This window comes from Trachemys scripta, chromosome 1 (assembly GCF_013100865.1).
Source record: "Trachemys scripta elegans isolate TJP31775 chromosome 1, CAS_Tse_1.0, whole genome shotgun sequence".
Taxonomy (NCBI): domain Eukaryota; kingdom Metazoa; phylum Chordata; order Testudines; family Emydidae; genus Trachemys; species Trachemys scripta.
The window spans coordinates 128,004,174-128,131,756 of NC_048298.1; the positions used below are offsets into that span (position 1 = coordinate 128,004,174).

General features: G+C 46.8%; 2 protein-coding genes, 1 long non-coding RNA gene and 1 other non-coding gene across 4 annotated transcripts; 3 read left to right on the plus strand and 1 right to left on the minus strand.

Annotated features, from left to right (window-relative positions):
- Nucleotides 1-10,663: 10,663 nt before the first annotated feature.
- On the plus strand, nucleotides 10,664-10,724 carry LOC117871443. The gene has a single exon (XR_004644239.1). It is a non-coding gene; the product is annotated as a U7 small nuclear RNA (small nuclear RNA).
- A 9,426-nt stretch (nucleotides 10,725-20,150) lies between these two features.
- LOC117870816 lies at nucleotides 20,151-23,958 on the minus strand. Its single transcript, XR_004644046.1, has 3 exons — nucleotides 23,671-23,958; nucleotides 22,046-22,103; nucleotides 20,151-21,935 (listed from the first exon to the last, which is right to left on the minus strand). It is a non-coding gene; the product is annotated as an uncharacterized LOC117870816 (long non-coding RNA).
- Nucleotides 23,959-25,598: 1,640 nt separating this feature from the next.
- LOC117884407 (rho guanine nucleotide exchange factor 5-like) lies at nucleotides 25,599-74,043 on the plus strand. Its single transcript, XM_034784785.1, has 15 exons — nucleotides 25,599-25,777; nucleotides 51,320-56,027; nucleotides 58,406-58,457; nucleotides 58,844-58,908; nucleotides 59,219-59,481; nucleotides 60,900-61,060; nucleotides 62,213-62,365; nucleotides 64,609-64,735; nucleotides 65,248-65,325; nucleotides 68,141-68,230; nucleotides 68,721-68,875; nucleotides 69,653-69,814; nucleotides 70,393-70,463; nucleotides 70,909-71,013; nucleotides 71,333-74,043. Exons 1-15 carry the CDS (start codon nucleotides 25,640-25,642, stop codon nucleotides 71,485-71,487), a joined length of 6,483 nt encoding a protein of 2,160 aa, XP_034640676.1. The 5' UTR covers nucleotides 25,599-25,639; the 3' UTR covers nucleotides 71,488-74,043.
- A 9,236-nt stretch (nucleotides 74,044-83,279) lies between these two features.
- On the plus strand, nucleotides 83,280-99,420 carry NOBOX (NOBOX oogenesis homeobox). The gene is made up of 10 exons (XM_034760364.1): nucleotides 83,280-83,382; nucleotides 84,469-84,648; nucleotides 86,196-87,044; nucleotides 87,511-87,617; nucleotides 88,230-88,348; nucleotides 89,127-89,260; nucleotides 93,087-93,357; nucleotides 93,919-94,262; nucleotides 95,758-96,111; nucleotides 97,010-99,420. The coding sequence occupies exons 1-10, from the start codon at nucleotides 83,280-83,282 to the stop codon at nucleotides 97,033-97,035; spliced, it is 2,487 nt and encodes an 828-aa protein (XP_034616255.1). The 3' UTR covers nucleotides 97,036-99,420.
- Nucleotides 99,421-127,583: the final 28,163 nt, after the last annotated feature.

Sequence of the window (127,583 nt, forward strand, 5' to 3'; positions counted from 1 at the left end):
GGACACTGCAAGAAGGAGGTTCCTAGATTTGTGTCTGGGACCGGAGATATTGGCTAGTGTCATTCGGTTGCACAATCCAAGAAACAGCTTACATGCCAGAGGCTGTGCATGAACAGCCCAGGAGTGAGGGTTCTCACAGCAGAGCAATGTAAGGCTGGCTCCCAGAGTCAAGGATTGGAGTGACCTAGCAGATCACCGGTCCGGATAACACCAGAGGGGAACGTCACAGATGCCCAGATCCTACACCCAATAGTTTGGTATTTTTCATAACACTTTAGTTTGTGGTGTTAAGTTTGCAATGTCTACTCAGATGCAATAAGAACTCTTTCTTCAATATTCTGTGTTGCTTAATCCTTGGTGTTAGAGTCTGATTTCGGATGTCATGTTTAAAAAGTGCTCTGGAACATCCTCTTAAGGAATCCCAAGGAAAACAGTTGTTCTCTGGGTGAATGTCAAATTTCTTCGAGATCTCTTGGGGACAATGAAAGGTTCCATTATTGGAGAAGTCCTGCAGGCATAGAATTCCTCTTCATGCCTCTATTAATATTGACAGTATATCCTCACCTCATGTACTGTGTTTGAATTCTTCATCATCAAAAAGAGAGCAGCAACAGAAATGTAACAGAGAAGGACAGCAGGACTGATTAGATGCATCGAAGTGGTGATTGGAAGGTAAGGTCTCACATGAGTAGATATTAAAAGGACTCAGACTATTAATTTTGGAAGAAGAGTAAGATATATAGGATGAAGGCCATACAGGTGCCCTTTCCCCCCCCTTCACATTTGTAAGAAGATGGGGACATTTGGATTACTGGACTCTACTCTCCTGACACCAGCACCTTAATCTTAACCAGAGATTGCCAGAGTTAAGGGGAGAAACTTCTAAAGGAAACTTCCTTATAAGAGCTCTTCATCAAGCCCCCAGTTCCTTGTACTATTTCAAAAGCTAGAGACAGATTCTAGGAGACCCAGATATAAGCCCATGTGTCTCTTCTTTTAAAGTTGGAGCCTCTACTACTACTGTAATATACATAATAATGAATATGAGGCTGCAAAGCAGGGGAAATGTTCTGCCCCTATTTGTTGGTTAAAGAATCATAAGAAAAGAATCAGTCCTGAGGCTCCGAGCACTAAGAATATTCGGAAGCCTGAGATAAATCCCTTTCGTATTCTTCAGAGGTTTTTCCTTGCTTAGACAACACAATGAGACTGGGAATGCTATGATAGCACCAGCTGGTTTATCTCAGTCTTATTCCACTTCTCCCCTCCAAAACCCTTGCATCAGGCTAGCAACGAGCGTACATACTCAGGGGGACCAGGCAAGCTTGGACAGCATGCGCTGAAGCCCACGCTGCTGGATCTTCACTGCTATTTTTACCTGTGCTAACTAAATTAAAGCTTGTGCAGGTATGCCTACATTGCTGCAATCAAATCTCCAATGGCAGTAGACATAGACATATCCATAGAGTCAGCTGGCAAACAAACACTGGGTGACTGCAGAGAAGGAGTCTTAGGCCTGGATCTGAGAGCAGCTGCAGCACATTCACTCCAGTCTTTCAGGCTGACAGGTTTATCCCTTGAAAGGAGAAGCCCTGCCCAGCACATGGGCTACAAGGACAGAGACTCGGTGACCAATAAGACCAGGATGCCTAGGTACAAGATCCCACAGCAGTCAGGTATCAGTCACCCACACAAAGGGGAGGAGAGACCATTAATCTGGGGCACAGGCTGGAGAGGCAATTTGGAGAGTGTATCAGTTGAGTTAGAGCTTTCCTGCTGGTTGGGTGTCTGGGGTTTGTTACTTTAGGATCCCATGGGTCTCCTTTGAAGCAATTTACCAGTGATGGCCCCTTTAATGGTTGTTGTGAGTATGTCCCTACCCACTAGGTAGCTGGCAACAGTGCTAGAGTCAATCTGCCTGTTGAAATCATTACTGGGGGAATTCCTGCCCCCAAAGGCTGGAGAAGGGGTCTCCCCTTTGGCAAATATGATGGGAATTAGAGACAACCTGGCAAACAGGAGTGCCCCCACCACAAGTAGTATCACAAACAGGATTTGGGTTGCTCAGGGCAGAACCCATGGGATGATGGATACAGGTGGGCTGATTTACATAAGTGGCCAGGAGTGGCTCTGCAGTGGCCTGCCTCAGCTTCCCCTCTTGGTTCCTCAATAACAGCTCTTCCTGGGGTCTGATTTTAATAACATAAAGTTCAAAATAAACACAAGCAGTCTTTCATCCAACCTTAACCGGGTCACTGCCCCTCCTCCCTGAGATACTGTCCCTTCCTCTGATCTCCGAGAGTCTGGAGAAGAAACAAGTCCTGGCCCACCTTCTTTGCCTTCGCTCCTTTTTTTTCTTCCTGAAGATGATGGCAAGTTTGAAAACCCCAGCCGTAAACCATCCCCTTCCAGCCCCTATAGTTTAGGAAAACTTGTCTCTGATTCTGATTATTCTCCATAGCTGCCTCCAAGCTGCTTTGCATAAAAGGGGGCATGGCTTATTCAGTTTCCTCCAATGGGAGCAGGTGCTAATTTGCATATCAAATAGGATCAGTAAGGATGCATGTCTGTCATTATATCTGAGGAAAGTCTTATTAAGTATAAATCTGGTCATTACTGTGGTATCTCTACTGTTATCTCTAGGGTTAAAAATACTGTTGGTAAGAGCAAAAGAAAGTCTCCATGATATTAATGTATATGTTCTACTTTTGGTACAGTTACTCTGGGAAGCATAGTTTGTGTAATTAGAGGTCTTTTAATGTTTTTAAAGGGTTTTTCCTGTCAGGATTGGGCTGGGGACTCGTGTCAGATATCTTCATTTGGCTGGTTTGAGACATGGTTATTGCTGATTTTTCTGCTGTTTAGATGTTTGGTTTAATTTGTATCTGTGAATTATGAAAGGAATGTAATCTGCTCTCTGATTTGCTGTTGCTTGATTACCAAACTTAAATCTGACTAAAGCCTAGGAGTTTTATCTCTAAGGTCTTTCTGATTGTTGTTTGGTGGGGAGTAAGGTGGTAGAGTTAGGAAGAAAAGTACAATGTAAGGTCTGTGCTACCGCCAAAGCCAAAGCAGTAGAGGCAGCATCAAGAAGAGATGTCTGGGGAACCCAAATAATGCTGAGTTTTGACTTGTAAGGAGCTAATTAATTCATTGTGGCAGGTGGGCTGTATGTGGCCAGAAAGGCCATTGCTATCTCACTTTTTTTCTTTTCTTTTTAAAGAAAGTTTCTAGAGCTCATGGATCTAAAGAAACCCTTCAAAATGTGACCCTGGCGTAACCGATGCAGACTGCCTGGAACAATAGCTCTGTGAGGGGTGAATTTCCTCAATTGTCTCAATGATGTGTGAATTTCTTTGCCCCCTGCCAACACCAGCCCACCTGGAGAAGAGCAGAGCAGGGTAAGTCCGTCTGCACAGGCAGCCACTGGAATGGATTTGTAGCTCCCTGTGATCCTGTTCCTGTCTCTCTGCAGGATGGGGTCTGAGAGACAGGGCCAGCTCCAGCCACCAGCAAAGGAAGCAGGTGCCTAGGGCGGCCAATAGAAAGGGGCAGCAGACCATCCGTTGTTGGAGCAGCATGTCCGGGTCGTCGGCGGCGGGTCCTTCACTTCTCTTCGGTGGCACTTCGGCAGCAGCTCAATCAAGTTTTTCTTTTTTTTCCTTTTTCCTTATTTTTTGCCGCTTGGGGAGGCAAAAAAGCTGGAGCCGGCCCTGCTAAGAGAGGACCCCTGCAACCATTCCTGCTGCTCCTGAAAGGGTGGGGTGGGGCGGGGCGGGGTCTGTTGCCGCTCCTTGGGACAGAAATTTGCCCCATGGCATTGCTGCCTTTCTGGTGGGGAAAAGGGGGGTGGTTTCCTTCCAGTTCTGTTCTTTGTGTGAGTACAACCAGAGTATGAAGGCTGAGGAATGGGGCTGGACCACTACAGGGCCCAGGATTGCCTTTATCTGGCCAAGTCTGTTTGGGGAGGAGTACATTAAATCTCTAACGCTGTGGATTTGCTCAGTTGCCACCATTGGTGCTCAGCCTTCAGTGGAGCCGAGACAGAAAAGACACTATTTGCAATGGTGGAGTTGATGCATTTTTAAAAAACCTTGAGGTGCAAATACCACAGTGGTTCTCAAACTTCATTGCACCACCACCTCCTTCTGACAACAAAAATTACTACATGACCTCAGGGAGAGGGACCAAAGCCTGAGCCCTGCTGCCCTGGGTGGGGGACCAAATCCAAAGCCTGCCACCCTGGGCAGAGCCAAAGCCAAAGCCCATGTGCTTCAGCCACGCTGCCCAGGACTAAAACCAAAGCCTGATCTCTGTCACCCAGGGCTGCAGCCTTTGGGGTTTGGCCCCAGGCAGTAGGGCTCGGGCTTCGGCCCCGTACCCCGGTGAGTCTAATGCCTGCCCTGGCGACCTCATTAAAACGGGGTCGCGACCCACTTTGGGATTTTGACCCACAGTTTGAAAACTGCTGAAATAACAGCTGTGCCTGTTAACTCTAGCATTTGCATTTCTACAGCTACAGCAGTGGCTGCAATCCAGAGAATCACCAGTCTAGGCCAGGCCTGAAATCTTTTGTGTAGTTAAAAGCTCCTATGTCTATTTATTCATGAATGAATGCAAGTATGAAAACCCCCAGTTGTAAATGGTTCCCTTCCATTCCTCATACTTCGGTAAAGTTTGTCTCTGATTTTGGAGGTTCAGGGTTATGTCTCCAAGGTCCCCCACCAAGCACTTGTATTTGGGAGGAGTTGTTTCTTATTCAGGGTCCTCAAATGGGAGCAAGTCCTAATTTGCATACCACAAGGGACCATTAAATATGTCTTTTGACATTATTTTTGGGGAAATACTTGTTAAGAATGAATCACGTCGTTATTTAATTTCCAGTGTTATCCATCAGTTTGAACTACTGTTGAGGGGAGAAAGAGAGGGAAAGCTGGAGTCAAGTCACCCTGAGCTTAGTAGATATCATCCAGGTTTGGGCAGTCACTCTGGGCAGGGTAATTTGTGTTACCATAGCTCTTTTAGTATTTGTTTAACAGGGTTTTCTGCATTTGTACAAGACCCTTATTTGGTTAGTTTGAAAGAAAAGAATTGTTGTTCTGGGGATGGTCTTTGTTTTTTAGTGTTGTGTATGTGGTTTGTTTTTTTTTTTTTAAGTTGGTCTCTGACTTGAAAGAGCAGCATGGTGTGATCTGATCTATGAGTTAGTGGTGGTTAATCTAAGTCTTAGAGGTTTTTTAGTTCAGGCTTTTGGCTGTGGGGAAGGAGCAGATATGGAACAATTTAGAGGAATAGGAGCAGTCTTAACCTCTGAAAAGGTGTGTATGTGAGGAGAGAGGTCCTTAGAATCTCACCTTTCCGTTTTTTTGTAAAGTAAGGTTTTAGTATTTGTGATTTTGAAGACAGCTTTGGAGACATGACCCTGGTGTAACTGATGTAATGATACTCTGCAGACTGCCTGAAACAATAGCTCTGTGAGGGGTAAAATTCCTTAATTGTCTTAATTGCATGTGAATTTCTTTGCTCTGAAGGCATTACCAACATGAGCTGGGCCAAGGACTCTGTGTGAGGCAGGAGGAGAGAGGAGCAGGCCAAGTGCTTCCACACAAGCAGTTACTGGGATGGATGTTTGGGAAGTGCTGTGATGCGGTTCTGCCTCTTTGTGAGGTGGGGTCAGAAACCACCCTGGCTGCTACTCCTGCTGAGTATTGCCAACCCCATCATTAGTCAGGCGCACCAAAAATCATGAGATGGGCTTTAAAATCATGATTATGTAAAAATATTGGATTTGAAGTTCTGATTATTTGCCTTCTGCTGTTTGAGCCTTTAGGGTGCTTCTACTGAAAAGACTGCAGGTATATATGTGTGTCTGCTGCCATGCTTTGGTGAAAAAGTGGTCCCATATCACCACCTCTCCAGGTGGAGGAGAGGACCTTCTTCCAATATTATTCCAAGTGGGGCCAGAGCGTAAGAGCCAGAGGATGGGGAAAGGCCAAAGTGGGGCCTCAGATTGCCTTAATCAGGTCATGGCTGTGGGTGAGTGTACGGGGAGCAGCAGCAGATTAATTCACTCTGAGATAAAATCAGGAACGAAAGCACTTGGTGATGGAGTGGGGGATTCCAGCTCCTCCTCTTTAGTTTGGATCCCTATAATGTGTTCATGGCAGTTCCTCTCACTGGGCTGAGGTCACTAGCACCATCACCAGCCATTAGAAGGCCTTCTCTAGACTGGGTATTTGCTTTTTGAAACCTCAAGGTGAGCTTTCCCAATTAGGGCTGTCAATTAAGCGCAGTTAACTCAAGCATTAACTTAAAAATATTAACTCAATTTAAAAAAAATAATCGTGATTAAGCAGAATTTTAATTGCACTGTTACATTTCAATTGGTATTCTATTGTTGTGTATTATAAATTTTTTTGGATATTTTTCTTGTTTTCATATATATTTAAATTACAACACAGAATACAAAGTGCACAGTGCTCACTTTATATTATTTTTTATTACAAATATTTGCGCTGTAAAAAAGACAATCTATTTCTCGTGAAAGTGCTATTTACAAATGTAGAATTTTATTTTGTTACATAACTGCACTCAAAAACAAAACAATGTAAAACTTTTGAACCTACCAGTCCACTCAGTCCTATTTCTTGTTCAGCCAGTCATTAAGACAAACAAGTTTGTTTACATTTACAGGCGATAACGCTGCCCACTTCTTATTTACAATGTCACCCCTGAAAGTGAGAATAGGCACTCACATGGCACTTCTGTAGCTGGCATTGCAAGTTATTTATGTGCCACATGTGCTAAACATTTGTATGTCCCTTCATGCTTTGGCCACCATTCCAGAGGACATACTGATGTAATCAAAAATAATAATATAAAGTGAGCACTGTACACTTTGTATTCTGTGTTGTAATTGAAATCAATATATTTGAAAATGTCAAAAATATACAAAAATATTTAAGTAAACAGTATTCTGTTCTTGTTTAAAAGACTGGTTAAAACTGCAATTAATCGTGCCTATCAACACTAGTGCTTGCACTGTTACAACAATGGCTGTAAAGCAGTGGATCTCTGATTCTGATTATTCTCCATAACTACCAACCAGCCCCCTTTGCATAAAAGGGGGCATGGCTTATTCCGTTTCCTCCAATGGGAGCAGGTGCTAATTTGCATATCAAATAGGACCATAAGGATGAATGTTTGCCATTATATCTGAGTAAAGTCTTTTTAAGTATAAATCTGGTCATTGCTATAGTATCTCTACTGTTATCTCTAGGGTTGAAAATACTGTTGGTAAGAGCGAAAGAAAAATCTCCTTGATATTAGCACATATCTTCTAGTTTTGGTGCAATTACTCTGGGCAGCATTGTTTGTTTAATTACAGCTTCTTTAATGTTTTTAAAGGGATTTTTTTGTCGGATTTTGGCCGGGGACTTAGTGTCAGATATCTTCATTTGGCTAGTTTGAAAGATGGTTATTGCTGATTTTTCTGTTTAAATGTTTGGTTTAATTTGTATTTGTGAATTATGAAAGGAATGTAATCTGCTCAGTGATTTGCTGTTTGTTGGTTACCAAAGTTGAGTCTGACTAAAGGCTAGGAGTTTTCCCTCTAGGGTCTTTCAGATTGTTGTTTGGTGGGGAGTGAGGTGGTAAAGTTAAGAAGAAAAGTACAACGTAAGATCTGTGCTAGGGCAAAAGTCAAAGAAGTAGAAGCAGTATCAACCTCTGACAAGGTGTCTGGAGGCACCCAAATAATGCTGAGTTTTGACTTGTAAGGAGCTAATTAATTCATTGTGGCAGGTGGGCGGTATGTGGCCAGAAAGGCCATTGCTATCTCACTTTTTTCTTTTCTTTTTAAAGAAAGTTTCTAGAGCATGTGGACCATTGCTCAGTTGCCACCATTGGTGTTCAGCTTCTTGGCTCCTCGGAGCTAAGATCAAGTGTAAGTAGTCTCTCCGCCTATCAAAGGCTGTGATCAAGTGTCTTGATGTTTTTGGTCTTTTGGCCCCGAGATGAAAACCTTATCTGTGTGTCCTGGACCGTGAAGTACACACATTATCTTTTAAGTTATATTTGTTCAACAGGGTATTCTGCTTTTGTAGAAAACTCTTATTTGGTTAGTTTGAAAGAAAAAAGTTGTTGTTTGATGGTGTCTGTTTTCTAGTGTTGTGAATGTGTCTTTTTAAGTTAGTCTCTGACTCAAAAAATCAGCATGATCTGATTTACTAGTTAGTGATGGTTAACCCAAGTCTCGGAGGTTTTAAGTTCAGGCTTTTGGCTGTGGGGAGGGAGCAGAGCAAAAAAGAAGCTTAAGATGTATAGTAGGGAAGAAACTAGAGGAATAGGAGCAGTCTCAACCTCTGAAAAGGTGTGTTGGACTGGTAGGCTGTATGTGGGGAGAGAGGTCCTTGGAATCTCACCTTTCAGTTTTTTGTAAAATAAGATTTTAGCACTTGTGATTTTGAAGACAGCTTTGGAGACATGATCCTGGTGTAACTGATGTAAGGATAAAACAACAAGGAGTCCTTGTGGTATCTTAGAGACTAACAAATTTATTTGGGCATAAGCTTACAGGTGGGCTCTATGTGGCCAGAAAGGCCATTGCTATCTCACCTTTTTCTTTTCTTTTCAAATATGTTTCTAGATTCCTGGATCTAAAGAAACCCTTGAAAACGTGACCCTGGTGTAACTGATGCTGATGAGTCCGCAGACTGCCTGGAACAATAGCTCTGTGTGGGGTGAATTTCCTCAATTGTCTCAATGGTGTGTGAATTTCTTTGTCCCCAGCCAACACCAGCCCACCTGGAGAAAAGAAGAGCAAGGTAAGTCCTTCCGTACAGGCAGCCACTGGGATGGATTTGTGATTAAGTACCGGGGCTCCTGTGATACTGCTCCTATCTCTCTGCAAGATGGAGTCTGAGAGGACCCCTGCAACCATTCCTACTGCTCCTGAAAGGATGAAGTGGGGTGTGGTGGGGTCTGTTGCTGCTCCTTGGGACAGAAATTTGCCCCACCCCACTTCTGCCTTTCTGGGGAAAAGGGGGGTGGTTTCCTTCCAGTTCTGTTCTTTGTGAGAAGAAGTGTGAAGGCCAAGGAATGGGGCTGGGCCACTACAGGGCCTAGGATTGCCTTCATCTGGCCAAGTCTGTGTTTGGAGAGGAGTACATTAAACTCTCTAAAGCTGTGGATTTGCTCAGTTGCCACCATTGATGCTCAGCCTTCAGTGGAGCTGAGACAGGAAAAGACACTATTTGCATTGGGGGAGTTTATGCCTTTTTGAAATCTTGAAGTGTAAATAGCAGCGGTGCTTGTTAACACTAGCCGTTGCACTTCTTCAGTTACAGCAGTGGCTGTAATCCAGAGAATCACCAGGCCTGAAGTCTTTTGTCCAATTAAAAGCTACTTTGTCTATCTACTCATGAATGAATACATGTGTCAGGATTCCCTCCCCACTCTGAACTATGGGGTACAGATGTGGGGACCTGCATGAAAGACCCCTAAGTTTATTTCTACCAGTTCAGGTTAAAAACTTCCCCAAGGCACAAATTCTTCCTTGTCCTTGGATGGGAACTGCTGCCACCACCAAGTGAGTTAGACAAAGATTCAGGAAAAGGACCATTTGGAGTTCCTATTTCCCTAAAATATTCCCCCAAGCCTCTTCACTCCCCTTCCTGGGAAGGCTTGAGAATAATATACCAACCAAATAGGTTAACAAGGTGAGCACAGACCAGACCCTGGGGTTTTTAGGACACTAAAAACCCATCAGATTCTTAAAAAAACAGAACTTTATTATAAAGAAAAAAGTAAAAGAAGCACCTCTGTAAAGTCAGGATGGAAAGTAATTTTACAGGTTAGTAAGATTCAAAACACAGAGGGTTCCACTCTAGGCAAAACTTTAAAGTTACAAAAAAACAGGAATAAACCTCTCTCTTAGCATAGGGAAAATTCACAAGCTAAAACAAAAGATAATCTAATGTATTTCCTTCCTATTACTTACAATTTGTAACTTAAATGCTTAGTTCAGGTATGGCTTTGGGAGGTGTATTTTCCCTGCCCTGATTCCTTGCTGACCCGGAGAGAACACAAAGAGAGACAAAACAAAAACCTTCCCCTACAGATTTGAACGTATCTTCTTTCTCCATTGGTCCTTCTGGTCAGGTGCCAACTAGGTTAATTGAATTGATTAACAGGTAAGGGGATTCTGTACCTCTGGCCAAGAGGGATTTTATATTACTGCATACATAAAGGTTGTTACCCTTCCCTTTATATTTATGATAACATAAATGACCCCAGTTGCAAATGGTTCCCTTCCAGTCCTCATACTTTGATAACCTCCAAAATCAGAGACAAACTTTAAGTGCCATGTCGCCAAAGCCTCCCACCAAGCACCTGTGTTTGGGAGGAGCTGTGGTTTATTTAATGTCCTCCAATGGGAGCAAGTGCTAATTTGCATACCACAAGTGACCATTAAATACATCTTTTGACATTATTTTGGGGAAAATACTTGTTAAGAATTAATCATATCGTTATTTAATTTCCAGTGTTATCCATCAGTTTGAATTACTGTTGGGGGAAGAGACAGGGAGAGCTGGAGTCGAGTCACCCTGAGCTTAGTAGATATCATGCAGGTTTGGGCAGTCACACTGGGCAGTGTAATTTGTGTAGCTACAGCTCTTTTAGTATTTGTTTAACAGGGTTTTCTGCCTTTGTAGAAGACCTTTATTTGGTTACTTTGAAAGAAAAGAATTGTTGTTCTGGGGTGTTTTTGTTTTCTTGTGTTGTGGCTCTGTCTTTTAAAATTAGTCTCTGTTGGGGAAGTATATGGGGAGAAGGTCCTTGGTATCTCACTGTTCATTCTTTTCTAAGGTAAGTTTCTAGTACTTATAGCTGTAAAGAAATCTTGGGAGACATGTGTAACGATGCGGTTCTGGTGGGACCCAACTGAGAGTGCCAATTCAGGACAAATTGCTTAAAACAGGGCAGTTACAGCCCTAGGCTGGGGTTTTTCCACCTCTAAGGCTAACCAAACCAGCCAGTCAAAGAGGACTTTGGTCTCCCCCCACTGGCTAACCACAAGTCACACAAGCAATTCCCTTAGACACTCCAGTTTCCCAGTATCACCACCAGTGCCACTTGTTATGGGAACAAATGGTTATGAAAATCAATACCCCATTAAAAGGAAAAAGGTTCTCCTGATCCCAAAGGATCAAGCCCCAGACCCAGGTCAATATACAAATCAGATCTTACCCATAAATCACGCTGTTGCCAATCCTTTAGAATCTAAAATCTAAAGGTTTATTCATAAGAGGAAAAAGATATAGATGAGAGCTAGAATGGGTTAAATGGAATCAATTACATACAGTAATGGCAAAGTTCTTGGTTCAGGCTTGTAGCAGTGATGAAATAAACTGCAGGTTCAAAATCAAATCTCTGGAATACATCCCCAGCTGGGATCGATCATCAGTCCTTTGTTCAGAGCTTCAGTTTGTAGCAAAGTTCCTCCAGAGGTATGAAGGAGAATTGAAGACAAGATGGAGACAAGGCATCTGCCTTTTATAGTCTTTTCCAGGTGTAAGAACACCTCTTTGTTCTTACTGTGGAAAATTACAGCAAAATGGAGTCTGGAGTCACATGGGCCAGTCCCTGCATACTTTGCTGAGTTGCAAGGTATATTTGCCTTCTCTCAATGGGTCAATTGTCTAGCTGATGGTCCTTAATGGGCCATCCAGCAGGCTAGGCAGAGCTAACATCAACTTGTCTGGGATGTTTTCCAGAAGCACAGCGTAAGTTTGAAATACAGACAGTATAGAGCCAATATTCATAACTTCAACTACAAAACTGATACACACATATAGACAGCATAATTATAACCAGCAGTCCGTAACCTTGTCTTAGACACCTCATTTGACCCCCTTTATACTAGATTTGGTGCCACTACAGGACTTTGGTTGCAACCATGTTCTATATGGTCCCAGATTATATCAATAACGTCACAACATGACCCTGGTGTAACTAATGGACAGTGCTTCTATATCGTGATGCCAACTTTTCCCAACCTAGTGCTAAAAATTTCCCAAATCTGGTGAAAAATTCCCAGATAAAATTTTTTACAGTGCTTCTATATCCTGAGAAATTTCCCCAAATCTGGGAATTTGTGAGTAAAATGTTTGAATGAAAAGTCCCAATTTCCCAAGTTGAAACATTTTACTCACAAATTCCCAGATTTGGGGAAATTTCCCAGGATATAGAAACACCTCTAATGGAATGATGACTCTGCAGACTGCCTGAAACAATAACTCTGTGAGGGGCTAATTTCCCCAGTTGTCTTAATGGAATGTGAATTTCTTTGCCCTCAGGGCATTGCCCCCAGCAACGTAGTCAAGGACTCTGTGTCAGGCAGGAGGAGAACAGTGGAGCCAGCTAAGTGCTTCCACACAAGCAATCACTGGGATGGATTTTTGGTAAGTTCTAGGGGTTCTTGTAATGCTGCTCCTGCCTTTCTGTGGGGTGGGGTCAGACACAGCCTCTACAGCTAGAGGCTGAGCAATGGCTGTAATGCAGTGAATCACCAGTCTAGGCCAAGCCTAAAAACATTCATGCACATTAAAACAAACAAACAAAAAAATCTGCCTCAAGATGATCACGGGTTTGAAGACCCAGCTGCACACCATTCCCTACCAACCCATATAGTTTGGGAAAGTTTGTCTCTGATTCTGATTATTTTCTATGGCTACCATCCAGCTGCTTTGCCTAAAAGGGCGTGTGGCTTATTCCATGTCCTCCAATGGGAGCAGGTGCTAATTTGCATACCCAATAAAATGAGTAAGGATGCATTTTTGCGGAAATCCTTTTTCAGTGTGAATCCCGTCATTGCTATTTCCTCTTTACTGTTATGCCTACGGTTGAAAATACTGTTAGTGAGTGAGGAGAGATGAGTCATCTTAATAGTAGTATATCATCTAGATTAGGGCATTTACTCTGAGAATCATAGTTTGTGTAACTGTAGCTCTTCTTTGTTGCTGTTGTTCAGTAGTGTTTCTTATTTTTGACAGAAACTCTTATTAGGCTAGTTGGAAAGAAATTAATTGATTTCTCTGTCTTCTGCTGTGTAAATATGTTTACTTTTTAATATAATGGCTCAGCTATTCTAATTTTTTTTTTTTTTTTAAACAATCTCAGCTGGATATGCCCATGCTGATGTAGCCTAGACTCACTCCACTTGTCAAATGGAGTAATCCCACGTTAAACTCCTTATAACCTTGTTTTGTTTCCTATTGTGATGTGTCCAACCATCTGATCATTTCAACATCTTCATTACCATGGTGGACAGCATACTGATTTCCTTTCTTGTGGCTGGCCAAGTCTCTTTTCCATTGATTAAGATAGCATATAAAACTGTAATTCAACCTATGCCTTTTAATAATATTGGCATCTTTTTGTCATGGAGAAGTGCGGTCAACTCCCACCATTTGTACCAAGCTTTAGTACGATGCCAGGCATCATTCAGGATGGCACCGTCATTAGCAACCATTGATGTTGGGTATTTAAATTTTCACTCTTCTGACCTCTCTGACTGTGCTATCCTTTATGGTGAGTCCTCCACCCTCAGTTATCGTAGGTTTGTCTTACCAACATCCACTATAAACCCAGCCCGCTCAAAACTATGTTGCCTCTGTTCAGAATTGGTTGGCAGGGTCTCTCAATCTTCGCCTGATAACATAGGGATATATGCAAACAGCTCCCTTTGTATATTCTCATTTATCCCATCCATGACAAAAAAGGCTCAACACTGACTTCTGATGAGGGCCAATGTGTACTGGAAATTCTTTACTGTAGCCCTGTGACGGGTTGGATTACAGAAACCCCCTTGGGAGCTGCCACCAGATGTGCAAAGACTACCCCTGCTTCTGCTTTTTCTGCCAGCTCAGGACTTCAGCACCCTGTTTTGCTGAGCCAGCCACTTCTGTCTGGCTCCAGACACAGATCCAGGGTCTGAATTACCTGTTTTAAAGCTGCAAGTTTACCTGAAAACAGCTCGCAGTAGTGTGCTTGTCTTTAGCACTTAGATGCCCAACTCCCAATGGGGTTTAAACCCAGATAAATTTGTTTTATCCTGCATAAAGCTTATGCAGGGCAAACTCATAAATTGTTTGCCCTCTATAACACTGATAGAGAGATATGCACAGTTGTTTGTTCCCCCAGGTATTAATACATACTTTGAGTGAATTACTAAATAGAAAGTGATTTTATTAAACATAGACAGTAGGATTTAAGTGGTTCAAAGTAGTAACAGACAGAACAAAGTAAGTTACCAAGCAAAATAAAATAAAATGCGCAAATCTATGCCTAATCAAACTAAATACAGATAATCTTACCCTCAGAGATGTTGCGGTAAGTTTTTCTTAGACTGGACACCTTCCAGGCCTGGGCACAATTCTTTCCCCTGGTACAGCTCTTGTTGCAGCTCAGGTGGTAGCTAGGGGATTTTTTATGATGGCTCCTCTCCCTCTCTCTTCTCTTCCCCCCTTTATATATCTTTTGCATAAGGCGGGAACTCTTTGTCTCTCTGGGTTTCCACCCCCCCCTCACTGGAAAAGCACCAGGTTAAAGATGGATTTCAGTTCAGGTGACATGATCACATGTCACTGCAAGACTTCATTACTCACTTGCCAGCACACACACATACAGGAAGACTCACAGGTAAATACAGCCATCTGCAGACAATGGGAGTCATCAAGATTCCAAACCATCATTAATGGTCCACACTTTACACAATTACAATAGGCCCTCAGAGTTACATTTTATATTTCTAGTTTTAGATACAAGAGTGGTACATTTATACAAATCAGATGATCACACTCAGTAGATTATAAGCTTTGTAATGATACCTTACAAGAGACCTTTTGCATGAGGCATATCCCAGTTACTTACATTCACTTATTACCGTATTTTCTCTAAAACTATCTCAGTTACATTATATTGACTTATTAAGTTTTTATAAAACCATATAAACTGCACAACGTCACAAGCCCCATTTAATTTTGACTACAATATTCACTCTATCATACATATCCTGGAAAGATAGACATATCTTTCCGGCACACCTCTTTGCCACAAACTCCACTAACCTAATTCTCTTGGTAAATGATCATGACCTTTTCCAGATCCACAAAAAACATACCCAGTTGCAGTATCTTTTTTCTCTGAACTAGTGCTGTCGATTAATCGCAGTTAACTCACGTGATTAATTTAAAAAAATTTAATCGCTATTAAAAACATTAATTGCAATTATTCACAGTTTTAATTGCACTGTTAAACAATAGAATACCAATTGAAATGTATTAAATATTTTGGATGTTTTTCTACATTTTAAAATATATTGATTTCTATACAACACAGAAGTGTACACTGCTCACTTTATATTATTTTTGTCACAAATATTTGCACTGTAAAAATGATAAACAGAGTATTTTTCAATTCACCTCATAGAACTACTGTAGTGCAATCTCTTTGTCATGAAAATGCAACTTACAAATATTGATTTTTTTTTTGTTACATAACTGCACTCAAAAACAAAACAATGCAAAACTTTAGAGCAGGGGTTGGCAACCTGTGGCACGCATGCCAAAGCCGGCACGCAAGCTGATTTTTATCGACACGCTGCTGCCAGCCGGGGTTCCAGCTGCCGGCCCTGTTCAGCCCGCTGCCTGCCTGGGTGAACGGAACCCTAGGCCGTCAGCAGGCTGAGCGGGGCCGGTGGCCAGGACCCCGGCTGGCAGGAGCCGGCAGACGGAACCCCAGACCGGCAGCGTGTGAGCCGCTGTCGGTCTGTGGTTCTGTCCGCCACCCCGCTCAGCCTGCTGACATTCTGGGGTTCTGGCCGCTGGCCCCTTGCCAGCCGGGGTCCTGGCCATCAGCCCCGCTCAGCCCACTGCCGGCCTGGGATACCAGCCGCGGCCTCGCTCACCTCATTGCTGGTCTGGGGTTCCAGCTGCCTGGCCCCCTGCCAGCCGGGGTCCAGGCCTCTGGCCCTGCTTAGCCCACTGCCGGCCTGGGTTACCAGCAGCCAGCCCAGGGCTCTACTCCTGGCTTGGGCCCAGAGCTCTGCAGCTGCCCCCAGCTTCTAAAAAAATCTCTCATGTCTCGCACCCCCAGAAAGGGCATCTCGCACCCCCAGGGGGGGTGTGCACCCCAGGTTAAGAACCACTGCACTAAATTGATAAGATCTGCATTTTAATTTAATTTTAAATGAAACTTCTTAAACATTTTAAAAACCTTGTTTACTTTACATACAACAATAGTTTAGTTATATATTATAGACTTATAGAGAGAGACCTTCTAAAAACGTTAACATGTACTACCGGCACGCGAAACCTTAAATTAGAGTGGCTAAATGAAGACTCGGCACAGCACTTCTGAAAGGTTGCCAACCCCTGCTTTAGAGCCTACAATTCCACTCAGTCCTACTTCTTGTTCGGCCAATCGCGAGGACAAACAAGTTTGTTTACATTTACGGGAGCTAATGCTGCCCGCTTCTTATTTACAATGTCACGAGAAAGTGAGAACAGGCCTTTGCCTGGGACTTTTATAGTCCGGGTGCTGCTACTCCTGCCTCTCTGCAAGGTCTATTCCTGCTGCTCCTTAAAGATGGGGAGGGGAGGCTGCTGCCGTTCTTTGCGGGAGAAAGTGGTCCTATGCCACTGCTCCTGTCTCTGCCGGTGAGGAAGAGGGCCCCCTTGCAGTGCTATTCCAAGTGGAAGGGCAGGGAATAAGGTAAGGCCATAATGGGACCCTTGGTTGACTTAATCCAGCCATGTGAGTGTGTGTGTGTGTGTGGTGGTGGAGGAGGCAGTACATTAATTCACTGGCAGCTAGAATTAAGAATGACAGCATTTATTGATGGGGGTTTTCAGGTTCTCTTCTTTGGGTTGGGTTCCAGTAATATGACAGAGGGCCTGCCATGAACTCACCAATGGGTTGAGAACACCTGTGCCATTGGCAATCACTCTACGATTTTGTCTAGACTGGGGAATTGCAGACTTGCAGCCATTGGTGTAAACAAGCAATGCCAGTATTTGCACATCGGGACGCTGCTGCTTCTTGAAACTCTGGGGTAAGCTCGACGGGTGCAAATAGCAGCTTTGCCTGACAATGTTAAGGCTTGCGCTACTACAGCTACACCAACGGCTGAATCAGCAGTCTAGGCGAGGCCTAAAATCAAGTTAAAAAATTTTTTTTTTGCGTGTAAATGTTGGCCAGTACAAAGACCCCACAGGCAAACCTTCCCTCTGCCACTCTTCATTGTTGGCATCTGAATGTTAACTTGGGGGCTCAGGTACATTTCTCAGAGACCCCTATCCAGGCCATCTGCCTGAGAGGGGCAGGGCCTAGCGAATGTCCTTCAATGGGAGGAAGGGATCGTTTGCAAACCAGGTAGGAGTATTAAGTATGCCTTTTGACATTATTCTGGGGGTAATTCCTTGTAGGAATAATTAAGTACTTGCTGCTTCAACTGTACTTTGAGGCCCTAGATTTGAAAATCCTGTAGATAAGGATGAGACATGTCACTCTGAGCTTAGTGAGAACAGGCATTCGCATGTCACTCTGAGCTTAGTAACGGTTGTTCTGGGGGCAGTGAGTAAAATGTTTCAACTTGGGAAATTGGGACTTTTCATTCAAACATTTTACTCACAAATTTCCCAGGTTTTGGGAAATTTCTCAGGATATAGCAGCACTGTAAAAAACTTTATCTGGGAATTTTTCACCAGGTTTGGGAAATTTTTAGTGCTAGGTTGGGAAAAGTTGGCATCATGATATAGAAGCACTGTCTGGGGGTAAGCAGTCACTCTAAGAAGCATAACTTTTATTAGTCTGTTTTTTAAGTGTTTATTCAATAGGTTTTCTTTTTGCTATAAGGAAGCCATGCGGGGGGGGGGGGCTGACATAATTACAGGGGTTTTTTTAATTTTGGGTATCCTCAATTTTGTTGTCTTATATTTAAGTTCTGAGTTACTTTAAGGTTTGGAACTTTCAAGATGCATTCAGATTAAGATAATTTCCCCTAGTAGAGGTAGTTAGTGTCCTAGAATATAGGTAAAGTCTAGGACTGTGAGTACTCTGGGTGTCTGTGTGTTCGTAATGTTGAGCTGGGTCTTTTCCCTCAGACTTTGGATCCCTCTGTAGCTAAAGAGCTGTTTAGAGCACAGGCTGTACTTTCTGAGGTGTTTGGAACTACCTGGTGTGTCTTGGCACCACCATAAATGAACAGTAAATAACAATCAGATCTGCCCAGTTTTGGCAGTTTTCTTCTATGGGCGACACTTTTTGCAAATTATAAAATGAGCTAATTTGCATATTTGCCAATATTTTTTTATATATAGCCAGAAACTCAAGCTGATAGGCAGAATACCTTGTTCAAAGCAGTGGTGCGGGTGGGCCATGGAGCTGCACAAAGCTCTGACTGGGACAAGTGGGTGGGTGTTTGGCAGGAGGGAAGATGCTGAGTGGGAAGCTGATGTGGGGTGTAGGTAGGTCAGTAACTACTGGGATTGTTGGCACCCAAGGTAGGTGGTGCTAAAGCTCCAGGGAACTTCTGGGAGAGTAGAAGGTGCTGGGGCTGCTGGTGGGGAGCAAGTGCATGCTGTGGTGAAAAGGATTCTAGGGTATGGGGTCTGCTGGATGGGAGGGTAGATGGGTACTAGGACTCCTGGAGGAGGAGGTGCTGGGACTGCTGAGAGGATAGGGGTCTCTTGCAGTTGAGGGGCTGCTGGGGTGAAGGGACTGTTCAGTTAGTGTGATTTGTGCTGGGGAAGCCTTCCCCTCCCCACTCCACCCCCTGATCCTGTTGCTGCTGCAATCTTCCTCCTGTCACCACTACTCTGCCTCCCAGCTGCAGTGCCCACTCCTGGCTTTGATCCACCAGGAAGAGGTGTTGTACCCCAGCAGTAGCTAGTGGCCACAGGCACAACTGCAGGCAAATGCCTGCTTCCTTCCTGCAGCTGTGCTAGATATGTTGCAAGCAGAGTCCCAGTCCCTTGACAGAATCCATCCTGATCAGACTGTCTGTCCTCCAGATGTGCAGAGTGCACTCATCACTAGACTTTACCTTGTCAATCTGACCACCTTTGTCAAATATTGGGGGAAGAGTCAATATGGCTTTGGTGAGGCATGATTCCCCTTTACAAATCTATTACTTCTTGTCATCCTTAGAGAATGCTATGTAGATAAGGATGATCCAGTTGACTATAGTGTACTTGGATTTTCAGAAAAACTTGACGAGGTCACACATCAAAGGCCCTTAAGGAAATTAAGTAGTTGGGCTGAGGGAAGGTCCTCTCATGGATCATAACTAAGGCTACGTTTTAGTCATGGGTATTTTTAGTAAAAGTCATGGCCAGGTCACGGGCAATAAACAAAAATTTACGGCCTATGACCTGTCCATGATTTTTACTGTATACCCCTAACTAAAACTTGGGGGGGGAGGCTGCGGGGGCTGGGCAGGGGTGGTCTGGGGGGGATGTGGCCCAGGACCCCCACTGGTGTTGTGGGGGGGAAAGGGTTGTCGGGGCTGGCAGGCTTCCTACCAATGGGAGCTGTGGGGGTGACATCAGCGGGCACGGACAGCACGGAGCCCCCTGGCCGCCCCTCCTCTAGGAGCTGCAGGGACATGCTGATAGCCGGTAGCTGCAGGGAGCCTGGGACAGCCCCTAAGCCAGCACCGGCCACTTCAGAAGTCACGGAGGTCACAGAAAGTCACAGAATCCGTGACTTCCATGACAGACATGCAGCCTTAATCATAACTGGTTAAAAGACAGGAAACAAAGGGCAGGAACAAAATGGTCAGCTTTCACAATGCAGAGTTGTAAATAGCGATGTCCCCCAGGGGTCTGTACTGGGACCGGTACGGTTCAACATATTCATAAATGATCTGGAAAAAGGGGTAAATAGTGTTGTGATAAAGTTTGCAGATGATAACTAGCCTCGGTGGTTTTGTAAGTCCAAGCAGATGGTGAAGAGTTACAAAGGGATCTCACAAAACTGGGTGACTGGGCAACAACATAGCAGATGAAATTCAGTGTTGATAAATATAAAGTAATGCATATTGGAAACCATAATCCCAACTATATATACAAAATGATGGTGTTTAAATTAGCTGTTTCCACTCAAGAAAAAGATCTTGGTGTCATGGTGAATAGTTCTCTGAACACATCTGCTCAATATGCATATTCAAATCCTTCCTCTCCTTGATGTGAAGCAGGGTCTTGAACCCAGGTCTCCATCTCAGTGCCCAACCACAGTGTTATAGAGTCATCCTCTCTGTCTCATTGACCTAGTCATAGACAGTGCCAGGTTTACAATGGTGCCAGTGGCTCCATGGAGCTGGGCCCATGCTCAGAAGCCCAGTGCACCTCTGGCTCCAGGCCTGTAGGACCCCACCTGTCTCCCCGGAGCTGAGCCACCTGGGACTGGTGCAGAAGCCTGGCCAGTCTCAGCCTGGGGGGGGGGACAGTGTGGTGGGCTTGTCTGGACCCTTCCAGGCAAGTGCGTCTTGAGGGAGCCCGGCCGAGGCAGGCCTTGGCCTGGCTGATCGCAGCACTCCTGAAGGGACAGAGCGATTCCCGGCCCCGGGACCAGCCTTGGTTGCGCTGCTGGCTCAGTCCAGCAGACAGTCACCTCCTAGCAGGGCCGGTGAGTGCAGCTGGGAGGCACAGAGTGGGGGAGTGGGTTTCTGCGGAGTCTGGGCAGGGAGGTGCTGGACTGTAAGGGGGCGGGGAAGATGTATGTGTTGGGACAATAGGGAGTGGAGGTTCTGTAGGGGGTGCTGGGCAGTTGTGGTGGGGCTGTGGGCAGGGGAGTGCTGGGCAGGGGTAGTGTTGTGCAGGTTGCTGTGCATTTCTGAGGGAGGTCTGGGGGGGCACTGGGCATAGTGGGTCCTGGGGGGCTCTGGCCATAAGGAGTCGGGGTGGGGGGTTGGGCGGGGAGCTCTGTGGCATGGCCTGGACCCGCCTCCTGAGGGGAAGGGGCATGCTGGAATCACAGGGCCACTGTGTATCTGGCAACTGCCAGTTTGTAAATAGTGCCCTCGTACTGGGCGGAGCGGGGCCGCCCCTGCCATGCCCCTGGCTAGCCCCTCGATCTGGGGACTAATCTCCCTGAGCCATGCTTCATTGCCTCCATTGGGGCCCACAAATATGTTTGGCGCCAGGCCCATAAAAGGTTAATCCAGCCCTGGGGTGCCTAACTCTCCCTGTGCCTGGGCACCTAACTGTTCCACTAGGTGGCAGAACATCTAAAAGTTAGGCACTGCCATGCTGAGCCTTTTTCCTTTGTGGATCTAGCCCCCAACTGTGCCTTTGAAAATCTCCCCCAATATTAATCAGAGCTAACTGTAGGCTTTGCACCCTGCTATACTGTTACCACTCCATGCTATCCTTTTCCAAAGGCTGTTAAATACTTGTCATGATCTCTAATTTGCTGATGAACTTGCCAACAAAATTAAAATTAGAAGTGCCTCATAAACAAACATGTTCCAGCGTCTGGGGTCTCAAGCACTCTGAGGCCAGGGAGGAATTCTAAGGCTTCACCTGGACATGCCACGCTAAGCCAGTATGCCGAGGTCACTGCGACCTCATTATATGTGTCATCGCTTGCAAGTGAGTTGCTGTATGCAGCCCTCATAGCTTTCCAGACTCAGCGAGAGAGAGTTGACAAAGAATCAGGAAGGAGCCAATCAGAAAACAGTAATCACTGAGACAGAAAACAACTTAATCTAACAAGTAGAATTGCTTCCTCAGCTTCCCCCAAAGGGCTGGCCTAATTCCAAACCAGCTACATGCTCTCCTTGCAGTCTGAGTGAGCAAAGGTCTAAAATGTAATAAAGGCCCTTTACCAGATAAAGTCCTGTATTCATTTGAGCAACTCCAAGCAAGCATCTGTGTAGTGGAAGAGAGAATTACATTAAGAGTTATCACAAGAAAAGCATTTTTAGTTCCTTTTCGCTACACACACAAGCAAAGAGCAACAAATAATTACTCTTCTATACCTGAAATACTTCAGGCCTTATCCTGATCTTCCTTATGTTAGTCAAGTCCAGAGTGAATCTGTTAAAGACAATGAAATTTCATCAGTGTAAAACTGGTGTTGGTTTGATCATATTCGGGCTTCTTATCTCTGTGTTGTTTAGCGCGTAGTTTAAAATACAAACTTTGTTTTTTTAATACATCGAGTTGCAGGTCAGATAGTTTATTTCAACCTCCATCATCTAAGCAGAGAGTTAAAATGGAGTTTCACTAGAGATAAGGTGGTTATATTTCCAGAACAAAAAAACCCCACACTTTGGGGGTGATAGTTTTAGGGTCATGAAAAACTAATATAAAAGATTAAAGTACTTTTTATTTTCTAAACATGTGCTTCTGTCACTCCTGCCAGTTGCTGATTCAACAATTACATGTCTTTATCTTTCTTATTAGAGTGGATGATTTTTTTTCATGAAACATTGAACAAGTGCTAACATTCACTCTGAGCAAAAGGGGAGCACGGATAGTATTTGCACTCATTTGACTTTTCTCATCACTCCAAACACTGTTCGTCACACTGAGTGCTCGTTGTACTGGACTGATTGCAAACACAAAGCAAATTGTACTTGGTTTAGCAATATGTGTTGAATAAACATTTGTTGTATGAAAAAAAACTAATTGTTTGGAAATGAGATGGAAAAACCCAGATATTTCAAGTGTCACAAAAGTAGTTGCTCGAACTCTGAGACATCATAAAAGAAACTAGGTCAATTTCACCAGAGATTAATTTAGCCTAGTGGCTTCTAATGGATAGTATATCTTTATGTGTAATGGACAAAATAAAAAATTGAGCTTTTTTTTTAATCTCTACACAAAAAGTGATTTGAGTCCCAATAATCTGTAATTGCTCTTTGTTTATAGTTTCATTTTTGCTTTGCCCTCTTGTGCTGCTACTTTTGTTTTGCTTTTATTTGTCAGGTGACTCCTGACATTCCCTGATGTAAGATTATTATAAAATCTACAGTCTGGTAAAGTTCAGTGTCACTTCTATATGGTGCAACTAAATCTTCAGTTTTCTACACATGCGCGTGCGCGCGCGCACACACACATACATTGATGATTTTGCATTTTGGATATTAGTCATTTAACAATAGCGCTTATATAGCACTTTTCATCAGTAGTTCTCAAAGCACTATACAAAGGAAGTCAGTATCGTTATCCCCATTTTACAGCTGGAGAAACTGAGGCAAAGGGAAGTGATTTGTCCAAAGTCACCCAGGGGCCAAACCAGGAATAGCACCCAGAATCCCAGTCCAGTGCTATATCCACTAGGCCACACTGCCTCCTTTCACAGCAGTAAGTCAATGGCAGCTGTGGGCACTCAGTACCTTGTGCAAATCAGACACACAATACTTCAAGTTTGGGAGCCCAACAACTGACACACACAAAATTTGGGCCTGGTCCAAAGCCTATGGAAATCAGTGGCAAGACTTGGATTGGCTTCAATGAGCTTTGGAATAGGACTGTGCTGAACCCTCCTGAAAACGTGGCTGTAAGTGGCACACCTATGGCATGGGAAATAAGCCTCTGGACTTCATTTTAAAAACATAAGCTGATTCCACTAGAACGATGGGCCAAAATGTTAACTTACCTTTTTACGATGCTTTATATCTGCTTGTGGCTGCCTATCTTCCAGATGGAAATATAATCACAAAGCGCCAGCTCCTGAGACCCTCGCTCAGGCAAACTTCTTTTGAAATCAGATCCTCATTGTCACCAGTTAAGCTTGTACTGAAGGCTGCCATCTTTCACTTGGATAGAATCAGGGTGATCTCAATGAAAGAAGCACCAGCAGGATGGATGTAGTGATATGTACCAGTAGCCCGTCTTTTTTTTCTCTTTTGATCCCAGGATGTCAATTGTGAGAGGGACATTATCCACGGGGCTGGAACAAAGGGCAGTTGGGATCCATATTATCTCATTTTCCCCTGCTACCTCCTCACCCTGTGCCATCTCATTATCTCCTCTATTGCTTGGGTTTCTACCACCCCTCCCTTTTTTTTTTCATTGTATTCTCACACTCCACTCCTTTTCTGTCTCAAGTGAAGGAACTTCCTACAGAATCTCTCGAGGGCTATAGCTAGAATGGGGTGGATAACAGATTATTTTTGGTTCACTGGCAATTCTGGGGGAAAAAATGAGTTGGGTAGACATTTTTGGTGAATCAGAAAGTTGAAAAAATTTCATTTGTGTCAAACAAAATATGCATCTGATTTTTGAACACACTTCAACTGTAAAAAAAGGAAACTGAAACAAAAGGGCATTTTGAATTTAAAAATAAAAACATTTCAATCTGAAGAAGTCAAACCATTTTGATTGTATTTTTGCCATTTGTTTAGGTTTTGTTTTTTGCTGAAACAATTTGTCAAAATCAACACTAACTCATTTAAAGTTTCAGTGGGGCTGAATCTGCATATTTCACCGAAAAAAGTTTTGGTCAAAATATTTCACCCAGCTCTCGCTGTAACCTGCCTAACAGAGAGGGATAGCCTCTGCATTTCCTCCACATGTAGCTGATTCCTGTCCACCCTCATCCCACCCCTATGCACAGGGCTATGGGGAAGGGTTCATGAGATGATTCCTTAGGATATTTAACTGACTCATGTTATGCATGCACCTGTGTGCGTGTGTGTGTGTGTGTGTGTGCTTGTTGTGGGCTGGGAGTTTCAAAGGATCTGAAGGCAGTTAGAGTTCCAAACCCCACTGAATTTCTATGGGCTTAGGGTGCCTAACGCCCTTAGACCCCATTGAAAATCCCAGTGGTAGTCCTTAGGTTCCCCACAGTCTCCTGCTGCAGAAGTGGAACCCTGCTGCTTGTTCCTTTTATTTCTGTCATCTGCAGTGTTGCCAACTCACACAAGATTTGGTGTTTTCTCTTGAGGTCCAGCTGTTGGAGCTTAAGACTTGGCATGAGAATATCTGCTTTTGTTTAAAAATAAAGTCTCTAGCCCTCATGTTTGTAGAGAAATGCTTGAAGACATGACTCAAGTGGGCCCTTAAGGCTCAGAAGCCAGAAAGCACAAATTAACTTCCCCCCCCCCACACACACACACTTCTTATTTAAAAATAAAAAAAAAACCCCATGATTTTAAGCCATTATTTCTTGGGGCCTGATTGTTGAATGGTTGAGGCTGGCAATATTGGATCCGTTTAGGTTTTTAAGGTGAAATAAAAAAGCAAACCAATTGAGATTCAACTTTACATTTCTAGATGATACTGGCCCAAGCACTAGCTTTGCCACCAGAAAAATCCCAGACTCAGACTTTTTAGTTTTTAAAAGTGTGGTGACTTCTTAATGGGTAAATAATATAATCTAAGGTTGTAACGTTCCTTCCTGTCTCTCCTTTCATCCCCTTTTGTCTCCTTGTATTATTCTTTCACTTTTCTTTGTGCTCAGCTTTCTCTCTCTCCTCTCTTAACTTGGTTTGTGATTGTGAGTTCTGTATTTCCTTACTAGACTCTGCACTGCAGAGAAGACCAATCAGCCTGTAGCTCTCCTTGCTTCCTGTCTCTCTCAGCTAGAGTAGGTGTGCCCTACTCACCTGAAAAGTTAGACACAAATGAAATACCTTCAGCCTCAGGGAAGACAGAAAAACTTAAACCTGATTCCAATTGCAGAAGCGACAGCAGGAGCAGCTACCGGAACTGGGCTCAAAGCAAAGCACTGGCCCAAAAATCAAGGATATGACACCCAGCAGGTAAGAGAACCGGATTCTGTCTCTCTTAGCAGTAGTATGCGAGGGAAAACTTTGCTTTATTGCCACATTCCTGGGGGAATTGGGGAGGGAGAGATATGAGGCCTTGTATAGGAATTCCAGCTGAGCCGTGTCAGAAGATTTAATCAAGAATGTAATGGTATCTGACAGGCAACTTCACCAAAGCAGCCAGGAGAGAGGGAGGAGATCAGCCCACCATTTTAGGATACAGAGTGAAATCTCCAGGGAGTATTCCCTCCCCTGGGATAATAAATAGGGGCCTGGTTCTTAGGTATATTTCCCTCCCTCAAGCATAGCCATCAGGGGGCTGAGTTTAATTCTTAAAGTGGATATCTCCCTGGGGACAGTATCCGCAGAGTCTGGATTCAGTCTTCACCTGAAACAGACCCCTCAGGAGAGGGCATCCTGGGAGTTCTGGGTTCAGTCATCGGCAGATCTGCGTCCTTAGGGACAGTAACAAAGGGGCCTGGTTCAAATCCCAGTGGGTGGAGCCCTGTGGGCAAAGTAACCAGGCGTTCTATTCAACTTGCAGAGGTTAGAGTGCCCCTAAAAGTACAGGAAGCAGAAACCCTGGGTTTAATGCCCAAGGAGTAAATCTCCTTTCTTCCCATCCCCCTCCCCCTTCCATCCTCCTGACAATAGCGAGGGCCTGAGGATAGGTCTAGTCCTGGTTTCAGTTCACAGCAAAGAGTTTAATAGAGCCCCCACTCTGTCCTCCGAGTCTGGTGTCTGCTAACTCTCGGCCAGAGGCGGCCATTGAGGACCAGGACTGGGGGCTCTGGACTGTCTGAACTCTGGACACTTTGTTTTCTTCGTCAGTTTATTTGCTGAGTCTTATGACTTTTATGGCATGAAGGAGTTTGCTGGAAGTCAGGAGAGTGAGGTTCAGTGTACCTGAATACTACGCTTCTCCTCTTGCTCTCCTAATAGTTTGGAAATCCCTGCCTCCAGTGCCTCCCCCAGCAACCTTGATGTGACGAGCAAAGACATCATGGGGGGGGGGTCACAACAACCTACCTAAAAGCCTTAACACCCGTATTTCTCACTGCACTGTCCCCTCCTCCCCATAACACTCACACTTCCTGTTGTGCTCCTGTCAGAGACCCAGAGGTTGTGTGAGAGCGGGGTCACATCTGGGAAGGAGGCCTCTGTAGACCCCATAGAGATTACTGGATTGGGAATGGGAAGGAGAGATTTGTTGAGACGGACTGGTTGTGAGGAGGAGGCATTTGTGACTGTTCCAGGGGTTATAATGGAAGTGTATACAGTCAGGGGAGGAGGTGGCTGTATGCCAGTTCCTTAGGATATTGCAGAGCTGGCTTGGGTCAGAGAAGAGGTTTCTGTCATGTGGTCCTTAGCCATGTTTTGGAGCTGGAGAGCATCAGAAGAGACGGAGCTGGTGACTTGTTAATTGGATAATCTATTGGAGATGGAGTGGACGAGGGGAGGAGCTCCGATCCCATTCCTGGAGGGTGAATGTGAGCTGGACTGGTTCAGGGGAAAAGTATATGTGTGATCCATACTCCATTCAGTGTATCAGAATTGAGTAAGGTTTCAGGGAAGAGACACATGTGACCCAGACCATTAAGTTGAAACTGCATTTCAGGAGAAAAATACTCCTCATCCCTATGGATGGACAAGCCCTGCTAGCTCAGATCCAGTCCGTCACTCTGCTAATGTGGGATTGTCCCCTATATTCATGTTAGTAGTTCACACAGCTGTCCAGTCATGTGTTAATTGCCCCAAGCAATTGGGCTTCTGAACTTTCTTTGGGAAGCTATTTCACAGCCTAATCCATCTCACTGACAGAAAGTTATTCCTGATATTCAGGCCTTTCCTAATTTCATCCCACTATTCTGAGTCATAGTCTCTTGCACTGCCCTAATAATTCCGCTCCTTCTTTGGGATTCACTCTTTTCAAAGAGTTCTAGACTGCTATCGAGGGGTGGGTGCACATGGCAAAAAGTTTTCTACAAATGTTAATCTGAAAAAAATTAAAATGAACTTTCTCCATTTGTGTTGATGCCCCTTTTGTGTTCACTTTGCATGGTTATCCTAGCAAGGCACAGTTTAAGAAAGATTGTAAAATATTTATGGAAAGTGATTTTTGAATTCAGACTTGAGTATTCACACCAGACATCCCATCAGGGAAGCAAAATTTACTTTGTGATGTACGTATCTAATCAAAATAGCTCCAACTTTGTATGGTGAACAAATCAGAAAAAAAAACCCGTGGCCTGTTGACAGACAATTTCCAACTAGCAAAATGAAGCAAATACATTGTTTTGAGTTATTCTCCCAATTCCATGTTATCATGCCCACCACCTAGTGACTGTTTAGCTAAATTAAACATGTTTAGATAATTTAATAGTCTCTTCCCAGAAGTCAATCCCTCCAGCCTCCCTAGTTGTTTTCATTGTTGTTGCTCTTCTCTGAACTCCCTATTTTCTTTCTGCTAATGAGGTACCCAGAAATGAATTCAGTGATACAGATGTAGTTGTGTCCATGTTTGAGCCATGTAGCGAGGGAGCATTGACTCCCTGCTCCAGGATGTGAAGCCTCTGCTTATGCAGCTCCAAATTAATAGCTTCTGAGGCCAGAAGGGACCGATACAATCATCAAGTGTGACCTCCTGTATACCACAGGCTAAAGAACCTCACCTAATAATTTAGATACCAAGCTCAAAACTTCTGTTTGAACTTTCTGTTAGAAATACACCCAGTCTTGATTTAAAGACTTAAAGTGATGGAAAATCTACCACATCCACAGATAAATTGTTCCAAAATTGTTAATTACCCTCACTGTTACAAATGTGTGCCTTATTATTTCTTGTCTGAATTTGTTTAGCTTCAGTTTCCAGCCATTGGATCTTGTTGTGCCTTTTCCTGCTAGGTTAAAGAGCCATCTGCTATCAGAATTACACAGGCCATTTTTGCTGGAATATTGCATTGCAAACTCCTATCTGTTGTCCGTTGTCCAATACATTGTCCATTACCATTCCCTAAATTTCATGAAGGCTTATGCTGCAGCCTCAAGTGATGCTGTAATTTACGGTGGGGGGTGGGCCCAGAATATGCAGTTGGGGCACAAATGTGTGTCCAAGTCAGTATGTCCCTCAGTTTCTGTGCTGGGGATGGGGAGTGGGGTCTGAGCAGGACCTGAGAAATGGGATTCTGGTCCGTGTATTCAGGCTGAGGAGGATGTTGTTTAATCCAGCCGGGGTGCATTGAAGCTGGATCATGTGAGAAGGGGTAGTGACCTGGTTGCGCTGTATCTGACACTCATCAGGCCAAAGTTGCTAGGAAACAGTGTTCTGCTCTGTGGATGTAGGGCTCTTAACTTGTTTTACGGATTGAGTTGTGTGGGTGCAGGTCTGTGATAACCTGTCTGAACTGGTCTTTTCAGCTCACAGGAGTTTCTGGCTCTCCTGCTCGTGTAGTTGAATTAGTCCAGTGGTTTTCAAACTTTTTGTATTGGTGACCCCTTTCACACAGCAAGCCTCTGAATGTGACCCCTCCCCGCCTTATAAATTAAAAATGGGGGGGGGGGCGGCTAATTTAACTTAATTTAATGAGGGCTTGGCAGCTGTCAGTCCCACAGAGTTGACAGCTTGTGACCCCCATGTAATCACCTTGTGACCCCCTTGAAAACCTCCTGAATTAGTCTGTCAATAAAAATACTTCTCCCTCCCCACCTAATTCATCTGTTAACTTTTAAATATTTGTATGCAAATACAACTATAGGGGAATTACTAGCGGGGAGACAGGAGCTGGATCGGATTGCGGCAGCAGCGCCTGTGACACCAGTGTTGAAGGATGGTTCTGAGCTCAGCCAGGACATGGGAGGAGGGTGTGTGACCATAACACTGGAGGATGCATTAGAGCTGAATAGGCACAGAGAAGGGCAGAGTCTGTGACCCCCGCTCTGGAGAGTGCATCAGAGCTGCCTAGGGTTAGGGGAGGAAGGTGTTGGCTCTGGAGCTGGACAAGGTTTAGAACTGGATCAGGACAGAAAGCAGGTTTCTGTGACTTGGTTCTTAGTGGGTGTTTTGGAGATGGAAGAGGCCAGGGTAAGAAGGTGCGTAGAGGTCATTAGTGGAAAGTGTATGGGATATGGATGGAACCGACGAGGAGACATCTGCAACCTGGTCCTCAGAGGGCATGATGGAGCTGGATTGAGCCAGAGGAGGTAGCTATAAACTAGCTCCCTGATGATGTATTCCAGATGGATTCAACCAGGAAGAAGTGTTTGGTGACCTGGTCACTAGAGAGTGAATGGGAACCTGACTGCATCAAGCAGAGGACGCAGACACTGGAGGGTATATTTTGAACTGGATTTGGAGGACAGGTGGAACCATCTGCTGCTTAGTTACTGAGGGTGCCTCAGAACTGGATCAGATTAGGAAAGGAGAGTCTGTAACCATGCCTTTGTGGTTGTGTCTAAATTGGATTGGGTCAGCCTCAGCCAGGATGTTTCCAGAGCTGGATCAGGTCAGGAGAGGAGGCCTCTCAAGGGTTAGGGAATTGCAGCTGAATCATTTCACAGGAAAAAGGGCAGCAGCCCAGTTCTGGAAAGTTTTGTCTTGATTGGCAGCCTAACCACCAAAAAGCGTATGGGCAGAGCCGGCTTTAGGAAGTGCGGGGCCCGATTCGAACAGTTTTGACGGGGCCCCGGCAGGGATGACTGAAAAAAAAAACCACGTAAAAAAACATGTGGGGCTTGTTCTCACCGGGCGGCACTCGTAGTCTTCGGCAGTTTGTCCTTCACTCGCTCCGGGTCTTTGGTGGCACTGAAGGACCTGCTGCCGAAGTGCTGCCGAAGACCCAGAGCGAGTGAAGGACCCGCCGCTGAAGTGCCGCCGAAGACCCGGAGCGCTGCCGGGTGAGTAAAAATTAAAAAGGAGCCTCTAGCCAGGGAAGGGATTCTCGGCCACTTGCCCCTACCCCGGCGGCCCTGCCACTGGGCGCGGGGCCCTCTTAGGCGCGGGGCCCGATTCGGGGGAATTGGTGGAATTGGCCTAAAGCCGGCCCTGCGTATGGGCAGAGGCGGCGAGTTATATGGACTTGTGGTGCTTGGGCTCCAGCAATGTGCGGAGCCCAGGGGCCCGGCTCCACTAATATTCGGGGCTGGGTCTCTCCCCCGGCTCCACCTCCTGCCCATACGCACCTCCCCTGGGCCCTGGAGCATCCTTGCCTCAAGCAAGTGGCTCCGTGCTGCTCCCGACATCAACTGCTGCCGCAAGGTCCTAGTGTCCCCCACCCACAGGTGCCAGGCAGGCTGACCCTGCCCCTGCCCTTCTGCCTCGGACCCTTCCCTTTTCCGGCAGGACCCTACACCAGCACAGGTTCCCCCTCCCCCGCTGCCCACAGTCACCACTCCTGCCCATGCTGGGCAAAGGGCAGCCCCACTCCTCATCCCCAGTGGGGGCAGCAGCAGGGGAGGAGGCGCACACATGGCAGCCCCCCCAGCACACACCACAGGGGAGGGTTTCCTGGACCTGAGAGGGGCCCTAGGAGTACATGCAGTGACAGTGGTGTGGGGTAAGTGTGCTGCTGAGAGGGAAAGAGGGGCCCCTCCCCTGGAGCTCGCTGCTGCTGGTGGGGAGAGAGCTAGGGGATGTCCTCCTCTCTGTCCCCAGCCCCGGGGCAACCTGCCTGCACCCCAAACTCCTCATCCCCAGCCCTGCCCCATCCCGGAGCCTGCACCCCCAGCCAGAGCTCTCACCCCCCTGCACCCCCACCCTCTACCTCAGCCCCCCCTGCACCCTGAATCCTGAATTCCTGGCCCGACCTCACCCTCGCACCTGAACCCTCTGCCCCAGCCCTGAGCCCGTCCCACATCCCAAACTCCTCATCCCCAGCCCGAGCCCTCATTCCCCCACATCCTAACCCTCTGCCCTAGCCCTGACCCCCTCCCACATCCCAAGCCCCTCATCCCCGGCCCTCATCGTCCTGCACCCTAATCCTCTCCCCCATCCCTGATTCCCCTCCTGCACCGTGAACCCCTCATCCCTAGCCCCACCCCTCCAGCCCTTACCCCCACACACCAACCCTCTGCCTGAGCCCCTCCCACAACCCAAACCCCTCATCACCAGCCCCACACCAGAGCCCTCACATATTTTTAAAAATAATGTAAAAATGTATCGGCTTACAAGGCAGATGTGGTGGGGCGGGACTTGGATCCGTTCTGGGCCCCAGCAAAAATTATACAAACCTGCCACCCCAGCGTATGGGATCTGGTCCAGGTCAAAGAAGGAAGTGTTCTGCCCAGGCCTCCTGAGGGTTCTCCTCAGAGCTGGTTCCTGGCAGTGGGGTGATAATTCTAAGTCTCAAAAGTGCTGGGATAATAACATGAACTTTACAAGATGACCCAGGACACAAGAGCTGAGTCTAGGTTACAGGCATTTGTACAGCACATTGGATGTTGCCATTGTTCAGGGCTGCCACAAGGTGGCAGGTGTCCCTAACTCCAATAGCTACTGTTACATCTTCCATCAGTAATCAAATCAAATCTACTCAAATCTGTTTTGTTAATATAAAATTAAGATGTTTAGATACGTATCGTAAAAGGGAGAAAAATCTTTAAATAAAAAAGGCAAGTATCAAAATAATTTGAAACACACACACACACACACACACACACACCACTCGGTGTTTTCTTATTTTATATATATATAAAATGTTTTTTATATATATAAACATTCCAACACACTGTATATATAGATATTGCCTTGCATTGTTTGTTTTATTCACTTGTTGCTTTGTGTCTGAAACTATATTGTAAGCTCTTTGGGGCAGGGGCAGTCTCTCGCTCTGTGTTTTCATGATGCCTAGCACAATGGAGTTTTGATCCTGTGGGCGCTAGTTGTATATAAATAATTAGTAATAATAACTCTGCCCCTGTCCACTGCCACCATATGTCCCCACCACCCCTGTGCACATTCCATGTTAGACATATCCGTACTTGCAGTAAGTATTTCAGTCTTGGGAGCTGTTAGAAAATGGTAGGGAAAAAATGTGGTGGAAGTTTTCAGATAGCTAACTTTCCATTTTCCTTAGGAAACCATTTGATGAAGGAGGGAGTGTTAGGATTCAGATACTGGCTAGGAGAGGCCAGGGGGAGGGGATGAAATGTGTTAGGAACATACATAGCAGGGTTTGGGGCTTGGGGGACAGCAATGTGTGGAGGCCGCAGTACAGCACAGAACCAAACTGGGGCTGTACGTCATGATACAATTCAGGGAAAGGAGGCTCTGGGAAAAGGAATGGTTCAGAGGACAGGTAACCTACCCTCGTAATGAGCCTGAGAGGGCTTCCTCAAGGCACAGGTAATGCAGAGACACTATTTTCACCTCTGAAGCCATCCAGTACCAGTGTGATGAGCTGAAGAGAAAGCTAGAAATGCCAGGTGCTTTCTGTGGAAGTCTGGTTCAACACTGCACTCCGCATCTTTGCCATTGGGTTCTCTCAAGGCATCATCCAGCCTAGTCCCTCTCTGTGCCTAGAGGATTTCCCTTAAGAAGTTGAGACGTTCTCAGAGATCCCCCTCTGATTCACCTTCTCCTCTCCTCTCTGCACAGCAAGCAATGTTACTTGTTTCCACTTCTCGAGTCCTCTACAGCCACAGGGAATGAGGACAAGAAATCTGGATACACACTGGGGCCATGAAGTTGGCTTATCTAGGACCAACAAAGCCAGACAAGCCAATTTCATCGGCATGATATGTGCAGTACCCAGTCACAAGAGTGGGTCATGACCCTAAAAGGCAGCCTTAGACTGTGATTATGTGGGAGAATAATGTGACAGCTGAGTCGTCTGCTGGATGTTTTCGGAGCTTGTGAAAAGTAGTTGTCAACTGTCTGTCTCCATGCAAAATAGCATGCACCTCTATGGTGCTTCTCTGTACACAACAAAAATAAGGTCAAGGCATGAAGATAAGCACCAAAGGTAAACAACAAGCAACAGAGTCAAGATTTGTTTGTGGCAGTCAGAGCGAAATGGAAAAAAGTGTCTAGTACAAGGGGTGGTGGACATGCATGCAGTACAAGCAGGCATTTGACAGAAGCATGTCTTGTCCAGCACTAGTAACAAAGCAATACAAAAACAAAATATATTCATAAGAATACAACAGGGGAGGAAGTGGGGAAAGAGTTCTCTGTTGTCCCTTGATACATCAATTTAAACAGCAAAGTTCTACAATAGATTGATTTGTGACAGTGGAAATGAACAAAAAGCAAATTCAAAATAGAGGCAGGATCTGACTACAGAACTATTGCAGCAAGTCCATGCAAAAAGATTAGTAACCATTCTGTGCTAAAATCAAAAGCTACGCTTCTTATGCTGAGAGAAACAACACTGTGGCAAAGTATAACTTTTCAGGCCTGTATGTTGCAAGGGGGGAAATGTTACTAAGGTAGTAATAATGGTATGGACCTGATAGAGCAGAGGTGGGCAAACTACGGCGGCCCCGTGGGACCGTCCTGCCCGGCCCTTGAGCTCCCAGCCGGAGAGGCTAGTCCCTGGCCCCTCCCCTACTGTTCCCTCTCCCCTGCAGCCACGCCATCACGTGGGCAGTGCTCTGGGTGGCAGGGTTGTGCGCTCCTGCCGAGCAGTGCGGCAGCGTGTTTGGCTCCAGCCGGGTGGCGAGACTGCCAGACATGCTGCTCTGAGCGGCATGGGAAGGGAACCGGGAGGGTTGGATAAGGAGCGGGGGGTGCTGGTTGGCCAGTCAGGGGACAGGGAGCAGGGGGTGGTTGAATGGGGTGGAGGTTCTGGGGGGCGGTCAGGAGACAAGGAGGGTGGGTTTGGATAGGCGTGGAAGTCCTGCGGGGGCCTGTCAGGGGGCAGGGTGTGGATGAAGTCAGGGGACGGGGAACGGGGGGGTTGGATAGGCGTGGGGTCCCGGGGGGCCTGTCAAGGGGCACGGGTGTGGATAGGGGTCAGAGCAGTCAGGTACTGGGAGCAGGGGGGTTGGATAGAGGGTGGGGTCCTTGGAGGCGGCAGTTAGGGGACAAGGAGCAGGGGGGGTTGGATGGGTGGGGGGTTATAAGGGGGGCAGTCAGGGGTCGGGAAGTGGGAGGGGGTGGATAGGGGCGGGGGCCAGGCTGTTTGGGGAGGCACAGCCTTCCCTACCTGGCCCTCCATACAGTTTTGCAACCCCAATGTGGCCAAAAAGTTTGCTCACCCCTGTGATAGAGCCTTGGTCCCATGGTTGGGTTATACAGTAGTCTTCAGACAAGGGTTTAAAAAAATGGGTGCCTAATGTTAAGTTCCTAAATCCACTCCTAAATGAGTCTGCTGTGATTGAACATTTGCAGCGTTGCCACAGCGTGTGATTTTCTCACAAGCATCACAATATTTGGTGGTGTTCTTAAAGCCACAGCTCCTGCAGTTGCAAGATTATGTGAGAATCTCAGCTTTCATTAAAAATGTCTAGGCCTCATGGTTGCAGAGAAAAGCTTGAATATGGGATCTGAGTGTAATCTAAAAGGTTCAAATCAGAAAGCAAAGAGCCTCCAGTTTATCATTTTTTAAAATCTCATGAGTTTAAGATAATCTCATGCTTTTGGGGGGCCTGGCTCATGATTTTTGAACACATGGGGTTGGCAATTCTGCAGTTGCATTTGAAAGCCACCTATTTAGGTGCCTCACTATGGACTTAGGACCCTAACTTCAGGCACCCATTTTTGAAAACCTTGGTTTCACTAGTAGTTATTTAAAGAGGTAGGTAACTTGTATACAGAAGAGCTTGCAGAAGAAAACCAGTGAGGTATTTAGTAGGTGGGAATGGTATAAGCCTGTACACTATAACACAGTGGTTTTCAACCTTTTTTCATTTGCAGGTCCCTAAAAAAATTTGAATGGAGGTGTGAACCCCTTTGGAAATCTTAGACATAGTCTGCAGACTCTCAGGGGTCTGCAGACCACAGGTTGAAACCCATTGCTGTAACACATCCCAGCAATGCTCACCACAGGGAGCCACCAAAATGCAGCTACCATGTAAGATCGTATTAACCCTGAAATAAAATAGCAGAGGAATGTGAGTGTTTGGTTAAATAGGAGATTATTGAGGAAGTGAACTCACTGAACAACTGGGTTAACAGTATGATCTCTGTGATATAGCCAAATATGCTAAAGAGTTATATGGCTCCAAAAGCCCCAGCGCCCCCAGCCCTCGTGCGCTGAGCGGCACAGTCTGAGCATCCGGCGGGCAGCGCAGCCCCAGCATGAGCCACCTCCAGTCCCTATGGGAGGCAGGCCTGCCCAGCCCCAGTGAGCCTAGGCCAGCCAGGGCAGAGCGCTGGGAACTCCAGGAGGGGGCCTGGCCTGGGGGTGGAGCGTGGGTGGGGCCACACTAGGCTGTCTGGGGAGAGACAGCCTCCCCCTGCCTATGATAGCCACCATCCATGAAAACAGAATAACTGTATTATTTTAAAACCGCATGAATGAGGCGTCATCTCTGTGGTTATAGCACTCTGTGATTACGCAAAGACATCTTTCCAGTGTGTTGCCATCCATATGGTGTTGCTTGTTTCACAACTTTTCTTTGTTCATTCATTTTGGTTGCCTTTTTTCATTTGTCACTTTGATTGCTTAGTGCTGGATTCTGGAGCACCATGAGGAGCTGCCTGACCATTCCTTCCTGGGGGTTATCAGTGGAGGATTTTTGTGAGGGAATGTTAGAGGAAGGCTTGTCTGGTTGTTAAGCACTGACTGGGAGTCAGGAGATCTCAGCTCAAATTCAGACTCTGGCACAGACTGCCTGTGTGACCTGGGACAAGTGAAGTGATTTTTCTGCCTCTGTTCCCCAGCTGTAAAATGGGGATAATTTTTCCGCACTTGGTCTGTCCTGTCTAATGAGGCTGTAAGCTTCTCAGGGAAGGGACTGCCTCTGACTACTGTTAGTTCAGCGCCTCACACAACTGAGGCCCTGATCTCAGTTGTATACTACTGTAATACTGCTACTAATAATGGCAGGTGCAAAATATGGATGCTATACCTTTGGAATTGGAGTATCATTCTAAAGGGCCTACAGTATATGGGTAAGTCTCTTTACACTTAAATCAGATGGCTTATGATCATATCCAGCTCTAACATGGTCATGGCATGCTCAGGTTCAGGTCTGAATTTGCTGTTCTTGGTGCTTAATTAGCAGACACCTACTAGCCTGAGGACTAAGCCTTCTACTTGGCAGCAGAGGCAAAAGATGCACAGCACCCTGGGGAGAAGCCGAGAGCACTCCCTACTGGCTGCCAGTGAAATATCCCTGGATCTTTAATTCTTTTGGCTCGGCCTTAGGCCCGTAGGCGCCTTTAGAACTCTCTGTCCCAACTGCTGGGAATGAGGGGGAGCTTTGCCCATACATTGTCCTCCCTCTGTCTCCTTCCTATCTGCTGTGACGCAGGGCCAAATTTAAGGGAAGGAGACCCAGGTGACTGCCGGGGGTGTTGGGCTGTCGTTTGCCACAAAAGTGAAAATACAATCTTTGAAGTAAAATGTTTCAGGTATTCCATATGTGGATTCATTTTTCACTAACCACCTAGAATGTTCTGGACCTTTGTAGAATCTTGTGGAACCTTGCAGACTTTCTGAGAACTACATTTTCCTTGAACTTCCTAGAAAGTTGTTAGCCAGGCCCTCATGGATATATAAGGGGCGGGGCATCTCCAGTCAGTGAGTGTAAGAATGAAGTGAAGTGAGAGCCCAGCTGCAACATTGTGAAACTTGTTTTGTTGGGTAATTGTGAAAGTGTACTTATGTTTTAAGACTTGAAGAGTGTAAATAGTTACTAATGAAGGACATATTTAGTGAGATGCCAGAGATATCTATCAAACTCCTATCTACACAACAATATAAAAGAAATACTGTTACTTCTTTTGCCAAGCTTGACACGTAGTGTTTGATGATTTTCTAAGACTGAGAAAATAGACTTTTGCTCTCCCTAATACTGTCTGTTTTCCCCTGTAGAAAATAAAAGATGCCCCTGAAGAAGCCTTCAGGAGCTCAATATAGGAAATGAAGAGCTCAGTTGCAATCTAGTTTGCAGCAAGGGGAAAATTTGATGGGAAAATATCTGAAACAAAACAACATATACCGGGCTTTAGGCAGTAGCAATCATCCCAGTGCCGAAGAAAATGTGGAGCGAAGCATAAACGATGGAAGTCCTATTACTAAGGTAAGGAATGGAAATGTGAGGAAAGTGATGGAGAATCGTCCAGTTTGCCTGGTGGCATTAAGGAAAGTGATGATAAAGAAGAATGTGTCTCGCATGAAAATGACTCCATATGAAAAGGAGAGTAATGATAAAGAAGAATCAGCCTCGCATGATGACAGAAACAGCAATGAGAAAAATTGCGCACCACAAATTGATACATCAGATTCTGCTTTATGGCCAGCAATCCTAAACTCTGCCGATATTGATCGTACAATTTTGAATGAGCCGGGCAAAACCAAGGATATGATGTTTCCAGTAAATGAGCAGAAGTGACACTTCTCAAAGTCGCACTGCGAAAGAGTGCTTGAGAATGGTGAGAAAGTGAATCAACATTGGTTAGTTTACTTGAAATCAACTGACAAAGTGTTCTGGTTTTGTTGCAAAATATTTGACAAGAATGACAAATCGTTGCTTGCACTTTCTGTGCATAATTACTGGCATAATTTAGCTGATGCTCTGAAACAACATGAAAAGTCATGAGGCCATTTTACGGCCTACTCCAAATGGATGGAGGTCGAGTCCAGGCTCAAGCTGAATAAATGCATAGATGCAGAAAACCAGTGCATTATTAATGTAGAAACCCAGCATTGGAGGAACATGCTCAAGCATCTGATCTCAATTACCCTCTTCCTTCCAAAGAATAATTTGGCATTCTAGGGCTCGTTGGATAAGTTGTTCACTGAACATAATGGTAATTTCCTCAGTTTGGTAGAGCTCCTTGGGAAATACAATGATGTCATGCAAGTAATTTGTAAAGAAGCTATGGACCACTCCTGCAGCAAAACAATTCAAAATGAATTGATTGACCTTATGGCAGGGAAGGTGCTTGATAACATACTGATGCGGCTTGGCGAAGTGAAGCACTACACCATAATAAGGGACTGCACTCCTGACATTAGTCACAGTGAAAAGATGCCATTAACAGTAAGATTTGTTGACGACGAGAATGGCTGTATCCAAGTAAAGCAACACTTCATCTGTTTCTGGTCTGTGGATGACTCTACTGGAAAAGGCCTAACAGAACTGTTTATGAATGTTTTGAATGAGAATAAAATAAAGCTTCAGGAGTGCTGCGGCCAAGGCTATGACAACGGCACTGATATGAAAGGAAGAAACAGTGGTGTGCAGGCAAGGATCCCTGTGCTGAATCCAAGACCTTTCTTTGTGCCTTATGGCTACCATTCCCTCAACCTGGTTATGCCAGATATAGTGTCATCTTCTTTAGATTCAGTATCTCTCTTTGGAGTAGTGGAAAGACTATATACCTCCCATTTTCAGCATCAATCATCAGGTGGAAGATCCTCATGGACAATGTTACAAATCTGACCAGGAAGCCACTAAGTGACACTCGCTGAGAGAGCTGCATTGACAGCGTAAGGCCAGTGAGGTACCAAGTAACTGAGGTTTAAGACGCCCTGATGGAACTGGCGCAATCGAGTAAAGGTGAGGCCAGAATCCAAAATGAGGCGCAAAGCCTAGCAAACCAGATCACTGACTTCAAATATCTGGTCTCAATTGTGATTTGGCACGATATCCTGTTCCAAGTAAACATTGTAATCAAGGCATTACAAACTCAGTCGATGGACATCACAACTGCTACTACTTTGATGAGAAGCTGCCTTGATTTCATTATGGTCTACAGAGACAACAGATTTGAAGATGCCATCACTGCTGCTAAAGAAATGGCGGAAAACTTCGCAGTTGACTCTGTCTTCAAGGAAACTCATATTCATTGCAAGAAAGGGTAGTTTGTTACGAGGGCAAAGATGAGGTGATGGGAAGGTTGGCGCTAGTTGACACTGCTCGAGTATCCATCGAAGGAAGGTTTGGACAAATGAAGCACTGCAAAAAGACCTGGGGGAGGGGAGGTTGTATGACCTTAGTAAGCTGTCAGCAGATAGGAAAACACTCTTGAACAATTGTGTGGACCTTCACCAGACTCTGACACATGGGGAATGTTCAAACATCAATAATAAAGACCTCTATGTTGAATTGGACAACATCCATCACTTTTTGCTACGTGGGAAGCACTCTCCACTCCAAGTTCTCCAATTCATTCAGGATGCAGAACTGAAGGACACTTTTCCTAATATGTGGAGTGCTTTGAGGATTCCACTCACGCTGCCGGTCACAGTCACGAGTGGTGAGCTTTTCGAAGCTCAGGCTCATTAAAACATATCTTCAATTGACTATGGCCGACAAGAGACTCACATTGCTTGCATTTTATTGCTTGAAAATGATGTTGGCCAGTCTTTGCATCTCTCTGATGCTGTGCTTCAGTTTGTGAGGGCAAAGGCAAGAAAAGCGACCTTTTGAACTAAAGGACTAGGGTTAACATTCTAAGGTTGTCATCTACCGTAACACTGTTTAATACTGCTCCACCCAGTGTTGGTGCACAGTTCCATTTCTGGATGTTAGTATATTTCAGTTATTCTTAAAATTAAAAAGTTTCTTTAAGCGTAGGAAGAAACCAATTTATTTGCTTATATATGGCATAAATATTGGCATTCATATATGGCACAGATTTACAGATCCAAGTGTGCAAATTTATCATCTAATATGACAGGGATAAATCATGCATGCAAATCTTGCATCAAAGTTGTGAAATGGGCTACGAATGCAATAAAAATAAGGTATTCAAAAGTTTAATAAATGGCTAAGGCACTGAAGACGCTCCTTGCCTGGGGGGTACCATTTGTCTAGGACTTGCCCTGGCTGTGAGGGAGGACTGGGAGGAGCTTCACTCATTATTTCTTCTGCTCCCGCCTCAGTCACAACTGTGAGGAGGGGACTCCTGTCCTCTTCTCTCTTCCCATGACTCCTACAAAAGATGGGCTCATTTCCTATCAGGAGGTGGGGGCCATCTTCTCCCCTCTCCACTACTGTAAGGAAGAGACTTTTTTTTGTCTCTTCTGTTCCTCCTCTCCCCTTAATGCTGCAAGAGAGTCTCTTCTCCATCCCTCCCTGCCCAGTTGCTGTGATAGCTCCTCTCTCTGCTTTTCCCAGTTCCCCTCATCTACTGTGCGGAGGGAACCACCCATGGCCTCAGCCTCTCTCTCCCCCGCATCCCCAATCCCCAGATAGGATAGTGGGTTCTTTCCACTTTCTTCCTTCTTTTTCTGCACCCTCCCCCATTTTTCCCCTGGATAGTTTCCCTCCCTTTCCAAGCTGCTCAAAAATATACCAGCCTCAGTTCTCTGCTGCAGCTGCCTCTAGAATGTTTTGGACTTCTTTACTGAGCTCAGTCTGCCAAGTCTGACTGATTTTTGTGGAGGAATTTGATGGGGGATGACAGCCGCTGTGTGTGGTGGTGGTGGGGGGGAGAGAGGGGGGAGGGAGGCTGCAGGAGCTGGATGTTCCAGAGGAGCTTATTGAACACATGGAGGAAGTGGTTTTGCAGTTTCATTGCTCCTCAAATTGCTCCAAGCACTGGCAGTGAAAATGAGTCAAGGTTGGTAAATTTCACTCTGCTGGTGCCTGTATTCCCAGGGAAGTTTGCAAGCCCCGGCATACACTGTTGTTCACTCCTGGCTGCAGCTCTGTTGAATCCTTTATTTGTCCTGCATCTTGTGTTGAAATTTGTTTGGGACGAGATGATGTTGTAAGGCAGGCAAAGGAAACTGTATCTGCCACAGACTACAGTGTGAGTCATGATGACTGTTCAGAGACTTTAACTGCCCCACACCCTGACTTCCAGCTAGCATACTGAAGTAGTGAGCACCAGAGAGTTTAGGAGCATAGACCCTGCTTCTCCATTTGGCACAGGACTGGGGTGGAGGAAACAGAGGTGGTTTTAAGCACCCTGCATGAACTCCCATATTTTTGGCCAAGCCCCTGGCATAAATTACAGCAGCCTCAAAGCTGCTTTAGCTTATGCTCTGACTGCAAGGCCCGCTACAAGCCCTCTGCTAGCCAAAGACAGCCAGAGTACAGAGCATTTAAGCATGTCCATCCTTCCCCCAGCATGCCCCCTACATTGGGGGCTAAGAAGAGGAGTGGTATAGAGCCATTCCATTAGCTCTGTGCTGTCTCTTGTGAACCCTGTTAGCCAAATGGGCTCGTTTCCCCCTGGAGCTGCCCAATTACCCCAAGGAGGCACGGGAGTCTAGAAGACGGCTTCAAGTTCTTTATTGATCAGTCAGCTGAGCGGGTGTCCCCCTCGACTCATGCCAGAGGGAGGAGCACACCTTACAAGCGTAGAGCAAGCCTTTTTATACCCAGTAACAAATGACTTAACGTGCATACATTCTGCTGACCTAGGGAATTTTTAAATTCCCTTTTAGGGGTATATAGAATACATCTGTTGGGGCCGTAAATAGGATACATTTGTTGAGCCTCTTTGATTGATTGTCTTGCTATATGTTCATATATGGGAAAGGGAGTTTATGGCCATGGGGAACAGCTGAAATAATAGGCGAGTATTTGGCCTTTGTTCTAACAACCCCCTTGCTCAGGGGTAGTCCCTGGGAGTCGCTTCTGCCTAATTTATAGGGTCATTACATGACTGGAATGGGGTAAAGAGGCTGTAAGGCAATCAAGAATTGGGGTCTGTGTCTATAAAGGTTGGCAAAGGGTAATGTGGACTTTTTAATCACTCAGCCAATAAATATCTCAAGGAGCCGTTCAGGCTTCAAATTTGTCCACTCAGCGTTTCCCTACAACTAGAGTTAACCCACATGATAGGTTATGGCCTTTTGAGGATTCCTTTGTTTTCATTGGCTCTGGTTCCTTCCTTTGATAATCACAGTGTGTATGTGGTACTCTTCTTGGCCAATGACTGGCAGGCCTGATGGACAGAAGGCACATTCTGTGAATAGCTCAACTCCTTTGCAACTGGCTGCATATTCAATCAAAATATCAAGCTTCATATTTTCCAATGGATCAAGAAATAGCAGCACATTTAAAACGTAAATTGATTAGGAGATCATAACTAGTGGTGTTTGAATGATTATAATGTAAAATTAATGCTTGTTGGCTCATGCCTGCTTTCTAGCTTGCACATGCTTCATAGTTAAGCATTCACTGTCATATCCAGAGAGATGCATGGGAACTGGAGGGATTCCTTTGCAGAATTTACACACTAGTATGTTTACTTAGGCTCCAGTGTCAAATTGAAATCTAATAATATACAGACCTGATCCTGTGAAGTGCTGGGTGCCTTCTACATGCATTGAAGGCAATGGGAGTTGAGATTGCTGACCATCCTTTGCAGGATTGAACCATAAACAAATGGGCCTGACAGGATGTCAGCAAATAGTTTGTGCATGATGGATCTGATTGTTGAGCTTTGTTAGCATTGACTGTGGTCACAAAATTGTCTGCCACCTGTTGGTTACTAGTATGTGCAGCACAGTAGGCCAGATTGAAATGATTTTTGAAACTGAGTTAGTGAATGGTTTAATTTTGTAGTGTAGGGAAGGTGCAAGCAATTTAAAACTGCAAACGAGAGATAAGAGCTATCCAGACAATACTAAAATGGTGAAAGAGAATGTAACAGTTAGTACAACCCTTCCCCAGCCAGCCTTAGAGAAATACTCCTCCTTTCCAGTGTTGCCAACTCTTGATTTTTATCACAAGCCTCATGCTAGTTGCTGTCTGTATTAAAGCCCCAGCTCCTTGAGCCAGGTGATTACATTATATTTATTATATATGGAGACATACCTATCTCATAGAGCTGGAAGGGACCCTGAAAGGTCATTGAGTCCAGCCTCCTGCCTTCACTAGCAGGACCAAGAACTGATTTTTGCTCCAGATCCCTAAGTGGCCCCCTCAAGGATTGAACTCACAACCCTGGGTTTAGCAAGCCAATGCTCAAACCACTGAGCTATCCCTCCCCCTGTGAGAGTGTCACCTTCATTTTTAAAATAAATAAATAAATAAATAAATAAAGTTTTGCACCCTCATGGTTGAAGAGAAAAGCCTGAAATTTGTGATCTTTAAAGACTCAAAAACAAGAGGGCAAATAAGCATAATCCTGTATTCATTTTTTTTTTTTTTTAGTTCATGATATTTTTGGGCCCGACTCCTGATTTTTTTTAAACCCTTGGGGTGAGCAATACTGTTACCCAGTGCCTTGCTCAGCTGACCCAATACTGAGGACAGTTAAGCTGCCGGTACAGAGGACAATCTGTATTCAGCTCACCATTGCCTGAGACATTGTTGACTGTTGTTTGCCCTTATCTACACTTGCAGCTTAACTGTGCTCAGTACCACTGCAGCTAAAGTGATCGTTGACACCTGCACTCAGTAACAGGTCAGTGGTTCAGTGCAGACAAGGCCAATCTTTAAAGTGTTTTGACTTTACTGGGGCATTTTAATGGGATTTGTATCTCACAACCCACATTTGCTTTAGGTATAACCTATGTTTTATATTTACAAAAATAGACCCTTGCTATTCCACACTTTGTTAACCTGTGGGATTCTGGTTCTTGCTCTGGCCCCTGCCTGCCTTTGTGCCAGTGTATACGTGCCATAAAACACGGCTGCCACTCGGGAGAGACTTGCTGGAGACACAGTAAGTGGCCCTATGTAAATCTCCTTGCAAACAGTGACATGATGCTGTGGGTGGAGAGTGGAGCTCAAAGGGGTGTGTCAGGAGCACAAAGGGCAGGTGGGGAATTCCCATGACATACATCACTATGTGGATTTTCGGCTGCTCTGGAGCAGTTTATAGTCAACCCTCAGAAGAAGGGACTGGTATCAGACCAAGCAGCTCTTGGCTGAGGGCTGCACTGGCACCATCCAACCCAGGAAGGATGCAAAGGTGACTTAAAGGCCCTTTTGTCCCCACTGCCCCAGAACTATGTTGTCTTTGCTGTGCCTCCAGGAAGTGCAACACATGGTCACTACCCACTACTCAGCAAAGGTTCAATAGCAGATGCTGTAGTGGAGTTTCATAGTACCAAGACGTCATGATTTAAAAAAAATGCTGCAGCATAGCATGCAGTAATGGCACCATTTAAACAAAACCAAACTGCTCAGATATAGGAACAAAGTGTAAATGTTGCTTTTTCAAATTAGTGAGTGACCAGATCATTAAAAAGTTCAGTACATCACAAGGAGTCTGACATCCTTTAGTGCAAAGTAGTGAGGTGCTACTGTAAGCTGAGTACCTTGGCATCATCTGTGCTTGTCTGCTAGGGAGGTCCCCTCCTTTTCAATCAATTTGCAGTAGCAAATAGCGCCACTTGCCTTTTTCGGGTTTTACTTTCTAGGGGAGCAGATATCATCAGTTCCAAAAGTTTTTTGATCCCTCCCCCCACACACACACACACACCTGTGTGTTTGGGGACAGTGTCAAATTTCCAGTCCACTCTGTGTAGAAAAGTCAGTAATATTAATAGCAGTGTAGCTGGCAGTACATTCTATTTCTGACTTGATGGAATGTTCTGTGTTTTATGCAAATATACCAGAAGAACACAGGTTTCTGGAAGAACTACTTTGATTTCCAAATGCAAGACTGACATTCACCCAAAGGAAGCCACTCTAGCAGGAGTGGCTGTACACAAACTAGTGAGATAAATGCTAGCGATGACCGCACATTCTGTTACAGATTGGGTCAAGGAGAACAGGGTCATCACTAGAGAAACTCCTGTCATCAGTTGCTCCCTTCAAACCCCACCCAGTTCCGTTCCTCAACAAGCTGCAGATACCTACCTCTTCCCTGATGCCATCTTCTGTGGGTGAGACCCTGTCACTCTCCTCCCCTCTATGTATCTCTAGGGCAGGGGTCTCAAACTCAAATGACCACGAGGGCCACATGAGGACTAGTACATTGGCCCGAGGGCCGCATTACTGACACCTCCCCCACGCCGCCCTCGGCCCCGCCCCCAATCCACCCGTTCCATGAGGCCCCGCCCCTGCCCCACCTCTTCCCACCCCTTTCCTGCCCCCATTCCAACCCCATCCCCAAAATCCTCACCCCAACTCCACCCCCTCCCTGCTGCCAGGGGGTGCAGGAGGGGTGTGGGTTGTGGCAGGGGCTCAGGGCAGGGGGTTGGGGTACAGGAGGAGTGCTGCAGGGGGCTCAGGGCAGTGGGTTGGGGTGCAGGAGGAGTGTGGGGTGCGGCAGGGGGTCGGGTGCAGCAGGCAGCTCAGGGAAGGGGGTTGGGGTGCAGAAGGGGTGCGGGGTGCAGCAGGGGGGTCAGGGTGAAGGGTACGGCGGGGGTTGGGGTGCGGCAGGGGGCTTAGGGCAGTGGGTTGGGGTGCAGGATGGGTGTGGTAGGGGGTCAGGGTGCAGCAAGGGGCTCAGGGCAGGGGGTTCGACTGCAGGAAGGGTTCGGGGGCGGGCTCTGGCCCGGTGTGCACCGGGGGCAGGGCAGTCTCCCTGCCTGCCTGCCCTGCCCCCGCGCTGCTCCAGGAAGCCGACAGAACCTGGGGAAGGAGGGGCGCAGGGGTGTGTGTTGCTGTTGCTTCAGGCACCGCCCCCAGCATCTCCTATTGGCTGGGAACGGGGAACCGTGGCCAATGGGAGCTGCTGGGGGCGGTGCCTGATGCAACATCAACACACACCCCTGTGCCTCTTCTCCCATAGATTCTTTCCGCTTTCCGGAGTGGCACAGGGGCAGGGCAGGCAGGCAGAGAGCCTGCCTTGCCCCCGGTGTGCGCCGGGCCAGAGCCGTTCTAGGTAAACGCTGGGGGGGGGGGGGCTGTGAGGAGCGCGCAGGCCGCAGAAAATAACCTTGCGGGCCGTGTGTTTGAGACCCCCTGCTCTTGGGGCTAGCACTGTCCTCTACTGGGCTAATCAAGGAAGTAATGGTAATGAGTTGCTGGCCCCATTGCCAATACAGGGTACGTACTGCATCATGCCATGAGGCAGGGCAGTGGTGCAGTGAGATCAGCAACTTAGTCCAGTTGCTTCTGAAGATTGGGTGGCATGCCAGCCACGCCACCCATTCTCTTGGGACAGCCTGGTAGAGCACAATCAGCCAGCCTGACATGGGGAGAAGCAAGGGGCCATAGGCCACTCCCTAGGAATGGCACCAGGCAAGTGTGTACGTGGGACAACGGGAGAGGAAATCAGGGCCTGGGGAGGGAAATGGTAGGTTGTAGAGGTAGAAAGGCAGACCCGGAGCCAACGTGGCCCAGCCTGATTCTTTTAGAAGCGCTCAGCCCTTAACAAAAGGTACATGTGACTGGCTCAGAGGTTCATTTTCTTACCAAAAGCAGACAAGTTTTTCTTTCCTTTGTGTTTCATTATAAAAGGTGTGCACAGCGCTTAGTGGGACATTTAAAACTAGCAGATCTCCTGTAGGAGAACCACTGACCCTGGTGAGCTGTGAAGGTTTGTGTCTGTCTCTCCCTCACGCTCCTCAGGACTTGGGGGTGGTGTTAGGTGTCTGAGAAGCGCTGGAAGCAGAGAATGGAATGTGAAGCAGTAAACACAAGACCACACCCTGAGCTAATGAACTCCTGGAACTAGGCTTGGCTTGAGAAGGGGGAGGGACCAGAGAGCAAACGAAGAGCGAGGTAGGCTCAAAAGCTCCTACTAGGAGGGAGATTTTCATCTCTTAGATTGCTGCCCCTCCGCAAAGGAAGGGCAAAGACCAGCCATCTCAACCAGCAGTCTGTGTTAGCTCAGCTTTGACACAGAGACATTTTAAGGGTGGAGCAAGTTTTTCCCTGCCAGGTGGTGTGTTTCAACAGCATGGGTGTGCGTGTGCAAACTCCACTCTGCCTCAGCGCAGCTGCCAGGTCCTGGGGAACTGGCACAGACAGATAGCACCATGTGTTCCATACACCTTGCTAATGTGTGTATGTATTTTGGGGGAAAGAATCTGGGAGCCTGTTGAATCAAGGTAAAGAGGGCAGAGAAAGTTAGAGCTTTTCTAATTTAAGGAGAGTGAGAATCTTAGGGCTTGTCTACACCTGGAGTCATTCCTGATTAACTGCACATGGGGCACTCTTATTCCAGAGTGCCCTGTTCCTGTTTCGTTTAAGGGCTCGTCTATATTTGAAACTTGTTGCAGGTTAACTTGGGTTTCTTGGGGATAAATTGCCTTGCATCCACACATAAGTTTGTTTTTAATGATCTGCCATCTGGCCCTGCATTAGAAAACCCACTTTAGAAGCAAGTTCACGGACACTCGGGATGAATTTTCCCACAATTAAAGTAGGGGTGGAAGCTGTGACAGATATGGTGGTTTCCTACCATATCCTTGGGAGACCTTATTGATTTAAATGTATGTATAATTGGGAGCCAGGGGTTGTATATAATTCCATGGGGGGGGGGGGTGTGACCCACAACTCCTCCAGGAACTAAGACAAGAGTGACACAAACTGGGGGGGGAGGAATGGCAGGGTGTGATTAGGCAAATTCTGTCAGGTTGTACCACCTCCAGGGAAGTGCCAGCATCTGGAGCAGCTCGGGTACTGGTTCAAACTAGATTCTGCGGAGACTGACAGATAAAGAAAGGACTTTTGGATAAATATCCTGAGTTTAAAGTGACTCAGGCCTTCTTTCTGATCCAGTAAAGGGTTGGGACCTCCTGTCCAAGGTGGCGCCAATCCTTCCTGGGAAAGGTCAGGAGGACTTTGGCCAGCTGAGACCACCTAAGACTGATTGATGACCTCAGGTAAGCTTTTAGCACATGCATAAGAACATCTATTATTTTTTGTTTTGTTTTCTGTGTAATGCTTTCACCTTAAGAATAAATGTGCTTGCTTATAAAGGGCCGTCTGGTAACGTATAACTGCTGGCAATTATGTTGTTCATAGTCTTCAAGGAGAAAGGAAAGTGTAGACTTCAGAGTATTCTGGCAGTTTGAATAACAGCATAAAACTGTGGAGCCTGGAAAAATCCTGATCAGGAAGGAGAGAGATGTGGGTCTCCATCCATGATCTATGCTTCTGCATGGTCCTGTGCTGAGGTCCTGGACTTCCTTGCCCTCTGTGGAGAGGAGTGTGTCCAAACCCAAGTCAGCAGAATGCCCAGATCTACAAGTGGCTATTAGAACAAATTAAGGAGAGGGGGTGCTCCTGGGACCAGGGGTGACAGAATTTTCCTTAAAGCATGTGGGGGGAAATGAGGCCCCACCCCTCGGGCAAGCCAGAAGATAGAGTCTCATCAGGGAGCCTGGGCCCTTCCACCTGCCTGGGCCCCTGGGAGCAACCCCTGGCCCATGTCCCCGCTCCTGAGGTTCCCCAGCCAGGGCAGGTGGAGGGTCTGCAGCTCCCCACAGCTGCTCACATGGCTCTTACCCCAATCCAGCTTCTGGCCTGGGGCCTTGGGGTCTGAAAAGCTGCAGCCGGGCCATGGTAAGAGCCACCCAGGCAGCTGTGGAGAGCCGCAGACCCTCCATCTGCCCTGAGCATGAACCTGGGCTGGTGGCTATTTTTAGGCTCCCCTGGCCGCTCTTACCTGGACCAGGCTCCAGCTTCCAGCCTGGCCAGGTGGCAGGGCCTCAGGGGTAAGAAGAGGGGCAGGCCTGTGGTGAAAAGTGGATGTGCCAGGCCCATCCACTTTCAAAAATGGGAGGGCCATGGCCTCTTAGCCATCCCTGCCTAGGACTCAGTTAACAAAGGAAAGGAGCTCCTGTAGGGTTATAGAAATGTGAAGAACAATAACAAGATCTTAGGGAGAACTTGCATGGTCTACAACTACTATGAGGAGTAGGACTGCATTTTTGCCGAAGAGGCCACCCCTGAAGCCAGTCATGTTGTTGACATCAACTAAAGAACATTCACCCCCAAGATGCCGAGCAGGAGAGATTGATCCAGACAGCCAGGATCTCTGATCCACTAAACCCACAGGCAGAGAGAGTGCACAAGTCATCCTCCCCCCCCCCGACCCGCTGCCGAATCACATGCAGGGAACCAATGTGTCAGTGCTGGGGAGGGGACCTCTTCCCATAAGTATTCTGTGCTATATTACAATACTGCTGTGAGGGATTTAAACACCTTTGTTCCAGGTACTATCTGGGTACCACCATGTTTAGCTACTGTCTCATCACGCCTCTTTTAACCAACCCACTTCCCCTTGAGAGTGTAGAAAAGCCCTTACTATCTTCCATTCCTGTATGGGAACACAGATTTTCTTTGACCCTGCTGCCACCCCTACCCCCATGAAATAACCTGATTCTGTTATGAGAGACTTCCCTTTCCATATACACTCATGCACCCCAATAATTCCAGCTATAGCCTCGGTACAGACTTCTAACATGATTCTCACTCTCCGTGCACATCCCCAGTCCCTCTGATCTCTCTCTTTTTTCGTAGAGAGGGCCCAGCCCTGAACGTTCCTGTGCACCCTTCTTTCCTTGCAATGGCATTGTGCATTTAGTTTCCTGACCTTTGATTCAGAAGGGTTTGGCAATATGCAGAGAGGGAAAGGTCGTACATTTGCTTATCTGATTTGGGGTGGGGGAGAGGAAGAAATCCCAGCTACTTGCTGCTAGAAGGGCTGCTATGGTGAATTTTTTCACTGGGAGGTGTTATCTGATGGCTCCGGAGACAGGATTGGGCACAGAGGTGAAATAGGTTTTTTACTTGAAGGGATATGGGATGATTGCTGTAGCCAAGAATGGCAGGACTGCTCATTGGCTGTCTGGAGGGTTTGACAGCTGAAAGACAAGCTGGGAGAAGTATCTGTAAAAAGCAACAGAGGGTCCTGTGGCACCTTTCTGTTAGTCTTAAAGGTGCCACAGGACCCTCTGAAGCTGGGGAAGGAGATTGTTACAGATTTGTTCAGCGATGGACCTGAAAAGACTGAGATGGTTGGGCACTGCAGAGGGGATTGTACTGTGGCTTTGGCATGATGGTATGGTACCCAACACATGATGCATGCAGCAGTTTAAAAGCAGGTCTATCTTCCGTTACTTTAATTAGAGGAGAGGCTGGAATATTAGAGAAAACATTCCAGGGCCAGCAGGAGTATGGGAAACTGCTGAGGCTGGGAATAGAGACCCATTTCAGGGTGGACAGGGACAGGACATGGCCCAGACAGGTAAAGGCAGTAGATTAGAATCTTCCTTGTTTTTCACACGTGCTCCCACTACTGCTGTCAGCAGGCTCCTCTGGTGTAAGTGAGGATGAATTAGACCCAATCCTTTAGACCAGCCTCTCAAGCTGCAGTCCAATACTACACCCGTTTGATTTGTTGCTTTATCACGTTACAAACAATCTAATTTGTCGTCTACCATCACCCCCACCATTACAGTTTCCTGACTCTCTCCCACTCATTGGGTATGTGTTTCACTTCTTTTCCCAGACACATTAGCTTTTATCCTCAAAGCTTTTATCCTTGGGTCAATCCGCTCACAGTTTCCAACCTAGCCATTTTATAATGTAAAATATTTGTGTTCTCATTTACAGGATGTCTCATTGATGGAATCTGAAGAAGCCAATGGGGGAGACCCCTTTCCCCCAGCAAACAGCAGCCCTACTGAGGAAAACCCTGATCCTACACCAGCCAAAAGGGGACATTATGCCACTACTGAGTCTGTAGAGATGAGCACCGAGCTGCCTGGCTCTGCAGAAGGAGCACAGATCTCCATTGCCCAGGATCCTCCAAGGCATCTCTCTGCTGGGGAATCAGCAGAGATGTGTGGCAGATCCTCTAACCCTGTTCTGTCAGGACTGGAACAAGGGGAGAGAGATCTAAGGCACCAGAGAGGACTCTCAGAGTGGGAGAAAGATCCTGCAGTACAAGAGATATCTTTGGAAAGACAGAGATGGGATCACGCCTCGAACTCTGAACAGGGGAAATTAGCTCATCCTGAAAGCAGTCAGTATTCTTCCTTTCCCAACACAGTCCCACAGGCAATAGCCACTCATGACAAAAACCCGCAGGTACCGGCTCCAGCCCTTCATATTGAATTTCCTCAGGATCAGAAACAGTCCCTGGCATGTCATACTGCTGTCCCCCAGGCACAGCATAAGGAAACCTCAATGACAGACACAGTTCCCAGCCAGAGGGAACCAGCCACTAAACACTTCCTGGTGTGTAAAGAAGTTTCAGAGGTTCATTGCAAGACTGAGACTTTGCATGATGACACTACTGGAGATCCCCCCTTGCCGGGGTTAGACGTAGCAAATGGGACCATCAGAGAGCTCCCACCAAGTACTGAAGCAGTGGCAAGGACCGACGAGGAGCCATCTCCTGGGATGGATGCAGTAGTCAGGATGAATCCCATGCCTTCTGTAAATAATGATGAAAAAGTGGGAGGCTTGCAGGGAGGGGGAGAGGATACAGACTCTTCCTCTTCACATCACCCACCCTACCCCTTATTGGATGACAGCCAAGGAAATTCACAGCTGACAGGAGGAAATGCAGATGGAAAGATGGTCCTATCATCCCATGAGAGAGGGAACAATGCTTTGGCCACATACCAGAAAACAGAAGTGGCTGCTAGGCAAAGTCCATCTGGTTCTATAAACCTCCTTCTGGAGGAGGAGAAAGGAGCAGATGATGGAAGAGCAGAAGGCAGCACTGAATCTCCAAGAGAGTGCGTCTTCCACATACTGAATGCTGCAAAAAACACAGAGCAGGAGGAGTGGCAGCACGAGCAGCTAGAATGGAGGGAGGAGCCCGAAGAGGGGGAGCAGTCAGAGCAGAAGCAGCCAGAGCTGGAACAGGAGGAGCCAGAATGGGAGAAGCTAGAGAAGGAAGTGAAACCAGTGCAGGAGGAGCCAGTGTGGGACAGGGAAGATCAGAAGGAAAAGAGGTGGGATGAGCTGGAACAAGAGCCAGGGAGGGAAGAGGCGGAGCAGGAGGCTCCACCACCAGCACTCAATCCAGCGTCACCTTCTCTCTCCAAGCAAAACTGGGACCTCCGTGATGAGGGGGAGTGCACTTCCTCGGCTGAGGGAACAGGGCTGGCCTCTCTGCACCAGGTTTCATTCTCCAAAGATCAGCATCCTGGTGAGGATGAACTATCCAGCATAGCGTTGAAGGCCTGCATTGGAGGAGCAAATGTAAGAGCTCAGCCACCTGCTGTGATAACGTCCGAAAGTCAGAACCCAGTGGGTGGGAGTTCCATGATGCACTCCCCCACTTGCCACATCTCTGCGCACTGGGGAGACGTGGGGGTTTCTGACCCTTCCAGCTTCATTTCTTTCAATGGCCAAGATTGTGAAGAAACCTGTCAGGATAACAGAGCCAGTAATGGTGAGGATGGCCATAGTGATGAAGATGGAAGGACAGTCCAGAGCTTTGATGATGGAGGAGCCATCTCTCCGTTATGCAGAGAAGTAACCTCATCTGGTGCAGGGAACCCAGACTCTTCTGGGACTCTGGACCCTTCTTCTGGTGCCAGGAACTTGGGATCTTTTGGTCCCACAGATCCCCATCCTGTTGCAGAAAAACCAGCATTTCCCAGTCATCATTATTTCACTCTAGCCTCGCCATCAGAGTTCAACTCAGCAGTATCAGCACCTGGCCCATCTCAGGAGGATGCTGATGAAAGATCCCAAGTGAGCCCTGTGGGATGTACTGACCTGGACAAAGCACCAGTCTCTGTACAGGACACATCCAGCCAGACTTCTTACCTGCAGGAGGCAGCTTCTAGGGAAGGAGCCTCAGTGACCACCAGCACAGAGGGTGTCCAGACTCCCCATGGTCTGCTTACACCTGAGAAGGGCTTTAATGAAGAGTCTAGTGCCCAACCTTCCATCTCCAAGGCTTTCAGAAGTCCCCCTCCACAGCAGAGCCTGCCCAAGGACACAGATGAAGTAGAATCTACTCCTGCAGCTCCAGTTACAATGCACTTGGAGTCATCCCAAGCACCAGACATGGCTCTTGCTCCCCCGAATTCCCTGGAGAAAGACCAGAGGCACCAAAAGCCCCCAATGAGAAGTTTTGTTTTCCAGGGAAAGGAAGTGGAAGCAAACGTCGTTCACGCAGCACAACACAACCCTTTACTTGATGAGTCACATTTGAGCTTAGAGGTGGAAGTGCTAGGAACAGGAAGTGCCCTTAACGCTGTACCGCAGCCCCCAGAACAAGCTGTAGTCCTTGCCCTGGAGCAGAGCACACAGCCTCCTCCTCCTGTGCCTGATGCTGACCAGCTCACGCACCCTCCAGCTCCTGTGCCCGGCTCACCTCTGGCCCCTGGTGCCACCCAGCTTGCCCACCCTCCGGTGCTTGCGCTCAGCTCACCTCTGGCCCCCGTGCCTGACGCCGAGCAACTCGCCCACCGTCCGGCTCCTGTGCCCAGCTCGCCTCTGGCCCCTGCACCGGACGCCGACCAGCTCATCCACCCTCTGGCTCCTGCGCCCAGCTTACCCCTGACTCCTGCACCTGATGCCGACCAGCTCACCCACCCTCCAGCTCCTGCACCCAGCTCGCCCCCAGTCCCTGTGTATGATATCACCCAACTCGCCCACCGTCTGTCTCCTGCGCCCGGCTCACCCCTGGTTCCTGCACCTGATACCACCCAGCTCGCCCACCCTCTGGCTCCTGCACCCAGCTCGCCCTTGGCACCTGTGCCTGATGCTGACCAGCTCGTCCATGCTCCAGCTCCTGCGCCCGACTCGCTCCCAGCCCTTGTGCCTGATGCCAGCCAGCTTGCCCACTCTTCAGTACCTTTGCCCAGCTCGCCCCTGGCCCCTGAACCTGACGCCGACCAGCTCGCCCCCCCTCTGGCTCCTGCACCCAGCTCACCTCTGACTCCTGCACCTGACGCCGACCAGCTCACCCATCCTCTGACTCCTGCACCCAGCTCGCCTCTGACTCCTGCACCCAGCTCGCCTCTGACTCCTGCACCTGATGCCGACCAGCTCACCCATCCTCTGGCTCCTGCACCCAGCTCGCCTCTGACTCCTGCACCTGATGCCGACCAGCTCGCCCCCCCTCTGGCTCCTGCACCCAGCTCACCTCTGGCTCCTGCACCTGACGCCGACCAGCTCACCCATCCTCTGACTCCTGCACCCAGCTCGCCTCTGACTCCTGCACCAGATGCTGATCAGCTCGCCCCCCCTCTGGCTCCTGGCTCACCCCTGGTTCCTGTGCCTGATGCCACCAAGCCTCCAGCTTCTGCACCTGGCTCGCCCCTGGCTCTTCTGGCTGATGCCTACCAGCTTCTCCAGTCTCAGTCCCTTGTGCCTGACTCCAACCACCCTTCAGCCCCTGCACCTGATATTGACCAGCCTCTGCCTCCTGTATCTAACTCCACTCCACCTCTAAACTGTGTATCAGATTCTAGTCAATTACTGGCCACTGCCCCCAATTCCAGCTGCCCTGCCCAGGCTCCAGCCTCTGTGCCTGATGCTGACAGCCTTGCTCACGCTCTGGTCCCTGCCCCTGCTGTGGAAGATGGAGAAGAGAACCCCCTCCTAATGCAGATGACCCACGAGGGAGTGTCTGGTGCCCAGTGGGATCCTGTCATCTCACCTACACTGGATGAGGTGGACACTAGTGACTCAGGGGCCACTTCATTGGCCGAGAGCTCAGATTTTCCCACTTTGGAGAATGAGGCACCCATGGGCCACTCTGACAGAAGCCCTAAAGCAATGGGTCAGCACCTGGCTACACACTGTGGAAAGTCCACACCTGACTACACCTCCAGGCCCTCCCTGGGAGGGTGGGGAACATCCACAGACTCTCAGAATAGAAATTCAGCACAGCCACCCCCACTACTAGCTTTCTCCAACCCAATCCACTTCCTGCAGTTCAGCCCTCCATCACCACCAGCCATCAGAACACTATACCGACAGGATGCAGTCTTCGATGAGCCCCAGTGGGACCAGGCACAGGCAGGCCCCACTAGCGTGGATACGAGGAACACAACAGCCCCTGCAGTGATGATCGAGAAAGCAGAGGGCGCTAGGACATGCAAGCAAAAGATGGAAGGGCAGGGAGAACCGCTTCACCTTGCGGCCCAGGTGAAAGAGGTGGCCGTCAAACATGCACTCTTGGAGAAGTCATCAAGTTGGCCAGATAAAAAAGTCATCAGGGTGGACATGAAGGAGCTGGGACTCAATTCAGGGAGTCAGGAGAACGTGATCAAACACCGAGCAAAAAGCAAAGACTGGCACCGGCAGGGCCTGAGGAAGATGTCAGTACTGTCAGACAGCTTACAAGGTGAGACCCCTCTCCTCCTAAAATACCAAATCTCAGCATAAAGCAAATGATGGAGGAGTGAGGGAGTGAAAATAGCTATAGCCAGAGAATAGCTAGAGACCCACTTCCAAAACTATCCACACACTTTGCCAAAGCCCCTCTATCCTGCCCTGCAGTCCCCTTGCTATTCTAGTCCTGGGCTCCCCTCATAGCTCTGCTAATGCCCCTCAGTCCTGCCCTGTGGAAATATACCCCCTTGTCACTAAAATTGAGCTGTATTATTGGGGTTTCCAGAGATAAAAAAGCTATTACATCAAGTGAGGCCTGCCTGTTTGCCTGCTTTGGACCGCTATCCCAATCACCATTCTCCAGACTAACCAATACTAATAATAGCTACCAAAAGCACACCCAGCTCCCATTTCACTAAATTAGTCCCTCCTCAACTACTTGCCCAGCATCTCTTCTCACCACCTTCCCCGCCTGCTCCTCCAGCCTCCCTTCTCTCCTGACTTGCCTACCCACTGAGCCCCAGTGGGTATGTCTACACAGCATTTTGGAGCAAGTTTCCCAGTGCTGGCTAACAGACTTGGGTTAACAGGGCTCACGCTAGGACTCTAAAAATAGCTGTATAGATTGCTCTGAAGTTGTGGCTTGGGCTGGAGCCTGGGTGCTGAAGCTTAGGGAGATAAGGTGGGCTTCAGAGCCCACCCTATAACTTTAAAGCTCTGTCTACACAGCTATTTTTAGAGCACAGGCTAGCAGTGCTCCTGCTAATGTCTGCTGACCTGGGCTTGGAGGCTCACTCCAAAATGCTGTGTAGCCGCACTCGGTCCTTATTCAGAGTTCTAGTCCTTTTCCTAAGCCATGCAGTGGTCCCACTAGTACTAATCTTTTCACAGTAAGCTATTAGCCTTTGAAGGGTCGAGGCCTCTGCTGCCACCCCAAGGCTGTTCCATGTCTGCAGATGAGGTGATAGCCAACTTTCAAGCAATAACAAAAAAGTGCACACACTTAAAGAATGACAGTGAGATAGATATAAGGCCGGTGAGATTTTGGATCTCCTGGCCTATTTGGTGCCACCTCTTTAGTGACAGATTTGAGAGCTGTTCAGTTTGATTCAGAAACCTTCAGGTCCCATTCTGACCCCATGCTACCCTTGGAGAAATATTTCATAAGAACAGAGAATTTCAGTTACTGCATCAGAATGCTAATCTATCAGAGCCAGTGTCCTGTCTTTGGTGGAAGCCAATGATGAATTCTTTAGACAAAGGCATAAATCCCCCACAATGCACTTAGCCAATATTGTAGTTAGTGTGTACTTGGGAGGATGAGATCTCTATGCCCTTTATCAATACAGATATTGAACTGGATGAAATTAGTGACACTTTTGGCATATTTTTGCCTTGACTCCTTTTACATTTTTTCACACTGCATAAATATTGGCATTTTGGGATACTGGAAGTGTTTTTACATTGAAGCCACTTTGGTTCAAAATATTGCACTTATACATTTTTGGCCCCAAAGTGGAAGAAGTTAGTGATAATAGTGGTCCCCTTCCTGGGCTCTGTTCTCATCTCTGCCACCAGCTGGTCTGAATAATCCTTTGCCACATATATAGTTCTTTCCTCAGATTTAGTTAGGCCTCTCCTAACACCCTCCATCAAAGGAGGTAAATATTTCCCCCATTCTACAAATGGAACCCTGCTTCAGAGAAAGAGAGAGTGACTTCCCAAAGGTCACCAGTGACTTAAGTGTCAATATCAGAATCACAACGAACCCAGCTCTGACATCTAGTCCCATGCCTAATTTACTAGACCATAGTGCTCCCAATACATATGTATAGGGTGATTTCCAGAGGTGTTGAGTATTTACAACTGTGAAGTCAATCAGAGCTTTGGGGTCTGAACATCTCCAAGAATAAGGCTCAGATTTTCAGAAATGACTTTGGGTGCCTCAGGTGGTGGGTGCCCAACTTGAGGCACTTTAAAGGGGCCCCGATTTCTAGAAAATGCTGAGCAAGCCACCCACACCCTGAAAATCAGGCCCTTTTCAGGCACGTCAAATTGGGCACCAAAGTCCTTGTCACTTTTGAAAATGCCGGCCTCTTCCCATTTGGTGGCTTGGAAAGATGTGTGTATGAAAGACAAGAATTATTGTCTAAATGATGGGTACGAAGTGTTAAGTAAGTGCCAAGTATTGTTAAAGCCATGAAGCTATAAAGCCCGAAAAAAAACCTCAGGAGGGCACTGGTCCCAGTCTCAGGCTACCGCCTCTACATAGGGTTTAGGATGTGATTTCTGCATTGCATCATGTCCTTACAGTTGGCTACTTGGAATCTCTCTCATGTGCACTTGCTGTCTTATTGGCAGAAAATGGGATAACTTCTCTTGTCCTTTCAGAGGAGGGAGCACACAAGGACCAGCCAACCAGCTTAGACACAGTTATACATCGGTGAGTCTCACATTTGCTTCTAATCCCTTCCACCTGAGGTACAGAGGCCCAGAACTTTCCAGTGATTCCTTAGCGACCCAAGAAACAGACAACAGAGCAAAATGCTCTCTGAGATAATGCCTAAGCTTCATCCCAGGCTGCCCATGCAATGGGATCCCCTTCCCCAAGGGGCAAGAGAGGAATTCATGTCCCTTTACTTCTGAATATCCATCATCCTGACAACGGTCCTTTGCAATAGAAATAAGGAATGCAGACTTTGAACTTGATGGAGAGAGAAGTCCCAGCTGTTCCAGATTAATTACTGAGATCTGGATAAGCTACATCCAGTTCAGCAGTTCTTATTTTCTCCTGTCTCCTTGCTCCCCAAAACTTCTCTCCCCGGACAGGGAGAAGAAATCTGCAGACACACTGGATAATTTCAAGCGCCGACACTCCAAACTGATCAACTCCTGTAAGTACCTCTCATCTAAGTGCTCTAGAAAACCCCAGCCATTATCCCCCCTGTGGAGAGCTGCTACAGTGAAATTAGGTGGGAGTATCAGTGAGAGAGTATAGAGAGGGCCATGTAACCATCGGCATGCAAAGTGGTTAGAGATGTGGCGAGCTATGCTGGTGATAGGTGCATTATAAACACTATAGGCTCTGACATGTCCATTTGTCTTAGACTGATTGTATTGAAACAGTAATGGAGCCCTCTCCACACAGGGAGTTCAGTAGTCACTGCTTTCGAATGAATCTGAATTGCTGGCCTCTCTCCACAGCAAGGTTACTCTATCAGGAATACAGCGATGTGGCTCTGAACAAAGCAATCCAGAGCCAGAAGAGAGCAGATTCTTTGGCAGAGGACTTCGAACTGAGCTCTCCAAGCTCCCCAAGGTTACGGAGGAAAGTGCTGTCTTCGCAGGACTCGTATCTTCAACGTCTGTCAGTCTCATCCAATCCGTCCCTCTGGCAGGACATCCCCATGATCCGAGGAAGCAGAATGCTGCTGAACATGTCCCGAGATGATCAGAAACTGCAGGAGGTAATGGATGGATGCTATAGGCAGCGGGATGGGGATTGGCCAGGTGGGACAGCATAGATGGATGGACAAATCAGAGAGCATGAATGCATGATACAGGAATGCAGATGGGTGAAGAGGAAGAGAAATTATCAGCAATGTGTATCCAGGTTAAAGGGAAGCTTGATACCTGTGATTATGAGTGAATTGAACCCAGCATAGTAAGGGAAAGGCATGCAAGGGTAAGGAATGCAGTTATGGATCCCAGCAGTACATGTTATGAAAGCAAATTTGGAGGAATTAAGAAGCCTTGTGGAGCAAGGTACAATAGGAGGAAGCATTAGGGACATAAGCCTGGAAGGGACCTCCTGGGTCCAGTCCCCTGCTACTAAAATAGACCAAGAGTGGAAGAAGCTGGAGGACCCTAAAAGACTACATTAATCAAGGCCCGGACTATAATTCCTCTGAAAAAGAATGCAAGGATCAAAAGTTGGCCATTGTGTGCAAAAGAGGCTGTGAGGGAACTGGAGGACACCGAGCACACAGATTCAGAGAAATGGGGTGGGAAGGACAAGGGGAATCAAGATGCACTGAAGTGGAAGCAGTGGGGCAAGAGGATCCAGGGAAGGAGGAGAAAATGAGGACTTGGGGGAAATTTGAGAACCCTGATGGAGAAATAAAAGGTAGAACTGAGGAGATCAGACAACTTGTGAGAAATGGCAATATGGGGGGGGTGTGCTAAATAAAGAGAAGTCCAGGAAGGATGAATCTCTGGAGAAAGAATAGGACACAGAGGTGTTGTGATTATTTCTGTAAAAAAAAAAAAAAAAAAAAAAAAAAAAAAAAGGGGGGGGGGAATAGATACTACAGTTCCAAGTCAAAGTTGATGAATAGCTTCAAATCGCACCATAAGCTTGTCCTTCCATTCCAACAAATGGATAGATGAAGAAAGAATAGACATGGGGTTCTCAAACTGGGGGTTGTGACCTCTCAGGAGGCGTCATGAGATTATTGCATAGGGGGGGTCACCAGCTGTCAGCCTCCACCACCAACCCCTGCTTCACCTCCAGCATTTATAATAGTGTCAAATATTTTTTAAAAGTGTTTTTAATTTATAAGGGGGATCACACTCAGCAGCTTGCTGTGTGAAAAGAGTCACCGATAGAGAAGTTTGAGAACCACTGGAATAGACTGATGTCCCCATCTATCTCTGCCAGCCTGCCTAGCCCCGGGCCTCTCACCATCATTAAAGCACCATCTCTTTATACTACCAAGAGAGAGCTTGGCTTTTTTTCCCATTGGGAAGCAGCAGCTACACACCACCTACACTGGAAGCCAGGAAGGTTCCTGGCCTTTGCCCCTTCATTGTCCTTCACTGCCACCTCGTTTACATCCCTCACAGACATGCCTGCTATGCTGACGCTATGTCCCTTCCTCTACAGGCCAAGTTCGAGTTGATCCTGTCAGAGGCCTCATACTTGCGCAGTTTAAATGTGGCAGTGGATCACTTCCAGCGCTCATCAGAACTCCAGGCACTCCTCACCAAGCAGGAGCGCAAGTGGCTTTTCTCCCGCCTGCAGGAAGTGCGTGATGTCAGTGCCAGGTGAGTCCAGGTTCTTCACTTCAGAGACCACCAGCGTCTGAAGTGCAGATACAGCCCAAGGATGGAAAACAAAGATCAGACCAGTCAATAGCCCTTTCACCCCTACTTCATGTGTCCATTCAGTCCTGGGACACGCATCCCTTCTTCAGAGGAAGATCTACCCTACCCTGGAACAAACCTCTTTCCTTCTTTGGGTGAGAGAGTGTGAGTCAGGTAGTCTTGTTCATTCAGTGTGGTGCATTTAGAAATGGTGGCACATTTGTACAAACAGAAAATAGCAGGAGAACAAAGAATCTAAAATGCCACCAACAAGACCACAGGCCCCACCAAACATGGCCTGAACCAAACGAGAATTACCAGGAAGGAGACTTTGGCCCAAATCTAGCACCAAGCAGACATAACCCAGAACCCATCATCCACCTGACCCAATTTAAGAAAACTAGAGACACTATCTGGCAGATCTCAATCCAGCACCAGCCATAAGCCTGAACCAGAACCAGTGCCACCACATGCCAGACGTTTTGGTTGGTGTACATTCTGTATCTCAGAGCCTTTATTTTTCTCCTGTAAGGCTTGACTGATTGCATGTCCTTTGGTTCTCTACCACTTTTTCCATTTCCACTACAGGGCTGGGTTGTTTTTGTTTTAAACTCTCAGATCCTTGTGACTGTGCCTTAAGCAGCAGTAAACTGGTCTTCACAGCAGCTGAAATCCCTTTTGCCTTAATGATGATGTATTTTGGTATTCCTCAGCTTTCTTTCACACTGGAAACCAAACCACCACCACCAAACCTCTGCTGTCCCCCAAAAGTGGAGAGGAACCTTGAGATTAGTATGTGGGCCTTACACGTAGCACAGCAAGGGAAGGAGACTGGTGACTGAGAGAGACAAAAGGACCTTTTCACTTTGCTTGTACTCTCCAGTCTGTCTGTATCCATCTGCTGTCTCTTGTCTTATAGTCAGAGTTTTAGCTCCTTGAGGTAGGCACCATCTTTTTGTTCTGTGTTTGTACAACGTTGAGCACCGTGGGGTCCCAGCCTATGACTGTGGTTCCTAGGTGCTATGGTAATGCAAATAATAAATAATAACAGTAACCACAGCACATTAGTAACAGTGTTTCTCTCCTTTCATGTCGACATATGGGGCATTACAGTTTCCTCTTCGAGCTGGAGGAGAAGTTTGAGGAGAACATGTTCAACTTTAACGTGTGTGACGTGGCTCTGAGACATGCCCCTGCATTCCGCAAGGTGTATCTACCATACGTGACAAATCAGACCTACCAAGAGCAGATTTTCCAGAGGCTAATGTAAGAACGCTGCTTTGTTCCCGTCTCACTCTCTACTCTCCTTGCCGCACCTCATAAGTGCCCTTTATCAGCCAGGATAGAGCTAAGCAGTTGCGGGTTGCCCCCAGGTAGTCATGCCCCGTCTACAAGCGTGGGTGTATGAGAGCGGTCGGAGGCTTCCATCAGTGTTACAGAAACCATCCATTGGGAGGGCAGGGCTGGGAAGCTCCAGGCTCCTCTGGTTTAACAGCCATGGGAAGGGAAAGACTAATCAGCATTTGATTCTACCAAGTATCAGAGCCCCTTGTTGGAGAAGGCAGAAACAAGTAATTGCAGGTTCGTGCCACCCCATCCTACTGGAGGAGGCAGATACGACTGGCTGGAGGATTCAGTTCAGATTGGCTGTGGAGGGTAGAGTGGAGCAACTAATGCCCCCAGTGCCACACACCCCCTGCAGGAGAGAACAAATCAGAGCTGTAGGTCACTTCGATACTGACCCTTTATTGGGAGGGACCCCAACGCAGAATGAGGCTGCCTCAGTAACAACTCTCCCACTGCTATGTCCATACAAGAACCCAGTCCTCACGGAAGCTGCACACGTACTGCCTCCCTTCATCTCCTAGGGAAGGGCACCACCTAACAGGGCCACCCCTTGTACTCCCTCTCACTGCCACCTAATACTGAGGGAGGCTGCCTTGGTACTGATCCCTCCCTTCCACCCACCAGGGAAGTCTCAATTCCAAACAGAGAGGGCCTCCAGGATGCTGCCTGTGCTCTAGGGAAAGGAGGGAGGAGGAGCACACAGGCATTGCCTCTGCCTCTAGGGAAGTGCCCTAACCCATTGAGGGGGAAATTGGAATGTGGCTATTCCCTCCGTAGGGAAGGAGTCTCCCTGTTCCAAAGGGCTCTGGCTCACCAGGGAACAGCTTCTCTTGCCCACTGGAAAAGGGAGTGAACAGGGAAGTGGTAAAGTTTGCAGATGATACAAAATTATTCAAGATAGTTAAGTCCAAAGCTCACTGGGAAGAGTTTCCAAGGGAGCTCCCCAAAGTGGGTGACTGGGCAACAAAATGGCAGATGACATTCAACATTGACAAGTGCAAAGTAATTCACAACGGAACATATTATCCCAACTACACATATATAATGATGGGTTCTAAATTTGCTATTACCACTCAAGATCGATTTTGGACTCACCATGGATAGCTCTCTGAAAACTTCAGCTCAATGTTCAGCAGCAGTCAAAAAGGCTGACAATGTTAGGAACTATTAAGAAAGGAAGAGAAAACAAGACAGAATCTCATAATGCCACTATATACATCTATGGTGCGCCCACACCTTCAATAATGAGTTCAGTTCTGGTCACCCCATCTCAAAAAGGATATAGTGGAAGTGAAAAAGGTTCAGAGAAGGACAACAAAGATTATTAAGGGTATGGAACAGCTTCCATACAAAGAGAGACTAAAAGGATTAGGGCTGATCAGCTTAGAAAAGAGAAGCATAAGGGGGATATGATACAAGTCTGTAAAATCATGAATGGTGTGGGAAATGTTATTTACCCTTTTCCACAATATAACAGCTAGGGATCAGCTGATGAAATTAATGGTCAGCAAATTTAATACAAACAAGAGAAAGTACTTTTCCACACCACACACAGCTAACCTGTGGAACTCATTGCCATAGCATGTTGTGGGAGCCAAAAGAATAACTGGGTTTAAAAAAGAATTAGAAAAGTTCATAGAGGACAGATCCATCAAGTGGTATTAGCCAAGCTGGTCAGGGATGTAACTCCATGCTTGGAGCAACCTAAACCTCTGACTGCCAGAAGCCAGGAGGGGAAGATGGGGTGGATCACTCCAGCTGCCCTATTCTGTACACACCCCCTACAGCTCTTGTACGGGCCACTGTCAGAGACAGGATACCAGGCCTGTTGGACCACTGGTCTGACCCAGTATGACCGTTCATCTGAGGAAGGAAGTAGGTCCCTATGATGCCACCTCAATATTACTTTCTCACTGCTACCCTGCTGAGACACCCAGTTCCCAAAGGGCCAGCCTGTAATCTACCTCTTCCCCAGCAGAAGGGTTCAACTCCATTGAGAGAGACAGATTGTTTCTCCCCCAGGGAAAGAGCCAGTTCCAAGGTAATGGAGGCTCTGCTGCTTGGTCGTATCAGACTGTGATCCTGCCCCTCCCCTTGTAGAAGGCACCATCACTTTGTTATTCTGTACAACTCCTAGATTTCTCTCTCTCTCTCTCTGGCAGGCACAGAAATGCAAAGTTCCAGCAAGTCCTGGAGAAACTGGAAAGTGCCAGTGTGTGCCAGCGCCTCTCCCTCAAATCCTTCCTCATTCTCCCCTTCCAACGCATCACCCGACTCAAACTCCTCCTACNTGGCCCCCTCAAGGATTGAACACACAACCCTGGGTTTAGCAGGCCAATGCTCAAACCACTGAGCTATCCCTCCCCTTCCCCAAAAGCTTTAAAAATACCTTGAACTGCACTTGGAAGCAAACAGGAGCCAATGTAATGTGCTCAATGTGCCTTACTGTTGGACAGACAGAAAGAAGTATTGAACAAATAAGAACCATGTTATTGTACCTAGGCTGTTTTGTGCCATGACTAGTGTTCATTTCCCCCCTACAGAAGTTATTGCATGTGATATTCGAGTCTAGTAGTACACTTACAAAGACAGGAGCTGCATGCAGATTCCTGTGCTCGCTGGTTATCCTGATTCCCTCACGCTCACCTCCTGTCCTGGCCCTCTGCCCATTTCTCCCTTGCCACTGCTCATCCTGTTGTCTCCCTACACCTGCCCCCCCCATATCCACCTGCCCATCTCTTTTGTCCTTGGGGGTCCATTCTCTCAGCCTCGGTTCTGAGACACTTTTTGCGGTTGTTCTGCAGAATATATTGAAGAGAACCCCGCCCGAGTCGGATGAAGAAGTGCAGGCCACACAGGCTTATGATGCACTGGAGAAGGTAAGGAGCACCAGCCCATTCTCCACTAGCAGTGTTATTGCCAACCTGCCAGTGCTGCTTTAGGCAGTGAACCAAACAGCTGCAGGGACTCCCACAGCATGGGACTTCCATCAGGAACAGACTGAAATGCTCACATGATCTTACTTCTCATGTGCTAGTGCCACATGCTCTTGAAGTGTAAGCAGGGAGCCAAGGGCAAGAGCAGGGGCTGTTGGGCACTGATGATGTCACACTACTTTCTTTAGTTTTCACTCTAGGCATTCTCTCGTGTGCTGATTGGCTGTTCATTCCCTTTGTCTTTCATTTAGCTCAATGGGTTTAAACAGAAACCTCCATCACAGTTCAGGGCAATTGCACCTGTATTTCCCCCTTGTGGTTCCAGCCAGGGCACCCACTCTCAGGCTTCCAGCTCCCCAGCCATCAGATCTCTCAAGTAGAGACCCACGGCTCACTCCCTCCTGACCATGGTTTTGCTGGGCTGCACAGTTCCCTGCCTGTAATGAGTTCCCCTGCAAGTCAGACTGCCTCAGCAGACCTGCTTTGTTTTCTCTTCAGAGGCTATAAACAGCCTAATTGCCCACAGTTACAAGCTACCACACAGTCCTTTCTAAACAAGCACATTTCTTAAGGTGAAAGCATTACAGAGAAAACGTTAAAAACACTAAAGGAACATACCCGCATTGTAAAAAGCTTACCAGAGCTTCCCCCCGCCAACTCCAACTGGGGCTGATCAGTCCTTCAAACCCCACCAAGGGGTCTTCCTGTGGTTACCAGTTAATAACTGTTAAATTCATGGGGGAGCTTGTTCTGAACTATAAGTCCCTCCTTTTTGCAGCTTGGAGCTTTGATCTGCCTATTCCAAGAATAGGTAACCAGCAGACAATGCGTTTCTCCTCATGGCAGAAGGTTGGGTCCAGAGGTGGGAATTTGCATTTACCTCCTCCCAGGTATTTCCTAGAAAACCCACTCAACTTTGTTTGTCCCAAAGGTTCCTTCCTGTCTGGCACATTGTTTAAAGTTTTGAAGCTTATAACACTTCTCAGGGTTTATGGGGGTCACATCTCCCCCCTAGAAAACTTACGTACAATTCTACAATAATACATAAACTTTGCATCTTTAATGCAACAAACTCCAAAGCTACTTCATTCAATAAGGTTTTTCAAGGATATTGCAAGAAACTGCCATATCTGTCCCACCGCGCCCCCTCTCCTCCCCCACATATCATGACACTCACATACCACTTGCACAATCATCAATCCGTATGCTGTATCCCTTTCCCCTAACCTGTGTCTATTTAGACTGACGCTCTCGGGGCAGGACTGTCTACTACTTTGTGTTGGTACCGTGCCTGGCACAATGGGATGCCATTCTTGGTTGGTCACTATGCACTAAGATAAACAGGGCAATAATTTGAGTTCCTTGAGGAATCGTGATGCCACCCCCTCGTTGCAGGTATTCTCCACCCCTACAATCGCTCAGATTGTTTTTTGGACATGGTGTGCACGCTCTCCTATCCAATCTCACCCCTGCTCAAGTCTCATAGAACTGAGTCTCCCACAGAAGAGCAGCTATAGAGCATAGGAATTTGGGACCGTTGGGTGGGGGCAAGAATGTCACACACTGAATCCTACACCTTGCAGCAAAGTGGGTCCTAGATTGTACTTGAGCTAGTTCTGCCCATTAGAATGTTGTTCCCTTCTTCTGTAAATCCACCTTGCCATGCACTATTAGCAGCTGCTGGGTTTCAACCACATTAGACAGCTCTATATTTAAGGCTAAAGAACATCCTTCTCGTGTGTGGATAGGAAACAGATTTAGTGGAGCAGGAGGTGGGTCAGGACCATGCAAAGGTGGAGTTTGTGGTTAAGTATTATCTAATAACCCCCCAGCTTCCTGTATGCTTGAGATACTGCCTGTAGTAAGTATTGCTCCCAAATGACCAGTGACTTGCCCCAATTCCCAACAGGCAACAGTATTTTGGTGCATCTATTGCTCTCCAGAGATCCTGGTATTATTGTAGCACCCAGTAGCCCTTTGGGCCAGGTGCTGTGCAAACACAGGACAAAGACATACTGTAAGCTATCTGGGGCTGGAACGAAGTATAAGACAAGAGACAACAGATGGGAGCACAAGGAAACAATAGCATGCTAGGCTGTGATCTTAATATACCAGCAGCCTAACCATTGTTGAGTTTCTTGTAGGCATCACCAGCAAAGGAGGGACTTGAAGGTGGATAATGAACTAGTTCTGCAAATGTTTACAGGAGTGCCACCCAAGCCTAAAGGTGTTTGTTTGAAAATTTAACAAGTGGGTAGTGGAGGCGGACAGCCAATCGGAGGCAGGAGTTGACCCTTTGATACTGAATGATAGGTAGTATCATGATGCTAGCTAGGGTGGGGAGAGGCTGTGAAAGGCTTTTAATGTAGAAGACAAGTACCTTAGGTCTGATGTGCTACAGAAGGGAGAGCCAGTACAGCAAGGCAGAGTGAGGGGTGTCATGGTCAAAGCAACAGGCGAGGAGAGTGCTCTTTGCAGCAACATCCTTAACAGCTCGGAGCAGGACAAGACTGGATTTGTCAAAATCAGACATAAGGAGGTTGCAGTAACTGAGACATGACAACAGCACTCCTCACTCAGAGCGGAACTCAATATCAGGGACTAAACCTCCACAGTAAGTAAAACTGTTTGGCCGAGAAAGCACAGCATCCATCCGCTCTTTGGAAAATGAGGTTCTGGGAGAAAGAACCCTGAGGGTTGTACCATCTATATCTATTCTATCCGCTCCCAACAACCTCTTCCTCCTTCCCCTCTGCAGCTCATAAAGGACTGCAACGAAAATGTCCAGCGCATGAAGAGCACTGAGGAGTTGATCTACCTAAGACAAAAGATTGATTTTGAGTGCAAGGTAAGAACCCACCCGCTCCGATTTCTACTTTAGTCCTACCTACTACCCAGACCCAACACCACTAACTCATCACTGCACACTCAGTCTGTCGTCTCCCACCCCACCCTGTATTTTCCAATACCCGAGGAGCACTGGTGAACTAATACAGAGCACACAGAAAATAGAGTTGCAGTACAAGGTGAGACACTCCCCTTGGGTTGCTCAGTAACCTGACCCCTCTTAGCCCAGCACCTCACCCCTGTACAAGGATGGGAGCGAGAGCTGATTCTGGTGTCTACTCCCCTGCATTATGCCAGGGATGACAAGTTTTGAATCTACTCAATTCATCTACCTCATCGTGGGATTGGAAGCAGCGGATCAGGTCACAACTTGCCCACCTACAACAGGGGCTATGAGAGCAACCTCACCTTATGCCTTCAAGAAGGGGTTCCAGCCCTAATGCACCAACTTCCATGGGTATCTGATCATGGCATTCTTCCCTGTCTCACAGATATTCCCACTGGTCTCGCAGTCTAGGCGGCTGGTGAAGTGTGGTGAGCTGATGACGTTGGACGACAACACTCTGAGCCCCAAGTGGAAACTCACCACCCGCCACATCTACCTGCACCTCTTCAATGACTGCCTGCTCCTGTCCCGGCCCAGGGAGTGAGTCTCCCAGACTGCACCTCTCACTGACCTCTATAATTGCGGGTCCAGAAAGGGGTGGGGATGTTGGTGAGGCAGCGTCCCTTCCCCCTCAGATTCCAGCCAGCAGATGGCAACCTTTATTGGCTAGACTGCTCAGTTTAGCACTCTCACATCTCATGAACAGCCTGCAAGCTTCATCATGCAGTACCTTCACTTCCAAACTCTTAATTATAGCATTCTTATGTCGTTCTACATATCTTCCTCCCCTTTGCACCTAACCCCCTTTATACTTCACAGCATAACTTAGTTCAGTCTAGTTATGTTCAAGGCTAACGCATTTCTCCCCCAGCCTATTTTAGCTTAAGGACTGTATGGATGACCGGAGAACCAGTGGGAATATGGCATGACAAGAACCTGAAACCTGAGTAGTTGAGGGAAAGGGATTCTTTAGTCCAGACTCTTTTTTTTTAAGTTGTAAAATATTTAACCAGCGTCTGATGAACACTTGTGAGAAAAATGGTCTGAGACAGATTCAAACAATCCTGTCCCTTCCATTGAGGGCTAAGAAAAATCCTGTTCCAATTCTCTGGTCCTCCAAGAAGACCTCTAACAAAGGCAGAGAAGATGGGACTTTATATGTTTAAGGTGGAACTCCCCTCCCCCACACACACCCTTTTAAACCTTCTTGACCTATCAAAGCAGCAAAAAAGAGCCCAAACCCCAAATGTTTTATCCTGTGTACGTGACTTTTAAACCTAACACAGTTTTTCTAATTCCCCCTCTCTTTCCCTTTAGGGGTGGGCGCTTTGTCGTGTTTGATCATGCTGCATTTTCAGATGTACGTGGGGAGAAGTGTGAGATGAAGCTGCACGGGACAAACAAAAATCTTTTCCGCCTTTTTCTCCTTAAGAACAACCAAGGGAAAAGCGTGCAATTCCTCTTTCGTACAGAGACACAGTAAGAGCCAGAGATTATTCCCACTGAATCCTAACACCACTTTTACATATGGTTGCAGCTGCCAAAACCCTATACCTCTCTCAGCTGCCTAAATGCCCAACATCCCCTGCTGCTTCTGAGACCTAGAGGACACTCTCTTACAATGAAGTTGCAAGCCTCCCACCACACTTTCCAATTATCCCAACGCACTGTCATCTTGACCCCTTAATCCCATCCACTGAGTCATCTTTCTCCGCCCCGTCCTGTACCCTTGTCCTGTTCCATACCCTCTTCTCAGTTACCCCATTGAACAACTACCCAGGCAGATATCTCAAGCTCTTAACACCGTGTCTGGGATATCAACCCCCAAAATGGGGGAAATCATTTTTTCAACCCCTTTCTCTTCCTTCCTTCATTTAGCCCCAGATTCTCACTAATCCTTCACTTTCCCCATTTAGCATTCTCTTTCACTTCCCCAAGAGGTGGTGGCAGGCACTTCTTTTCTCCAATCCCTCCCTACACAAACACCGCCCCCACCCTCAATATCCCTGGCTCCTCCACTCTTATCTCTCCAGCATCTTTATTTTGGTATTTTCCAGCAGTGAGAAGCTGCGGTGGATCTCCGCTCTGGCGCCACCACGAGGAGAACCAGATCTCTTAGAAAACCCTGGTGAGACTGCTCAGGCGCTGCAGGCCTGGGTGGGAGGACTTGCCTAGGGGACAGAGTTGTGTCCCAGTGAGGAGGAAGATATAAGGGTAACATGGACATAGGAGTGAATCTGAAGAGGAACATTCACCCTCCCCTTTACTTATTTTACAAATATCAAACTTGACTCGTTTTTTCCCCCCTCATCTCCAGACGATGCCCCTCCCTCTCTATCTTCCCCATCCCCTCCACAGCTTCAGACACTCATCACAGGTGTCACCCCTAACATGAGCGCTCTTCCATCTCCCCACTTTTCAGATGCTGGGCCTCACCCTAAAGGTGTCTCCCTCATCCCTCAGGTGTTGTGCCCAATCCTCATGTTCTTCCTTCCTTGGGGAGAATGCGGTACCCAACACTTGCAATCCCTCTCACTCCTCCAGCCTACTCACGCTCTTCACCTCTCTCTCAGACTCACCTCAGGTTCAGTGCATACGGACATACAAAGCTCGGGAGAATGACGAGCTGGATCTGGAGAAAGCAGATATCATCATGGTCATGCAGAACAGCAACGACGGTGAGTGGAACAAGCGCTGATCTTCTTGGAGAAGGGGGGTGAAAACTGAGTCATCTCTTTGATGACAGGGCCATTAGGCTATATAAGGGATGGAGAGGGAAGCTTTCTTCTCAGAACATATCTTGCCTGCCTATTATCCGGGGTCTCAATTAGACCATTAAACAAATAGACCATGTGGCTTGAAGGTTGCAAGGGGATCTCTTTTTGGCTGGTGTCTTGTTCTAGCTTGCTCAGTTAGGATGGGGCTTTTTGGGGGTGGGAAAAGGGAAATCTCAGCCAGTTTGTCCCATGTTCTCTGTGTCTGCCTCCACCCCTGCAGGCTGGATGGAAGGAGTGAAACTCTCAGATGGAGAGAGAGGCTGGTTTCCCTCAGAGCATGTGGAAATAATCTCCAGCAAACACGCACGCCAGATGAACCTGAAGGAGGAACAGCGTGTGAAGAATGCCAAACAGCAGGTCTTCTGCAAGAAATAGGATTCTCCACTTCCTGTTGCAAACTGTACAGTCTCTCTGGTATGGAGAAACCTGACTTAAGAAATCCTCTCTCTACCACATTCTGGAAGAAACAACTCTGCAGAAATAAAAAACGAGCACTTAATACTGTCAGACAAAGTGCTTCTACTAAAGAAAGCAGGAATTCAGCCAGGAGTAAATATATTCACTTCTACTGCCTCTGTAGTCATGGTGAGACCAAGGAAGGAAAAGAAGCTGCATATATTGCTTGCTTTGTAGTAGTAGGGAGGGAATATAAGAGAGCAGAGGACTGGGACTCAGGACTTTTGGAAATCTGTGCCTGATTTTGCCACTGACAAGATGTGTGACCCTGGGCAAGTCACTTCAGAACTCTGCCTCAGTTTCCCAATCTGTAAAACGGGGATAATACTTACCTACCTCACGGGATGTTGTGAGGCTAAATTCATTCATATTTGTAAAGCGCTTTGAGTTCCTGAGAAGAAAGGCACTATAGTCATGTAAAGCACACTGTAGTTAAGGTTGAGAAGAGCTTTTCATTTCAACCTCTTCTTAGGGTTCTTTAAGTGGTTTTAATTTCCACATATTTTCATTTAAGATAATATATAATGGACCAAATTTTCTGTTGATGTAAGTGGGTACAATTCCAGTAACTTCAAAGGCGTTCCGCACTTTTATACCAGCTCAGTTTAACCCAGAGTCTCAGCAAAAGATAAGGTTTAGATAGTATGAGAAAAATCCATTAGAGTTAGGTAAGCATGGGGAAAGAAATTTTTCCCTCTAAAATGTTTTTCAGACCTTCTTTTGGAAAATTTTTCAAAAACGATTAGTGATTTTTGGGCGCTCAACCTGAGATACTTTGAAGGAGCCTGAGTTTCAGGAAGTTCTGGTCACCTGCCTTTGGAAAACAGTGTCCCATAATCACTAGTCACTTTTGAAACTCTTGACCAAGGTTATGTTTTACATGTTGGCATATGCTCTGTATTTAAATTTAGTTGTTCTTGAATGGCAGGAAAGTGGAATTGCACTGCGTATGCCTAATCTATTATAGCAGATGTGATGCAACACGCAACATTTTGCACAATTATAAAACATAAGGAAATCTATAAACTATAGATATTTTTAAGCAAAACATGTAACTGCAGTTTGTTAAGGTTCCATTTCTGTGCAAAGTCATCAGGTTTTAAGTGCAGCTTATGTGCAGAATCTATCCACTGGAGAACACTGCTTCAAACTGTAAAATATTTTTTCTTCTGTATTAAACAAAGGAGGATTTTTGCCTGTAATTATGCTAAGACAACATCAAGGTTGAGAATTTAAACACAGCAAAGTACGAAAGCAACACATGTAACCTTCTTGCTTCTAACGTATTTGAAGAATTATTGACCTTTGTATCTCTGGATCTTTGTAATATCCTTTTGATTTCCCTGGCATAGTTTGTTCCAGCCTATTTATGCCAGTCATTTGAACTGGATTTACATTTTTTTTAACCTAATAAACTTATGCACTTCTCCAGTTAGGATATATAGGTTTACCTGTTCCGTTGCAGTTAGCTTAGCTTATCTTTTTATAGGAACATAAGCTCTGTGCCTGTAACAGTTGCCAACATTTGAACACTCCCCTCACCCCCCAAAACTAATTTTTCATATACGACGACCCTCCCACATCATTTCAGCTGGATAAGACTTAGCTTTTTTTCTCTGCATTGACATCTTTCTTCACTTCTACAGCAGCCATGGCATAGAACGTTACATGGTGTAGTTAGAATGAGATGACTGCCCCTGTAACCTCCATACCACATGCATCATCTGTCACCAGTATACCAAGGTGACCTGGGAGGATGACCTATTGAGAGAGGACATTTAGTATACACCATACTGATACTGAAGGACAAGATGGTTATGATGTCCTGCTAGCCATTCAAAAGACTGGTCCACAGACTGTACAGTGCCTCCTTAGAGAGAACTAAAACTGATCCTAGGTCCACTTTTAACAGCTGAAATCAGTGCTTGGAAAGGGGGTAAAGGTGAGTCCTAACTTCAAACCAAAGGTAATGACAGACTAACAAAGGTAATCCTCAGCCACCCACCTAAACTTCTATCATAGTCCAAATACAAGATTCCAAACTACATGCCATGATTTCATTTGTACCATGTATGCATCTGGGACAAACTCATGGTTGTCATGAGTTCCTGAGTCACCTTTACGGAGTGAAGTTACTCAAGAGAATAAGCCTGCATGAAAACTCTCAAGTCAGTGAGGCAGTCTGAGATTCAGTCATGCAGCTATTTCAACTTTAAACTTGTCCCAGGAATGCAAAGTTATCAAGTCTGTTTCTGAGGGGGGAAGGTTGTAGGAACATAGGAATTGTCATGTGAGATCAGACCCATGATCCATCTAGTGCAGTACCCTGTCTGACAGTGATTAGTACCAGATACTTCAGAGAAAGATACAAGAAACCCTGCAACAAGAAACTTTGAAACAAATCTGTCCATAGGACAGTTCATTTGTTACCTCTAGCAGGTAAAGACTGGCATAAACCTCTAAGCATGAGGCTTACCCCTTCTAAAAAAATAAAGTTTAAAAAAATTTCATAATTGAAACTCTGATGTTTTCATTAACTATATAAATCCCAATCCTGGATGTATTTTTTTTTTTTTTGGTAGCCTGCTAAACTCAGTCTCAATTCCATTGTAGCATTGAGTTCTGTAGGCTTACTATGCACTGGATTAAAGAGTGTTTCCTTTTATCTATATTAAATTTACTGCCCTTCAAATTGGTTGAATATTCCCTTGTTCTCGTATTAGGAGAGATTGGGCACTTGTGTTTATTGTTCAATTTCTACACCAATTGGTTTTGTACATCTAAAATCAGTTGCAGACTATTACAGCTTCTTTCCTAACCATCTCTCAGCGCATGCACAAAAAAAAAAAAAAAAAAAAAATCTGTAGAGGTGCTAACACAAAGCTTGCTGTATCATTCAGCCCAGTCTTAGTTATAGAAGCAGTCAGGGCCGCATCCACAAGCAAATGATGGATAGTGATCATTTGATTCATCACCAAGTTTGCATTGAACAACATGAACAGAAAGGGCAAGGTCACGGCCAGCCAGTTCCCTATCATACTGAGGAATGATCTCAAACGATACTAGTGAGACATATGGGCAAACTGGATCTATGAGAAAGCCTCAGCCTACCCTGCCTTTCCATGTTCATCAATAGGAATAAGAGACCCCAATCACCAATGAGCCTACATCACCCTCTCATCATGTAACTCCTTACTGATCCCTCAGGGTCCCTAGGGTGGGTAAGGATCTAGACTTCCCCAGTAGAGTATAAGGGTATCACAGACCTTTCGCCACCATGCTGAGGACAAGTTGCCATTTCTATAAATTGAAACAGAGGCCACTTTTTCAGGGCTCTCCTTTTATCTCCACCACCTCAATCCATATATAAAGAAACAACCAATTCAATTAAACATCCCAGCCAACGCAATAAACCATTCCACCTACTGCCACATACATTAAAAGAGTCTAGTTACACACAATTGAATACAGTATTCCAGGTGTGGTTGTCTCAGTACTAGAGAAACAGAACGCAGGTAGTAGTGGAATTCAAAAAAATAACGAGGAGTCTGGTGGCACCTTAAAGACTAACAGATTTATTTGGGCATAAGCTTTTGTGGGTAAAAAACCCCACTTCTTCAGATGCATGGAGTGAAAAGTACAGAGGTAGGCATAAATATACTGACACACGAAGAAAAGGGAATTACCTTACAAGTGGAGAACCACTGCTAACAGGGCCAACCCAATCAGGGTGGATGTGATCCACTCCCAATAATTGATGAGGAGGTGTCAATATCAAGAGAAGGAAAATTGCTTTTGTAGTGAGCCAGCCACTCCCAGTCCCTATTCAAGCCCAAATTAATGGTGTTAAATTTGCAAATGAATTGTAGCTCTCTCTCTTTGAAGTCTGTTTTTGAAGGGTTTTTTTGTTGAAGTATGGCTACTTTTAAATCTGGTATAGAATGATAGAATGTCCAGGGAGATTGAAGTGCTCTCCTACCGGCTTTTGTATGTTACCATTCCTGATGTCTGATTTGTGTCCATTTATTCTTTTATGTAGAGACGGTCCAGTTTGGCCAATGTACATGGCAGAGGGGCATTGCTGGCACATGATGGCATATATCACATTAGTAGATGTGCAGGTGAATGAGCTGCTGATGGTGTGGCTGATGTGGTTGGGTCCTCTGATAGTGTCGCTAGAGTAGATATGGGGACAGAGTAGGCAATGAAGTTTGTTACAGGGATTGGTTCACGGGTTAGGGTTTCTGTGGTGTGGTGTGTAGCTGCTGTTGAGTATTTGCTTCAGGTTGGGGGGCTGTCTGTAAGTGAGGACTGGCCTGCCTCCCAAGGTCTGTGAGAGTGAGATCATTTTCCAGGATAGGTTGTAGATAGTTGATGATGTGCTGGAGAGGTTTTAGCTGGGGGCTGTACATGATGGCCAGTGGTGTTCTGTTATTTTCCTTGTTGGGCTGGTCCTGTAGAAGGGGACTTCTGGGTACCCGTCTCGCTCTGTCAATCTGTTTCCTCACTTCCCGAGGTGGGTATTGTAGTTTTAAGAATGCTTGATGAAGATCTTGTAGATGTTTGTCTCTGTCTGAGGGATTAGAGCAAATTCGATTATATCTTAGGGCTTGGCTGTAGACAATGGAGCGTGTGATGTGGTCTGGATGAAAGCTGAAGGCATGTAGGTAAGTATAGCGGTCAGAAGGTTTCCATTATAGGGTGGTGTTTATGTGACCATCACTTATTTGCACTGTAGTGTCCAGGAAGTGGATCTCTTGTGCGGACTGGTCCAGGCTGAGGTTGATGATGGGGTGGAAATTGTTGAAATCCAGGTGGAATTCTTCAAGGGCCTCCTTCCTGTGGGTCCATATGATGAAGATGTCATCAATGTAGTGCAAGTAGAGGAGGGGCACTAGGGGACGAGAGCTGAGGAAGCGTTGTTCTAAGTCAGCCATAAAAATGTTGGCATACTGTGGGGCCATGCGGGTACCCATAGCAGTGCCGCTGACTTGAAGTTGTCCCCAAATCTGAAATGGTTGTGGGTGAGGACAAAGTCACAAAGTTCAGCCACCAGGTATGCTGTGGCCTCATCAGGGATATTGTTCCTGACAGCTTGTAGTCCATCCTCATGTGGAATATTGGTGTAAAGAGCTTCTACATCCTGGTGGTCAGGATGGTGTTTTCAGGAAGATCACCAATGCATTGTAGTTTCCTCAGGAAGTCCGAATATAGCTGGGAGTGCTGGTAGCGTAGGGTCTGAGGAGAGAGTCCAAATAGCCAGATAATCCTGCTGTAAGAGTGCTAATGCCTGAGATGATGGGGTGTCCAGGGTTTCCAGGTTTATGGATCTTGAGTAGCAGATAGAATACCCCTGGTCGGGGCTCTAGGGGTATGTCTGAGTAGATTTGTTCCTGTGCTATAGCAGGGAGTTTCTTGAGCAGATGGTGTAGTTTCTTTTGGTACTCCTCAGTGGAATCGGAGGATAGTGGCCTGTAGAATGTGGTGTTGGAGAGTTGCCTGGCAGCCTCCTGTTCATATTCTGACCTGTTCATGATGACTACAGCACCTCCTTTGTCAGCCCCTTTAATTATAGTGTCAGAGTTGTTTCTGAGGCTGTGGATGGCATTGCATTCTGCATGGCTGAGGTTATGGGGCAAGCGATGCTGTTTGTTCACAATTTCAGCCTGTGCACGTCTGTGGAAGCACTCTGCGTAGAAGTCCAGTCTGTCATTTCGACCACCAGGAGGAGTCCACGCAGAATTCTTCTTCTTGTAGTGTTGGTAGGATGGTTCCTGTGGGGTCAGTGAACTGTTCAGTGGTGTGTTGAAAACATTCCTTGAGTTGGAGGCGGCGAAAGTAGGTCTTCCAGATCACCGCAGAACTGTATCATGTTTGTGAGGGTGGTAGGGCAGAAAGAGAGTCCCTGAGATAGGACAGACTTTTCTGCCAGGATAAGCGTGTGGTTGGATAGATTAACAATATTGTTGGGTGAGTTAAGGGTACCACTGTTGTAGCCCCTTGTGGCATGTAGGAGTTTAGATAGTTTACTGTTCTTTTTCCTCTATAGAAAAGTAAAGTGTGCGTTGTAAATGGCTTGTCTCCTTTTCGTAAAGTCCAGCCACGTGGAAGTTTGTGTGGAAGGTTGGTTTTGTATGAGAGTCTCCAGTTTTGAGAGCTCATTCTTGATCTTCTCCTGTTTGCTGTACAGGATGCTGATCAGGTGGTTCCTCAGTTTCTTTGAGAGTGTGTGGCATAATCTCTCACCATAGTAAGTGTAGTATGTCGATTGCAATGGATTTTTTACCTTCAGTCCATTTGATATGATGTCCATCTGTTCACACTTGGAGAGGAAGACGAAGTCTGTCTGTATCTGTGCAAGTTTTTTGATGAGGTTGATCAATCATTTGCATTGATTTAAAGATAATCAATGCAAATGAGCAAAGGCCTAGGGAGAGTCACTCTATGAGACGAGATGAAAAATTAAGGCCCTTATCCTGCCATGAGCTCTATGCAGACAGGCCTCTGCGCCCATGTGGAGCACATTGCAAGACTGGGCCTAAAGTCTGTGTTTTTGCTAAAAGATGACAGTAGGGTTGCCAACTTTCTAATCGCACAAAACCAAACAGCCCTGCCCTGCCCTATTCCCCGAGGACCCGCCCCTTCTCCGAGCCCCCACCTCTGCTCACTCCATCTCCCCCCTCCCTCCGTCCCTCGCTCTCCCCCATCCTCATTCATTTTCACTGGGCTGGGGCAGGGGATTAGGGTGCGGGGGTGGTAGTGAGGGCTCCGGCTGGGGGTGCGGGCTCTGGGCTGGGGCCAGGGATGAGGGTTTGGGGTGCAGGAGTGGGCTCAGGGCTGGGGCAGGGTGTTGGGAGGGTGTGGGCTCTGGGAGGGAGTTTGGATGCAGGAGGGGATTCTGGGCTGGGGCAGAGGTTTGGGGTGCAGGGTCGAGGCAGCGCTTGCCCTGGCTCTCAGGAAGTGGCCACCAGGTCCCTGCAGCCCCTAGGTGCGTGGGCAGCCAGGGCGGCTCTGCCCGCTGCCCTTGTGCCTTCAGACGCTGCCCCTCAGCTCTCATTGGTCATGGTTCCCAGCCAATGGGAGCTGTGGAGCTGGCCCTCAGGGCAGGAGCAGTGCGTGGCGCCTCCCTAGATGCCCATGCATCTAGAGGCTGCAGGGACCTGGCAGCCGCTTCGGGAGCCACACGGAGCTAGGGCAGGCAGGGAGCTTGCCTTAGCCCCGGACCCCCACTGCACCACCGACTTGACTTTTAACGGTGCAGTCGGCAGTGCCGACTGGAGCCACCAGGGTCCTTTTTTGACCAGGCATTCCAGTCGAAAACTGGACACCTGGCAACCCTAGATGACAGTGAAGATATCATAGCCAAGCGCAAGTATTTGAAGGATATCAACATCATGGAGGAAGAGAAAACATTTAGGGTGATATAAAGGACTGTAACTAGGAGTAATGGAAAGAAAATAAGAAGGGGAAAATGGGAGGAAAAAAGGGAATAGCAAAAAATGCCCTTATGGTAGATCTATTATGCACGGGACGTGATAAATTCCGCTAAACTTGACTGAATAAAGACACTGGGGAATGTCCAGGGCTCTAGGAGCAATCACACAGCAGGCAAAAAGGAGAAGCAGCAGCTGAAGTAACTGAACTTTTTACACCTTTAGTTTCTCACAGATATCACACAGAAATATAGGTGACACTGCTTCAAATTGCAGCTATTTCATTTTGTGTGGGATGGGCAGCAGCAATGCAGGTCAATTCACTTGAATAGAGAAGTTGCTGACCTACACAGGAAAAAATATCAGTTTCTACAGAAGTGTTATAAATATTCTCTTTAGAATAAAAACCTGAGAAGTTTTAAAGAGATCCTGAAAAGGTCTGAAACTGCCATCCAAAAATAAAATACCAAAAGTAATGTTCCTTATACAGTAAAAGGAACAAACCACCACCACCTACAGGTCAACAAATAAATACAGCACTACTCACACACAGGAACATTCCCAAAAATAGCCACAGAGCAAAGCAAGGAGGATTCTCCTCTACTAGGCCCTGTTCATACTAACAGTCAAAATGGATTTTGTTTGCAATGCTCAGCTGATTCAGTTACAACAGATGCCATTTGAGCTGTGTCCACACTCTAGCCAACTTGTCTCAGCTGTGGTTAAACCATGTTTGAACACCCACCTCTTTATCATGCTGCCTAATTGTGCTCTCAATCCTACATTAATTTAACACAATGGGACTACTCACAACTAAGTACTTGCTGCATCAAGGCATTAAATACTACAGTGATACATGCCATAGAAAACCCAGAAACAGAAAGAACACGTAGGACAATGCACTCTGGGATTGCTGCGGGAGAGGTGGACTGTCCTAACCAGTAATCCAGGCACAGTGGGAGTGCTCTTGTCCACACTGCAAAAAAATTAAGTGCAGAGCCACTTATAAGACTGGTTATAAGAAAGATGATCCATCTTAGTGGTAAGAGCACTAGAGGCACCATGCTTACTAAACAGGTATTGACCATCAGGACCATCTCTAGACATTGTGGTGCCCTACACAGACTCCCCCTGTGGGGGGAGGGGCTGGACCCAGGCCTCCACAGTGTGAGGGAGGCTGTACCCAAGGTCCGAGGGGGGCAGGAAAAGGCTTGGGGGAAAACCATCCCCCAGAACAAGCTGGCAGAGCAGAGCAGGTTGGGGCTGGGTCGCTCCACTTCCTACTGCCCGGTGATTGCAGGGCGGGCCAAACCCCACACTCACGGGGCAGTGGGAAGTGGAGTGACCCAGCCCGCTCCACTCAGCTCCCCTGACTCCCAGCCTTGGGGGGAGCAGGGGGGTACCACCCCCCAGCACTCACCAGCGGAACGGAGCAGACTGGGGCCAGGTCGCTCCACTTTCTGCTGCTCGGTGAGTGCAGGGCAAGCCCGACCCCTGCTGCAGTCCCCTGGGACGTAGATCAGGGGAAGGGGTAGAGTGGGGGTGGGGCTGGGGCGGAGCAGGGGTGGGAAGAGGCAGGGTGGGGGCAGAGCAGGGGCGGGGGCTATGGGGAAGGGGCAGAGTGGGCATGGGAGGGGGCAGGGGCAGCTTTCCTGGTAGGTTTAGCTGGCTGGGGGATTGGCTGGCAGCTGGAGCAGCATGCAGCTGTGTAGGGCACCAGGAAATTTCGCCCCGAATTTCCTGGTGCCCTACACAGCTGCGTAGTTTGTGTATGGGGAAGGACAGCCCTGTTGACCATGTATGCAGACACCAAGCATGTTTAGAACCAGCCACATTACTGAATGGTTACAATCTTGCTTGTAAAAGTTCAAGAGAGAACAGAGACATAGAGAAGTCTCAGCGTCTGGTGCTGTCTCAGTCAAAGCAAACTACTGTGCACTCCTTCCACAGAGCACTAAGACCAGACAGAAGCCAGATATACACACTCAGTACCCAAATCACTGTTGCCCAGCATTTTGCATAGGCATTTACACAGGTGTGAAGTGGGTTCAAATACCACCAAATCAGAACAGTAGCATTATACACCCACTTTGCAGTCATATAAGCAAATACACAAGGTGCAAGGAAACAATGAATTGAACCCCTACCCCATCCCACTCCTATACTGCATTACCAACAAGCCAATTTACTTATCATACCTTCTTGCTTACTTTTTGCCTTGCAACATATGATGACTGGCAGAGAAAGCCGTTTAATTTCGGTTTGTATCGAGTGTCACTTTCAGGCTCAAGTGCTGTAATGTTTGGATTTTAAACATTTAGGCTTGGGAATGTTTGTTTTAAAAATACAACCATTTTGACTGGCCCTTTAATTTGGGGCCAAATTTAATTATGCCTTTTTAACATCAAAACCAGTGATGCAAACAAACCACCATATTCAAAAAAGAATAGCGTCTAGAGCAGTGATTCTCAAACTATTGTACTGGTGACCCCTCTCACACAGCAAGCCTCTGAGTGCAACCCCCCTTATAAATTAAAACACTTTTTATTAATATATTTAACATCATTATAAATGCAAGAGGCAAATCAGGGTTTGGGGTGGAGGCTGACAGCTCGCGACTTCCCATGTAATAACCTCATGACCCCATGAGGGGTCCTAACCCTCAGTTTGAGAACCCCTGGTCTAGAGCAACATCTCAAACCCTAAAAAGACAGATGCCAAAAGAAACAAAAAGTTCTCAAACTGAACACCAAAAAAAGAAAACCACATAACAAGCTAGATGCTATAGACTAACTAATACAGGGAAACTTCACCGTAGCAGACTATCTTGCCCCTGTGATGTTTGTAAAATACAAGCAAGCTTCTACCAAATACAAAATCAGTGCTCAAACTGGAAAGCGAAACTAGGAGGTAGAAGACAAACCAGAAAGCCAAGGAGGGACAACTTCATAATCAATGGTCTTCTACAGAAATAAAGTATAAGCCAGGGCCGGCTCTAGGATTTTTGCCGCCCCAAGCAAAAACAATTTTGGCCGCGTTCTCCCCCGCCCCCATTTTTTTCTTACCCCACCCCCGGCCCTGCCTCAACTCCGCCCCTTCCCCAAATCCCCAGCCCTGCCTCCTCCCCCCAGGCTCTCAAGCCTAGGAGGGAAGGTGAGCAGCGGCGCGCGAATCAGCTGTTTCACACGCCGCGGCTGCTCGGGATCTCCCCCTCCCTTCCAGGCTTGAGAGCCTGGGAGGGAGGGAGAGAGGGGGAGCAGCAGCATGCGAATCAGCTGTTTCGCGTGCCGCGGCCGCTCGGGATCTCCCCCTCCCGCCTAGGCTCTCAAACCTGGGAGGGAGGGTGAGCAGCGGCGCGTGAATCAGCTGTTTCGCGCGCCACGGCCGCTCGGAATCTCCCCCTCCCTTCCAGGTTTGAGAACCTGGGAGGGAAGGGAGCACCAGCGCGCGAGCGGCAGCAGCAGCAGAGGTGAGCTAGGGCAGACGGGGCACATTTTTAGGGGCGGCATTCTGGCGCCAGCCATGCCGCCCCTAAAAATGTGCCGCCCCAAGCACCAGCTTGTTTTGCTGGTGCCTAGAGCCGGCCCTGGTACAAGAAACACTTCCCCAGGCTACCAGAAATAGCCTGAGAGTCCAACTAAAAACAAAGGAAATAAAGCTGGAAAACCTTGGGTAACAGATTGGGACAAGACACAGGGGTGTAACCAGGGCGGGGTAAGCGGGGCAACTGCCCAGAGTGCAAGGCCACAGGGGCAGAAAAATGAGGCAGCGTGGGGGATTTCTGTCTTCCATTTAGCACAGAGGTTTTCTGGAGCCAGGGCAGTGGTGAGCAAGCTCCTTGGGGAAGCATTTTATGGCAGTTGGACTCAGCAGGCAGAGGCCAGCTCCAGGGGGCATCACCAGGCAGCACCAGGCTCCTTTGAGGGAGAGGCAAGAGCGTGTCAGGAGCAAAGCTAAGAGCTGTGCAACTCACCCTCCCTGGGAGCACCCAGCTGTGCAGAGGTGGCCTGGCTCAGGTGGCAGGGCAGGGCAGGGAAGGCTGCCGGGCAACCAGCCAGGGCCCTGGCTTCCACAGCCTGGAGAACCACGGGCCCGAGTGGCTCCCACCAGCTTCCGATCTGCCAGTTACTGGTGGGGGCCATGCCCCAAGTTTGAAACCCTTGAAATCTGGGGGAGGAGGGAGCACATGACCTCTCTCCCCGATGCATCCCCTGTAGTGCTTGCTCGCCCCAGGCCCTAAAATGCCTAGTTACAGTTCTGGCAAGACAGACTCGTGGGATGTCAGAGCCTCATGCAGAATCAGAAAAAGGCCAAGAACTCGAAGAGAAAACCCAGAGAAGCCACGCTACTCCAGAACCTGCCCTCGACACAGGAGCCAGATGTACTGTAGTATCTTGGCAATGCTGGCCAATTTTCCGTGCCAAGTGAATAGTCAGCCTGATCTCATTTGGGGTGGGGGTCTCAGACTCTCCTCCTCACCCCTGTTGGCGTCACTAGGCATAGCAACCAGGTAACTCGGGGGGTGGGGGGAGTGGAAGGCCATAAGTGCTGATGAAACCCCCCTGCTCTGGGTCTAAGTGAGCCACAGTAACTCCATCTTGTGAACTTTAACCAGCCTCAATGCTAACCAGCCTAAAAGCAAAATATGTAACGGTCAGCTTTTTTTTAGCAGACGGCAGCAGTTTCGCTCACACTAGCAGAAGCAGTAGTGATAAGGAGGGGGAAGTCTACTACATAGAGCTTGCAAGGCCAAAGATAAACATGTGGACGAGAACTTTTCTAACACGCCACAATGTAATGCCTGCTGTAACTGCTGTCGGGAAGGGAGGGGTAAAGGGGGAAACAGAACAAAGGCTTGCACACAAACATCTTGGAATATAAAATGGGAAACTTGCTTGTATTTGCTGCGCTTCTGATTTGAGACATGCTGGTCTCCTGAGTGCCTGTCGAGATCTCGAATAAATTTGGTTTGCTTCTCCACCCTGGTGTGTCTATTGGTGCGACGCACACCGGGCAACGAACCCTGTTGCCCCCTCTGGGCCAGCAACACCCCCCTTCCTCTTTTCTGGGACCCAGCAACCAAGGCCGGATTTCCAATTAGGCACAGTGGGCACCAGCATTGTAGGGGCACCTTCCCTCTCTAAAACTGTGTGCACCACTAAGGTCAGCTGGGGGGGTAGTGCAGAGGATGCTGTGCCTAGGGGCGCATAAGGTGTAAATCCAGCCCTGCCAGCAACATGTCTTCCTGGGGCCTCTTCAGGGACCTGGGGACCCAGATCAGTCGCTTTTGCCTTGCCCTGTCTTCGGGGACGTGGGAAGGGGTCTCTGGCCCGTCGGCGCTCCGGGGAGGGGGGTTGATCTGTCTCTCCATGGCCCCTTTGAGGCCCCGGTGTCTCTTTCTCACTGGCCGGGCGTCTAGCTCTCTCCCTCCCCCGGCGCGGGCTGTGCGCGTCCCTCGCTGCCCCAGGTGGGCGTGATGAGCCTCCCGGGGCCGCAGCCTCGCTGGGGCGCGGGTTTCGCGCCCGCTGCAGCGGCCGGCGGGACATTAACGCGGCGCCCCGCGGCCCCAGCACACCCCCGCTGGCTGGCGCGGAGAAGCCCGCCCAGAGGATGGAGGGGGCGGGGGAGCAGGAGCTCCGGGGCTCCGGTAAGCTTAATGGCTCCGGGGGAGGCGCCCGGCAATGGCCCTAATGAGCGCAGCCCCCGCGGGCACTAACAAGCCCATAACCTGCCCCGCTGCGCGCCATCCCCTCGCTCCACATAACGCCCCCTCCTGCCCTACAGCGCTCCCTGGGGATACCGCCCAGGCCGGGGTGCAGCCACTGCTGGGGGGCGGGGGGGTAGAGCAATCCCAGGGGCAGGGCAGAGTTACCCCCAGGGGCTGATCAGGGCTGGGCGGCTGGGAACAAGGGAGGGGACTAGTAATTGCTCATTAGCTTTAGTTCCACCCCTGCAATTGCCAAGGGCCCCAAGGCAGTGGCTGGCTGCAGCTCTCTGCTAAGCATCAGCTCCCAGCTCTGGCTTCCTGGGATCAGCCCCTGGGTGGCAGTGCTTTGGGGGGAGCTGGTGGACCCTGTGCATCACCAGCCAGCATTGGTGCTGCCTGGCCGACCTGGAATCGTTGCTCATAACAGTGAAGTAAAAGACCCGCAGGGGGGGAAAGAAATGCTTAACAGACATTTTGGGGATGGTTTACAAATTAAGGGCCCAGTTGGGCACTCTGTGAAGTCCACCGGAGCTCTGCCATTGACTTCGAGGGGCACAGTGTCTGGCCTTCACCGGTTACTAAATGCCACTAAACTAAAGCCCAGATCCACAAAGGCATTTAGGCTCTGAACGTCCATTGATTTTAGAACCCTACATACTTTTATAGATCTGGGCCTAAATGTCTCAGTGTGTATTGGCATCTTAAGGCTTGTAGAAATGACTGGCTGGTGGACCTGCAGCAATAAAGGCTTGTGACTGTAAGGCATAAAACATAGTATCCTTTCTCTTGGATTTCTAAAGGGACTGTTTTGCCTCTGTCCATGTGCTCCTGACCCCTTTGCTTTCCTTTTTCCTTTCTCAACCTGGTTGGCTAGGTCCCTACAGCCCTGATTCTGGCTGTTTGCCAGCCCTGTCTAAGCTGTGCAGTCAGGTTATTTGACACCTTAGAAAACTCCCATGCCTTTATGCTTGTGGGGAGGCGCTGGGAGCACATGGCAGAAGGTGAAGCAAAAGAACGCAACACTCCTCATCCAAGGATCTTTGGTTAACCAGCTATTTGAAGTTCTATTGCTAGAACAATCCCCTGTCCATCAAAATTTCTTCCAGTTATGGCTCTTCCTCTAGAAGTGGACCAATGCTATGTTCCATCTGGTCTGTCCTAACCATTCCCTGTCTCCCTTCCCTGACAGCAGCAGAAACCATTGGGGACTGTTCAGCTCCCTGGGTACCATAAGGGTCCATCTTTCTCCCAAACCCCTATTGTCAATATGGGTCTCTTGTTTAGATCTACCATCCGTGAAGTACAGGGCTCCAGGCCCTTATCATTTTGGGGGAAAGAGCTGGTGATTACCCTTCTCATGATGCTCCTGGAAGTGAGACCTCTGCAGAAGGCAGAGCTTTCTCAGTGAAACATCTTGCCTCTTCCCATAAGCTTTTCTATGCAGGGACTGCCTTCTCCTAGCATTACGGTGTGTGTTTGCTTTGTAGTGTGTGAGGAGGAGGAGCAAGAACAAGGAGGGGAGGTGTCACCGCTGAGCACTAAGCACTTCATTGAGGATGTGGCGCATGGCCCAGGGAACACCTTGCTATCTACTTTCCACACCGTGATTGTAAAAGATGAGTCTGGGAGTATCCTTGAAACAGGAGGTGGTGCTGATCCCTTAAAGGAAGAGGAGGAAGATGGAAACTACTGCATGGTGCAGGTGGGAGGGTCACCCAACCTGCACCCACCCGCCCTAGACTGCCAGCCTGGGAGCATCCTGGAAACAAGAGATGGTGCTGACCCTGTAAAGGAGGAAGATGGAGATGGAAACTATTGCATGGTGCATGTGTCTGGGTCACCCACCCCACACCCATCAGCTCTGGACTGCCAGCTCAACTATGCCACAATGTGTGGGTCACTGCCAGCTTTCTTTGGCAACATGAACTCTGTGCCCCAAGTCCCCGAAGCTGAGTTTACCCAGGAGATCCCAGATCAGTCACAGGAAAGAGCTGAGGGGTATTACCCTGATAGCACAGAAAAGGAGACCAAGAAACAAAAAATCAGTGGCAGCAGTGGAATGTGCTCCCCAAAGACATCCAGTGTTGCTCCCGGGGACTTTTACAGCCTGGCACAGCTCCAGGATGTGAATCTGAATCTTGGCCATGCTACCCGCAGATCAGCCCGGTGTGCAGCTGCCAGCACTGCAAGTCGGCAGTCCTACAGGGTGTCATCATTCCAGGAATCTGGAGGGGGTCAGGATGTGGCCAAGGAGAAAAAAATGCCACTAGAGAACCCAGAAGAGCAGGGAGCTCTGCCACCTGTCCGAAAGAAAACACGCACCTTCTACAGTGCAGGTAGGAATTGGAAGATACTGAAAGCCACCTGGCAGATAATGGTATCTGTAGAGTAGGGTACAGTGTTACTGAGGGCATATTGAATAGTATTGGCCTGCAACGAGGAAACACTGGACAGCAGTGGCTGCTAGTGTTTGTACAGTCAGCTCTCCATTGTTAAATGCTCAGGAACATCTCCAATTGAATTAACCTGGAAGGTTGCTAAGTGTATTGGACATACAATATCATTAGCAATGCACTTGGTTCTGGTGTGGAAGAAGATTTTTGTTTAATGTGGTAATATATTTCTATTCTGAAGATGCCTTTTTATACCTTTATTTATTTATCGAGTATTTTGAAAATCAAGTTTCTCTCTCCCCCCCCCCCCCCGGTTTCTTTCTTTCACTCTCATGTCACACACACTCTCCTGCTCTCTGCTTCATTTTTCTCTTCCTCTTTCTCTCTTTCAACAATGCCTCCTTTCCAGAGCAGCTAGAGGAATTGGAGAGAATGTTCCAGGAAGACCATTATCCTGACAATGAAAAGAGGCGGGAGATCGCTGCTGCTGTTGGTGTAACACCACAGCGCATCATGGTGAGTCCCTCGTGGTTAATGGGCACTGCATCAGAAGAACAAGAGAAAAGGAGAAAGAGAGCCAGGAGGTATATAGGGAGAGGAGAGGAGTTCATTTGGAAAGGGAGAGAGACTGCCGCTGCCAGTGATGTAAGGGGCAGGAAGGTAACTCACAGGGAGGGACAGTGACACAAGAAAATGGCAAGGGGGCCTCTGTTGACTTCTCCCTTTCTCTTCCTGACCCTTACTGTGAGGGATGCAGATGGCAGTGGACTCCTTGCTCAGCCTTCTTGTCTTTCTCTTGGGGCTGCTTGAAGAGGAATGGGGGTAAATGGGACTTGGGGGTGATCTTCCTGCTGACATGTCTCCCTTTCCTGAGGGCATTCAGGAGGAGACAGGAGGTTGGGGAGGCTTTCTATAGATTTGTCTCTCTCTCTCACTCTCTCTCCTGGGATGGGCCATCTGGACACTTGCAGGGGATGAGGTGCAGGGAGAGGCTTCTTGCTGATTTCTGTTTCTCGGGGTAGACTGTGGGCATGATCTCTGTTGATTTCTGTCTCTGTCCCAAAGGTCTTAAGAAGAAGGGATGCAGATGGTCTCCTCACTGAGTGTTTCTTTCTCTCCATGTATCAGGTCTGGTTTCAGAATCGCAGAGCAAAGTGGCGAAAATTGGAGAAACTGACTGTGAAAGGGAGCAAGAAATGCCCAGCATCAACAACTCTGTCAGTTCCTTCAGGAGCAAGCACTTATGGGTGAGGGACCTGCCCCCTCTCTTTTCTCTTTGTTACCAAGCACTTAAGAGTGAGAGTTCCTACCCTCTCCCCTGCCCCATTTCATTGGAGCCAGGAACCTTATGGGTAGCTGCAGCTTCTGCATCATGCCAGCTGGTGAGAGACTTGTGAACCTCTCCCATTTCAAAACCTGACTTGGATTTGTAATGGAGTTTAATGGATAATGCCCTAAGAGTTTGATTTATTAGCCCGTGAGATAGTCTTCAAAGGAAAGTGGTGGAATCTCCATTGCTTACAATGTGCAGGGAGGAGGGGATGAGATAAAAGAGTGATCTAGTAGATTTTTTCCATCCTCAACTTCTGTGAGTATGTTGGCCAAAGTCCCTCATGCACCTTATTCCCCTCATAGTTTAAGTGCTGCTGGGCCCACAGGGGGATATTTTCCCTCTCTTCCCTCACCCACTCATGTTTTCCTCACAGAAAATGGGGTTCATTGGAGAAATGGAAGTTGGAGTCTTTAGGGGAAAGGGGTTTATGTGTGGGGGGCAAAGTGGGAGTATGCAAAGACTTTCCAGGGGGAGGAGGCTCCTCCAAGAGAGTGGGTGGAAGGAAAGATCTTTCAGAGGCAGGTAGAAGTTAAGGTCTTGCAGAGTGAGGAGGATAATAGGAATTTGGAGTGAGAGTTTCCTGAGGAAAGAAAGGGAAGGGTTAGAAGAGTGGGTATTTCCAGGTCAGGGCTCGTCTCACTCTGCGCTCTGTTCCTTCGTTCCCTGCTCATATCTTTTACTTCTTCCTCCAGGCCATCTCTCCTGCCTATGCCTCCACTGCCTGACATCATTCATGACCAGTCTGCCATGCTCAACATGGATACCACAGTTGGGAACTATCCCAGCATGCTCAGTGGGCATCCTGCGCCGCTCGTCTCCTCATCAGGTGAAAGCCATTCATGGTTGTATCTCAGTAAGAAGTTGTGTTTCTGTCTGGCATTGCTTGGTGGTGTTCTTGCTGCCTCCAGGATTCTGATCACAGCCTAAGGAGAGTCACACAGGTCTCCACACCAAGCAGAAACTGTGAAATGGATTTAACACATCCCTGCACATGTCCTCTAATGGGATTACCCACTATGTTGTGCGGCTTCTCAGCATTGAGAATGGGGTCAATGTCTGAAATCATTACTAATTCCTTACCCAGATCTGACACCTGTAAGGCCAGACATGATCAGCCTCACTTCCTTTAATCCCAGTTTGCTAAATGTTAGATGCTGGCACCATTAGTGGTGTTTCCCTGACTGATCATGTAGGGTTTGTTCTGGTTGTTTATGCTCCTGTGGCAGGTGTACACCCTACATATAGGTTTAAACTCTAGCTTTTCAGCTACAGCCCAGCCCAGAGTAGAGGAGAGTGTGTGAGGAGGTGAGTCACGTTAACAGCAGCTTTTGTAGCTGAATGTGAGCCAGGCTCCATGCCACCCTGAGTGCCCAGGGAGCATAGGCCAGAACAGCTCCTTCTAGACTATTTTACATATTGTTATCTTGACCAGAATAGGGACAGAGTCACAGCCTTGCCATTGTTCTACCCCATCCATACCTTCATGTCCCCTGGAAAGTTACTACTACTACTGTTGGTCTCAGACTTCACTGGGGCCTGACTTTGTGCAGTCAATGTGCACTGACAGCCCGAGGACCAGAATTGTGCTTGGTCCAGAAGGGCAGAAGTTGGATGAGAGTGAAGGTTCTTATTTAATTTCTGTTACAATAACACTGGAAGTCAATAGGGTGTGCTCTTGGACCAGTTTTCTACCTGAGCTGCAGCTAGTCTTCGGAGAATCATAGAAAGCAGAGAGAAAAGATTTGTTAGATTGAATATTTCATGCCTTAGGAGCCAGTACATCTTATGGAGTCAAGATTTTTCCCTAGGATACATTTCCCAGTATTTACTTCAGATGACATTTTCACCACTTTTCTAGGGAGAGTAATCCATACTAATAGATCTGATTAGCAAGTGTTTTCCTGATATTTAGCCTAAATTATCCCTTTCATTAATTTCATATGCTTAGTTATAACCCATTGTACCATGCTAAATGCAGTGACACCTATATTAAGGGAATGACTGAGAGATCAACAAAAAATGGGTGCTCTGTGGAAATGGTTTTCTAATGAATTTGGAGCATAACTGAACCCAGACAGCTAAAAAAAGGTAGATTATTAAAGATTAAATAGTATTTATTCAGTACCAAAATATTTGATGATGCATAAGACCTCAATAAAAATGCATTTATAAGTTTACTTAATTTTCATAAACAGGCACATAAGCTAAGACTAAAGTACTAAAATAAAACACATTACCAATACTATAATATAGTACTTCACTTCTGTCATCTAAATCTGTCTGTGAGAAGTAGTCCAGAAGCTAAGACTGTTTATGAATAGATTCTGAGTTTTTTAACCAACATGTTTTTAATTATATTAGTTGATTCCAATATTTGCACATTTTGTTGCAGCAGTACAAACATTGTCAAGGCATTTGAATAATCCATTGCTTCTCAGAATGATGCTGTGACACAATTGATGAATCCTGCAATTGCTTAAATAAGCTCAAAGTCCAGGATGTTGCAAAAATGGCCATTTGTTGAAAGAAAACAATCAAACATAATATTCAGCTATACCTATAATTGTCTATGGATGAACTACAGGATCCATAGGGGTTTCACAGACACACCATGCTTTCAGGAGAGGAAACCTCCACTATAGTGTCTGAACTGAGCCCAACCATTTCCCCAACCCACCTTCCATCCAACTGTAGCCAAGTTATCTAGCCTTCTTGAGTGCTTTTCCTCTCAGAAATCTGTACACCTGGACACACTCTCTTTCCCAAGTATAGATTTCCCTCAGAAAGTGAAGTAGTCACAAAATAACTTAAAATATACAAGGGCCTACCAAAATTCTTCACATTCTGTGTGGGGAAAAAGGAAGGGGGAATTCCTGCCCAATCACTCATTGGTGTTCCATTCTCAGAGATCCTAAAACCAAAGAACAAATACAACACCCTGCCTGAAACTGAGGGCTCTGGAATTTGCTGTCTACTATCACCATTGCATCTACGTTGAGCTGTCATCAAATCAGGCCTTCAGTGACACCTGTGCACGCTCCACTGAAGTCACTGGGCTTACACATGTAATGATTGGAACACAGTAACTGTTTAGTTGCTTTATGTACAAGCTGAAACAGACTCCAGTGTCCTCTTTCTGACCCATGTTAGTCCTGCAGGCTCACAGGAGCAAAAAGCAGTGAAAACCTATTTTTGTCCACTAAAGGCAGCAGATATTACACACAGGAAACAGATCTGTTCAGGAAGAAGATGCCATTTTTCACAATGACTCTCTTCAGAAAAGAACCACACTTTGACAATATAACTGTGCAGTGTTTTTAAATAAAGCATCAACAGGGCTGACTCTTTGGTGAATGAGAATAGAAAACAAGTTGAAAGAAAAATAAATCATCTGCTTTTTACATCAGCATTTTTCTCTAAGAAAACAACTTGCCAACAAAATTGGATCAAGTTAAAACTGTGGAGTCACCACTTGGCGTCATTAGAAGATTTAAAGAAATGGTGGAGGAGATAAATAGAAACTTGAGTAGGATGGAATCCAGAATAACGGAACTGAATGAAAAGATCGAACAAATGAGTGACAAAGTCAATCAATAACAAGGCAAAAGTAATTTCCAAAGTATAGGCTCTGTGAAAACAACACAGAGAAAGAAAATAAACGTGTTGTTATCTCAGCAAGTGGCAGGCTCCAGCAAAAGTAACTACCAACTTGAGCCTTGCATCTGAAGAAGTGAGGTTCTTACCCACGAAAGCTTATGCTCCCTGTACTTTTGTTAGTCTCAAAGGTGCCACAGGACCCTCTGTTGCTTTTTACAGATTCAGACTAACACGGCTACCCCTCTGATACTTGAGCCATTAGAGAATGCAATCTGGACATATAATATTTGCCTTTCTGATATGGAGGAAGGGTTAGATACATATATAATTGTGTGCCTAATTATTGTGATTATGTGAGCAAAATAGGTACTTGCTTGTGCAAGTAATAGATCATTGGTGTGCGTGTGTAAATGCCTGACTGTGGCAATTCCACAAGCGAATTAGGCATATGAAATTGCAACACATGGTTTTGCACATGGCCCTAGGCTTCTGGTGGTTTGACTATCAGGCTTTTGCTGTGGTGGCCACCAGAGAAAGAGATTAAAAGTTCAAATCCGCATATTTTCTCCACACTGTATAAATAATTTTATGTTTGGAGCCTTTTCCAAGCTGGCTGTGGGTAACACCCTTTCCTCGCAATGTTCTGGAATCTGTTTCTGATAGCACTGATAAGCAGCATGTTGGCCTGTTCAAGGTTGTCAGTAACGTTCGGAGCAAGAATTTCTGTTCCAGAAAACTCTATGTTTAGTAGCATACATTTTGTGTAAGTGAACATTCTGAGCCAGCCGGAGTGATACCAACAGGTATGTTTCCTGTAGCTCAGCCCCAAGAGGCTTGTGCTAGACAGAACTAAGTGCAATAGCGCTTCTGTTTACTATCTGTATCGTTCTGTCTTTCTCTTTTTCACTCCCAACATCTTCCCCATCCCCTTGCACTCTTTATCCCACACGTCTGCCTTGCCATGCTCACTGCCCTGATTCCCCCAGCTCTGTCACTCCCTTTGCTTTCTCCATTTGACCTGTGTATGACACAAGCTCTTGCTTTTTCCTTCACAGTCTCTTCGGTAACTGGAGTGGTGACGTGTTGTGAGGCAGGTCAGACAAAGGCACTATCCCAGGGCAGCTTCGGTTCCAGCAGGATGGAATGCTTCCCCACAATTCCCAGCCCTCCACCCATTCATAGGGCCAGCCTCCCTCTCAATATGACCTTCAACCCAAACAATCATATTGTTCCGTTGATGCTGGACACTCCCAACAGTGAATGTAGCCCATCCAGTCAGGAAAGCAGCTCCAGGGAAGTCCTCACTTACAGCTTCCAGAGTCAAGGGTATGGGCAATGAGACATTCTTCACGAGAGAGACGGGGAAAGCAAACTTTAGAGGGGTTGGGTGGGTGGGGGGGAACTGAGAGGGACTGGAGAATGCTAGAGAACAGAGAGCTAGGATTAGAGGTGTTCATGCAAAGTGGGGGGATGCTCAGAGGAGAGGGAAGGGAAGGGGGATCCAGATGAGATTATCTGTGTGCATGGTGAGAGGGGGGCCTAAGAATAAGGAAAGGGAGATATCTTAAGAGAATGCAGTTGGGATTAAGATGTGTGTGAGAGAGGGGGGATCCAAAGTGCAGAGAGTGGGAATCCTTCGGGGAGGATACAGTGGGGATTGGAGTGTGCATGGAGAGTGGGTAACTTGAGTATAAAGACGCCATCCCATTACCTCTGCTGGCATATTTTCATCTTCTCTTGCCTTTGCCCTGTGCCTGGGTGTTGGGGAGCCAGAATAGGTGTCAGTTGGGAGCCAGGGGAGGGTTTAACAATTGTTTTCAGCACATGTTGCTTTAATGTTTCCTCCCCTCCCAACCTGTGAACTGTTTCTCTCCTTGCACTCCACAGTATCAGCTCACCAACCTCATGCAATTACCCTGAACAGCTGGAGCCCACAGCCAACCTAGAGACCCCATATTATCACTACAGTAACCAGCCTGGAACCTACCAGCTGCCCCAGTACCCCCTGCAGCACCAGCTCTCCCAGTTCCACCACCTTCCAGTCCCCCTTGCTGGCAATGTGCTGCCCAGTGTCCGCCTCACACCTACTACACCCAGCGAATCCAATCCAGCTTTCTTCACCTTGGCTGGCAATAGTGGGGTTATGACCTATGGAGCGGCAGGTGCCTCACGGGGGTATTTACAGCACCACATGGGACAGATCCTGTTACAGCAGCCTGCTGGGAGCTCAGGTGAGTATCCCCAAATCTATCAGGATCCCATTCACCCCAACCCTCTGGGGTTACTAATTGGTTTAATGAAGGGCCAAAATGTCTAGCAATTTGACTACAACCATGAAAGGGAAAAGAAGGAAGAGAAACATGTATATAGAAAGTGACACTATAGCTCCCTACCTCCTTAACTGCCGACTCTCTCTTTTTGAATTCACTGAATGATTATTAAGTTTGGTCCAAATATTGTGAGCTCTTGGGACACATATCTTGGAGTGTACTGTACCTTTAAAAAATACAACGTTTGAAATAGATGGCTAGAGATAGATTCGTATCTAGATGCCACAGTGGCATAGAGTTAGGGTAGACACATCAAGGAAAACAGGCTCCTAATCCTGTCAAAACCCTTCTGAAGCCATCTTAAAAGTATGTATATGGTTTGGGGGCACAGGGAATGAGGTGCTTAGAGGTAGAACTGTCTGGTGGATAGCGCATGGAAAAAGGATTCAGGACTGTTTTTCCCCCTGGCTTTGATACTGACTTGATTTATGACCCTGGTTAAATTACTTCAAGTAATTGTTCTCTGAAATGTAACTATGTACAAATGGCATCTTTGGGCTCCATGTTTAGTTTGTCCCAATTATTTCCATATCGTGATCAGTTTACAAGTAAAACCAGATGTTTCTTTTTCAAATGGCCAACCTTGCAAACTCACCCTGAGATCTCAGGACTAGGTTGGGTTCTTACCATCCCAGGCATCATCACAAATAATAAAGGTTCTTCAGGCTAAATACTGCCCTTAGTCACATCAGCACAATCCCATTGCCTTCAGTGGGTTTGCACAGTTGTAAACGATGGGAACCTAAGCCCTGACCATGAAAATATTTACACCCATGTTTAATTTTAAGCAAGTGAACAGTCCAATTGAATTCACATGCATAAAGTGAAGTATGTGCATAGGTGTTTGCAGAATTAGGACCATTTCTGTTGATGGTGCACAAGAGGGAACAGAAGCCAAACACCGTCTGTCCAAGCTGAGTTGGCTCTGCAGGGCAAACAGGAGTGCGAACAGTAAAAACCTATTTTTGTCACTTAAGTCACTGAATACATTGGAGGAACGGACCTCTTGGATGAGAGAGTGCCATTTTTACATAGCCACTCTTCAGATTAGAATCACATTTTAATCATTCTGCCCCTCAGTTTTGCCGTCCTGTAAAGTGTGCACTGCATAAGAACACTTATTATGCTGCAAACCACAAAGTTAACCTTTCTCTTATTGCAATACATAGCTATGTATTCCTGTAATGTTGTTTTGCATTGAACACACCTTACTGTGGTCCCAGAAATGCTGCATTTTTAGTTTGGACTCTATCTCTCTGACAAGGGCGGGCTTACTCAGTTTTTGCAGGTAAATCACTTCGAAATCCTCTGAGGAAAGGTGGTATCTAAGTAAAGTATATTATCCTGCTTTCCTTGTCTCTGTCTGTCCCTTCCAACTTCTCTGCTTTTTTTCCAGGTGGTATCGCTGCCTACCAGGCTGTCCCTTGGAATGAATTCTACATGCAGGGACGTCCATTCTCCAATCAGCTTTGCTCTCGAATGCAGTTTTCCAGTACTGCAGCAGGACATTACTCCACAGAGCAGGTTCCCTACACTCAGAACCCTAGTATAATGCAGCCCACTCCCTGTTTCCTCCAGTTGCCCAAAGGGGCAACATCAGGATCTGTGGTATTTACTGAAAAACAAAGGGCAGTGCCAGCACCAGACCAGACTTCATATCAGAACCACCAATTGCAGATCGCACCAGCTGAAAGAGAGGACCCAGAGAGCAGCAGCAGCAGCATCACCAAGGAGGAGGAAAGTGCTGCTGGTAATTGAAAGGCCCCCTGGGCTTTGCAGTGGGGAAGAGGGGATGAGGAAGGCATTTCTGAGACTGGCAGATCCCCCTGGATAGACATCTAAGACCAGAGCTGGGGGGTAATTGGGATGGATGGCCACTCCTGGGTTGCTGTCTCAGAAAGGTCTCTGGAGGCAAGGGGAAATTACACCTTGTGTGGAATCTGTGATTGTTCCTTTGGCCGGGAATATGGGGCAGCTGCTCCTGGGTGATCTCCTAGATGGAAAGTGATGCGAATTTGGTCTCAGGGTATTTAAAGATCAGTCCTGTGTCTCTATTGGCATCCCCTTCTTGGTATTCTCCTGACTGGGGTTCTGAAATTGGGTCTGTGGAGGAGTGGTGAAGCTTTGTGTCCCACAGACAAGCTTCTCGGATTGGTCTGTTCTCTGAAGATGGTATGTGACTGCAGTTGGGTGAGAGTCCAGATGGGATTCAGAGGAAGATCAGTCTGAGAGAGTGCAAGGGTGAATCCTCTATACGACATCTGTCCTACTGGGGTGGTCTGGGCAGCCACGCTCGGCTGATTACTTCAAAGATGCCTTCCACGAATAGATCCACATTTCTTCTTGGGAGAGCTGGTTAAGAGAACAAGTTTGCAAAACTATTATTTTTTAAATTTTACCGTTTAAACATTTTTAAATTTTAAAAAAGTGAACTGACTTTATAATTGGTCAAAAATGTAGGGGGAAATATCATCAAACATTTTCTTAGGGTTTTTTTTGTTTGTTTTTTGTTTTTTTCATGGGGTTAATTTCTAATTTTGAAATGACAAAATTTTGAAATTTTAAAAAGTTTGAAACAGCTCTATCTCTGGGTGACTTTTCCACAGGGTGTTCTGAGATTGGTCTTTCTTATATATTTCTTCTTTTAGATGACAAAGAAGAGAATACAAATTGACTCTGCACTTTGAAAGAAGCAAGGAGTAAAGGATGTTATTATTACTATTGTTATTAAACACTGCACTATGAGAGAAACAGAGGAAAGAAGAATTAATATTATTTACAAAAGAAGTGCTTTTTTGTTTCTTTTGGGTTTTTTGTTGTTGCCATGATTGTTCTCCTGCTGAGGAAAGAAGCAGTGAAGTTTCAGTCAATAAAAGCTTCTGGTCTGTGCTTTTTGCAAATCTCCTGACTTTTGAGTTTTACTAAGAAAGATGATCTTGGTTAGACTAAAGAAGGTAACAAGGATTCAGTGGACAGGGGTGGCTGGAAACCAGGATCCGTTGGTTACAGATGGCGCAGAAACGAGAGTCTTTTGACTGGAGTAACCAAAGCTTAGGAAGCGATAGAAAGTGAGGAGAGGGCTCCATTGGGTACCCAGAATTCAGAAGATACTGAAGATGCTAGAAGATGACTCTAGAGTGGGTAAGATTCTGGGGATACAGATGGGGTAAGGTGGGTTGCAGACCACATAGGAAGGGAGCCCCAGGGAGAAGCTAGTATAAACAGTGCAGATAGAGGAACTCCATGGTTTAACCCAATTTTCACAGAGTCAACAGAGCAAAAGGGAGGATGAGGAGCCCAGTGCTATCCTTATGGTGTTTATTTATATCAACATTTAGAATTTTTAGAAAAGAAACTAGTGTTGTAACCTGATGCCCCTCCATTCATAATTCATTTAGAACTCTCATTGAGTTAGTTTGATGTGGCTTTGAATGTCTGTTACTAAACCAAACTAATCAGGGTTAGCAATTAAGGATGGGGGAATTTAAATATGCCCATCTCTGCCTGCACACAATCCTTGAGTGTGACCCAGCAGTTCTTGAGGAAGAATAACTGTGATAAAAGGGGATAGTGGAAGATGATGGGGGAAAATCAAAACTGGTAGGTCTTGCCTTTACATCAATATGCTGTCAGGCTCTGGCTCAGTTTAGTCTCTGATAAAACATTCCACAGCCAGGGTCCTATTGCTGTCCTTGCTTTTCCCCTAGAACCTGTGAATCTTGTTCGGGAAATGTCTACCTGCATCATCCCTATGGAGTATAGTGGTTTTAGTGAGTTGCAGATTATTATCTTCTGAGATACCTGGCTAGGGTGGGGCAAAGCACTGTGCAAAATCAGACTTGGGCTTTGAATTCAGTCCTTAAATGGAAAAGGAGACAGTGGAGGTCATGGAGGTCTGATACAATGGGTTCAGTTATGCTTAATAATGAATGGGCAGCTGCATGCTATATGAGTTGTGGTTTCTATTTGAAGTTTTACCTTCAGCTGCAGATATGTGCTGTAATCTAGCCTGGAGGTGACAAAGATGTGTATCACAGTACTAAGGTCCTTGTGAGAAAGGAGTGTGTTATCCTAACAAGCTGAAGATAGCAGAGGAGTGTTCTTTCCCACTGATACAATCTGTGTGTCCAGGAGTAACAAGGAGTTTGACCCTGAAGCTTTATATTAGACTGATTTTTTCAATCAAGGGTGAGGCCCATGTTCTGTAAAGTGGCCTAATATATATGGTGAAAAGGCTGGATTACTATATTGAACCTTGTGGGACTTCACGTTGTAATGGCTCTTGGTTAGAACTCTGTGGTCTCTCTGAAAGGAATGTTTGGCCCTTCTTCTATCGCCTATATATCGCTCATTATCTCTTTATGGATGATAGTACTGAAGGCTGCTGGAAGATCAAGCCATGTAATAAGGGATTCTATATATTTCATGAATCTGCAGCAACAGAATTTACCAGCGTTCTACAGCAGACTCTTATGTATTCATTCTAAAGAGCAAAAATGTCTAGCCTCTCTGAGTGTGAAGAAAAAGAGAACCAGGTATAAACTAATGCAGTGGTCAGCAGACAGCCTAAATCAATAACTCTGGGAGATTGTGAATGATTGCTTTTCTCCATGTAGATGTTAACTCTGAAACCTAGTGATGACAATAACTGAAGTAATCTTTTTAGACCTGTGCTGTTTTTTGGATCCCAGTTGGACTGATGGATAGAGTTGTAGGACTAAGGCCTGCCAGAAAGATAAACAGAACCAACAACAGAAAACCGTGTCCTATCTGCCTCTACTCTAAAGAAAGTTAGTGATTTTGTATGGTAAACATTTTATTTGTTGTGTTTTGGATGTTATATGTTATTCTGGTATTACAAAGTCCTTGCACACGTAGCCTGTCACTGTGACATTCCTAATGAAACCGTGGTTTAGGGAATTAGACTCAGAAGACTTAATATGTGACCTTTCTCACAAAGTTTTGTCATTAAATTATGCAAGTCAGTTTCTAGAACAGAAAAAGGTGTTTGTTCAATATTTTGACCAAAATTTAGCTGTCCTCAAAATGATTTGGATGAAAGTCTATTGCATTTATTTTTATGTTCATATCCTAAATTAGCCAAGTTTCACTTGGTTGGGTATTTTCAGATAAAAAAAATTTCCACATACCTAATCACAAATAGGTGTGATGTTTGTGCATCTGGAGGAGAGTGTGTACCCTAAATAGTATGCAGAGGGCTCAATTCATCCCTAGTGCAGCTCCACTGACTTCCTTGGAGTTAAACTAAGGGTGGTCTAGCCTACTATGTATACAATATAACTTCACTGAGATCTTGAAATCCCATCAGTTTCCACTCTAATTCCATTTATCTACCTTCTCCAAGATTTGTTCTAAGACTTCACTAGACTAGAATTCAGTACATAAAATGTGGGGTTAACAGCATAGCACTGAAGTCATTTTCAAATAAAATGGTTTTACCAGCCTGGATTTATTTAATGGCAAATGTTATTGGTTTAAACTCCATGTGTTCTGCTTACAGACTTTCATCTAGGATACAGAAAGTCAAGCTGAATGCTTAGGGCTGGTCTACACTTGGAGGGGGGGGGCGGGATCGATCCAAGATACGCAACTTCAGCTACGCGAATAGCGTAGCTGAAGTCGAAGTATCTTGGATCGAATTACCTGGGGTCCAGACGGCGCGGGATCGACGGCCGCAGCTCCCCCGTCAACTGCGCTACCACCGCTCGCTCTGGTGGAGTTCCGGAGTCGACGGTGAGCACGTTCGGGGATTGATATATTGTATCTTAACAAGATGCGATATATCGATCCTGGATAAATCGATTGCTACCCGCCGTATCGGGTGAAGACGTACCCTCAGATGTGTTCACATCTGTTTAAGATGACAGGACCATAGTCAGAATCCCTTATCTTACTGAAGGCCTGTGTTTCGTCAGCCAGTATCAGACATAGACAGGAATTGGCCTGCTTCTGTGTGATTAACATATCCCGTACTAAGCATGTTAAATAAAAAGTATTAATAAACAACTTTCCAAATGAGTCATGAGCTGCTTGCTATTTAGAAATGGAGCAAAATGGAAAAAATTTCATATACAAATCAGGAGCAATTTTTTCCCTCTAATTAATGGAGTGATTCAGTAGGTGGAAAGCCAAATTCTGGGCTTATGTATTTGTTCAGGACTTGTGCACTATTGTAAATGAGAGCAGAAGTTGGTGCAGTATGTATCTCCACTTCCCTCCACTCCCCTCCCCACCGGCATAAAATAAATTACAGAATTTTTTTTGTCAAATTCCCCATAGCAACTGACTGTTCAATTAAATATTACGCTTACATACACTTCTACCTCGATATAACGCGACTCAATATAACACAAATTTGGATATAACACGGTAAAGCAATGCTCCGGGTGGGCGGGGCTGCGCACTCCAGCAGATCAAAGCAAGTTCAATATAACACGGTTTCACCTATAACGCGGTAAGATTTTTTGGCTCCAGAGGACAGTGTTAAATCGTAGGCATACATGTTCAAATACAACGTTTCTGTGACATACAGTAGAACCCTTAGTTTATGAACTAAGTGGGAATGGAGAAGTTCAGAACTTCATAAAATTGAACATCTCAAAATGACAGTGGGTACTGGGCATAAGTTGCAGTCTGGTGCACTGTGTCGCTTTCTTCTTGTCCTTCAAACTGCTGCAAAGCAATTTCCACTGCATTGGAACGTGACAGGATGGCGACTTGTTCTTCATCAATCTCACTTTGATTATCTGATGATTTTTTTCTGTTGGGGAAAATGGTTCATACACGTGGTCGTTCATAAGATTGGTGTTCATAAAATTGAGGTTCTGCTGTCTATTATTAATCTTCTTTGTGCACATCCAGTAGCTTAGTTAGTAAGTGCATATTATTCCCTCCACACACATCATACTTCATATGCCTTCATCATAGAAAGAATGGAGCAGATAAACTTCTAAGAGTTAACACTTTTGGCTTAGTCAAGAAGAAAACACCGCTTTTCCAGGCTTCTTTAAGTTTCTAGTAAAGTAAATAGCATTAGAAAGGATAAACATTTACCCTCCATAGTAGTTAGATTTCCCATGGTATTTGCTGCGTCTCTCATTCTAAGTATAAGGAGTACCACCAATAGAATGGGAAACTCAGCTATTGCTGGATGGTAAATACTGATTTTTCTTCATATTGCCCACTGTATGTTTTATCTCATCTGGAGGGATTGTTGTGCAGCGTATTCAGGATACCATCAGGCAAACTACTAATGCAAACCCCGATAATCAGGCTACTGAGGCAATTATAAAGGGTATCTTTACCAGCCGTGCCGCCCCTGATATTAAAAGGAAACTGCAGAGAAAGGAGGATTTGATGGGCATGACAATGGCACAGATTTTGGAAACTGCAAACAGGGCTTACAGCCTTAGGGAGGGAGAAAAGGAAAAGAGGCAAGTGAAAATGATGGTTGCAGCAGTACAGGCTGGTGGCAGGGCAAGATTTCAGGAAGCGGCCGGGGAATGAGAGGACTGGGAAATAGCCTTGTGCATCTCCTCCTCACAGGTGTGGTACTGTGCCTTGTCACCCTCCTCCTGATTGCTTGTTTTAAATTGCTCCTCCGTAAGCTTTTGCCCCCCCCCCCCCCCTTTCCCCAGAATCCCAGCATACTCTCTCATTGAGAACCCCAGCTCCATGGCACTCAATCGTATCTTGTCTACAGAATATGAGAAAACTCAGCCAAAAGCTTGTTGAGTATTCTCAAAGGAGGGAACTGTTGGGGTTACTAGGCCTGCCTGAGCTAGAGTTCTTCCATGTTTAACTCTAATCGACCTCAAAAACCAAGGAAAGGAATTGGAATGTGTAAACAGCCAGTTAGCAATTACGACCTTGCTCATACCAGGCACCAAACGATAATGATGAGGTTTGCATGTTTCTAGCTGGGGAAGGGGTAATAAACTAAGGGTAAACAGAACCAAATAACTGTTTAGAGGAGTGTTACTAACAAGCTAGATTTATAGCCCTAGAATGATTTAATTGCTTAAATGTATAAACATGCCTTCGGTAGAGAGGGGAGGGGGAGTAGAGGGGGGATGGTAGGGAGGGGGAGAGAGAGGGGTGGTAGAGAGGGGGAGGGGGGGGGCTTAGTTGTAAAATGTATAAAGAAGAGAGAAACTGTTTTTGCTGGTGTGCTTGATTTGAGACTTGCCTGTCTCCTTGCATCACTTTGAGATCTCAAATAAACTTTGATTGTTTCTCCACCCCGATATGTTTATTGACGCGAAGCACACCGGGCAACAAACCCCACTGTTGCTGTTCTCGGGTGCCTGTGCCAGCAACAACCTCACAAAGGCCCGGATCTTGAAATCAGCCTGTTAAGCTATCAGTGCTGACCAGTGAGCTTCAGAGAGGCCTGTGCATTATCGCAGCAAGGCATAGGCATGTAGCCAGTAACCTCACAAAGGCTTGTGCTTGAGATCTGCACAGCAACCATGCTGAGCACAGGGTAAGGACTTTCTCTTTACTGCATGCTTTTACAGCACAGAACAGGTGCTTCTATAATAATTCAAGTGTGTGTGTGTTGGAGAGTTGCACCCTTTCTCTGCTCAATGTAGTGTGAGAGTTCCCCCCCTTCTTCCAGTCCTGGGCTCAGGGAGCTCAGCTCCCCTAGAACTCCCCGTCTTCCTGCCTCTTCACTGACTGGTGAAATGGAGACCCTGAAGCCGAGGATCTGTGGGAGTAGCAGCCAGGGGTGCTGTTGTCTATCTGGGGAGTTAATGTGGTTTCAAGCTTTCCTCCCAGGAGCAGAGAAGAAGAATTATTCAATGAGGAGTCCCCTATCGGCCTCCTCTCTTCTACAGGAAGATCTTTCCCACTTCTGGATCCCATTTCCCTCCCCGGGGGGCAGAGAATGAAAGAGGCAGAGCTTGCTGCTTCCAGCATTCCCTCTCTTCCAGGGTCAAAGGGAGATCCTTCCCCCAGCTCTCCCTTCCCCCGCCAGAATTTGGGGGAAACAGAATGACCTTGTCAGCTCCTCTTGGGGTCACAGGCTCCTTTTAGATACATTTATGCCCTTGTTCCCATTCTCTTCCTTGTACCATGTCCCATCCCAAAAGATATCATGTCACATCACTGCATGATATCAACACACATGGTGGCATACAACCACCAGAACAGGGGAGATGCCCCACTTCTTTTGATTTGCTTTAACACCTACAGGAAAAAGAGTGCGGGGGGGGGGAATAGGGAAGGGAGGTGGTTCAGGAGGGACAGAAGAACAGAAATGGGTATGGGGTTAGACAGGCATGAACAGGTGCATTCTATGACCTTATTTGCACTATAACTAGACTCCTGACTTCGGGAGTATGTTCACCTCAACTGATCACAGCTTCTTTTGTGTCTACACAGCAGCTTTTCTGCCACCACAACTGTGTCTGTGCATCTTCACTGAGAGTAGCACTCGGCATGTGTAGTCTAGCGTGCATTCTGAGAATGTCTCCCCTAGTGCTGCAACAGCAGCAGCTGCCCACACCAAGGAATGTGAATATGTGGCAAAGCACTTGACTTTGACAGTTCACGTTGGTTAACTGCGTTCAGATCTCTTGTTAATAATAACACCTAGCTCTGATATGGTGCTTTGCACAGGTAGATCTGAAAGCACGTTACAATGAAGGACACTAGGATTTTATGGATGGGGAAACTGAGGCACAGAGAGTGGAAGTGACTTGCTCAAGGTCATCCAGCAGCAAAGCTGAGACGAGAACCAGATCTCTTAACTCCTAGTCCACCACTCTAGCCACTAGGACACACTGTCTCTCTACAGTATGTGATTTAGGGACTAAGCTTTATAGACCCTTCTCTCTGCTTAATTGCTCATTAGCAGGCAGTGCTGTACACCGTTGGCTTCTTAGGGCCTGATCTAAAGCCCACTGAAGTCACTGGTAGCCTGCATGGATGGAATAGCATTTGGACCTATACATTAGTTTTAATTTCAGCCATTGTAGAAAAGAAGAAACCAAAGTAAGGAACTGTAGGGATACAAAAACCCAGGCCTGGCCAGAGTACACCCCTATGCAAAGTCCCATGCCCTAAAGTGGAAGTGTTATAGTGCCCAGAGCAAATTTCCATAGGGAGCCTGGGATACCAGCATGAGTGACATCTCAGTGCTGCAGCCATGTCCAGTGGCAGAGCTGACAGGAAGGATTTTGGCTCTGGAGTGTAGTGAAAGCTGGCGTCCAGCAGCAGCGGCCACACCTCCTCCCCAGAACTGAGTTGGCACATCAGGAAGCTCTGTCATCTTGCAGACATAAAGAATTGCTCAGTTTGTGGCACTTGCTCTGTTTGATAAACAACAAAGCCAGAGGGCTGAAAATATTTCCTATAACTTCTGGTCTCTGACGAAAGCCAGTGTTTATTTTCACAGCATTCTCACATTTTGAAAGGCACCTTCCTGTTTTGTAACATTCCCCAGCAACAGAAGAGTACAGACCCTTTGAGTCCTCTGAGTAAATGGAAGATACAGTCTTGTGACTGGGCTCTGGAGCAAGGCTATACAATGCATCTGCAGGCATGTTCTCTAGGATGATTCATTTAGTTAATGATTTACAAAGAAAAAGCCCTTTGTACACAGATGGCTGAACAGCAGCCAACTTAGTCATCAAGCAAAAATCTAACTGCCTGCTTTTTCACGGGGCTCCATGCCCTTGTGAGTTCTTAGGAAGTCATTTCATTTGTTTGAAGCATCCTTTGAGTGATTAACAGCAGTTATAACAGAAGCAGGTGAGTCAGGGTAATAGGTAGAATTTTTTCTGCTTGTGTCAATGTGGGGAAAACTTGTCATAAAACCAGGTATCGACTAATCTCTGCATGGCCAATTTAAAATGTGGTTCTGCTTTGAAACGTGAACATCACAGAGGCTCCGTGTTTATGGTCTCTTAATCATTTCCATAGCAAATGTGTTTGGTTTACAAGCAAACTACGTCTTTTCTAATTGCCTATGAACGTTGCTTTGTAGTAACAAGTCAAGCTGGATTCTTTTGTCATTGTGACCAGTAATAAAAGATCTGTAGGCTACATCAGGCTCTCAGTGACACCTGCAAACCCCTGTTACAGAGTTTTACTTATGTGCAACTGTTGGAAACTTACTAAACAATTCTGTTAATAATAGACAAGAAAGAATAGAAACCAGCTTCCTCTTTCTGAGCTGTAATGTGAACAGGAGTTGCTTGGTCAACCTTCATTCAGCCCCTTTCTGTGTAAGCATTACAAAACAGTCTTTAATTACATGATCACATACTAGTTTTTTTCCCAGAGGACCCCTCCCTCATTTAGCTAGTCAATATTTTTTAAAATCCTTTTCATGTAGTGTGTGGCCCATGCCCTTATTTACTGCACATAATCCAAACCCTGCTCGGAATACACAATTCTTAATTTCTTTGTGGATGTTTCTATGATGCTCATCATTACAGTACCTCAGTGCTTCACAGACATTAATGAATTTGTCTTCACAACACCCCTGTACGCTTAGGTGGCATCATTAATATTATCCCCATTTTACAGGTGGGGAAATGAGGCACAGGGAACTTAAAGTCAAAAGCGTGCACTAATTTTGGGGGGGGGCAATTTGAGACACCCCAGGCCTGGTTTTTCCAAGTACTTAGCATTACAGAGCACTTTCTATGTTCAAAGCACAGCTCTCATTGACTTCAATTGCAGCTGTGAGTGCTCAGTACTTCTGCAAATCAGTCCCCAGGGTCTCAAGTCAGGCACCCAAAAAAGGAGGCACACACTGTGATGGGTTGGGTCACAGAAACTCCCTCAAGACTGTCGCTAGATGTGCTGGGATACCACTGAGAACAAACCCCCCTGCCAGAAAAGGCGTCCCTCCATTCCTGTCTTGCTGAGCTGGACACACCAGTCAGTTATAGCACAGACCAAGAAGTTGGGCCACACCCCCCTGCAGTGCACAGAACCTAAGGGCATGGCTACACTTGCAGATGTAGAGCGCTGTGAATTAAACTTACCTTCGGAGAGTGCAATACGGAAGGCGCGGCAGTGTGTCCACACTGACAGCTGCTTGCACACTGGTGTGGCCACACTTACGGCACTTGCAGCGGCATTGGGAGTGGTGCATTATGGGCAGCTATCCCACAGAGCACCTCTTCCCATTCTGGTGGCTTGTGGGAAGGGGACGGGGCATTCTGGGTCCTGTCCCAAGGCCCCGTGATGCATCCGGTTTGCATCCCAGCATTCCCTGTGCTTCTGTCCACATTTGGCGCCATCTTTCAAAGTTTTTTGTACTGCGCTCTCTGTCTCCCCTTTCGGTCTGCGGGAATGGAGCCCGAACTGCTGAGGAGTATGCTGATGAGTCTCGCCAGCACGTCATGTTTGGCAGTTGAGTTATTCCTTAGGATCCAAAGTGACAGTGAGGGCTCCGACGATGATATCGACTCGAGTAACGCATACAACACGAGTTTGCTTGTGGCATTCACAGACATGCTCACCACCATGGAATGCCGCCTTTGGGCTCGGGAAACAAGCAACGAGTGGTGGGATCACATCGTCATGCAAATTTGGGATGACGAGCAGTGGCTGCAGAACTTTCGGATGAGAAAAGCCACTTTCATGGGACTGTGTGAGGAGCTCGCTCCCACCCTGCGGCGCAAGGATACGAGATTGAGAGCTTCCCTGACGGTGTAGCAGCAGGTGGCTATTGCAATCTGGAAGATGGCAACTCCAGACAGCTACCGATCGGTCGCTAACCAGTTTGGAGTGGGAAAGTCGACCATTGGAATCGTGTTGATGCAAGTTTGCAGGGCCATTAATCGCATCCTGCTCAGAAGAACTGCGCCTCTGGGTAACATGCAGGACCTTGTAGCTGGCTTTGCACAAATGGGGTTCCCTAACTGTGGAGGGGTACCAGATGGCATGCATAGTCCAATTCTGGAACCAGCCCACCTAGCCTCTGAGTATGTTAATTGGAAGGGGTATTTCTCTATGGTTCTCCAAGCGCTTGTGGATCACCGTGGGTGTTTCATTGACATGGCTGGCCTGGAAAGGTGCAGGACGCATGCATCTTTTGGAACACTGGCCTGTTCAGGAAGCTGCAAGCAGGGACTTTTTTCCCAGACCAGAATATCACCGTTGGGGAAGTCGAAATGCCCATTGTGATCCTTGGAGACCCCACTTACCCTTTAATGCTGTGGCTCATGAAACCCTACACAGAGAGCCTTGACAGCCGCAAGGAGCAGTTCAACAACAGGCTGAGTTGTTGCAGAATGACTGTGGAGTGTGCTTTTGGCCGTTTAAAGGGACGCAGGTGCTCTCTGTATGGGAAGCTGGACCTGGCCCATGACAGCATCCCCGCGGTTATATCTGCGTGCTGTATCCTCCATAACATTTATGAAGGGAAGGGATACACACATACAGACAGCATAATCATAACCAGCAAATTACAACCTTTCTATAGACATGTTACTTGACCTCATTTGTATAAGATTTGGTGCAACTATAGGACCTTGGTTGCAACAATGATCTATATGTTCACAGTTCAGGTCAATAACGTCACACACACAATTAGTGACCACCTCTGAAAAGTGTAGTTTAAGTGCCTTGCCCTGCATCACGTTGGATCTCTGTGGCAGTGGTGAGGATAGAAACCAGTTCTCTAGGGTAGCATTCAACTGCCTTCTCCATGAAACCCTCCTTTCTCTTCCTGCAGTCCCCTGCCTCACACCAAGTGGCAGGATCTGTTGCCATGTCAGGAGGGTGAGGAACCCTGGTGAGTCAGTCTGTACTCCTCTTTGGTTCCATAGGCAGCTCAGGATATTAGCTGGCAGCTTCCTCCATGGAGCTGTGATTGTGAGTGTGTCCCTAGGGAGGACACCTCTCTGGTTTTGAGCCAGACAGTCCTCTTTTCGGGTGGTTTGTCCCCTGTCCAGTACTGGGACGAAACCAGCTGTGTTTTTATCAGGTAATGCCATTTTTAAGAGCACACCCCTCCGCCTCATTGGGCATGACCTCAAGCGTACCTCAAGCATGTATGGTCATGCAGCATGGGCAGGGTCACATAAGAACAGTCATAGTGGGTCAGGGATTCATCTAGCCAAGTATACTGTCTCCTGACAGTGGCCAATGCCAGGTATTTCCAAGGGAATGAACTGATTAGGGCATCTCAATCCTTAGAGGTTTTTAAGGCCCAGCTTGACAAAGCCCTGGCTGGGATGATTTAGTTGGGGTTGGTCCTCCTTTGAGAAGGGGGTTGGACTAGATGACCTCCTGAAGTCTCTTCCAACCCCAGTCTTCTATGATTCATCTATGATTTTATCAACTGTCAAGTGATCCATCCTCTGTCATCCAATCCCAGCATCTGGCAGTCAGAGGATTAGGGACACCCAAAGCATGAGGTTGCATCCCTGACCATCTTGACTAAAAGCCACTGATAGACCTATGAATTTATCTAATGCTTTTTTGAACCCAGTTATAGTTTTGGCCTTCACAACACCTCTTGGTAATGAGTTCCACAGACTGACTGTGTGTTGTGTGAAGAACTTCCTTTTGTTTGTTTTAAATCTGCTGCCTATTAATTTCATTGGTGACCTCTGGTTCTTGTGTTATGTGAAGGAGTAAATAACATTTCCTTATTTACTTTCTCCACACCAGTCATGTTTTTATAGACCTCTATCATATCCCCCCTTAGTCGTCTCTTTTCCAAGCTGAGCAGTCCCAATCTTTTTAATCTCTCCTCATAAGGAACCTGTTCCATCCCCCTAATCATTTTTGTTTCCCTTCTCTGTGCCTTTTCCATTTCCAATATATATATTTTTTGAGACGGTGTAATGGGGTCGTTGGTGGGTCAAGGGGCCTAGTAGTTAGCATCCACTTGGTCATGGGGCAGCAGTGGTAGGAGAGCCTGGACCCACCCACTCCAGCAGGTACTGAACCAGGGCCGTAGGAAGGTCAGCAATATTTGGCCTCTGGGTGGGGCCCTCTGAGCTACCTTCCCAGGGTCGCTTCCTACCACTGCTTCTTTCCCTCAGCTTCTGGTCCCAGATAAAGAAAAAAGAAAAAGGAAACCAAACGGCCAGCCCCCGCTGGGCTCTACACACAGTCCTGTTCCTTCAGGGAGGCTTCTCCAGTCCTTTTTGGCAGGAGACTTCAGGATAGATCTGCATTCTTCCCTAGCCTCTCTCTTCTGAGCTGGGTTGCTTCCTTTTCAACCCTGTCTCCAGTTGGAGCATGCTCCGCTGGGTTGGAGGGGTGAGATTAGCTGGGCCCAGTATAGTCCCTTACCCCTTTCCATCCCTATGTGAGGTTTGTATACCCCATCACAGATGGGGAGACCAGAATGGCACACACAGTATTCAAGGTGTGGGCATACCATGGATTTATATAGTGGCATTGTGATATTTACTGTCCTAATATCCATTCCTTTCCTAATGGTTCCTAACATTCTGTTGGCTTTTTTACTGCCACTGCACATAGAGCGGATGTTTTCAGAAAACTATTTACAATGTCTCCAAGATTTCTTTCTTGAGTGGCATCAGCTAATTTAGACCCCATCATTTTGTACATATAGTTAAGATTCTGGTTTCCAATGTGCATTACTTTTTATTTATCAACACTGAATTGCATCTGCCTTGTTATTGCCCAGTCACCTAGTTTTGTGAGATCCCGTTGTAACTCTTCACAGTCTGCTTTGTATTTAACTATGTGGAGTAATTTTGTATCATCTGCAAACTTTCCCATCTCATTGTTTATCCCTTTTTCCAGATCATTTATGAATATGTTTAACAGCTCTGGGGGACACCTCTATTTACTGCTCTCCATTTTGAAAACTGACCATTTATTCCTACCCTTTGTTTTAGGACCTTCATGACTACTTAATTTGCTTAAAAGCCTTTGGTGAGGGACCTTGTCAAAGATTTTCTGAAAGTCCAAGTACACTACATCCACTGGATCACCCTTTTCCACATGTTTGTTGATTCTCAGAAAGAATTCTAGCAGATTGGTGAGGCATGATTTTCCTTTACAAAAGCTGTGTTGACTCTTCCCAAGCATATTGTGTTCATCTATATGTCTGATAATTCTGTTCTTTTCTAATGTTTCAGCCAATTTGCCTGGTATTGAAGTCAGGTTTACCAGCCTGTAATTGCCAAGATCACTGTTGGAGTCTTTTTTAAAATTGGCATCACATTAGCCATCCTCCAGTCATCTGGTATGGAAGCTGATTTAAGTGATAGGTTACAAACCATAGTTAGTAGTTCTGCAATTTCATATTTGAGTTCCTTCAGAACTTGGGTGAATCCCATCAGGTCCTGGGTATTAATTACTGTTTAAAATACCAATTTGTTCCAAAACTTCCTCTATTGACACCAACACCTGGCCCTTTTGGAGTGAGAGGGAGACCATGAAGCACATCTATGTAAGGTGTGTCAGATTGCAGCCCCTCTTCTGGCTTCTTCAGAATCTCTTACTGAGGTTCTGGCTGCACTTCTCCCTACAACTCCTGATCTACACACACCCCATCTGTGGCCCCACAAAGTCATGGGACCTCCTCGTCAACCTCCTCCTGATGCTGGCCAAGATGACCATACATCACCCCCGGAGAAGGAAGCTGGATGGGGGTACTCTGTGGCCTGTATCCTGTCCCTTGTATGTTCATGTCTCTGGGCAGAGTTCTTCTGGGCAATGTCCACTGACTCCCTAGACACCTTGAGGAGCAATGGACACTATCTGGGGTTTTCTGCTCGGTGTCACCCTCCAGATCCCTGATTTTTAACCTTTGACTTTTCTCCCATTCCTGTTTTCTTCTTCATTGTCCCAAGTACGCAATTGCGACTTGGCCTTAAAGGCTTCTCCCCATCTTTAGGTCAGGGGGAAGACCTTTGGTTTTTGGGTGGGCCTAGACCTGCCTGTCCCAGACCTGCAAATAGTAAACAACCCAGAGAAAAGTGTGATGGGATCCCCGGGTTGCAACCTGGAACTGTGGCACCACTGTGCCCCCTTCACTCTCCAGCCTAGGATGTCTCTCACAATGCTATGCCAGTAACAAGCAGCAACCCCCTCCAGGTGCCTTGATCACTCAGCCATCAGCATGTGGAGACTCACACCCAGCAAAATTGCATGAATGCTTCCTGAGCCACTCATAAATCATACAGAGAGAGACACCAGCCAATCTCCCCCAGCCCTCAGCCTTGCACCCCGGAAATATACCATCTTACACTGCTCAAGATTCCCTTGGATAGTGCTAGCTCCTTAATTAGTTCACCTCTTCTTCAAAGGAAAGTAGACATACATCAGCCTTTGTAATCTGAGCTGAGATTCCCCAAGCACTTCAACCAAAAACAGACTGTTTTGAATAAAATATAAAACAGATTTATTAACTACAGAAACATAGATTTTAAGTGATTATATGTAGCAGGCATAGAGCTCAAAGTTGGGTACATAAGAAATAAAAATAAATTCTCAGTCTAAGTTCTATAAGCGAAGAAGGATTTGAATCAAGCAGTTTCTCACTCCACTAGATGTTCCAGGCAGTTTACAATTCCGAATACACAGGCTGGATTCCCTTCCCAGCCTGGGAGCAATCTCCCCAGTTCAAAGTTTTTGTCTTCCAGACGATCTTCCACGTATTGAGATGGGGGAGGAGAGAGATCAAGTGATGATGTCTTTGTCGCTCTTTTATACTTTCTTCCAGCTTCTAGAAAGATCCTTGCTGTGACGTGCTGGTTAGGCAGCCCTCCCTGTGTACATACCCTCTCTGAGAAGTCTTTGGGAGAGTTGATTTTTCTTGATGGACCATTATGGCCTGGTTGGCCAGTGATAGCTGCTCCTTTGTTGCTAGTGAAAGGCCAGCTGTGGGCGTTCCTCCCTTCACAACATATTTCAGTAACACATATAGTAACACTTCATAACTTCACATACAATGATAGTACATAGAATCCAACAGGACATTAAGGCTGAACAGATCTAGATTTTAAATTGATACCTCACAAGCATGCATTGTACAAAACATATCATAACCATATGACAGTAGTGAATATGAAACTTCCAGGGTGCTACTTTGAGGTACAGAGTGTCATACAAAGTCAATCCTGTGCACTTCCTATGCCCGCTCCTTCTCTGCTCCTAGCCATTCTCCCACTCCAACTCCTGCCTATATTACCCCTCACCTATCCACCCCCATATCCTGGCTCCTCTCTCTTCCCACTCCACCAGCTCATGCCTTCATCTGCTTCCCCACCCTTCCAGCTCCAGTCCCTCCCTTGTCTGATGCTTTCATTTCTGATGCCTGGCATTATAACAGCTAGAAGTAGCAATTACAGGGAAAGTCCTGCTCAGCCTTTGCTAAGTCTGCTCAGTGCACAAGGAATCTTTGGAGAATTTAGGTGCCAAACTTGAACAAGTCTCTACTGAGAATGTACAAAGAGATTTCTCAAAGAAAGGCTTAAAACTTGGCCAAACTTGGGCATTTTTTTCTCCGAAACATCAAGACACCCCAGGACACCTCCCTGTCACCAGGGCACCCCCACCCTTGCCATATATTAAGCTCCTGTGCTAAAACATGGGGGTGCCAGAGCTTCTCAATGAAACAGCTGTAAGATTTTTTTTTAACATGGGGAAAGCACCATATTTTTCCCAATCTCATTTTTGGAAATGTCTGAATCATTTTTTCTGAAACTTTCAAAAACAAACAAAGAACAGCCTGAGGCAAACACCCAGCATGGAAAATTTCAGCCCAAACAGTTAAAATGTGGCAAAGTTATAAGCAACTGAAAATAGTGTCTTATACTGGAAAATATCAGGCAATCTTATGAATAGGTGTCCCTATCTATGCTGCCTTTAATATTGTTACATTTATCCGCAAAATTAACATGTCCATTGTAAAACAAGTCACTTACCAGGAAAGATTTTTAGACATATCTTTGTACAATAGAAATTCTCCTTTGAGGCAAACAGGGCCTTTATCAGAAGCCTGAGGGAGAGGAAACTCCATGAAAGGAGTAATAAAAATTTGATAGAAATGGCTGGTTCTTATCAGTCAAAACCTTGTGGATGAATTTATGTGGTGATGAAGAACAGGAAATCACTGAATATGCTCAGGGCCAGACCATAAGACTACAGGATGGGCGGGACGGCCATACATGAGAGTATGGGAAAGGGAAACCCATGCCTAGGAAGGGCTGGAGTGGGATTAATGCCAGCAGCAGGAGCCTTTTTCAATTGTGACATGAAGTGAAGAACAGATCTGAGCTGTCCTGGGGCAGTGAGAAGCTGAATCTCTGTGGTTGGGTCTGGTGTGTGTAGGTGGCAATCTTGATAGGGAGGAAGAGACCTGGATGTGAACACTAGTGTTGAGATCTTGGAGACCAAGGGAAATGGCACATTATTTTTTGATAGATATATTTCCCCCTCTACTGCCACTCTCTTTCTCACATCAATTTTGTTCTTTTAACACTGGCCAGATTTCCCCATACAACTGTAAAGTATTTCAGAATAGACTCTGCATCCTTTATGATCCCATTAACTGCGGAAAAGGTACTTAATTGCTTTGGCAAATAGGAGCTAAGGTTGGAATAACTATAACAGATCATAGGAGTTGCAAGGAAGAGAAGACTAGAGACTTGTGGCATGTCTACACTGGCAGAGTTACAGCGCCGCTCAGAGAGCGCTGAAGGGAAACCGCTGTTGTGTGTTCACAGTCAGCTGCCTGCACAATATCATGTTCACACTTGTGGCACTTGCAGCAGTATTCAGAGCAGTGCACTCTGGGCAGCTATCCCACAGAGCATCTCTTCCTCTTCTGCCACAAAGACTTGTGGGAAGGCAGAGGGGGTCACAGGACATCCTGGGTCCTGTCCCAATGCCCCGTGATGCACTGCTTCGCATCCCAGCAATCCCTGTGCTTCCGTCCACATTTGGCATCATCTTTCAATGGTTTGTGTACTGCACACCCTGCCTTTTTTGGGCTGCAGGAATGGATCCCAAACTGCTGACCAGTATGCTGCTCGCTCTGACCAACACATCACGTGTGTCAGTGGAGTTATTCCTTAAACTACAGAGGCAAGAGGAGTGCAACATTGATCTCACCACGCATAGTAGCTACGACACGAGATTGCTTGTGGCATTCACGGAGGTGCTGACCACAGTGGAACACTGCTTTTGGGCTTGGGAAACAAGCACTGAGTGGTGGGATCACATCGTGATGCACATCTGGGATGACAAGCAGTGGCTGCAGAACTTTTGCATGAGGAAAGCCACATTCATGGGACTGTGTGATGAGCTGGCCCCAGCCCTGCAGCACAAGGACATAAGAATGAGAACTGCCCTGTTACTGGAGAAGCACGTGGCGATTGCACTGTGGAAGCTGGCTACTCCAGACTGATACCGATCGATCGCTAAACAGTTAGGAGTGGGAAAGTCAACAGTTGTAGTCATGTTGATGGAAGTGTGCAGGGCCATTAATCGCATCCTGTTCCGAAAGACTGTGACTCTGGGCAATGTCCATGACATTGTGGATAGCTTTGCACAAATGGGCTTCCCTAACTGCAGAGGGGCGATAGATGGCACGCACATTCCAATTCTGGCACCAGACCACCTAGCCACCGCGTACATTAATCGCTCAGCTCACTGCTGGTCTGGGGTCCTGGCAGCTGGTCCCGCTCAGCCCGCTGCCAGTGTAGGGTTCTGGCTGCCGGCCCCTTGCCAGCCGGGGTCCTGGCCGTAGGCCCCGCTCAGCCCGCTGCCGGCCTAGGTGAATGGAACCCCAGGCTGGAAGCGGGCTGAGCAGGCCAGCGGCATGAGATCAGCATTTTAATTTAATTTTAAATGAAGCTTCTTAAACATTTTGAAAACCTTGTTTACTTTACATACGACAATAGTTTAATTATATAATATATAGACTTATAGAGAGAAATCTTCTAAAAAATGTTAACATGTATTACTGGCACGCAAAACCTTAAATTAAAGTGAATAAATGAAGACTCGGCACACCACTTCTGAAAAGTTGCTGACCCCTGTTCTACAGGATGTGATCATTATGGAAGATATCTTGCTGCTGAGGATGAGCAGGGAATCAAAGGAGGGTCTTCTCCAAGACTGCGGCTTCCACCCTGGCCCCTCGGTGGCTCGTCTGTGTGCAGCAATGGTCCCCCACACCCTCTGGTGATGGCACAGTGGCACGGGAAAATTACCATTAATGGGGCAAGAAACAAAGCAGCTCTGCTGAAGAACCTGCGGCAGCAAATTGCCCAGTATCTCCACGAGAGTTTCCTGGAGATCTCTGAGGCAGGTTCCCATGAAGTGAGGGAATCAATCAACAGCCTGTTCTGTTGCTCAGACTAGGCATGTGGCAGTACATGCATCATACAGACACAAGCCTACTTTCTGCCACCCTCCTGCCCCCAACAACTCACTTCAGTGATTCCCCAAATCAAATCCACTTACCAGGGGCCTCCTCTCCTGTTTGCGCTTTGCCAACATCCAACTGCTGTGACTGGCTAGCCTCCTCCAGGGTAGAGAAGAGCTCCTGGCTGCATGCATCTCTGACCTCCGAGTCATCCTCTGCCTCTGGGTCCCCCTCTCCCTCCACATCCTCGTCCAAGATTTCCTCCTCCTGCCTAAGTCCACTTTTGACTGGCATGCGAGCTCCCGAAGTATCCACAGTGGCCTTCGCAATGGAGGTGAGGTCGCCACTGAGTATCGTGTCCAGCTCTTTGTAGAACCGGCAGCTCATAGGCACAGCACTGGGGCAGCAGTTTGCCTCCCACATCTTGTGGTAGGTGTTCTGCAACTCCTTCACTTTGACTCTGCACTGCAGTGTGTCCCGGTCACGGCTCCTTTCTGTCATGCATCGTGAAATCTGTCCGTAGATATCATAATTCCAATGGCTGGAGCACAGCTGGGACTGGACAGCCTCCTCTCCCCAAATGCTGATGAGGTCCAGCAGCTCGGCATTGCTCCAAGCAGGAGATTGCCTGGTGTATGGAGCAGGCATGGCCACCTGGAAAGATGTGCTGAGACACATCACTAAGCAAACAGGATGGGGACTTCCAAATTTCCAAAGGAATTTACGGGATGGGGATGTCGGTTTGTCACCTGAGGGCAGGGCAGTAGAGAGGCGAGAACAGGCATTGTGGGACACCTCCCGGAGGCCAATCACAGTGCTGTAGTTGACCAGGGTGTCTACAATGGCACCACAGCACTGTATCCCTGGCGCAGAAAGCTGTAGCCTCTTGTGAGGGTGATTTTTTTAAAGCGCTACAACTGCGCAGTTTCTGCGCAATAAGTGGCTTGGCAGTGTGTACACCTTGGGAATTACAGGGCAGAAAGCTGCTTTGCTGTGCAGAAACTTGCCAATGTAGACAGGGCCTCGGTTACAGCCAGTAGGCTCTCTCCTTAAAAAGAAGTTGCATAATAACAGCCATGTCCATGAACTTTTCTGCTCATAAAAGATAAACCACAAAAGGAGGAAATAAGGCGGTTGGTGGAATGGGGAGTGCGGTGGGGGATGGGATTTTTTTTTACCAAGGCCATGTATACAGTAGGAGCGCTTTGCTGGCATAGCTACCCCGGTATACTACGCTTTAGTGTGGGTGCAGCTATACTGGGAAAGCTGCACTTTGCTAGTGTAGCTTATTCCACCACATCCCTGAGCAAAACAAGCTGTAGTAGTAAAAGGACAGTTTTGCCAGTATATCTGAGTATACACTAGGAGCTTCTGATGGCACAGCTATGGCACTCGGCGATCACAAAGCTTCACACCCCTGCCCAACATAGCTAGGCTGGCCAACGGCTGTAGGGTAGACCTGGCCTCCATTTAAATTATTTGCTTCTGTCAGAAATACTCATTTTCCCAAGTTTCAGTTAGTCCATCCCTGTGCTTGGGGCAAGAGTCAAGATGGGGGAAAAGGGAAAGTTGTTTTAATCTACCTTTGCACTCCCTGTATTCTGGAGAAACTGGTGCTCTGCCCAGTCCCTTGTGTAAATTAGAGGAGCCTTCCAACTGCTTCAACTTATGCTCTGCTTCCCATGTCCCCCAGGAAGCAGAGAACAACTTTAGTCCAATGCACTTTGGCTACACCCACTTCCTGCCTCCTCCCTGCCCTAAGCTGAGGGCTAGGAGCAGGGTCTGTTTAGAGCTCTTATGCCAGCCCCATGCCAGTCAGGGAGGGCTCCTGATTAATTGCTGTGCCAGTTGAAAGGCCCATGTGGGCCTGGTGGGGACAGAACTGATGTGTAGTTAGGGCAACTGGAGGAGGCGGGGGGGGCAAAGTTGTTGTTGAGTGTGAGGGGGTGCACAGTTAAGTGATGGGCGGGGGATGGGCAGATGTGGGACTGAGAGGGAACACACAGCGTTAACTAATTAGAATGGTTTGGTTTAGGGAAAAACTGGAAGCTCTGGAGCCTGAGGCAGCATTTAATAGAAACTGGGTGTAATTTGATTTTAATGGGGTCTTCCAGTGACAGCGGGGGGGGGGGGGAGGGAAATTCTTCATGCACCACAAAGAAGGCTGAGTCTTGTGGCACATGAATAATTAAAATAATAGCACACTATAATCCTGCAGTTAGATGGTAATTGTGACGTTCCCCGGTGTTATCTGGACTGGTTATCTGCTAGGTCACTCCAATCCTCGACTCTGGGAGCCAGCCTTACCCTGCTCTGCTGTGAGAACCCCTACTCCTGGGCTGTTCACGCACAGCCTCTGGCATGTAAGCTGCTCCCAGCGTGGGGGTGGGGGCAGCGTGGGGCTCGGCGCTTGGGGGGGTTCCGGCGCACGGCACTTGGTGGGGGTGTGGCGTGGGCGCGGCGCTAGAGGGGGGTTCCGGCGGCGCTCGGCTGGGGCAAGGGTGGGCTCTGGTGGCGAGGATTGGAGTGACCTAGCACAGCGTTAACTAATTAGAATGGTTTGGTTTAGGGGAAAACGGGAAGGGGGGGGGGCGGGCTCCGGCGCTCGGCGGGGGGGGTAGCGTGGCGGCTCGGCGGGGAGGTGGGGGGGGTGGCGCTTTTTTTTGCTGCTTGAGGCAGCAAAAAAGCTAGAGCCGGCCCTGTGCACATCTAACTTTTTTGTTTTTAATCCTGCTAAGCTACTGGCCTCAGTAAAGTCTTGTGGCAGTTAGATCCACAAAAGAAGATACAGAGGGACAACGTAGTCCCTGCCTGGGAGAGTTTTCATAAAAAACTAGCAAAGAGTCCTGTGGCACCTTATAGACTAACAGATGTATAGGAGCATGAGCTTTCGTAGGTGAATACCCACTTCTTCGGATGCATGTAGTGGATTTCCAGGAAGGTATAAATATGCAAGCAAGAGAGAGTAAGGCTAGAGATAACGAGGTTAGTTCAATCAGGGAGGATGAGGCCCTCTTCTAGCAGTTGAGGTGTGAACACCAAAGGAGGAGAGAATGCTTTTGTAGTTGGCTAGCCATTCACAGTCTTTGTTTAATCTTGAGCTGATGGTGTCAAATTTGCAGATGAACTGAAGTTCAGCAGTTTCTCTTTGAGTCTGGTCCTGAAGTTTTTTTGCTGCAGGATGGCTACCTTTAAATCTACTATTGTGTGTCCAGGGAGGTTGAAGTGTTCTCCTACAGGTTTTTGTATATTGCCATTCCTAATATCTGATTTGTGTCCATTTATCCTTTTACGGAGGGACTGTCCAGTTTGGCCGATGTACATAGCAGAGGGGCATTGCTGGCATATGATGGCGTATATTACATTGGTGGACGTGCAGGTGAATGAACTGGTGATGGTGTGGCTGATCTGGTTAGGTCCTGTGATGGTGTCTCTGGTGTAGATATGTGGGCAGAGTTGGCATCGAGGTTTGTTGCATGGATTGGTAAAAAACTAACAACCTCACCCTCCATCTCCCTTTAAAGAAACCAAACAAACCAACCAAACAAAAATAACCCACAGCTTTGAGGGAAGCTTACTTCAAGCCACTGATGCAAATATTCAAACAGGGATGCTTAACATTAGGTATCTAAATCAAAGTGACCTGACTGAAGAAATGCTGAGTTCTTGTGGGATAGAGTGAGACCATCTTGGCTGAGACTGGGGGGACTAAACCAGGGACCTCCAGAACTAAAAGCAGGCGCTGCGTGCTCTCTCTCTAGCTGGAGCTGTGACAGATGCCTATTCTCTGTGCATTGGCACGGGGGGGAGGGACCCATAACACACACTTTCCAGTTCCCCATGAAGTTACTGAGGGTATGTCTACACTACGAAATTAGGTCGATTTTATAGAAGTCGATTTTTAGAAATCGATTTTATACAGTCGATTGCGTATGTCCACATTTAAGCATATTAAGTCGGTGGAGTGCGTCCTCACTACCGTGGCTAGCATCGACTTACGGAGCGGTGCACTGTGGGTAGCTATCCTACAGTTCCCGCAGACTCCGCCGCCAGTTGGAATTCTGGGTTAAGCTCCCAATGCCTGATGGGGCAAAAACATTGTCGCGGGTGGTTTTGGGTATGTGTCGTCAGTCGCCCCTCCCTCCGTGAAAGCAACGACAGACAATCATTTCGCGCCAGACACCAGCGCGATTAGAAGAGCACAGCAAAGCACGCTGCACATCAGAGAGGCTTTGAAAACCAGTTTCATGACTGGCCAGGCTTCGGTGTTTCAGTTGTGTGTGTTTCTCCTTGATAAGCGATAAGATCAGTCAGAATCAGGCTGAGTTATTTAACTCTGTGGACGCAGAAGCTAATGTGACATTGTCTATTGAACATAGGCACGTGTTGAATGTGAAGAGCTGGAATGTAAATTTACAGTCCTCCCTACGTACCCCATGAGCAGACCAAGGAATGAGTTGGGGGACTCCAAAATTCATGGTTTGTTTCCTGGTCCCTCCCTTGCTCTGATGCAGGGAAACAACCTGCTGCTGTCTTTGGCCAATGGCAAATTACTTCCTCCTACATCCGCTGGCCAGTGCATAGAGGGACAGAGTCAAGGTCCCACCCACTCCCACTCTTGTCCACATAGAGGAGGGAGGGCGTAGGAGCCCTGCAAAGCCTGCTCTTCCCTCCTCGCTGACACTGGCAATCTGAGTAGCCCACACAGGGGATTAAGGTGGGAATTTATACCCTCTTAGTGCCCTGCACAGGCATGTTGGATGAGCAACAATCTTGCCCTAAAGTGATATTGCCCCTTTTGTTGAAATGAACATAAAGAAATGTGATGTTTGATCTCAGGTCATTCCTGATCTTCACTGAAGCATGAAGCCTCCATATCTCAGGATACATATTTGTGGAATGGAAGGAAGGATGGTCCAGTGCTAGAACAGTAGCCTAGGATGCAGGTGACCCAGCATCGATTCCCTGTGTGGTGCAACTTGGACAAGTCTCTCTGTGCCTCAGTCCCTCATCCGTACAATGACGGTAACAGCACTACTCTCCCTCGCGAGGGTGTTGAGGGTAAATACATTGAAGCTTGTGAGGTGCTCAGACACTGTGGTGATGGGAGCCATATAAGTACCATACATATGATGTCTTCATCAGAAATACTTCACACCCTCATATGGCCTTGAATTTAAATGCAATTTTTATTTAACAAAACATTCCACTCAGGAGATTAGAGGGGAGATTTGAAACATGTTGTTGAACACTTGGAAGAAGAGGTATTCAAAGACAAACTGATGGGTTTTTACCAATCTGCACTCATAAAGTCCAAAGGAGGATGAAGAAACATTGACATGGCGCTTGACTTTTCAACCAGTCACAAGCTTGGATTTTCTTTCTGCGTGTAACAATCTTATAATCTTATAACATCCTCACACATCCCTGCAATACACATAAGCATCTTAATGAAACAGTTCTGCCATACTTAATGCTCACAGATTAGCAAGTGCTGTTTCTGCTATACAACAAAGCAGCAGGACTGTAGCAACTAGTTTTGCTGGAAATTTGTGATAAAGCCAGTGTTAAGAGAAATGCATAAAAGGTCACTACTTAGCTTCAGTTTGAATATCTATTGAACATCACACAAGCACTTAATAGTGAAACATTCAGATTCCGTGAATGGCTGCCTTGTGGATTCATTTTCTACGAGACTAGAATGTAGAAGTCTGTGTCCCACATTGGAAAATCTCACTCATCTATTTTTATCTCGGCTAACGAAGCCTGTAAACATTGTAGATGCTCTAGTTAAAAGTGACTTTTGCTAGTGCTTGAAGAAGTCCTGAATGCTCCTAGGTTGAACTAGGTCATTTTCATACAGCTGCTGACAAGCAGAAACCAGAGCTGTGGATTAGTATATGATCATAGTAATTATACAGCAGCCCTCAGGCACAAGCCACCTTCTAAACATAGAAACCCAGAAAACTTAGCTCTGGACTGTGCTGAGTTAATGTTCACACTTGTCTGCTTCTTAGTTTTAATGGTAGTTTTTCTGATAAACAGTACCACCCTTATTATTCCCTCCCTGAGGGCCTGGAAACATTTGTAAGTGTTGCTGCATGGAAGGGAGAAGGCACAGGCATGGGTAACTTCAGGGATTTCTTCACTCTTCTACAGGCCAGCTGACACTACCAGTATGTGCACTCCTATAAAGGCAGGGCACACTTTCATAATGGCTGCAGGCTCTCTGCATTTTCCCTGCTGCTCCCTTTCTTAAAGGGACAATGAGCTTTTTGCACCGTCCAATTTTTAAAACCCTCGTGTCACATTTCCAGCTCTTCCCTGGTTACTTACAATACATGACGGTTTCTATTACTGTATTTAATTGTCATTTGTGCACATGGCATCACCCCTCACAAGCTGCCTTGAAGGGAGCTGCCCACAACAGGATTACAGGGGGGTGGGACTGCTGTGAAGATGGAGAGGGGCAGAGAGAAAACTCATCCTGGAGGTTCCAAAGGCAAAAGTTATGGAAGCAAGCACCTGCACAGAAGTCCATTGGGCAGCAGGCTAATTTACATTTGAGTGCAGGGGGGAGATCCTCAGTTTGTGCAAGTCAGAATAGCTCTATGGGAAGTCAATGGAACCCATTTATGCCCATGGAGGTTTACTTCTTGTTTTAATCAACAGGCCACAAAACCGGGATGTCTTAGCATTCTAGTTATATGCCTTGTCTTACCAGATCTTGTTAGTGTTTGTGTTGTTCAAATGCCTACTCCTGAAGTGAAGCCTGGGGAGGGGCAGTTAATATGTTTAGGTCAACAACACTAGAAGAGGAAGAGAAGAATGAACCCAGCTGAAACCAAAGGAAGGTGGTTTAGGTCAGCAGAGCTGGAGCATACTTACAGGTTTTTTCCACTGGCCTAGTTAAAGTCTGGTAGGTCTATTGTGAAAACTGAAATGGATCCTTCATGTACACAAGTGTCCAGGTCCTCTGTTAAGTCTCATCTTAAATATGGCACCACTTACAGCACTGGGCTCCCTGCCTCCATGCTGTGGTACTGGGAGAGTACCATGTTTGAAAGAAGGGTATTACTTCCTGAGTCACCGGTTCCAGCATCGCATTAGGTTTTCCCCTCAGGGAGTTTCCCATTCAAAGAGGGAATTGAGCCTAGCCCCGTTGCTTTGAAGCCCTTTCTCCCTGTGTAATTTGTAGAGTGAAGCTGGAGGATAAAATGTGCTGGAGAAGTGGTTATTCACATTATCCTGAACGATGTATGCACGATTTGCCTTGTTGGTTTTGAAATAAAGTTAGGAACATTTGAAAAACTGCAGGTTAAGCATGAACAACACATGACTGTCCTTAAAGTACATGCCGGGGTACAATTCTCTACATAAAATGGAGGCATGAACACATTCAATAGATGCAAATTCAGCTAAGCTTTAAGAGGAGCAAGGGTGGTGCAGGAAATTCAGACTTTACTGAGAAATATATGCACCCTCTGGAGTCTACACACGAGCATTACTTAGTATGGCAACAATAAGCACCTTAATGTTTGCTTCTCCACACCTGTGCAGAGAACAGAGTAGTGAACACATTCTTTATGTTGCGGTAGCACCTAAAGATCCAGGTTGAAATTAGGGCCCCACTGTGCTAGGCACTGCACACACACCTAGTGAGAATCTCTGTTTCAGATCTTACAGTGTAAGTAAGACAAATGGTGGGGGAAAGGTAAACTGAGGTACAGGGGTGCTGTTACTTGCTCACAGTCACACTGCAGGCTCAAGCAAAGTAGAAATTAGAGTGCAAGTCTTCTGACTCAATCTAGTGCTCTAGCTAAAACTTATTTTGTACAGAACCTCTGCCGGCTTTCCACCCCCAACCTTAATGCAATGTTCAGAATGTACCTGCAGAAAAGGCTGATCATGCATAAACTAAAGCTTCCATGGCACTATTAGCTTTTCTCCTTCGCACAGCTGTAGTATTTCAGATGTCTGTTTCTGTATACTTCCATTACAGTGGTTACTAGAAGCAGCCACTGTAATTAAGACTGAAATAGTTTCTATTATAACTTTGTTTTCAGATGGAAACATGAAATTTGGCACACAATAGCCCAAACAACATGTTTTGGTAGGTTTGGGGAAAGAACACATAAAATTAAGTCATTGAGAAATCTGAGCATGCTCAGTGAGCATCTGACTGAGAGGTTTAGGGAAGCATTGTGACATCACTACATGTTCTCTCTGTAAATCCAGACATTAAGGCTGCTGCTCTGAGGCTACAGCCTGGACAGTTTGAATGAAGTGTCTCACTGACAGCAGAATCCGTCCCTGCTGCCCTTAAAATGCTAATAATTTTAAAGGAATTTGTGCAATGTTAATGTATTTGAGAAATAGTGTGATTAAAAGCTTCACTTTACACACATATGCACAAAAGGTAAAGAGTCAACGTTCAACCTTGACTTGTCATTTCCTAATTTAAATGCTTGATTTTCCTCAGTGTACATTTGTAAAAAATGAAGCACTGTATAGATAACGTAGCAGAGTTGACAATAATGGGGAAGCCAAGTTTTTAGTTAAGCAATTTGCTTTTAAGCTCTGATCCTTACTACAGTTGCCAACCCTTCTGGATTGTCCTGGAGTCTCCAGGAATTAAAGATTAATCTTTTTAATTAAAGAGTGTTATGTGATGAAGCCTCCAGGAATATGTCCAACCAAAATTGGCAACCCCATTAAACACTGCCTTAATTTACCTTTTCGCCTTTTACAGTAGAACCTTGCTAAACTCATCCCTTGTACCATTTTGGTATGAGAGAGTTACAAGTGAACACAGTAGTTGCTACCAATTGAGTCGAGTTCGTTTTGTGATAGATGCCAGCTACTTTTGTTTGTGAATTTTTGTTAACAATGAGTTAATGCTTGAGGTAAAGAGGGAAAAGCATGGGCAGAGCTGTTTGCCAAATATAACATTTTGTGCTTTTAACTCACTGTGTTAAAATGAAGCATTTTCACTTCCAAAGAGCCACCCCTCAGGTCTAAGAAGTGGAAAAGACTGGAAATTCTTTGGGGCAGGGACTGTCTTTTTGTTCTGTTTGTACAGCACCTAGCACATTGGGGTCCTGGCCCATGACGGGGGCTCCTAGGCACTGTAATACAAATAGTAATAGGTTCCACCCAGAGGGTGGCCTTGAGACACTTACATTATACTGAAAGAAGGTGCTTAGCTTTATGCTAGCCATTTAACGTTAATTATTGCAGTGCTGTAATAATACTAATAGGTCAGACTGCCTCTCACTACCAGCCAGCTATTCTCCCCCCACCATGTCACCCTCATCAAGAAAAGGGTGAGGGGAAAAGGGATGAGGTGCAGGTTTCTCCAAGCAGAAACTGGTGCAGGGTCAGTCTCCAAACCTTCTGTGCAGGGTCCCTTCTGTGCGCAGACTGCTGACAACACGGTTTAATGGAAGGCATGTGGGCAAGACTAAGGCCTGGTCTACACTAGGCATTTATGTCGAAGTTAGCGCCGTTACATCGAATTAACCCTGCACCCGTCCACACCGTGAAGGTATTTAGTTCGACATAGAGGTCTCTTTAATTCGACTTCTGTACTCCTCCCCGACGAGGGGAGTAGCGCTAAATTCGACATGGCCATGTCGAATTAGGCTAGGTGTGGATGGAAATCGACGCTAATAGCTCCAGGAGCTATCCCACAGTGCACCACTCTGTTGACGCTCTGGACAGCAGTAAGAGCTCGGATGTTCTGAACTGCCACACAGGAAAAGCCCCGGGAAAATTTGAATTTGAATTCCTTTTCCTGTCTGGCCAGTTTGAATCTCATTTCCTGTCTGGACATCGTGGCGAGCTCAGCAGCACTGGCAACGATGCAGAGCTCTCCAGCACTGATGGCAGTGCAATCTCAGAATAGAAAGAGGGCCCCAGCATGGACTGATCGGGAAGTCTTGGATCTCATCGCTGTGTGGGGCGATGAGTCCGTGCATTCCGAGCTGCGATCCAAAAGACGGAATGCAAAGATCTATGAGAAGATCTCTAAAGACATGGCAGAGAGAGGATACAGCCGGGATGTAACGCAGTGCCGCGTGAAAATCAAGGAGCTGAGGCAAGGCTACCAGAAGACCAAAGAGGCAAACGGACGCTCCGGATCCCATCCCCAGACATCCCGTTTCTACGAGGCACTGCATTCCATCCTCGGTGCGGCCGCCACCACTACCCCACCACTGACTGTGGACTCTGAGGATGGGATAGTGTCCACGGCCGGATCCTCGCACATGTTACCGGACGGGGAAGATGAGGAAGGAGATGAGGAGGACGAGGCAGTCGACAGCGCTCACAACGCTGATTTCCCCGACAGCCAGGATCTCTTCATCACCCTTACAGAGATCCCCTACCAACCCTCCCCAGCCGTTACCCCGGACACAGAATCTGGTGAAGGATCATCCAGTAAGTGTTGTAAACATCTAAACATTTATTTGTAACAGAACATGATTATTAACAATTTAAAAAATGGGTTTCTCATGATTAGTTTGATTAACTTAACGGTTCAGTCATGGGCAGTGCAACTATTTGAAAAAAATCTAGCAATGTCCGGTTTTGCATGATTGTCCTGCCCAAGCCGCTCTACTGTTTAGTCCCTGCTACTGCAGCTACAGTAAGATGCGGTCTATATGTCCGGGGATGGAGCAGAAATCCTCCTGGGACATCTCAAGGAAGCTCTCCTGCAGGTAATTTGAAATCCGCTGCATTAGGTTCTTGGGGAGAGCGGCCTTATTGGGTCCTCCGTAGTAGGACACGTTGCCGCGCCACGAGACTAGCAAGTACTCCGGAATCATTGCTTGGCACAGCATGGCGGCATACGGCCCTGGTCTTTGAAGGCTTTCCCGGAGCATTCTCTGTCTGTCGCTCTCAGAGATCCTCATGAGGGTGATGTCGCTCATGATGACCTGCTTTGAATGAGGTAGGGGAATGTTAGTGCTGGGACTGCTTTACCGTTCCTTTACAGAACTGTAACCGCTGGTTTGCAGCCACGCGGTGGAGGCGGGAGAGGGTCAGCCGAAAGGGATCGTTCCCGGGGACAGCCGTGAGGGTGTGGGACAGGAGCAGACTTCCTGCTTGCCGGATTGCTGGCAGCAGGGACCGACATTGATTTCAATGTGAAATGAGGCCATTGCTAATATTAAAGTTTTAAGCTGCCACGAATCTACGGCTTACCATGTCTGCGTGCAAGAGCAATTCCGTTGTCCTGACAGGGTTCTCAAAAGTGCTCTGCAAAACCCCAGACACTGAATGCGAAGGCCGAGAATTCGACCTTGTGCTGAGTGCGCATGTGATAGGTGCTGTGCATGGTCCTGTTCACAGAGAAAGACTATGTTCTTTGTTCACAACTACATTTATCTTTCTGAGGAATTCACTCCCTTTTTCCCATTCCCACAGCCCCATCTGCGACTGTCTCACAACCTAGCCTGTCATCACACTCCCAGAGGCTAGGGAGGATTAGGCATAAGAAGAAGAGGACACGGGAGGACATGTTCTCAGAGCTTATAGCCTGCTCCCGAGCCCAGGCAGCACAGCAGACCCAGTGGCGGGAGAACTTGTCCCAAATGCACCAAGCCAACATGGATCGGGAGGAGAGGTGGCGTCAGGAAGACCAGCAGGCGACTCAAACCCTGCTTGGACTACTGAGGGAGCAAACGGACACGCTCCGGCGCCTTGTGGATGTTCTGCAGGAACGGAGGCAGGAGGACAGAGCCCCGCTGCAGTCCATCTCTAACCGCCCTCCCCCGCCACCAAGTCCCATACTCCCTTCACCCAAAGTGCACAGAAGGAGAGGCGGCAGAGTCCCTGCTAACTCTTACTCCACCCCTGCAGAGAGCTCG

Bases quoted from the DNA above. Each gene is read 5' to 3' on its own strand.
- LOC117884407 (XM_034784785.1), top strand. From the start codon at position 25,640: ATGAAATACCTTCAGCCTCAGGGAAGACAGAAAAACTTAAACCTGATT. The intron at 68,231-68,720 runs GTAAGAACCCAC...CCTGTCTCACAG, and splicing joins AGATTGATTTTGAGTGCAAG to ATATTCCCACTGGTCTCGCA. The intron at 68,876-69,652 runs GTGAGTCTCCCA...CTTTCCCTTTAG, and splicing joins CTCCTGTCCCGGCCCAGGGA to GGGTGGGCGCTTTGTCGTGT.
- NOBOX (XM_034760364.1), top strand. From the start codon at position 83,280: ATGTCAGAGCCTCATGCAGAATCAGAAAAAGGCCAAGAACTCGAAGAG. The intron at 83,383-84,468 runs GTACTGTAGTAT...TCGCTGCCCCAG, and splicing joins CCTCGACACAGGAGCCAGAT to GTGGGCGTGATGAGCCTCCC. The intron at 89,261-93,086 runs GTGAAAGCCATT...TTTCCTTCACAG, and splicing joins GCCGCTCGTCTCCTCATCAG to TCTCTTCGGTAACTGGAGTG.